Below are 144,179 nucleotides of genomic sequence, written 5' to 3'. Positions count from 1 at the left end.
TTTAATATACCAGTGTAGGAAGCTAGCCGCCACCTCTCTCCTAGGAAAATGAAATATTCTAGGAAATATTAAAAAGGCAGGATATTATATTTTCTCTAAAGAAGAAACATGTTTCTAAAGACAAACTCAGAGCCTCAGCTCCCTGGCCCCCCAGCAGATAATTTGGTGCCAACCTATCTACAAGACAAAGGCTGGGCCAGCTTATCTACAACACAAAAGAAATGGCCCTCAGGACATGATAGGATTAGCCCTCACTCAAGATCCAAACCAGGACAAAGCCATTAAGCCATAATAGGAATTGCTCAAAGCCCATTCATTACATCATCACCCAGCAAGATTCAACCAAGCTTGACTCAGAAAACCTCCAAGGTTAGCTATGAACCCTACAGCAGCCAATAGCTTGCCACAGGAACAGGAAGCTCAAATTCAAAGCCCAAGAGAAGGTATAAATCTCTCTCTCTCACCCATCTGCTCTTTTTGCCCAGGACATCAAACCACGTGGTCCTGTCCACCATTAAACCATCTTTCCAAGCAGTCTCCAAGTTTCCAGTGTCTTTCTTCTACTTGGAACTGAACCCAGATGGACATTTCTTCCAACATCAGTAAAACTATAAAGCAGAGAAAGATTTTACAGAAACAGGATGGAATTTATATGTGTATGTTTTAACAGGGTTTACTTTTAAAAAAGCAACTTTTTTTTACAGTTTGATTGTGTCCCTTAGGCAACTCCAGACAATCAACTCTGTCTGGAAATGTGCCTGGCTTTGTGCAATTTCCTCTGTTCCCATGGAAGACTCAACTACAGAGTGCCTTCTGCTGCCCCCAACTACTTTTGTAACTTAGTTGCACTAATTCAATGTTTATTCAAACTTGACAACTTTAAGATATAAGAATTTTAACTCCCAGAATTCTGTCTGGGGAATTCTGGGAAATGAAGTTCACACATAAAGCTGCCAAGAACATAGCATTTATTCCTCCCAGTCTTTCGGCCAGGATGAAAATTTACAACCATCTTATTGTGTCTCGCTGCTGTTAACCTCCAATAAGTGGGAGAAGAACACAGACTGTGTTGCTTCCTTCTTTCGCATGCCTACAAAAAAGGAATGGACAGAGTCATTTCCATTAATTGAAACTGAACTGAACTTCTCAACAGAAACTTTCAGTTTGTGTGTCACTCTCATGCCACTCTGTTTCTACTTCCTTGTTTTCTTTCTGTTATTGAGAATATTTTAGAGTTAAAATCATGCAGGTATATGACCTCTAGGGAGCTTGTCATGTAACATCTTTCACTCTGCAAGAATCCTAGTTCAGCTGCTCTATGACATCTTTAATTCCCACACATATGATTTCTCCCCTGCCTGCAAGACACACACACACATTAGGAGAAAACCCGTAGTGACTATTCCTCCTTTTCCTTGGTACTTTTGAGGTAAGAAGTAACTAGTTCTTCCACTGCCTCTTGAATAGTTTTACCAGTGGTGGGTTGCTGGTTCGGACCGGTTCTATAGAACTGGTAGTAAAACCAGAGGGAAGCTCTGCCCACTGAGTCCGACGTCATCAGAACACTTCTGCGCATGCGCAAAAGAGCGCGTCCATGGCCCCGTTGCGGACCGGTAGTAAAAGTAAGTAGAACCCACCCCTGAGTTTTACCCCCTACAATTAGGTAAAGTGGGAAGGATATAAGTGATATTAAATTAATTAATTAAAAATAAGACTTTTTCCCCAAGGAAAGTAGCTACTTGTATCTTCTTATTGCCAATATGTCATTGTGGTATTTAGGGAATTTTAGTAAAGCACTTCAAAATAAAGGCATCAGGATTAAAAAAAAATAGGACAGGTAACCAGGCAATAGTGATCAGTGGCTAACTGTGGAACTGTATCCAAGTGTCTTTTTCTCCTGTGTAACTTCACCTTCCTCAGTCTGATTAACCCCAAACTTCAATTCCCACAATTTCCAAGCTGGCATTGGTAATGACAATCGTAAATGTATGGGGGAAGGAGGCATCAGGTTAGGGAAAGCTGGTATATATTCTCTTGGAAAATGTGCAAACAAGGTTACAACTGGATCAGAAAGGGGAAGCAAAATAACTGGAACTTAGTTTTAGCTATACAGCTAAGGGAAACAGTTTTATTTTTTTGCTAAATGTTGTGTTTGTTTCCATGTGTTGCTCCACATTCGTGTTCAGCTGTCAATAGTTTTTAAGGTAATTATTCAAGAATTCGTGTTCTTATATTTTAGCAAAACCATCAGATTGAACTCTTTATAGGTAATTTAACTTTCCTGGCTAAAGACATAGACTGAACCCAGAAAAGAGAACACAAACCTACCGTATTTTCCGGCGTATAAGATGACTTTTTAACCCAGGAAAATCATCTCAAAAGTCGGGGGTCGTCTTATACGCCGGGTACCCGAATCTGAGTTGCTGGCACTGACCGATGACACTTTGGGAGCGCCGGCAACATTGAGGGGAAGCTGTACTCCAAATTAGTTCCAACCTACAAGAGGTGCCAGGCAGTGCGCGGCCCACGAGAAAGGAACGCGTCCCCACTCTACCCCGGAATTCGGGTCACCTTCCTTCCTTTCCCAGCAGTCCACGGTGAAAGCGGCGGCGCCGTCGACCTGGGCCAGCGCCTTGCACACCTGGCTCTGAGTCTCCATTATGAGAAGCTCCATGCGACTTCGCATGTCTCCGCCCCAGTCGCGCAGCTCTCGCAATCCGCTCACCGGAGGAGCCATGAAGTGCTCGCAGCGCCTTGCCAGATCTTCCTCGTCCTCCTTTCCCCACGGCTTTTCCTGTTGTAATTGCTGCTGCTGCTGCCGCCAAGGCTGCTCCTTCATCTCCGCCCACTGCACCAGACCCAGCCCGGCCAGCACCGCCGTGGCTCCCGCAGTCCAAGCAGATTGGCACCCGGGCTCGCAGGCGAAGGGTGGGAGTGCGCAGCGATCGACGCCGATCGCTGCCACCCACCATCACCCCAACGGGAAGAACCGCCCGGCAGCGATTCCAAGGAGCCCGAAGCGAACATCCTGGAGCAGCACGGGCTGGCCCAGAGGCTTAAACCCCGGGAGCCCAGGTGCCGAACCCCGCACAGCAGAAAAGACATGACAGCCGGTGCCCAGTTCCTTCTGCAGCCATCCGGATCAGCGTCCGGGCTCGCAGGCAAAGGGTGGGAGTGCGCAGCGTATTTTCCTGGCTTGCTTACCTTAGCTCAGTGGTTGGGGGTCAAACAACCCTTTCACAGGGGTTTTGATGGTGGTGCAATACAGAAAAACGAGCGCAGCCCTCGCCATCCGGAATGAATGGTGCTGTTGTGGCGGTGGGGGAGGGGGCGGCAGAAGCGGGAAGAAGCGGCGTTTGCGATGGCTGGAAGCTGTGGGAGTGAAGCACTACTTTCATTTGTACGGCAGCAGCATTCCGCCTTGGTATATTTGTGTCAGGAGTGGCGCAAGGCAGCCTTTGTTTCCTGCTGCCTGGGACTCAGAGTGGTAAATAGCGTCTGATCCGGAGAGCTGCTGGATTTTGCTCTCTAATCCGGATGCCAAATCGGCCCCCTGCAAACTCTCGTTTCTCAAGGAGCGCTCCCTGAAGCGGGGCTGGAAACTTTGGTTGGACTGCTTGAGAGAGGAGAGCTTGCAGGGGGGCGATCTGGTGTCTGCAATGGAGAGCGGCATCCAGCTTTTTCTCTCCGCTATAAGAGCGCTGTAAGAGCGGCAGCCCTCATCTCCTAATGTTTGGGACTCGGAGCGGTAAATGGTGACTGGTCCGGGGAGCAGCTGGATTTTGCAGTCCCAAGCATTAGGAGATGAGGGCTGCCGCTCTTACAGCGCTCTTACAGCGGAGAGAAAAAGCCGGATGCCGCTCTCCATTGCAGACACCAGATCGCCCCCCTGCAAGCTCTCTTCTCTCAAGCAGTCCAACCAAAGTTTCCAGCTGAGAGTTTGCAGGGGGCCGATCTGGCATCCAGATTAGAGAGCAAAATCCAGCTGCTCTCCGGATCAGACGCTATTTACCGCTCTGAGTCCCAAGCAGCAGGAAACAAAGGCTGCCTTGCGCCGCAAATATAGCAAGGCAGAATCCTGATGCTGCACTTTTAGCAGACAGATGAGGGCTGCCTTGGCCATCGGCTGGCGCAAATATACCAAGGCGAATGCTCATGCCGCACAAGTTCAAGTAGTGCTTCGCTCCCACACTTCTTCCGGCCCTCAGTCTCCCAGGGAGATGCTTGACTTCCTCTCAGCCCCAAGACACTGGCTGGCCCATGAGATGAGAAGGAGAGAGAATGAGAGAGAAAGAGAAAGAGAGAGAATCAGAATGAGACAGAGAGAGAAAGAGACAAAGAATGAAAGAGAGAGAAAGACAGAATGAAAGAGAATGAGAGAAAGAGACAGAGAGAATCAGAGAGAGAGAGTGAGAGAGAGAGAATGAGAGACAGAGAAAGAGACAGAATCAAAGAGAACCAAAGAATCAGAGAGAGAATGAGAGAGAGGGAGAGAAAATGAAAGAGAATCAGAATGAGAGAATCAGAATGAGAGGGAGAGAGTGGGGAGAGAGAGAAAGAGGGGGAGAGAGAAAGAGAATGAGAGAGAAAGAGTGGGAGAGAGAGAAAGAGAAAGAGGGGGAGGGAGAAAGAGAAAGTGGGGGGGAGAGAAAGGGGGACAGAGAGAAAGAGAGAATGAGAGAGAGTGGGGGGGAGAGAAAGAGAGTGGGAGAAAGAGAGAGAGAAAGGGGGGAGAAAGAGAATGAGAGAGAAAGAGTGGGAGAGAGAGAGAAAGAATGAGAAAGAGGGGAGAGAAAGGGAAAGAGTGGGGGAAAGAAAGAATGAGAAAGAGGGGGAGAGAGAAAGAGAATGAGAGAGGGGGGAGAGAGAAAGAGAGAATGAGAAAGAGTGGGAGAGAAAGAAAGAGAGGGAGAGAGAGAGAAAGCAAAAATGAGAGAGAGAAAGAGAGAATGAGAGAGAAAGAGTGGGAGACAGAGAGAGAGAGAGACAGAGAGGATGGAGAGTGCCTGAAGGACCCCATCCCGTACTGGGAGTCCAGGTGCTTCAGCAAGCGGGGCACTGGATTCGTATTAGTTGTCTGCGAAATTTAAAATTATGAAGTTGGTGGTCCCTGAGGTCCAAAAGGTTGGGGACCCCTGGCCTAAGACCATCGGAAAACACATATTTTTGATGGTTTTAGGAATAACTTTATCGTTGGGGGTCACCACAACATGAGGAACTGTATTAAAGGGTCGCGGCATTAGGAAGGTTGAGAACCACTGCCTTAGCTGCTTGCCTTGCTTCGCTTGCCTGAATCCATTCCATCAGCAAGCAACTCCCTGCCTGCAACCAAGCAGGCAGGGAGTTGTGGACTTCAACTCCCAGAATTCCTCAGCCAGCAAAACAAAGCTGGCTGAGGAATTTTGGGAGTTGAAGTCTACAAGTCTTAAAGTTGCCAAGGTTGGAGACCCCTGTTCTATTGGGTACGTAAGTTTTTTTCCCCTTTGGGATCTTTAAAAAAAAAATAGTTAATTGGGGTTTTTTTTAGTTCTTTTTTAGACCTAGCCATTTAAAGTTTAGGAAGTTTTAAATTTAGCTTTCATATAAAAATAAAAATAAAATAAAATAAAATAATATTTGTGCAGCTTTCTGAGATTTAGTGTGTTTCTGTAGTGTTTCACTCTAACTACACAAACACACAAAATCTCACAAAGCTGTATGTGGAATTTTGTGTGTGTAAAGTGTGAAAGTTGGGTTTTTGGGCTTTTTGTGGCTGTGTGAAGTTCCTGCTTGTTGCAGGGGCCATTTTGGGTCTAGCACAGCTACTTTTACATTGTGGATGAGCCAGTTGTGTTGTGTTGTGTTGTGTGTGTGTAAAGCGTGAAAGTTGTTTTTTGGGGCTTTTTGTGGCTGTGTGAGGTTCCTGCTTGTTTCAGGGGCCATTTTGGGTCTAGCACAGCTGCTTTTACATTGTGGGTGAGCCAGTTGATGTTTTTTTAATTTTTATTTGGTGTGCGTTGGAAGAGGGGTAGTCTTATACGGCGAGTATAGCCCAAACCCTATATTTTAACAGGAAAAGTAGGGGGTCGTCTTATATGCCCAGTCGTCTTATACGCCGGAAAATACGGTATATTCTTTCAATGTGACCTCTTTTTACTCTTCACTACTAAATTTGACTCTATTGTGAAGCCCAGAGCATAATATCTTATTATTCTAAAAATGAATAGTTATGTTTAGTTTAGTTTAGTTTAGTTTAGTTTAGTTTAGTTTAGTTTAGTTTAGTTTAGTTTAGTTTAGTTTAGTTTAGTTTAGTTTACTTTAGTTTAGTTTAGTTTAGTTTATTTGATTTGTATACCGCCCTACTCCCGAAGGACTCAGGGCGGTGAACAGCCAACAATAAAATACATAGATACAAAAAATTTAAAAACCAGATAAAATCAAATTAAATCATTTTGGCCCAGACAGATTAAAACACCCCAATAATTTAAAAACAGATTAAAATTTACATATTTAAAAAAGGGAAGAGATTAGGCCAAGCCCGCCTGATGGAATAAAAAGGTCTTCACAGCGCGCCGGAAGGTGCACAGATCCGGGATCCTCCGTATCTCCAGGGGGAGCTCATTCCAGATGGTAGGTGCCCCCACAGAGAAGGCTCTCCCCCTAGGGGCCGCCAGTCGACACTGTTTGGCTGACGGCACCCGGACGAAAGTCCCTCTCTATGAGAGCGTACTGGCCGGTGGGAGGCTATTGGTGATAGTAGGCGGTCCCGTAGATAACCAGGTCCTAAGCCATGGAGCGCTTTAAAGGTGGTAACCAAAACCTTGAAGCGCACCCGGAAGACCACCGGGAGCCAGTGCAGCTCGCGCAGGAGAGGTGTTACATGGGAGCGCCCTGTCGCTCCCATTACCACCCGCACGGCCGCACTCTGCACCAGTTGGAGCCTCCGGGTGCTCCTCAAGGGGAGCCCCATGTAGAGAGCATTGCAATAGTCCAGGCGGGAGGTGACGAGGGCATGAGTGACCGTGCGTAACGAGTCCCGATCCAGAAAGGGACGCAACTGGCGAATCAGGCGAACCTGATGAAAAATCCTCCCGGTCACGGCCGTCAAGTGCTCTTCTAAAGACAGCCGTGAATCCAGGAGGACGCCCAAGTTGCGAGCCCTCTCCGTGGGGGCCAATGATTCGCCCCCAATAGTCAGTGATGGCGTCAACTGACTATATCGGGACGTCGGAAACCACAGCCACTCGGTCTTGGATGGGTTGAGCCTGAGCCTGTTCCTTCCCATCCAGATCCGTACGGCCTCCAGGCACCGGGACATCACTTCAAGGGCATCGTTGGGGTGATCCGGGGTGAAGATGTACAGCTGGGTGTCGTCAGCATACTGATGGTACTCCACCCCGAAACCACGGATGATCTCGCCCAGCGGCTTCACATAAATGTTGAACAGGAGAGGCGAGAGGACCGACCCTTGCGGCACCCCACATATGAGGGGCCTCGGGGTCGACCTCTGTCCCCCTGTCAACACAGACTGCGACCGGTCAGAGAGAAAGGAGGAGAACCACCGCAACACAGTGCCTCCCACCCCTAACTCTTCCAACCGGTGCAGCATGATACCATGGTCGATGGTATCAAAAGCCGCTGAGAGATCTAACAGGACCAGGACAGAGGAGCACCCCCTGTCCCGAGCCCTCCAGAGATCATCAACCAACGCGACCAATGCCGTTTCCGTGCTGTATCCGGGCCTGAAGCCCGACTGGAACGGATCCAGATACGTCGTTTCATCCAGGTGCTGGGGGAGCTGTTGCACAATCACACTCTCAACAACCTTCACCACAAAACGAAGGTTGGAGACCGGACGATAATTTACCAACATTGCCGGGTCCAGGGAAGGCTTCTTGAGGAGAGGCCTCAACACCGCCTCTTTCAAGGCGGCAGGAAAGACACCCTCACCCAACGAAGCATTTATAATCCCCTGGAACCAGCCTCGTGTCACCTCCCGAGAAGCCAGCACTAACCAGGAGGGACACAGGTCCAATAAACAAGTGGTCACGTTCAGTCTACCCAGAATCCTGTCCACGTTCTCAGGGGTCACAGGATCAAACTCATCCCAGATAACATTCTCAAGACCTGCCCCAGTCCCTCCCCCTGAGACTACCCAGTCAGAGTCCAGATCTTCCTGAATCTGAGTGATTTTGTCATACAGATATTGAACAAAATCCTCGGCTCTACCCTCCAAGGGGTCCTCCCGTGCTTCCTGGTGGAGCAGGGAGCGGGTCACCCTAAACAGGGCGGCCGGGCGATTATCTGATGATGCAATAAGAGCAGCAAAATAGCTACATTTCGCTGCTTTTATCGCCACTAGGTAATTCCTAATATGAGATCTTACCAGTGTCCGGTCAGATTCAGAAAGACTGGCCCTCCAACTGCTCTCTAGGCGTCTTTTCCGGCACTTCAATTCCCTCAGCTCCTCAGTGAACCAAGGAGCTAAATGAGATCGGCGCTGGGTCAGAGGCCGCAAAGGCACGACCCGGTCCAGAGCTCCAGCGGCCGCCCTATCCCAGGCGGCCACTAGGTCTCCAGTCGAGGCATGTGCCAGAGCCTCAGGGAATGGCCCAAGCTCCATCTGGAACCTGTCAGGTTCCATCAGGCGCCTGGGGCGGAACCATCTTACCGGCTCCGCCTCCCTGCGGCGGGGTGTAGCGGTTCGAAGGTCGAGACGAAGGAGAGAGCAATCAGACCATGACAAGGGCTCGGTGACTATATCCCCTATCTTGAGATCACTCAACCACTGTCCAAAGACAAAAACCAGATCCAGCGTGTTTCCCCCCATGTGGGTAGGGCCATGAATTAACTGGGTCAGGTCCATGGCTGTCATGGAAGCCATGAACTCCTGAGCCACCTCAGATGCCTCACCGACGGATGGCAAGTTGAAATCCCCCATGACCATAAGCCTAGGGGTCTCAACCGCCACCGCGGCGATGACGCTGAGTAGCTCGGACTACTCAGATATTAGATATTATGTAATATCTAATTTGAAGAATGAATTTACTACTTATGTTTCATTTTTTCTTTGCTTTTATTTATTCAGGAGAGGATATGTGTCCCAGAAACAAACACCCCGCACTCCAATATAATATCTCCCCAAGAGATCTTTGATGACTACTACAAGGTCACTCTTAATGGCTGAATGGGCACAGAAGCCAGATATTTCTGGTCTTAGCCCAGCCCTTTTCACTGCATGCCACACTGCTCCCCATATTTATGGCATAATTCTGTTTAAACTCCAAATACCAGGACTAATTCTATGGTTTTTTTTGAGAGCAGTGTATAAAATAAGCAATACACATTTGCCATCTAATTTCTGAAACAAAGCCTCTTGTGTTATGTTTATAATCGTACCTCCAAGAAGCACATAGCAATGTTTTTACCCCTTTTTTAATTAAGAGAACTGATTAAACAGGCATGCTTCCTGTTTAACTGATCACATATACTAGAAAAAATGTCATTGGTTAAAAAAAAATCAAACACAGAGTGAGACACAGATACTGTAATTAGGCAAACTAGGTATGTGTAGCATGAAAGAACTGGACAAAGGTTACAAGTCACAATTTGTTGCACATTTCAGAAACAGAAAGGGTGAAACATAAAAACACAAGTTGGCCCAAAGAAGAGTGCTCCTTTAGTGTCTATCACATCTAGACGACATAAGACACAGACATTAACAAACACTTTTGTCCTCCCTCCTTTGTCAGGAAAGAGGAAGTGAGAATTTGAAAGAAACAGTAGTCAGCATTAAAGACATAGCAGCATAATCATAGGCACATTCATGTCAAAGCAAACTATCATTTTTAACTGAAGCATAACTCTTACTGCCTGGATAAATAAAGATGGCTTTGGTTACACAGATACTACAAAATCAGCCTTGGAAACTGCTTATTCAGAGGATCTCTGATTTGATTTCTCCATTTCTCATCTATGATCCTGTTAAACAATGACAGTAAAACCATGCTTTTGAAAATTACTTCAGTGCTGACATCAGAAACTTTTAATGTGATAAAACGATCATAAGAAATTTCTCAATATAACAGCAGGTTATTTGTTCATATAACTTCAGTTTGCCACTTCTTCTACCAAGCTCCTTACTCTTTGACTTTAAAAGAGTCAAATGGAAAACTTGCAAAGCACAATATCAGATTTGTCTCCTTTTCAAGAATGCATATCAGTGTCTCTTAGGCCTAATAGGCATTGTTAAAGAATAACAATTGCTCAGTGGCTCAGGTGTTCGGGGGTTTATCTAACTGGGTGAGAGGGAGAGAAAAATAAAGCTACTGATACATTAGAACAGTACATTGTAGGAAGTGTTGGGCAGTAGAGTGGTTGGGCCATGTGATGAACATGTGGGTGCTGGGCAGAGACTTGAACTTCCACTTGGGTGGGGAAAACCTGGAAACTTTCAAATTTGGGTTTTCCAAGATGTGCCAATATGACATCTCTAATAAAATAGAACTTTGAAGAATCTCGAGCCTTGGAGTCTTGTTTCATTGGGGATGTGTTGGGCATGTTACTTGGAACCCTGACATTTACACTATGGCTCTTTGCAACGTTTGTGCTTTCCTGATGGAAAATTGAAAAAGGAATGATTTTATATTTGCAGCAGCTTAAGAACTATCTGTAATTATCCAGATGCAAAGCAAATTAACCATTATTGCCTATTATGTCATCCAAATTATTAATTTTGGACTATAGTTTATTCCTACCAGCTAGAATTAAAGCAGACGTTCCATAAGATCTGGTGATAAAGGAGTGAACAATATTTTTTCCTTCCAGTCAGTCTTGATTCTTGGCAACTACATGACAAATCCCTGCAGCTTTCTTGGCAGTGCTTTCGTAAGTGGTTTGCCATTGCCTTTTTCTATGGCTGAGAGTGCGACTGGGCCAAAGTCACCCAGCTGGTTTCTGTACCTAAGGCAAGACTAAAATTCAGTCTTCTCAATTCTAGTCCAACACTTTTAACCATCACATCAAACAAGCTCTCAAACCCTTGTTTATATGGAATCAAAGTACTGCAGTAAATTAAGAATCATAATCAGCTTTGATCAGAACTCTCTTTCCCCTTTCCCTTAAGTTTAACTTGGCAATTAATTCTGATCTAGCATATCAAGAAAGATTCAATGTCAAAACGAAAGCTTGATGGAAGCGGGGAAAGTCAGTGCTAGTGAGTGTTAGCCACCCAAAAAAGATGGAGGATACAAACCACTACATTTCCAGTTAAAAAGATGCAGAGCTGAAAGGTGCCAGAAACACTGGGATCAAAAGGCACATACAACCCTATTCTCTACAAAGTACGATGTAGTCATAAAGTTAGAAAATACCCCAGAAAATAATACAGGTTCTTGGGCCCAAATAATTGATATTCAACAATACCAATAATACCAAATAGCCCTGCATTTGCACAAAAATAACAAGTGCAGATTGTGACTGTTTCATTTGCAGTAATCTACGACAGAGGTAGCTTGAACCCATCCAGCTAGACTACAGATAGTTCTTGACTTACAACAGTTCACTTAGTGACTGTTCAAAGTTACAACAGCACTGAAAAAAGTGATTTATCACCATTTTTCACACTTATGACCATTGCAGCATCTGCATGGTCATGTGATTTACATTTGGATGCTTGACAACTGACTCACATTTATGACAATCGCAGTGTCTCAGGGTCACGCGATCCCCTTTTGCGACCTTCTATCAAGCAAAGTCAATGGGGAAGCCAGATTCACTTAACAATCGTCTTCCTAATTTAACAACCACAGTGATTCACTTAACAAAAACGTGCCAAGAAGTGTCATAATATGGGGGGAAAGTCACTTAACAAATTTCTCACTTAGCAACATACATTTTGGGCTCAATTGTTGAGGACTACCTGTAATTACTGCAAGGATGGTGAAAAAAAGCTGAAACTTTTTTTTCCCCCTCCTCACAGCCAGGCACGCCTTGCCGAGTCTCAAGCGCTCAAACGTTTTTCCAGCGCTCTGATCACAAACGCGAGTCAACGGACGCTCCCCCACGCTCCGAGCCACCCAAACCCAACGCCGAGTTCCTCGCGGGAACCCCCACCACCACTTCTCCGCCCCACAGAAGCCGCTCAGCAGGAAGACGCGCGAATGGCCTCTTTATCAGCAAGCACCTATGGCGAGCACCAGGGGGGTGTCAGGTACTGCGCGCGCCCTTCTCCCGGAGCAGAAAGGGCAGCCGCTGAGGGAAGGGCCCCCAGCGGCAGGGCGAGGCTTGTAGAAACTAGTTCCCTTTTGGGCGTTCTCGCTTGGGAGAAAGTCTCAAGCGGAGAAGTAACAGGGTCCGGGAAGAAGGAGGAGGTGGGGAAAAAGAAAGAAAGATAAGCTTAAAGACCGCGTGGATGACTCTGCTTTTCCAAGGGCTCTTTGGGGGGTGGGGGTGGAGCGGGAAGGGGAAATCCCCACGCGCCCCAGTCCCAGCAGCAGGTGAGCGCGTCCGGCCCGAGTCGAGGCGGAGCGCGCGCGGGGAGGAGGAGGAGGAGGCAAGATGGGAGGTGCGAGCGTGCCATGGGAGGGCGGTCCGACGCGGAGGCAGCCCCACTCGACGGGGCTCTTTTCAGAGCTTTGCTTTCGGCCTCGGAGCGCCCTCCGAGTAGTCCTGCGCCTTTCCAGCTCAGCCTGGACCCTTTCCGAGGAAGACGGGTAAGTGATCCGCTGGCGCCAAGGGGGATTCCGCCGCTGGGGGAACTTCTTCTCTCGTGGAGAGAAGGAGCGGCTTCTCTTTCGGCTGGAAGCTCTTCGACTGGCTCCTTTGCGAAGGAGGAAGCGGGGTTCGGGCATTCCTCTTTGGGACACGGGCTCTTCCCGCCAGCCCCCTGCTTCCGGTCCTGAGGGGGGGGGTCGTGTGGACGGGTTGAGCATCTTTCTCCTCTCCGCCTTCCTTCGGAGGTGCGGTAGAGTCACCCCTCACTCCCTCTCCCCCCCCCCTCAGCCTGCGGTCCATCCTCTGAGAAACTCGAGTTCCTCCTTCGGAAGAGCGACTTTGACACCCGCCTCTCGCTTTGGGTTGGGTGGCAGACTTTATGAAAGGAGCTCCGAGAAGCTGCCCTTTTCCTCCTTCCTGCTTCCCTCTTTGCGCTCGCAGAGATTCCGGAATGGGGCAAAGCGCTGCTGAGTTTAGCCGGACCGGCTGGCGGGGCTTTCATAACTCCTGGTCAGAGCAGAGCTGCGGTGTGCAACATCTGTTGGACGCCTAGCTCCGCCGGGACTTCCTTGTTTTAAAAGACTCCATGTTTTCTTGAAGTACTTTACTACATTTCTGAAAATTGAACTTCTTTCTTCATCAGAACTGGGAGATTGATGGGTGGCTGGAGGTCTCTAGCACCGTCTTTAACTAGCTGATCTGTGTAGCGCAGCTACGGTTGCAGTTTACCCATCTTTTCAAATTCTTCCCTACATTGTCAAAGAGTCTTTGGGAAGAAAAACAAAAGCCAAGAACCCGTGGACAAATGGAGCTTTGGAATGGGAAACCTGAGGCTACTGTATTCGGAAAACGTTTGCAAAAAGCTGTTGTCCTGCAAAATCAGAAATGTGATGTTAGCAAGAGGTCTGCTCACCTGAAAGGATAAATGTGCTGAAAATATCATGGCAGCATTTTAACAAGTGATCAAGTGTAATACTGCTACCCAATAGAAACATTCAACATGTGTGTGTTTGCCGAACTCTTTTAACAATGCTGCTCTGGATGGAAAGTTGACAGTGGTTGACAGATTATGTTGACAGAAAGTTGACAGTGGTTGACGGGTTTTATGAAATATGCCTTGCGATCTTCATTTACTTTGTGCAGTGATCAGTTGGCTCACAACTGCTCACACCCTAATTTCTGCATCTAGAAGCAGCAAGCTGAGTGGTTTAGTGTTTAGGAAGTTGGGGATTTTCCCACTGTAGGCTGACTGGAGTGGGGTTCAGAACTGGTCACTAATTGTTTAGCTTGAGGCAGAGGGATGTTTGCTTTCCTGTTCAGTGAATGGATAAGTTTGATTGCATTAGTCATCTCAAAGTATTTGCCATGTAAGTATGTTTCTGTCGTATATCTGTTATCTGCTGTGACCTTAATCTTTAATAGTGGGTGGACAGAGAATGAATTGGAACTTTTTCAGTGTTTCGTGTGATAAAAAGATAGGCAGCTGCCTTATACTGAAGCAAAACATTTTTTTTATTTAGCCCCTGGGGTTGCTGGCAAAAACACTTGAGAGAACTACATTTCTTAATTTCCTTTGTTTAGAATGTTTCATGTGCTAAAATATAACTTCTGACCTAGAGTCTACCACCTAGGTACTAGCAAATTGTTAAATAAATAAAGTGTAGATTCATTCCTAGAAATTAAAATGTTGAGTCAGGTGACTACAGAGCATGACTAATTTGGCATGCTAGTAAGTACATAGTAAATACCAATGGTGTCAGGGAATTTAAAATTCTTAATTATATTTCCAAAATTTCAAACGTTTCACTAGCCTAAGAAGGAAAGCTCCAATCTACATAAATGTCTACTCTGATTGGAGGTATCTGGTTACTTAACTCACCAGGGACTGAATTTTTCTACATGGTTGCATTACTGGTATTAGTGGGAAATTTCTTTGGCATTGCAAATTTGTGTATTTGGGGGAAGAATGTTTATATCAAGTAAATTTCAAAGTGTGCAATATTGAACATACTCTACTAGCATATTTTACATACTCTACTAGTATATCTTATAGGTAGCAAACTATAATTATTCAGGTCTTCCAGAGATGGACTTTTTTTACTTTGATTGGTTATATGCCCTTAAATTGTTTGTAGTTTTTTTTAATGCATAGAACAATTTCTTGTTGCTCCTAGTCACAATACAACCATTTTTGAACAAAAAGTTTAAATTTTATATAGGGAACTATTAGTTTTAATCTAGTCTTGAGATATAAAATATTTAGTTCTAATAAGCATAACAAGGTATATGAAAAGAATATAGAGGGAGAAGCTAATAATTTAATTCATAAGAATATAAGAATATTGTAAATTGGTACAATTTGTTTATTCTCAAATTAAATGTAATTGTAGATCTTCAGAACGCTAGAGCATCTGGCTAAGTGAAGAGTAAAACATTATGTTAAACAGGAGAATTATTTATCCTTTGGCTTCAGTCCTATGTACACTTTCCTGAGAGTAATCTCTATTGCATCTGGTGGATCTTACTTCTAAGTAAACATATAAGTACTTCATTATTCATGTATTCATTGTACAGCATAGTATGATAAGCGTGTTTTCAGTGCGCCTTAAAATGATAAAAACACACTGGATCCTTGGACCGCTCATTAGCATTTAGTCAAACCTACTTGCTTTATAGAGTGTCATAGAGATAAAATGGTGGGATATATGTGTGCATGGAAAAAATATAGATGACTGGATTTGGAGATATAAGTATTTATTTGTCTTTATTAGAATTCTAAAGTCATATTTAACTCAGATGTTTATATAGGGATTCATCAATTTTACAAGTTTAAGAATGCTGAATAGCATTCTTAAACACTGAATAGTGTTTTTTATTTTTATTTTGGAGCAATCAAATTGCTTTCAATGATACTAATGTGAAACTATGAGATTTTTATTTATTAAACATTTAATTTTGATATCTCCTAGTGTATTAGTATGTTTTAACACATTACCTGTGACCTTAGTTGTTTGCTGTGGTAAAATAACATGCTTTCGGTAGAATGTGAACTCCACAGTGAATTAAGTGAGCATGTATATGTAAATGTTATCCATTGATTTGGATGAATTCCTGTTGCTGAGGATGTAGATGAGATTCCTGAATAAATTCAGTCACTTGTTTCTTCATCCTTGCTCATCTTGGTTTGTTATGGCTAATAAGGGAAGGGGTAGCCAATTAGATCCAAGGAGACTATGAGCTCCCGTAAAAGTTGTCATTACCTTCCTCTTTAAACAAGACGTTAATTGAGTCATTCATGCACACACTAAATTTAGCTTTATGTCTTGATTTGGTAACCTTGAGGGATGATATTCACCAAGAGAGAGAAAGAGAGAGACAGAGATGGTATGTACTTGAATTATATGCCTTGATTCCATCAATCATGGAATCATTCTGAATTAATTATTTTAGGATGCAAACACTTTTATAGCAGTTTGGCCAGCAGTTTGCCAAAATATTGCTGGAAATACTCAATTGTGGCAGTTTTGTTTAAAAATCTTATATGACTCTCTTTTATCCCCCATACTATCTTTCTGAAATTGTAGGAGGTGTCCATCTAACTTGGCTAAGTAAGGAATGTTTTGAATAGAACCTGTACTGGACAGTAGACTGGATCATACTATGGTAAAATAAATGAAATCATAATAAAATGAGAATCTTGTTTTTAGAAAAAGTTTTGCTCATAAGAATAAGTACGCATGTAGAATAAGATACATTCTTCCCAAAGGACCAGGTGTACAATTTCTGGATCCATATTGGGACACATATTAACACAGCCTTGATGAATCATTATCAGTTTAAACTGATACATTTGTGACCAGTTCTAGATAGGAATGGCCTGATGCTAATTAAACATGATCTAGTATCACTGTATATAAATTGTCCTTAGTTAATTTAACTAAATTTAGTGAAGAGCAGTTGTAGTGCAGTGGTTAGAATGCAGTACTGCAGGGTAATTCTGCTGACTGCCAATTGCCAGCAGTTCGGCAGTTCAAATCTCACCGGCTCAAGGTTGACTCAGCCTTCCATCCTTCCGAGATCGGTAAAATGAGGACTCAGATTGTTGGCGGCAATATGGTGAGTCTGTAAACCACTTAGAGAGGGTTGTAAAGCACTGTAAAGCGGTATATAAGTCTAAGTGCTATTGCTATTGCTAGACTGCTAGTTTATTCACTGAGGACAAATAACAGTGCATTGTCTGATGTTCTCATTGCCAGGCGACATGTGGACATATTTCCCCATAGTGATTCTGATGCCTTAATGCCACAAGCCAAATTATCTATATTTGGAACCGTAAAACACAGTACCTGAGGATGCTAATACCCTTGCAAACATCTCCTTTCATGTCCACAAGATCCATCCTGCAATTGATTTTATTATTCAGTTCTTTTAATAAAAAAGCATGTCCTCAAGCATAGCTTTTTTTTTTTTTTCAAAAAATGCTTCTGAGCTCACATAACATCTGAAGGTATTTTTAGTGTTCATTTTGTAAATGTGCTTATCTACCCTGAAAAAAATGGGGAAATTAAAAGAGATGATAGAAAGCAAATTCACAAAGTGCTTTCTGATAAAATAGGTAATAGGTAAATAGATGATCAATTTGTGGCTACAGTGCATTTAGAATTCCAAATTTCTATCAATATAGTACAAAGATGCTGGAAAAATTGCTATGTAAATACTGTATGTCTTGAAAAAGCCTATGTTTTAGTTGAGAGAAATCTAAGGAAAACTCATGGAAAGGTAATAAAATATAGGTATATATTGATATGGGAAAAAAACTACATCTAAGGAGGCTTGATGTTTTAAGAAATAAGTCAAGGATATACAATGCCCTATTAATTGTTCAGGGTATTTATCAATATGTGTATATTGAATCCTTAAGAGGTTGGATATAATATTTATCAAAAGCATGTGTTCTTTTGATTGCAGACAATGCCATATTGTTGACTGAGAACTGAATTGATTTGCAGTGAATGTTAGATTGTGTGACATAGCAAGAAATATGGATCTGAAAAATAAAGATAGATGTGTTTGACAGGCGAAATTGAATAATGTTATGCTGGTAGATGTTGGTTAGTATATGGAAGGGGTGAAATCTACTTACCTTCCCTACCGGTAAGGGAAGGTCCATGCGGAGGGTCCATGTGCACATGGACCCTTTGCACATGCACCTTCTGTGTATGCACAGAGGGTAACAAACAAGTTATTTCCTGGTTAAAAGCTGCCGTCGCTACTGGTTCTCCGAGCCACCTGCCGCCATCGCTACCGGTTCAACCGAACCAGTCAGAACTGGTAGCATTTCATCCCGGTATATGGTCTTTTGCACAGATTTCTTTTCATTTCATTTTATTTTATTAGTTAGACAAGCACAAAAATAATACAACATAATACAAATAAAAAGTATACATAAATGTGATAAACAACTAGCTGCAAGTAAGTTCTTTAACATGTCACTAAATCTAGATCATACAGAAATGTAATGTTCTAAATGATTTTCAAAATATAATGGCTTTTGGAAATAGTGACAAAGCATGTTTTTTCTTCAATCTATTGCAAGAAAAGAAAGTTTTTCCTGAAAATATGAAAATGATAGTTTGCAAGAGCATGCTTCTGTTCTCTTTGTTATATGAAATTACATACGTATATTTTACAAGAAATCTATACATTAAGTTGAATGTATGAGCCAATGTACTAGATTTAATTATATTTTCCTTTCCTTAGTTTTAACTTCTGCCTTTAATGTTATTTCTTTATTTACTTTTTACTTTTTTCTCTGCTTTACATACTGTTGCTTACTAAAAAAAAAGGGATGTATGTTAAGTATGCATGTATTTATCAATGAATAACAATAGCATTTAGGCTTATATACCACTTTACAGTGCTTTACAGCCCTCTCTAAGCGGTTTACAGAGTTAGTATATTGCCCCCAACCATTTGGATCTTCATTTTACCCACCTCGGAAGAATGGAAGGCTGAGTTAACCTTGAGCCTGGTGAGATTTGAACTGCAAAATTACAGGCAGCCGGCAGTCAGCAGCTTGCAGTACTGCACTCTAACCACTGCGCTACCATGGCTCATGGGTTTTTTCCTTTTTTTTTTTCTCTTTTCCTTTTCACATTTTTGAAGGCTCCTTCCTATATTTGGTTTTCAAATCATTAGGGTGAATAGACAGGCAAGAATTCTTGTAAGATTGACATGATAGTACATAAGCCTGACACATGTAGTTTAGCTGGGATTCAGCTGATTCTGTCATAGGTTACTGCCAATGAACCAGCCACATTCTACACCTGTTATTTTTGTGCAAATCCAGGGCTATTCAAAACTGTTGAATACCAATTTTTTTGGCCCAAGAAGTTCAGCTAGAGTTTATGAACTAAGGCCCATAGTTATATTGAAACATTGATTCAAGTAGCAAGAAGAAACAGAAATCAATAAAATAATGTTTTTGAAGTGATTTTTCTTATAGCAACTATATTTGTTTATATACAGCAACAGTAATAAATTAAGTATAGATTAATTCTAAAACATGAAGAAAGCAGAAAATAGTGTTGAATAAATGGTGCTCCTTTTTCTGAAGTTAATCCAATTTAAAGTGGGACGTGTACAGAAATGTATAGATCCATCACTTTTGCTTAGAATAAAAACAAAACTCATAGTTAGATGATTGACATATTAGCAGAAGCAGGCCTGCCCAGGGGAAGTTTATGTATATAATATGAATTGTATTGTATATCATTTTAATGAGAGAGCAAAGATAGGCTATTTGCACACAGTACTAGAGAGTTGGAGAATGACAATAAAAACCTTATTTTTATTGCAGGAAAAAAAAGATGATACAAACATTAACCAAACAAAAATAAAGAAAAAGAAGACAGAAACGTATATAGAGAAAACTGCTCAGTTTTGAAGTATTTTATTAAACCAAATGTCTAAACGGAATAATATTGATCAGACTTTTCATTACATTTATAAAGAACCAGTTCAAATCATAAATCCGAGACTGCAAATCCAGAGTAATGCTTTTCAATCAAAGAAGAAGCATTCTTTTTGCTGCACCCTAAATGTCTAATTCGTCATATAATGATAAATTCAGTGTTTGGTATATACTTCAAAAATCATGTTAATGCCTGTTAGCAATGTTACTGTTATCTAAAGTTAATCAAAATAGGCATCATCTACTTAGATTTTCCAAAAGTCCTTTAATAATGGCCTTTATCAAGGACTTCTCAGTAAGCTTAAAAGCCATGGAACGAAAGGGCAGATCATCTTATAGGCAAGCAACTGGCTAAAGGGATGTATTAGTGAGATTCCCCAGGGTTCTAACTTCTATCCTAGCCTGCCTTCCCTCCCTCCCTCCGTCCCTCCTTCCTTCCTTCCTTCCTTCCTTCCTTCCTTCCTTCCTTCCTTCCTATAAATAATGCATATTTATTATTATTATAAATAATGTTTGCATAGCCATCACAATCCTGGGCGACTCACAAAACACAAGAGGGGAGGGAAAGGGGAAGGGGAAGGGGAAGGGGAAAGGAAAGAAGGAAAGGAAAGGAAAGGAAAGGAAAGGAAAGGAAAGGAAAGGAAAGGAAAGGAAAGGAAAGGAAAAAAACCCAACAGTCACTAAAAAACTTTATGATGTTCTGGTCAATTCTCTCTCTCTCTCAACACATCATCTTGCTAGGCTTCAGCCTCACCTTTCCGAAATATTTATAGCTACAATTTATACTATATTATATCATGTTTATAGAAAGCCAGTTTGATATAATAGTTAAGGCATCAAGCTAGAAATCAGGAGACTATGAGTTCTAATTCTGCTTTAAGCACAAAACCAGCTGGGTGACCTTGGGCTAGTCACTTTCTCTTAGTCCTAGGGTAGGAGCAAATGGCCAGCCACTTCTGAAAAATCCTGCCAAGAAAATTGCAGGAACTTGTCCAGGTAGTTGCCAGGAATCAACACTGATCTAAAGGGATGCATACAACATTATAAATAATCTGGAAATGGGTGTGACTAGTGGAGTCATGTTTGCAAATAACATGAATCTGTTTAGAGTAGAAAAACAAAGACAGTGAAGAGATCGAAGTGAACTCTGCACATTAAGTGAGTGGGGGATCAAAAGATTTCATTTAATGTGAGCAAGTGTAAACGATGTGTATTAGTGCCAAAAATTCTAACTATTCATGCAACTAATGGGATCAAAGTGAGCAATGACTAATGAGAAAAGACAATAAGGGTAAACAATTTAATTAAGGTGTCAATATTGTGCATTCAGTACAAAAATGGCCAGAAGGGTGTTTGTGATAATAGCAATAGCAATAGCACTCAGTCTTATATACCGCTTTACAATGTTTTACAGCCCTCTAAGCGGTTTACAGAGTCAGCATATTGCCCCCAATAATTGGGGTCCCCATTTTACTCACCTTAAAAGGTTGGAAGGTTGAGTCAACCTTGAGCCTGGTGAGATTTGAACTGCCAAATTGCAGTCAGCCAGCAGTCAGCAGAAGTAGCCTGCAGCATTGCACTCTAACCACTGCGCCATTGTAATAAGAAATGTATTGCAAATAGAATTGCATATATCATAAGGACCTTATATGTATATCTGTGGTGCAACCTCTCCTAAAATGTTGTGTGCAGTTCTGGTCACTGCATCTCAAAAAGGATATAGTAGAGGTAGAGAAGGTTCAGAGGAGGGCAACTAAAATGATCAAAGATATGAATTACCTTCTCTACAAGAATAGATTGTGTATCTGGGTGTTTTTAATTTACAAAGGAGGCAAATGAGAGGGGATAAGGCTGAATTGCAAAAAATGACACATGGTTTGGATAAAGTGGGCAAGGAGAAGCTTATTTTCCCTTCCAGGACAACAGAACCAAAGGTCACCCAATGAAGTTGAAGCTTGAAAAATCAGGACAGAAAAAAATAAATTTTGGGAGTTTATTATCAGGAGATGTAATGCTGGCTACCCATTTGGCTGACTTCAAAAAAGGCTGGACCATTTTATAGAAGTTATAAGAAGACTAATAGACAATAGCTATTAGTCTTCATGGCAGCATGCCTGCTTCTGAAGGCTGTCCACTAGGAAACTATCAGTTTTTGGTGCAGTTGATTGATCACTGTGAGACCAGACTATGTGGGGCAGGGCCCAGGGGTCTGATCTATCAGAGCATTGCATCTGATCCATTCCCTAAACAATGTTCAAAAAGGAACTGTCCAACAGACAGACAAAATACATAGGTTTGTCCTTTCTATTAAAAAACTCAATAATTTATCAATGTACTTTAATATTTTAAATGTATTTGAGATGAAATTTTTTTTTTATTTACAACATTTATCTTTCTCCATAAATCCTCTGAGTTTGATCACCTGTTTGTATGAGTGTTAAGCTAAGGTAAAAAAATTTGATAAAACACTAATTTTTCACAATTTTTTTACTTACATTGGTATTTATAGGAAGTATAAAGGTAAAGGTTCTCCTTGCACATATGTGCTAGTCGTTCCTGACTCTAGGGGATGGTGCTCATCTCTATTTCAAAGCCGAAGAGCCAGCGCTGTCCAAAGACATCTCCATGGTCATGTGGCTGGCATGACTAAATGCCAAAGGAGCACGGAACACTGTTACCTTCCCACCAAAGTGGTCCCTATGTTTCTACTTGCATTTTTTACGTGCTTTTGAACTGCTAGGTTGACAGAAGCTGGAACAAGTAACGGGAGCTCACCCCGTTACGCGGCACTAGGGATTTGAACCGCTGAATTGCTGACCTTTCGATCGACAAGCTCAGTGTCTTAGCCACTGAGCCACCGCGTCCCTTTTATAGGAAGTATAGCAAACACTAATTAATTAATTGACTAACCTGTTTACCAAGCTATACAAAAGCCCCACATCAGTGCATTTGAAATATAGCATTCATAATTGTCAATGAGACAATACAGATAGTCCTTGATTTATGACCACAGTTGAGCCCAAAATTTTTGTTGCTAAGTAAGACAGTTGTTAAGTGAGTTTTGCCCTATTTTACAAACTTTCTGGTCACCGTTGTTAAATGAATCCCTGCAGTTAAGTTAGTAACACAGTTGTTAATTAGACAGTCCCACATTAATTCAGGTAATAACAAAATAGGGGAGAGTTGCAGAGTCTGACTACGAAATTCTTTCCAACTCCTTAATAACAGCTGTACCAAATCAGGGATAATAGGTTGTTAAGTGAATCTGGCTTTCCCATTGACTTTGCTTGTCAAAAGTTTGAAAAGCTGACCCAAGATACTGCAGCCATCATAAATATGAGTCAGTTGTCAAGCGTCTGAATTTTGATCACACAATTATGGGAATACTTCAATGGTTATAAGGGTGAAAAACGGTCATTACTTTTTTTCAGTGCTGTTTTAACTGTGAATGCCACTAAATGAAGTGGACTATAAGTTGAGGACTATCTGTATTGTCTCCATGAAAGAAAAAACAAAAGAGCATCCCTGAAGATTTGCATGGGATATTTTAATAGATGGCTTAGGACCTGGATACTTACAGGACCGCCTGCTGCTACCAATAGCCTCTCACCGGCCAGTACACTCTCACAGAGAGGGGCTCCTCAAGGTGCCGTCGGCCAAACAGTGTCAGCTGGCGGCCCCCAGGGGGAGAGCCTTCTCTGTGGGGGCACCTGTTATCTGGAATGAGCTCCCCCCGGAGATACGGAGGATCCCGGATTTAAGCACCTTCTGCCGCGCCCTCAAGACCTTTTTATTCCAACAGGCTGGCCTGGCCTAACTTTCCCTTTTAAATGATATATGAGTAATTTTAAATCTGTTTTTAAATATGGGGATGTTTTAATTCGTCTCGGGCCAAATCGTTTAATATGTTTTTATACTGTTTTAAATTTTATAATCTGTGTGTTTTATCTTTTTGGCTGTTCACCGCCCTGAGTCCTTCAGGAGTAGGGCGGTATATAAATCTAATTAAATAAATAAATAAATAAATAAATAAATAAATAAATAAATAAATAAATAAATAAGAGAGAACTCCATTTATAAACATCTTGGCTGAAGGATAAGAGTGCCCCATTAATTCAGTCAATATATTCAGTCTCGGGAGAGTTGCAGAGTGTGACTGCTGGAATTCTTTCCAACCCCTTAATTGAGCCGAGGTGGCACAGTGGTTAGAGTGCAGTACTGCAGCTACTTCAGCTGACTGCTAGTTCAGCAGATCAGCGGATCAAATCTCACCGGCTCAAGGTTGACTCAGCCTTCCATCCTTCCATGATGGGTAAAATGAGGACCCGGATTGTTGGGGGAAATATGCTATTTAGTATACTGTCTTTGGTGTAGGCCGCCCAGAGTCCTAGGAGAGTGGGCGGCATAGAAATATTATTATTATTATTATTATTATTATTATTATTATTATTATTATTATTATAGAATATCACCAAATCAGTGATGAGAGGGGCTTATAATGTAACAGCTGGCAGTATTTTGAACCACTGCTCAGTTGCTTCTCCCATAGGATGCATTGGTGATTATCTTTTTTGAGGAATAGTTTTCTGTGATCCAGTTTTTAACTATCCTTCTTCTGCCAGTTTCTTTTCCTTCCCTCCCATATCAAATTTGGCCTGTTCCATTCTGTTTGGGGAGAGTTAACCTGTTGAGAGATGACTGGGTAGACAGTTTCCAAACTGCATCATTGCATTATTTCTTTCTAATATTTGATTGGGTTAGAAAGGCTAAAAATATGGGGGGGGGGAGGAATTCCATATTTGGCCAGGATTTGCTCCAAAACTTTCTACTCTACTGCATCAAAGGTCTTTACCATATTCAATAAGCCCGCCACTGCCAATTTGAGTTTCTATGAGTGTTTATCTAAAATATCACTAAAGCAGCAACAAGTTTAAAGCAAATTCTATTTTGTAATAGACAATAAAATATATTGTATTTATTTAGGAATTCATACATTTCTTTATAATATACATTTCCAGTTTATTTTCTGCAGATGTTGCAGAATTGTATTGTATTGCACAATACAATAAAAGATTCCTCAACATATTAATGCCTGTCATCCAAAGTTTCTGAAACATACAGTCAGGTCCATAAATATTGGGACATCGACACAATTCTAACATCTTTGGCTCTATACACCACCACAATGGAGTTGGAATGAAACAAACACAATGTGCTTTAACTGCAGACTGTCAGCTTTAATTTGAGGGTATGTACATCCAACTCGGGTGAACGGTGTAGGACTTACAGCAGTTTGTATATGTGCCTCCCACTTGTTAAGGGACCAAAAGTAATGGGACAATTGGCTTCTCAGCTGTTCCATGGCCAGGTGTGTGATATTCCCTCATTACCCCAATTACAATGTGCAGATAAAAGGCCCAGAGTTCATTTCAAGTGTGCTATTTGCATTTGGAATCTGTTGCTGTCAACTCTCAAAATGAGATCCAAAGAGCTGTCACTATCAGTGAAGCAAGCCATCACTAGGCTGAAGAAACAAAACAAACCCATCAGAGAGATAGCAAGAACATTAGGCGTGGCCAAAACAACTGTTTGAAACATTCTCAAAAAGAAGGAATGCACCGGTGAGCTCAGCAACACCAAAAGACCCGAGAGACCACGGAAAACAAGTGTGGTGGATGACCGAAGAATTCTTCCCCTGGTGAAGAAAACACCCTTCACAACAGTTGGCCAGATCAAGAACACTCTCCAGGAGGTAGGTGTATGTGTGTCAAAGTCAACAATCAAGAGAAGACTTCACCAGAGTGAATACAGGGGGTTCACCACAAGATGTAAACCATTGGTGAGCCTCAAAAACAGGAAGGCCAGATTAGAGTTTGCCAAACAACATCTAACAAAGCCTTCACAGTTCTGGAACAAGATCCTATGGACAGATGAGACCAAATCAACTTGTACCAGAGTGATGGGAAGAGAAGAGTATGGAGAAGGAAAGGAACTGCTCATGATCCTAAGCATACCACCTTATCAGTGAAGCATGGTGGTGGTAGTGTCATGGCGTGGGCATGTATGGCTGCCAATGGAACTGGTTCTCTTGTATTTATTGATGATGTGACTGCTGACAAAAGCAGCAGGATGAATTCTGAAGTGTTTCGGGCAATATTATCTGCTCACATTCAGCCAAATGCTGCAGAACTCATTGGATAGCGCTTCACAGTGCAGATGGACGATGACCCAAAGCATACTGCAAAAGCAACCAAAGAGTTTTTGAATGGACAGAAGTGGAATGTTATGCAATGGCCAAGTCAATCACCTGACCTGAATCCCATTGAGCATGCATTTCACTTGCTGAAGACAAAACTGAAGGGAAAATGCCCCAAGAACAAGCAGGAACTGAAGACAGTTGCAGTAGAGGCCTGGCAGAGCATCACCAGGGATGAAACCCAGCGTCTGGTGATGTCTATGCGTTCCAGACTTCAGGCTGTGATTGACTGCAAAGGATTTGCAACCAAATATTAAGAAGGGAAAGTTTGATTTATGATTATTATTCTGTCCCATTACTTTTGGTCCCTTAACAAGTGGGAGGCACATATGCAAACTGCTGTAAGTCCTACACCGTTCACCTGAGTTGGATGTACATACCCTTAAATTAAAACTGACAGTCTGCAGTTAAAGCACATTGTGTTTGTTTCATTCCAACTCCATTGTGGTGGTGTATAGAGTCAAAGATGTTAGAATTGTGTCGATGTCCCAATATTTATGGACCTGACTGTATCTGAAGAGAATTAATACGAATTTAAAAAGCTGTTTAAAAATAAAATATGCTTCAACTTCCTTCAACGAAATCTAACTGTAAAACTCAAAATACTGAAAAGTTTTCCTTTTTTTGAAGTTTTGCCTTGCAAGCCACTGAGTGCCAAAAAGGAAAGGAAACTGTAACGTTTATGTTATGAAGGATGATACTGCTGACTTATAGTGTAAAGATGTGTGAATGTGTATTTAAATACAACAATAATATTAGAAGTGGCTTTAGGCATTCATCTCAATGCACAAAGAGTCTCAAATTAGATGAAAAATAGGGGTATGCAACATTAATATGATTTGTCTCAGTGAGCTGAGGAAGCAATTTGTTTTGCCTGAGATTGCCAAAAACCTTTCACAGCGGTTCCTTTAGTCAGAGAAGGCTGCAGACTCACAGAAGCTGCTTCCTTTATTTCCAGCAGCTGATTGGAAGCCTCAGAAGAGATTTCTGTCCATGTGCCAAAGGCATCATCCTGGTATGAGAATATCAAAGGCTTCAGAAATATGGGGATCCAGCTGCTTCATTGTGCTTTTAGAAGCAATGGGGCTGTGTTGTTTCTCAAAGCATGTCTTGATGCTTTGTGTGAAATTTCATCAAGGCAAAGCACGGCTCTGAAGCTGTATCTAACTCCAGTGGAAAACAGGTTGTACTGGCTCCCTGCTTGTTTCTGCCCAGCTTTCAAGCAATCAGGTGAAGCTCCGAATGAGACTCGATACTCCTGTTTGTACAAATGCAAGTACTGCAACCTTCATGATCTGAGACTCTGCTTTATTAGGATTGCACAGTTATACTCAAGTTGAAGTGCAACTTACCTTTGACCAGTCATTTATTAGATATGAATGCTTTCACTTTCCTACCTCCAAGATAGGAATGTCCTTTGATTTGCTAAGTTACTTTTTATCACCTGATTTTTAAAATCAGAAGGCATCATAGTTTCACTGTGTAAAGTGCAAGTTCATATTCATTTTCTCTACAATTATAACTTTAGTTTACATGTGATTTTCAGATAATTTAAAGGAATCATGCATCACCATCTAACCTGATTGTCCGAGCTACTGCTGTTCCATTTTACCTATTCATCCTGCAAATCTTCTTAGGTGGTTGCTATGACTTTTGAAGCTTGAAGAAAAAATTCCACTGTAGTGCTTTGTTTCACTTAGGATAAAAAAAAGCAGGAAAAGAATGCTTGGTAATGACATTTAAGTGGTAGGACTTCAAATGAAATATCATTTTTAAAAGAATGTTAGAGAAATACTATATATAGAATTCAGGATTAGGAGAAAGCCTCCAGCTCTAAAAATGATCAAGTTTTAATTTCACAAGGAACTTTTGAAATGTCACAGAGAGATGTAAGAAGAAACTAGTCTGCCAGCTGAAAACAATGCATGAAACTGGTAAATTGATATTATATAGTATTATATTATTTATTTAAAAAAAAACATGTAAAATCAGCCAGATCATGCCAATAATAGTTACTGGTTTCACAATAAGTCATTGTGGGTAAAAAAATCTTTGGATATGATCATTATAAACAAGTTCCTTCAAGTTTAAGACTTTTGGAAAAATATGACTGGATATTCCAGAACTTTCCTTATAGGTCTGCAGCAGAGGTGAGTTCTACTTACATTTACTACCGGTTCGTAACGGGAGCGCGTGCATGCAGAAGCTTCTGCACATGCGCAGATCATCCATTATGACGTCCGCATGGGTGGGCGGAGCCTCCCGCCGCTTTTACTGTCCAGTTTGCAAGAACCAGACAGAACCAGGAGCAACCCACCACTGGTCTGCATGTATGATAGAATCAGTTGCTAAGTGCAAGAGACCGGTCCTATTCAAACATGGCTGTGGTTGAAGGGATGTCTCCTCATTGAAGTGTTTGTGGCTCCAATAATTCACATGTTTTAAAATAACTTTTTAAAGTTACTTATTTAATGGATATCAATATAGGGTAACGTTTCATTTATAATTCAATTAAATGGCACACTTTTTTCAAAAAGTTGCTTCCTTATATGTATCATACTAATATTTATGATTAAACGTAGCACTTAATAATAGGTTTGCCCTACCTCTGACTAAGATTGAATTATAAGAGTGACCAAAGACTTGGTAATAAATTATGAAAGATTCATTCCTCAACCTCACCTACATTTCATGTACATACAAAGAGATAGCCTCTTTCACATTATACCAACCATTTAAACATTGGTATACTGATAGAACCATATTTTACAAGAGTATTAATGGTGCTATCTGCAATTTGCTTTCCCATCTATGCAGTAAATGACTGGATTTTTCCCAAACTCAGAGAGCATGTCCTCAGAAAGAGAGCAGTCCAAATTAGTAGATTCTTTTCCCTTCTTCCAATTTTTAAAGCATTTGTAGCATAATGCAAACATGAAAACTGCTATGTTACAAATATGAGGTGATAAGTCTAATTCCATAACAATTCTAATATGACAAATGAAGGCAAATAAATATACGTGTCCCAGGATAATATTGCAAGATGATCCAAATTGGATCCCGAAAATCTAATATGTCTGCAAATTAGTTGGGTAATCTTTTTTGATACATTACTGAGTGCACTATCACTTCTCTGCCTGTTGTTACGACCAGACCATATGGATACTGCATAAGGAGGAATTGTTTCTAAGGTGTGTTCTGAGCTTCTGATTCTTTCTTGTTAAATCAGGAACAACATCTAATCTTTAAATAGCTACATGAAGTAGCACAATTCTCTCAAGGAAGGATTGCCTTTGGTCCCCAGTGGAAATATTTTGCTTTCTTTTTGCTTGCAATATTTCTGATAGTTGTGTAATAGCATTTCTCAGGACAATGTAAGAATATTGTGAAAATAAGTTATTTCTTTAACACAGAAAGAGAAATGTTTAGGAGAAATAGAGTTTTTTAGAGAGATTAGGTGTCTTGATACGGGATAGCTATGCATAATTGGATTTTTTAAAATATATTTTTCTTGGTAAGAGAAATCAATAGTCAGTAACTTGTATTTAAGTTAATATTTACTTTTAAATTTTAAAGGAGGGAAAGAGAAGGAAAACAAAGTTAAGCTAAAAATATTAGTGACCTAAGATCTTCCTAATGAACATTAAGAATAAATGATGATTTATTGCTATTAAATTCTATTGATCTATGTTTATCTGGAATGTAACATTTTAGTTTCACTACTTATGGTCTCCAGTGCTGCTTAAGTATTTAGGCATTTATTTATTAAGGTAGTAAAACTTATTGAATAAAATTATTCTGGAAAATAAAGTGGTACTAAAATTTTTAAACCTTCTTGTCTACTGTTGTGTGACTAGGTAATGAATGACTACGATGACGATTGTGAATTGAAATGAGCAATTTTCTCCACCCCGACCATGTATGTGGCAACTGAGACAAAGTGTTAACTCATGGGAAAGCAGCTTGTTTAAATAAAATGATAAGGAAGCTTGTGAAAAAAATATATGTAATTTATACTTATAAGGGAAAGATGTCAACAGAGTGTCAGTGTGCATTGGGCTAGTTGGAATTAGAGTATTTACTCTAGTATTTAATAGTCCTTGTTGGAGTATTAAAATTCAGTTTCCCCAACTTTCTGTGTGTACACAGACAACACATCAGGTTATTAAGATTAATATATTAATTTTCTTAATTGGACTAATGATTGTTGACATGCAGTATATACAATACAGGTAGTCCTCAACTTACGATCACAATTGAACCGAAAATATATGTTGCCAATTGAGAAATTTGTTAAGTGAGTTTTGTCCCATTTTACAACTCTATGAAATCACCAGATCTGCAGAGGACTGGGCATCATTTGAAGTTCTTCAAAACAGGGAAACATTTGCTGCCTATTTTATTAAGAGTTCTTTCCCTGGTTTGGTTTTTAAAGGATTTGCACAGTAAGGTACAGATTACTCTTATTCTACTTACAAATTTTTGAATTGTAAACTTTCGCCAAGAGGAATAAACCTGCCTGTAACTGTTACTGAAATCCAGAAGGTCCTGGTATTTGGGAAAGGGCAGTTAAACTGTTTAGTTTAGTTTAGTTTCTGGTTTACCACATATGTGGCATCTTAGAAATTAACCCTTCCTGCCTTCTCCTGACTTCCCAATCACATACTGTTCATGGATTCGCTCAGATACAGTTCGCTGTTTAGTTGTATGTTGTATGTAGTAACTGCGAATGTCTGCACTTAAGCACAAGAGTGATGATGGGAAGGGAGGTATCGCAAAAAAGCAACAAACCATCTTGATGCAGATGAAGACAGAGATTATAGACAGAGAAGAATATGGCAAATGTGGCATGTTCTTAGGTCATGAATCATTCCCCTATCAGAATGATCAATAAGAACAAAGAAATGATCATGGAACATGTGAAAAGTTCAGTGCTTATGCAATCCACAATAATATGAAAGAGGAGAGGAACAGTGATAGAAGAAATGGAAACGCTGCTCAGCATGTGAATTGAATATTTTTTTTTTCCTTTGAAAAGCCTCTGTCCATTAGGGTTTGAAAATGCCAGGAGTCACCTTAAGCAATGTAGCTGGGATATTGATTTTTAAGCCAATCTAAACCTAGTATCCAGCCTCACAGTCCACAGATTTTTCCAATGGGCATGTGCCAACTTGTCTTTCTCCAATTCTAATTCTGAATTTTGTCAGGTCTTCCTTCATGTCGGCCAGGTGCAAACTACATTTCCTACCACAGTCTGGCAATGGTAGTATAAAATGGGTAGAAATTTCTTCATCTGTCCATGTGGAGATGGTTCTGTAGAATCCCTAAGCCTCATGCTCCTTTGTGGATCTCTTTACAGGGAATCTCAGAAGATATATCGCTAATATATATATCTTCAGAGACTCGGTAAAGAGACCCGCAAGGGAGCATGTGGCTTAGAGATTCCACAGAATATATATATCCCATTTTAAAGAACTACTCTGGAAAAATGTCCAATGCTTTTGTGTCACTTCTATTTCACCATGTCTGAAACGTCTTTCCAGATGGCCAGATTTTTGGCCATTATTTATTCTATCGAGCCTATCTACAACTAGAACATTACATGTTTTTGGTGATTGCCATTGTTATCTGTATTATGGTTGTTATATAAACCCCAGTCCAATGCATTTCAGAATGAATAATTTATTTGATTATTTAAGAGGTAAAAGGTTAATTACTAAATTTAGTTTTCCTCTACAGCAGGGGTGGGCAACTATGGCCCTTTTATGACTTGTGGACTTCAACTCCCAGAATTCCTGAGCCAGCCATGTTAGCTCAGGAATTCTGGGAATTGAAGTCCACAAATCATAAAAGGGTCATAGTTGCCCACCTATGCTCTACAGGACTACTATCACTGCATATTTACATTCCATCCCAAAATAATAAAGTTACAGTAATTCAAATTTTAAAGAATCATAGTTAAGAATTCTTGGGCTAATCTGTAGAGTTTTCACAGAATAAGATATAATTGCACATAGGCAAACAAAATTCACCCTTTTGCTTCCGTAAGCATTGCTGTAGGAGATGTGAGTTCCTGTTTTCAAGGCTCATTCCAGATCTAGTCATGGAGTCAGATTAAAATAACTGCAGAGAAAGCTATAAAAATCAGATCTCTTTCAGAGTATTGGATTGGTGTTCTCTACATAGTTTATATATGATTGAACTCTTATGTTTATTGCTGCTCCTTTTTAGACATATAAATAGTCGAAACCAATGAAGTTATGACTGGGAGGAGATTTCTGGCTACCATCAACTAGTAATTCAATACAAGGAATAAAAAATAGAAAACTAGCATTAAGTATTAGATGATTATGCAGGTCCTTCAAACTTTGCAAAGCATGTTAGCAGAATTCAAGCATCTAATTTGAGCATCCTTTGAACAGCCTCTGAAGTAGCCATGGAGATTGTCCAAAGGATGTGTCTGTTTTAGTAATTCTTAACTCTTTCTCTAAATGATCTTTCTAAAAATGGACATATTTGCTTTTAAGTGGCTGCCTTTAAAATAAAAAACCTGCATCACTTTTAGCCAAACACCTGACAATACTGTTTTAATAGAGCCATAACAGCCCTCTCTTTTCAGTGTTTTGCATAACATCCATTTTTAGAAAGGGCATATAAAGCTAGGAAGCATCTGAAAATCTGTCCTTAAATCTTAATACTGAGGGCTAAAATAATGTCATCCATTGCAAAAGCAAGCAACATCCAGAATGCTAATTGCATGCAAGCTATTATTGTGATGTCTAATTTAACCTTAATAGTTTTGCTATTGTTTCACTTATGGTTTCTAGATTTCATTCTGCTCAATCTTTAATTTTAAACATGAATTATCTTTCAAAGGGCTGCTCATTCTGCAATCACTGAACAAGAGTTTTTTTAATAAGCTATATTTAAAGTCCCCATTTTTTGTCTTGCTTTTTACAAATTGTTTTTAAGTCATTTGAATAAGGATATTAATTCTGTTAAGCAACTAGTGCATTCCTAAAACATATGTTAACATATATTACAGAGAAATAAAACAGACTCTGCTGGGAATAATTGCCAAGCAACTTCAAATTGTTTGATTTTCTTCCATAGTTCACTCTAAAAGAAGCACTCTAAAAAGAAGTTAGCTTCATTTCATAAGTGCCTCCTTGACCCATTTTCTTCAGTTTGCCCCAAATTAATTGTATATGCCAGATGGTCATTATTTACACACTTCACATTTTTTCTGTCTACTAGAATCCTGGAAACTGATTATTTTTCCATTGTGGATATTGAGCTTTATTTAAGACATGTTTTAGTGGGAAAAGGCTGTTTATGAACTATTCAAAACAACGTATCAGATATGAAGGTCATTCAGCTGCTATATTTCCATTTAGTCTTTGGAAGATTGTAGGGATGTTAGAAAGTTTCTCTTTTTTTAAAAAGAGTAATCTTTCCCTCTGCAATTTTGAGTCCTTAATGGTACATTGACTCTCTGTAACATAGACTTCTTTCAGTTACAAATAGTATATTCATCTAATAAATGAAGTTGATGTTTAATAGGGAAGTACAATGAACCATAACTGATATAGAAGAAAAAAGGGAAATGCTACATTCTTCTACATGCACGGAATTAAAGAGAAAATATATTTATTTTGAAATAATTCTTAAATGAAAAACTGGTTTTACACATTGCAAAGAGCTATTTGCATCATTGTGGGTTTTTTAAATTAGCTATCCTTCGTTTATTTCACATTATTTGCTAAGGTATACAGCATTTCCAGAAGGCTTCTTGTACCATCTCTGCTGGATCAGGAAATTGAGAGGTGACATCTGATGTAACCAATTTTATCCATCCTGAAGTAACTCCTCCTACAAACATGCTAGAATTGTATGCAGTGTATGAACCTAATCAAAGACTGCCTTATCAATGGGAGGGCAGAAGAGCAAGAACCAGAACTCTGTATCTCCCTCAATACCCAAAACAGTAAAAGAGAAAATAAAGAAGTAGAGCAATACATCTGGTTCCACATCAATGTTTCCCAAGCCTAGCTTTGGATACCAAATCTTATTGCTATTGGTTAGAGAATGTGATAATGCTGGCTCTGTTCACTGATATATTTTTCTTTACTTTGCTCTTGCAAGGGCTTATTGTAGTCCACTCTGAAGAATACAAATTATCTTTTGTTTGTCCAGTCATGTAACCAGTCAAGCTGGTTACTTGAACAGTACTATATATTTGCATGTGGTGTCTATTTCATTTTTAAAAAAGAACAAGATAGGAGGACTTCACTTGTACAATGTACATAATTCCTTTTGTGTGAATGTTCCTGTCACGGTGTAATTAAGCCATGCATGACTGAAAGTGAGATTTAATTTCTGCACTGAAACAGCACACCTTTGAACTTTTAAAATTAAGATGGTTAAGCAATTGCTCTTCCATCTGCAAACTGAAATGACATAGGAAGGGAATATTTAAAGAAGTATCCTCTTCAAGAAAAGAAAGAAAGAAAACAGACTGCATTTCATCTGGTGCTGTCATATTCATCATTAGATATTTGCTGCTTTCAGGCATTGAGCTAAGGACAAATAAAGCAAAACAGCATCACTGCCTTGAATTTATTCAATATGGTGGAAAGTCAATAAATCTCTATTGAGCACAGGTCATTCTACTTAGTTCAGGTGATTGTGGGCAATGAAGTTCTTGTCGGTTCAGCACTGGGTGTGTCCTGATTTCCTTGTGTATGTTAAGCTGCATTTCATTATTCACTCTGCCAACACATTTCATAAATGTAAAAATGTTTGTCTCCTGGTGTTGGTTAAAGAATCAAATAAAATCTGTATCCCCATATCTTTTTCATAGGTTTCTTATTCTGTAATAATCTAATTGCTAGAAATCCTGGCTTATTAATAATAGGCAACACAAAGTGATTGCTTAATTCCTTATGCTTGCCTTCTCTCAGCAGGAAAGGCTAAACAAAACAAGAAACTTGCAGCACTGGTTTGTTTAGTGGTATACCCATATATGAATTCCGGGTTCAGTGGTTTCCTAATAAACCAGAATTTGATGACATTATTTGTTCTTTGCTTTTGGTTCCTGATCTGTTAGATAATAGCAGGTCGGAAACACCAGTTTGGATAAAGTAGTAAGCAAACTAGCCATGGAGTTTTGCACTGGTAGAAAAGCCCACATAGCAGAAAGCAAGCCAGAACAATTAGATCGTGTTCATTTCAATTTGTTGTTGAATCTTAAGCAAAAATTCTAGCTTTCTGCTCTGTGCGTCATGCAAGAATCTGAATAAAATTATTTTTGTAAAAAAAAAACTTCCTTGAAATTTTAATTTTAAACATATTAAAATTTAATTTTAATATGTCATTTCTTAAAACACTGATAAATGTTATTTGCCAAGTAAAAAGAACAACATGTCATCGTTCCTGTCATGTTGGTAGAACACAGTGGCTTGTTTTTGTGCCCTAGCTGAAGTAATTTTATAGTGCAGAGAAATCACTCAGTTCAGAATATCCATCTGAGTGACTAAACCCTAACATCACTTAATTGAGTACAGGTAGTCCTCGACTTATGACCACAATTGAGCCCAAAATTTATGTTGCCAAGGGAGACATTTGTTAAGGGAATTTTGCCCCATTTTATAACCTTTCTTGCCACAAGTATTAAATGAATCACTGCAGTTGTTAAGTTAGTAATACTGTTGTTGAGTGAATCTGGCTTCCCTATTGACTTAGCTTGTCAGAAGGTCACCAAAGGTGATAACATGACTCCAGGACACTGCAACCATCAAATATGAATTAGTTGCCAAGCATCTGAATTTTGATCACATAACCATGGGGATGCTGCAATGATTGCAAGTGTGAAAAACAGTCATAAGTCACTTTTTTCAGTGCCATTGTAACTTCAAACAGTCACTAAATGAAACATTGTAAGTCGAAGACTATCTATACTGTAGGGTTTTCAGTGTTGGGGCATGTACATAACAAAACAATATTTATTTTTAATATCATCTTAGATGATGGCTATCATTACATTTTGTGGGCTGTGACTTACATATAAATGTGACTTACATATAAACTACCAAGAGCCTTGGTAGTACAAGGGTTTAAAGCACCCTGTTATTAAGCTGCTTAAGACCAGCTGCCTGCAATTACTGCAGGGTTCGAATCTCGCCAAGGCTCAAGGTTGACTCAGCCTTCCATCCTTTCTAAGGTAGGTGAAATGAGGACCCAGTTTGTGGGGGCAATAAGCTGACTTTGTATAAATATACAAAAAGGATGAAGGCTATTGCTGAGCACATTGTAAGCCGCCCTGAGTCTTCGGAGAAGGGCGGCATATAAATCAAATTAAAAAAATAAATAAATAAATAAAAAAAAATTGTATGAAAAACTATTTCATTTTCTCTTTTTGGAATTTTTCTACATTCAGATTCTGATATTGTAACAGGTGTAATTTTAAGCATCTTTGTGCACTATGCCTTCCTATAAATATCTCTTTTCCTCAGATTAGAAGAGCAATATTTCTTCATCCTATGATTATTTTGATCACTCTTTATAGCCTTTTTTCATTTCTAGAATTATGGCGATGCTGCTGCTACAGTATATTATTTCTGCATGCATCCTTTTGCACAATGTCCCTTGTGGATTTATCCTAAGAATCTACTTTTTTTTAAGGAATAGATTGAAGGCATGCTAGGTAGATAGGTTTATGCAGCATGGAGAGTTTTGTATCCTTTTTTCTTTCTAGAATGGATTTATCTATGTACCGTGTGGTAATCTTGGTGGTTGCCCAAGAAATTGAAAAAATGAAGATTCTGGCATAATTCTCAATTTCTTCTTGAGTTCATCTTTAGAAGAAATTTATCTTTTACACAGCTGCTGCAGGCAGATGAATATTTTTTGTTAAAGTCTTCACCATAATCCCAATAGCTTTCCCCTGTTAAATTAACTTCCAATCAGAACATTAGAAAAGTTGAGATTTTTTTTTTGCATCTTTTTCTTAAAAAGCAAACAGTCCCCCATAAAAACTGTAAACCTGCCTTCAAATTTATAGTACTTAAATTTTTATTTTTTTTTATTATTGCTTTTATATTGAAGTGAAATAATTGCAAGGATGACATCTTCATGTTATGGATTGAACATGAATTCTTCATGTATTGTATTCATCCAAAAGGTGTAAACTTGGTGGGTTTTGCTGCTTCCATTTTGTTTATTTTTGTATCCAAATTACAAGGAACTGTACATTTGCAGCAATGATATTATGGAATATTTATATAGAAAATATTTTTTTAATGATACATTGCATGTTTTAATGTTGTGCTACGATTAGAATATTATTGGCTTGATAAAAGCATTAATGATTGATATCACTTGATTAATTTATGTACCTGACGCATGTATATCATTGAGCAAACGGAAGCTATTTTGAAATTAGGCATTCTTTAAAAACTGTTGGCTGTCAACGTTTCCTTGTTAAATTCCTTTATTAAAACACGGTTGGATATCACACACAATTCTTAATATTGAAATAAAAATATTTTCACTACCTAAGTAGCATACAGTATAAGAACATTATTGCAGATAGTTGGAAATAATCTGAGATAATTTAAAGAAAAGAGTATACATGTCAAGGAGTCACATAATGAATAGAGCTAGGCTGGGATCGGGACAGAAGCAGCAATATTATGGGTATTTAAAACATATATATTGGCATAATACTGCATTTTCTTGAAAATAGTATGAGAGAGTGACACCTACTGACTAGCAAGTATGAATAAAAAATCTGAGCTAAATGAACATTTTCTGCTGATGTCCTCGATTATGGCATATGGAACAATTGCATGATTTAAAAAGAAAACTTGCAAATGAATAGAATAGAATAGAATAGAATAGAATAGAATAGAATAGAGTAGAGTAGAATAGAATAGAATAGAATAGAATAGAATAGAATAGAGCAGAACCAAAATTGGTTGCAGTATTCCAGGTGTGGACTGCAATATTCCAGGAGTGGGAATATGTTAACAGAAGGAGTAGAAGAATCATGGGACAATGATCCAATAGAATAGGAATTATAATTCTGAATTCGTGTTTTAATTTAACTGATGAAACTATATATGAATGTGCTACATAATTCTAAACCAGCAGAGATACTAGCTCTGATCTTCATAATTTCAGTCTACATTTTATTTTACGCAGATGCATATCACTGAGAAAGCAAGGGAGGGAACAAATGAAGCTGCTGTATATGCTGCACAGGAAAGAGAAGGGTTTAGTACTCTTTATTTTAAAAAAAGACATGGAGTGAAATTGCTTAAAAGCGGGAACGACTCAATTCAGATGTCTCCTTGCTATTTGTTACATATATCAAATGAAATATTTGACTTGCTAGTATACATATCCTACAAGTGTTTCTGCAAGAGAAGTTACACAATTCCATGCACAGGAACATTTCAGGATGCGTCAAGGATAATGGATGTGAACATGCAATCAAAACTGCTAGGCAGGGCTTTGATTATAGAAGTCTCTGTCAGTTTGACTCTTTTCATACATGCCTGTTTGTTTATTTATTGGATTTCAAAGCTGCCTGACATAAAAAATAAACGGGGGGGACGGGGACGGACATTGGTTGGGCTCATTTCTTATTTCTTATTTGTTTAGACAAGAGGGATGAGGAAAACTGCAAAGTACCACTGATGTACCTAATTTAAAGAATTATAGTTAAGTGGGTCACTTAACTATAATGTTTAATAATAAACATTCAAATTATTCATTTTTTAATAAGTTAAGGATCAAAGTTATACTGCATATACTATTTTTAGGAACTCTTGTAACTTCTACTATTTGTTCTGACATACAATATACACTCAGAATTTAGAAATCTTCCTTCGCTAAAAGTCAGGTAACTCTGATAGTATTTTGATTACCTAAATCTGTAGTAATTGCAAATTAATTTACTCAGATTTAACTACTCAGTCTTTTGAAAGGCAGTTATTTTCTGTAGTTAGAGGTTGCAAAATGGATTGCTTCTTGTACCCCATTGTATCCCATTCAAATGTGGTTTGGCGATTTAAGAATGTGAATATTTATGAAAGAAAACAAAGGCAGATCCAATAATAAAAGTGGAAATCTGTGAGCAGATTTGAAACAGAATTTATTTATGCTTTCTTAATTCTTATTTTTACTCAGTAGAATTTTTGACTTAACACCATTGCCTGGTCTTTCTTCTACAGGTGACTGCTGAACTGTGAATTATGGCACCCTTCTTACGACTATCATTCAACTCTTTTGAACTAGGACCAGTCCAGAATCAGGGAGAGCAATTACAGCCTTTCTGTGCAATAAAAATGAAAGAGGCTTTGACTACAGGTAAAATAAAATGATTTTGACTGTGTTTTTAAGTGGATCTCTTCTCAAATAGTCTGAGAAAACTGCAGTTCAATCCTGTGCATGTTTACTTAGAAGTAACTGCCTCTGAGTTAATAGGAAATATTATTTAAATTTAAATTATTTAAATTTCAAATACAGCTGGTGGGTCAAAACAAGTAAGACACTTCTAATATACAGATTTGATTTCTTTTAGCAGTATTCAGGTTAGAGGCATGGGTTGGATCTTGTTCTGTTACTTTAAATCAGAAGCAGATTTGTTTGTTTGTTTCTTGAAGCTGTTTTATTTATTTATTTGTCAAATGTAGAAACCACCCATTTCCCTCAGAGTGAAAAAAAAGCCATTTTCACTATTTGGAACAATGATACTAATTTTGTATGATCTGAATTAATGCACTTAATTTACCTTTCACAAAAAAATTCATATCTGAAGCAAGTAAAACAAGTTAACAGTATTTTATTTTTTATGAAAAAGGGACAATTATCTGCATAGGGAGGGATGTATCTGTTGGTCTGTCTATTTATTGGTTTGTTTGTTTATGTTGCCCATTCACCAAGTGACTCTGGGCAGCTAACAAAGGTTAACTCATAACTTAGCTAGCAGTGTATTATTATTAAAGGTAATCTAATTTCTTTTTATCACCAGCATCACCGCCATGTTTTATGCATCAACCTTCCTCTTAAAAGCCCAGAGAATTAGAGAAAACAAATCTATTTTATGCTTGCCATTTATTTTCATTACTCATTAAATTGAAAGGGAAACCAAACTGCTATTAAATTGTTCTATGACTTATCTAATTTTCCATGCAGGTGAGAAAAGAAAGTTGCTTTTTGTAATGACTTTGCTGAGGCAGCTTGAAAAAAATCTTTATCTCCCATCAAAATTCTCCTTACCAGCCAAAGAAGTCAGGGAAGCAAATAAAAGGTTCACACACTATATGAAGGCACAATTTGGCTTATTTGGTTTTGCTTTAGGATGAAGTGTGAACCCACCTCAATTTTTAACCATTTTAGGCTTGTGAATACATTTAGGATTATTAATGTATAGCATGTGTGTATTCCAACAAAATGGCCTCCATCGTCAACTAGCCAATCATCGTCAATTATTACAAAATAACCATTTAGCAGAAGGCATTATGATGTTTCTCTAGCCATCCAGGATGTTCTTTACCATCTAACTGTTGTTGTCTTATTTTCTGGGCAAGAGTCCAAACAAAGTGGTACTATGGAGCTTTTTTTATTTTTGAAGAATGCCTTTCAGGCTTGCTTAGAATTGTAAGGCATGGCCAGAAATATATATAATGCTCAAGAGTGGTTTCTTGTCATCTCTTCTTGAGGTTCTCAGGGGGATTCTCACTCTTCTTTTAAAATTAATGATAATTATTTTTTAAAACAAAAAATTAAAGGTGGGTTTTTAGGGCAAGTGTCAAGCTGCAGATATACAGATATAACCTGTAGATATACTGGCAATCCTACCAACTATATTGATTATGTAATGTTGTACAATTCTGTGTTTAACTCCAAGAAGATCTGAAGTATTTTCAGAGAGTAAGGAAGATGAGCTTGATAGAAATATACAGGAGCAGGGATGACAATCAGCAAGCCAGGATCCCATTGCTGAAATTCATTTTTCTTCCCACCATTTTCTTGTCAAATCAACCTGAATATTGTCAGTTTGGAGATATTTTCTTAGATTTCTATTATTTTGTGTCCCGTAACATCATCACCAGCACTTTGGATGCTGCTGAATATTTTCTTTTTCATGTAATCAAGAAGTATCATTTCCCTTTTCCACTCATGTCTAGAACATTGAAAAGCCCATTTAGCCATTTTCATTTTGCAGTCAGTTTCTAAGACATGGATCAAAAAAACTTAACAGGACACGCCTTTTCCCACTCCTTTCTTCCTGTGATTTCAAGCTAACTTGGATGCTGCTAAGATAAAATAAAAAAGAAATAGAGAAATGGGAACATGAATATATATACATATACACATTCATGTTTCATTAATTCCATCACATAAATAACAAACTGAATATTTCTGTATTTGTTCTGAAATGGAAAAGAAGCATTTACCTATAAAATTATAATTTAAGAGTGTAGTTCAAGGATATATTAAGTATTTTGAAACAATGCATGCATAAGCTATTCAACAAAATGGATACATTTGAAATTTTGAATATTTTATGAATTCAGGATCATGATACATCTATAGTGTATGTCAGTATATTCAGTATCTTTAATTCTTTATGCATTAATACAGTACTTGAGACATTAACAGTTGATGCTTTATTGTGCTTATGTTCAGATGTAATAAAATAATTCCTCAGATGTTTAGAGGGGATGAAGTTATTATCTTAAACACTAAAATGGGAAATAATATACTTGAGGCCTCCTTCCAAAAATATAAAGTGCATTTCGAGTTCAGTGATTCCTTTTTAGTTTAGAAACATAAATGATTTCATGCTGTGCCAAACCAGTGCATCTTAAGCTGTCCCAATGCAGTGAGAAAATGCAAGGTTGTACATGGAATGTTCTATGTTTTATGAATATAGAAGGACCATTTATTTATCTAATAATTTTGATTAATGTATTTCATCCATATCAATGCCACTTATTCAATTTATAACTTATAAACTTATAAAACAGTTCATGATAAACATAATAAAAAGCAGCAACAAAACAATGTAAAATGTCTTCATTTAAATGATAGAAAAGAGAAAACAAAATAGGATTTCTCATTTAACATGTTACATATTACCCATGACATTTTTCTACTAGTCTGGCTCATTATTTTGTAGCTTGTATTTGGACCAGAGTCAGCAAAGAATAAAAGCAAGTGTTTCCCAGTGTTGTCATAGAAATCTGAGCAAACATAGAAATAAAGAAACAAACAAGCATACCTAAGAAAGAGAATTACATTGGAGTGATTCAGAAATTAAATAAGATTTTTTGTTTGAAGGTTGTATTTTTTTTGCAAAGGAGCATTCACCCCAGTAACTAATTCCAGTCATCCTATTCTTGCATAAATATAGCCAAAATTATACCATAAAGGGGAACATTCAGTGAAAACTTGGTGAATCTTGAGAAACAGATTTTTTTAAAAAATCTGACAATCGTTTGGAAAAAGAATGGAACACAGATTGAAGGAACATATTTTAAAAAGACAGGAATCCCCACCTTCATCTGGATAGATTAGGTTTCACAAATCCTTCGGAATTCTTTGGTTGGTCACTCTGTGTGTGTGTGTGTGTGTGTGTGTGTGTGTGTGTGTGTGTGTGTGTATACACTTTCAGGTCTAAAACTAATTAGTGACTGAATACAAAGGTGAGTATGGTACAAGGGAAGTATTGTGCACTGAAGGTTCATGGTCATAAATGAATGAGAATCCAATTGCAAATGAATGTCTAAAGGAAGAATGAATGGGTTGAGAGAAAGGGAAAGGATGAGAAAATTGTGGTTGGAATTGAAAAGATCCTCTAAAGAGAGATGTCAGAAGTTTAAAGAACAAAGACAGCATGTGAAACAACGTGTGGATTTAATGGAAGGATGGTTTGGAAGGACAGAAAATTACTAAGTGTCATAGTTAATGGCTTCATGTAAATTAGATTTAGTTATATATCATTTTGTTTTCTAATGGCTTCATTTCTTTGACTTACTATTTCTTACTTCTTCAATTCTTGACCTGGCAACAGTGAAGGTACCAATGCAAAATAAATACGAATTTATTGAGGTATTGATTGTAAGATTTATAATTTCCTTAAAGCTGTTAAAATATTTTTTCCTTTGCTTAATTAATAAATTGACCACATATCGTTTCAATATGTGATGAAGTACAGAGCTTTTCTTGTCAACTTGTCATCCATGCCTTTTTTGTGTGTATTAAAGAGAGGGGAAAAACTTTGATTCAGAAGAAGCCCACTATGTATCCCGATTGGAAAACTTCCTTTGATGCCCACATCTATGAAGGACGTGTGATTCAGATTGTTCTCATGAAGGCCGCAGAAGAGCCATTGTCTGAAGTGACTGTAGGCGTATCAGTTTTGGCTGAAAGATGTAAAAAAGGCAATGGAAAAGCAGAGTTTTGGGTGTGTATTAATTTATGAGATCAATTATTTTTGTCATTATTTACCTTGGACCACAAGAGTTCAAAAGTAGGACATCCAAAAGACATCTTGCTTCCAGTAAACTTACTTATTTAGCCTCGCACAGCCGTCAGAAATAACTAGATATAGTGCTTTCTTTGTGATGTGATCTTCTGTAGGTAATTTCCTCCTTGGACCTGATACTTATGTTACTAAGGCTTGGATACCAGTTTGATTTAGAGAACATTTTGTAGAATACATTTCCACAAAATTTAGAGGGTTTCTAAAAATGATAGAAATGTCAGGGGTATAATTGTACTCCTAGAGAACTCCTCTGAATGTCCACTGACATACACTGTCTCATCTGTTTAATATAAACAAATAATTTCAAACTTCTTTAATTTATTCTTTTATTGCTTCTTATGACAAAAAAAACAGAAAACCTTTCTTTTCTTTTTGTATTTTTTTAAAGAAGCACTTTTGGTGTGTTTTTTATTTATCTATTCCCCTGAGTACATAGCAGACAGGAAGTGCTTTAGCTAAAAACAACACTTTTAATAGTACATACATTATATATTTTAATCAGATATTGGCAGTGGGCTTAAACACACCATCATTTCCCCTTTTCTATAATGCTCCTGGACTCATAGAAACTAAAGATGTTATTCAGCAGAAAGAACATTGTGGGGTATCTTTAGACCAAAGCACTGCTATTTCTTTGCCAGCTATCATTAAAAGAGAAAGGAAAGTCCTTTGCTTCGGGAAATTGGAAACATTATGATTGGGGAAAGATTGTAGGGGTTTCATTGAAGGCATTCAGGAACCAAAGGCAAACCTGCACTGCATCTTTGCTTTAGGACCAAACTCTCTTTGTTCAGTTTATACATTTCTAGGGTTATATGAGTCCCTGATTATTCATTCATCCCTAATTAATAGGAAACCCTAAAGATCAAGCCTCCAGAAAGGGAGGGAGGGAGGAAGGAAGGAAGGAAGGAAGGAAGATCTGAGGAAAGCAGCTTTTCCTATGATGTAACACTCTAGGGCAGGTGTTTTCAACCTCAAGAACTTTAAATTGGGCTTCACCTCTCAGAATTCTTGAAATTGAAGTCCACACATCTTAAAGTTGCTCAGGTTGAGAAACACTGCTCTGGGCAATCACTTGTGGCGTTTTTAATAGTAGAAAGATTATTATAGTTTTACTAAAACTGGCAAGTAATTCAGATGTTTCTTCCTTTTTAGCTTGATTTACAACCTCAAGGAAAAGTACTCATGGCTGTACAATATTTTCTAGAAGATGGAGGTAAGAAAGCTAATCCTTCCAATATATACCAGTAGTAAAAATTACTTTGAAATATAATGTGAAAGTCAAAATCTGAACAGATATTTTCCTGTATATTTTGAAAATAATGTTTAATGAGTAGGTATTAGGGATCTGCAAACGCGCATGCTCGAAGATGGCGGTGCTGGGTGAGCTCCCGATCTGATGATGGGGGCTATTTGGCCTTTTCGAGGGGTGTAGGGGCGCTAAATCCTCCTGCGACCCCGAGCCCCAGTGAGGAGAGCCCCTGCCCAACCTGGGGAGGATTTTTGCTCCCCTTGTGACATCATGGTTGGAGCGAGGGGCTAGCGGTTTGGGAGAGGTCCTGAAGGGTGCTTGGGACGCCGAGGACGCCGCGGAGCGCCGCAGGGTTGGTAGCGGCGGCGGCGGCGGCGGCGGCGACGCTGTGAGACCTTCCTGGGCGCTGTGGGACTGCCTGGAGCCCCGCGAGGTTGTGGCGGCGGTGAGGGCGCCGTAAACAACTGAGGGCGCCGAAGAACAGCTGAGGGCGCCGAGAAAGCATCGGCGGTGATGGCGGCGGCAGCAGCAGCAGCGGGAATGGCGGGAGCAGCGATGGTGGGAGCAGCTTGGCGTGGCCGCAAAGAGTCATCTAGCTGCGGTCCTTGTTTTTTCCATCGGAGAAGAGGGGCTGGAGGGGGACGGTGGCTCCGGCGGTGGTATGAACTGCCGTGGGGCGATGCCCCCCCCCTCCTCCCCCTCCCCCCCCCCACTCAAAGCAGCAGAACCAAGGCGGTGCTGGCGGCGGAGGCCAGTTGGCGGCGCTGGTTCCCCCCCCCATGCATCTGTTATGGTGCTGGGGTGGGGGGTGACACTGGCTCCGGTGCGACGTCTGCCACAGAATGCTGCAGTGGTGGCTTGCTGAGAGTGGAGAGGAGAAGCCGAAGTGAGGGGGCCTGGACTTACAGATCGGCAGAGGAGGAGATGTTACCCTCCTCTGGGGATATTGTTTCCCCCCCCCTCCTTCCCCCTGCCTTCCCCCCCCCTTTTTCATGGGGGGTGGGGCTTACGAACTACTATGCTCTGGACATCCTGGACCCCCCCCCCCACTATGTTCCACTCATGCCCTCGCTGGTAGGAGAGACTGAACACCATTTGAAAGAACTGAGGGATTTTTGTATCCCAACGGGGAGGATAGAACATTGTTCCCGTTAACCCTTGTAACGGGACCGGCCATCGTGAGAGGATGGTTGGCTATTAGCCTCTGTTGGAGAAAAAGAACATTGGACCTTCTCCCTGTCGTGAGAGGACAGTGGAGTCCAGCTCTACAAATGGACATTTTTGTGATCTGTATGTTCAGTCACCCCTTTGGACTATGATAGACCCCCGGACTGGCCTTTTTCCCATCTTGGTTCGGTTGATGCTCCAAAAAGCCGACCTTCTTGCGCTGCGAGACTCCCCCCTCTCGCAGGCCTGGCCCTCCACATTATCGAGGGCCTATCTTGATGACGGGCTTTGGAACCCCGAGAGATGGCATGTAGCGAAGAGGGGGTTGAGGGGTTTTTTAGGAAAATTTTTTAAAAAAATTTTAAGGGGACCCGGGAGGGAGGGGGGGGTTGTAAAAGCGGACCTGGGGGGGTCCAGATAGCAACCGAGCGGGATGATGGGTCGATTAGTTGCAGCAGGAGGGTCGCGAAAGGAAATTCAACCGGGAAGCAGGGGGATGACAGGAAGGGCTGTGAAATTGAAATAATGAGTGGGAGGGGCAGGTATGACGGACGCAGGGGGCCATATCAAGTGTCGGGGGTGCGCATACGCTGTTTACGAGCGATTGCGCACTCCGGCCCCCGATGCGTGACTCGTGTCCTGGGTTGTGTAGAGTCTCAGGCCCTGGGTCCGCGGCTGATGTTGTGTAATGCCAGGTCGGTGGTTAATAAAGCCCCCCTCATTTGTGACCTTATTTCGGAGGGGGGTGCGGACCTGGCAGGTATCACGGAGACCTGGTTGGGCCAGGAGGGGGGGGTCCCCCTCGTTGAGATGTGCCCGCCAGGTTTCCGTGCATTTCATCAGCCAAGGGCCCAGGGGAGGGGTGGGGGAGTGGCGGTGATTATTAGGGAAAGTCTTTGTCCGAGGGAGACCACTGTTCCTCAGATAGCCGGATGTGAGTCCCTCTGTGTAAAGTGGGGCCGTGGGGTGCAGATGGGTTTGCTGACTACGTACCTGGCTCCCTGCCACGTGGCAGCGACCCTGCCCGAGCTACTCGACGTCATTGCCGGGGTGGCGGTTGATACCCCCAGACTTATTGTCATGGGGGATTTCAACCTTCCATCCGCGGGTGAGGCGTCAGAGGTGGCTCGGGAGTTCATGGCTTCCATGACGGCCATGGACCTGACCCAGTTAGTTCAAGGCCCCACTCACATAGGGGGACACACTCTGGACCTGATTTTTGTCTCTGGTCAGTGGTTGAATGATCTTGGTAGAGGGGACCTAGATATTAAACCCTTGTCATGGACAGATCATTCGCTCCTCCAACTAGACTTTCCTACCGCCGCCCCCCGCCGCAGGGAGACGGAGCCAACTAGATGGTTCCGTCCCAGGCGCCTGATGGAACCCGAAAGGTTCCTGACGGAGCTTGGGCCGTGTCCTGAGACCCTAGCACACGACTCGACTGAAGAGCTGGTGGCCGCCTGGGAAAGGGCGGCCGCTGGAGCTTTGGACCGTGTCGTGCCTTTGCGGCCTCTGACCCGATGCCGATCTCAACTGGCTCCTTGGTTTTCTGAGGAGCTGAGAGAGATGAAGCGTCGGAAAAGACGCCTAGAGAGCATTTGGAGGACTAGCCAATCCGATTCCGACCGGACACAGGTGAGGTCTTATATCAAGACCTACCTAGTGGCGATAAAAGCGGCAAAGTCTAACCACTTTTCCGCTCTTATCGCATCTGCAGAGAACCGCCCAGCCGCCTTGTTTAGGGTGACCCACTCCCTCCTCCGGGGGGGAGTGCGGGAAGATCCCTTGCAGGGTCGCGCTGAGGATTTTGTGCAATTCCTGCACGATAAAGTCGCTCGGATTCGGGATGGCTTGGACTCCGACTGGATGAGTCCACGGGAGGAGACGAGGGCAGGTCTTGAGAATGTTATCTGGGAGGAGTTTGATCCTGTGACTCCCGAGGATGTGGACAGGGTTCTGGGTAAGATTAGTGCCGCCACGTGTTTATTGGACCCGTGTCCCTCCTGGTTGGTGCTGGCCTCCCGGGAGGTTACACGAGGCTGGCTCCAGGGGATTATAAGTGCTTCTCTGAGTGAGGGTGCCTTTCCTGCCGCCTTGAAAGAGGCGGTAGTGAGGCCCCTCCTCAAGAAGCCTTCCCTGGACCCGGCTGAATTAGCCAACTATCGTCCAGTCTCCAACCTTCGTTTTGTGGCGAAGGTTGTTGAGAGCGTGGTGGCACGACAACTTCCCCGGCACCTGGATGAAGCTATCTATCTAGACCCGTACCAGTCGGGCTTCAGGCAGGGGTACAGCACTGAAACGGCATTGGTCGCGTTGGTGGATGATCTCTGGAGGGCTCGGGACAGGGGCTGCTCCTCTGTCCTAGTCCTATTAGACCTCTCGGCGGCTTTTGATACCATCGACCATGGTATCATGCTGCAGCGGTTGAGGGGGTTAGGAATAGGGGGCACCGTTTTGCGGTGGTTCTCCTCCTTCCTCTCCGACCGCTCGCAGTTTGTGTTGGCAGGGGGACAGAGGTCGACCTCGAGGCATCTCGCGTGGGGAGTGCCACAAGGGTCGGTCCTCTCGCCTCTCCTGTTCAACATTTATGTGAAGCCGCTGGGTGAGATCATCCGTGGTTTCGGGGTGAAGTGTCATCTGTACGCTGACGATACTCAGCTGTACATCTCCACCCCAGACCACCCCAACGATGCCCTTGATGTGATGTCCCGCTGCCTGGAGGCCGTGCGGGCCTGGATGGGGAGGAACAGGCTCAGACTCAACCCCTCCAAGACCGAGTGGCTGTGGCTTCCGGCGCCCCGATATGGTCAGCAGGTGCCATCGCTGACTATTGGGGGTGAATCCTTGCCCCCCACAGAGAGGGCTCGCAATCTGGGTGTCCTCCTGGATGCACGGCTGTCTTTAGAAGAGCATATGACGGCCGTGGCCAGGGGGGCCTTTTATCAGGTTCGCCTGATTCGCCAGTTGCAGCCCTTTCTGGATCGGGACGCCTTGCGCACGGTCACTCACGCCCTTGTCACCTCCCGGTTGGACTATTGTAATGCTCTCTACATGGGGCTCCCCTTGAAGAGCACTCGGAGGCTCCAACTGGTCCAGAATGCGGCCGCGCGGGTGGTTATGGGTGCAACCCGTTGTGCCCATGTGACACCCCTCCTGCGCGAGCTGCACTGGCTCCCAGTGGTCTTCCGGGTGCGATTCAAGGTGTTGGTTACCACCTTTAAAGCGCTCCGTGGCATAGGACCCGGGTACCTTCGAGACCGACTTCTGCCACCAATAGCCTCCCACCGACCAGTTCGCTCCCACAGAGAGGGTCTCCTCCGGGTGCCATCAGCCAAGTTATGTCGGCTGGCGACACCCAGGGGGAGGGCCTTCTCTGTGGGAGCTCCAGCCCTGTGGAATGAATTGCCCCCCGAAATACGAAAGATTTCCGACCTCCGGGTGTTTCGCTGCGCTCTGAAGACCCTGTTGTTCCGCCAGGCAGGGCTATTAACATAATGTTTTAAATTGGGGTATTTTAAATTTTTGGGATTTTAATTGGAGCCTAATTATTTAATGATTTTAAATTTTAATTGTTGTCGTGTTTTTTGTGTTTTTAAATAGGCTGTACACCGCCCTGAGTCCTTCGGGAGAAGGGCGGTATAGAAATAAAATTATTATTATTATTATTATTATTATCAGTTTAAACACCTTGAGCAGACTGAATCTCACCTAAAGCAGAGGAATTATCTGAAGTGAGTGCACTGGTAAGAAGGGTAGTTTAGGAGGCACTGTTGCAGACTATATCAGCTGATGTGGAGTTTGAGATTGTTTGCCATCTCAACATAATAGATGAGTATTCCTTTAAGTGCAGTCATTGAAATGGAATAATTACAAGCAAAAAATGAACAATTAAATGTACAGTTTTTGCAGTTCACCGTGCAAACAGCACATTTGCCTCCAACATCGTATCATAAATGCTCTGTAGCAGTGTCTAAAAAATTGGATGAGACTCATGGCCAGGCCACAAACTTTCTGGCCCATACAGCCAACCAGAGTCACTTGCTTGAAATGGGTGGGTATAGAAATTGAATTAATTAATTAACCTATGTACAAGTCTCTGCTAACCATCCTTCAGATCTCAAATGCAGGCATTTCCGGCCACATCTCTTCAGCCTAAACTATCCATGCAAATAGGTGGAACTAGACTCAGTTATCTCCAGAAGAAAAGGGTTAAATATAGGTGTGCAGGATCTTGTTTGTATTATGAGAGCCCAGGACATTGGGCTACTGCATGTCTAGACAAAAATTTATACCCATTCTGGCAGGGACACAGGTTGCATCTGATCGACAGCAACTCCAAAACTAGGGAACCATAACCTCTTTAGCCCCAACTCTAGCTATAACACCTAGTCCACACTTAATCTTGCTTTTAAAGATCCAGATCCCTGGATTCCCTTTTCTCTGAACTCATAGCATGATTGATTCTGTTGCACATATCAATAATTTCACTTGCAAAAACTTGGCATAATTCCAAAACATTCAGGTTTTTGTGTCTGCAAAGAGAATGGATGCCTGATCTTATCTGCACCGTGGATTTAGCTAAGGATTTACTGGAAATGGAGATGGGTGTGTTGATTAAGAGCCAATAGATTTTATAGTATATGGAAAAACAGACTCAATCCATTGGCTCAGTAATTGTTTCTCAACAGATCTATCTGCTCCACCTGCTTGCGAAACTTCAACTATGCTAAAGCACATGTAGAGAAACTAGAATTCAGTCTAAACTCTGCTGATTTAGGCATTGCATGGCTCTGTAATCATGGTCCTCAAATCATCTAGTCAGAAAGAATCATTTGCTAGCTTTTTATCGTATGATATTTTGATAGATGATTAAAAACCTCTTTTATAATGTACTTATGCTAAGAAGATATTTTTAGGTATCCAACATCAAACTAAGACTAACCTGATCTCAGAACCTTTAGGAAACACATACCGTAGAAAATGCCAAATGGAATCAGGGGAATTATATCACTTTATATATTTTGCCATCCCAGCAAGGGCTCTTCCTTAGAGACAAATTTAATATTTTCATCAGTTCCATATGAAAAATCTGGCATATGAAAAGTTCTTATATCCTGTCAAACCTGTCTCTGCTGTAGAATTAATTCTTCATGTGCGGAAATAACAACTGAAAAAAATCTTACTTATTACTAACATGTTGCTCTGATGGATATTATATTTTATATGAATCTTCTCTTATTTAGGAAATAAAAACTGGGAATATGTACTGAAAACCACTTTTCATTTTTGACACTTTCCTGAGCATAATTTTGGAGCCCATCAAAACAGTCCAGGGTCTCCTCTGCAAGTCCTTTTATAAGAATGTGAGCTTGTTCACTTCAGTCTATTATCGAACTTGGATTGAAAATGCTGATGTTCTAAAGCAGAGCAAAAATTCATTCCTTGCCCTAGCCCTTCTCTGTTTTTAACAGCCTCTGTTTAAAAAGAGGATGTTCCTGTGTGCCTCAAGATTCAGCTTCAACCACTTATTTCCCATGCTAAGTTCTCCCTCTCAGTGGCCATGACTTTGTGGAAAGCAGACACAAAGTTTCTGATATTGCTTCATAGTTCCTTCACTACTTTTAAGTTCATGAAAGTCTTTGCGATGGAGTGTTGTGATCTTATGAATTCCAGCTAAGTGCTTGGGAGGAATATTTGCCCTTCATTCTCTTATCACAATAATTGGCTTGAGGAAGGAGAACAGAATACAACAAAATACATTACATAGTTAGCATACTAATAGAGAACATCTCAAGGTGATTTGAACTGCAGTAATAGCTTTCCTAGAAGTGCCCAGTTTATGTCTCCTTATTCAGCTCATAAACATGCTATATTATATATTATGTCTTGGATGGAATGTGTCTCATATGACTAATACCATATTAATTACTTGTAAGATATCAGAAACATCATTTCCTTTCTATTCTGAGAAAGATTCTGTCTATTCTGTCTATTCTGTCTTTAGAAGATCATTTGACGGCCGTGGCCAGGGGGGCTTTTTATCAGGTTCGTCTGATACGCCAGCTGCGTCCCTTTCTAGATCGGGACCCTCTACGCACAGTTACTCAGGCACTAGTCACTTCCCGCCTGGACTACTGCAATGCTCTCTACATGGGGCTCCCCCTGGGGTGCACCCGGAGGCTCCAGCTGGTCCAGAACGCGGCCGCGCGGGGGATTATGGGGGTGACGAGGCGCTCCCATGTGACACCTCTCCTGTGCGAGCTGCACTGGCTCCCAGTGGTCTTCCGGATGCGCTTCAAGGTGTTGGTGACCACCTTTAAAGCGCTCCATGGCTTAGGGCCGGGGTACTTACGAGACTGCCTTCTGCCACCAATAGCCTCCAGTACGCTCGCACAGAGTGGGCCTCCTCAGGGTGCCGTCCGCCAGACAATGTCAGCTGGCGATCCCCAGGGGGAGAGCCTTCTCTGTGACGGCGCCCACCCTCTGGAACAACCTCCCCCCAGAGTTACGTACAATAACAGACCTCCAGATTTTTCGTCGGGCCCTGAAAACCTATTTATTTCAACTAGCTGGGCTGGCTTGAGTTAAATTTTAAATTGATTTTAAATTGGGTTGTTTTAATTTACGGCCAAAATATTTAATTATTTTAATACTGTTTTTTAAATTTTGTATGCTCTGTTTTTTACTTTGGCTGTTCACCGCCCTGAGTCCTATTTGGAGAAGGGCGGTATAGAAATGGAAACAAATAAATAAATAAATAAATAAATAATTGTGGAAGGACTTGATCAAATTAGGAATCTTATGTAAGTGTAGTTGAAAGAGAAATGAGCAGACTTTTAATTTTTATTCTTTATTTCTCTTGTTTTAGTAGATTACTTTGTAGTAATTTAAATAGCAAATAAGTCAGACCAATCACCAAAAGATGGTTTCCAGTATACACCCACAGTTTTTCTTTCCTAAATCTGCCAAACCCTGATACATGTTTATTATGACCAAAAATCAAGAACAAGACTGGGATCATGACAATAGGCAATGATTTTAAAGTCCTTTCATAGGATTTATGTAGTTCAGTTTGAAATCTATCCTTATATTCATTATTCTTTTGTTTTTTCTAAAATATATGAGTAAAACACATTTTGTATCATCTTGATTATCATAATGTAGCAGTTTGGCTTCCCTCCTAGTTTTAAACATATTTACTAGATTTACTAGTGGCCAATGTATTTCTTTGGGTTGCAATCTGAGCTATTGGAATAATTTTCCACACTGAAAATAAGCTGTTTAGCATGCTGTTTCATTGCTTCAGAATCCAAGACTCAGAAAATGCAGCTGTTCCATTCACTTTGAAAGACAGCGAACACTAAATGCACATATACAACAATAGTTTTGAAGTAGTGCTGCTCTTTTTAGTGTAAGACTAATCAATCTGATTCCAACTTTATATTTTCCACAAACAAAAGAAAATAACACTTTTGTTGGAAGAATACAGAATTTAGGAAAAAGATGGTTCTCCTGTTCTGAAACTAACTACCATGTTTCCCTGAAAATAAGACCTTGTCTTATATTTTTTTGAATCCTGAAATAGGCGCTTGGCCTTATTGCCATGCACTCAAAAGCCCAATTGGGCTTATTATCAGGGGATGTCTTATTTTCGGGGAAACAGGGTATAAATTCACACAAAATCTCACACTCTGTAAGATCTCTTGCAATAAATTACAGGTAGACTTCAATTTATGACCACAATGGAGCCACACATTTCTGATATTAAGAATGGATAGATGAATAGATGATGATGAAGATGATGATGATGATGATAGCAATAGCACTTAGATTTATATACCGCTTCATAGTGCTTTACAGCCTCTTTATGGGGTTTACAGAGTCAGCATACAATCTGGGTCCTCATTTTACAGACCACAGAAGGATGGAAGGCTGAGTCAACCTTGAGCCACTCAGAATCGAACTCCTGAAGTGAACAGTGAGTTAGCCTGCTAACCACTGTACCACCATGGCTCTTCATGATGGAGGAGTGGGGAGAGAGAGGGATGATTACTGGTCTGCTTCCTGGCCGAAAATTCTGGAAATGCTGTTATATCTAGAGGATACTAAGCAAAGAAGCCTTTATTAAATAACTGCATGTTCACTCTCAGTATTCTGCATGCTATTAATCCTTATTGGTCAGAAATAGATGTGGTGCTTTTTCTCCAGCATTGCATTTATGGCTGTTGTATTTTAAAGCAGGCATGATTTTTGGTTGCAACATAAAACTGCTAAAACAGTTTTTGAAAAAACTCACTTCCTGGTGAAGGAACAAACACATAGGATTTTCTTAGATGTTTATATTACATATAAGTTTATTATACCAATCTGCTAATTAAACAAGTGGTTGGTGAAACTTAAGAGCATACAATCAAATGAAGACCAACACTTTCTATAACTTCACTTAAATTTTATTTCTTTACTTGAAGATTCTTTGCAATCAATAAGAGAAGATGAAGGAACTGTGACTATAAATAGAAGAGGAGCAATCAAACAAGCAAAGATCCACTATATTAAAAATCATGAGTTCATTGCTACTTTTTTTGGACAACCTACATTTTGCTCTGTCTGCAAAGATTTTGTCTGGTAAGAAAAATTAATGCTGCCTTTTTGATGTCTGTCTTTTATGTATATAGTTCTACCACTGAAGAATTTCCATCGTTTTTCTTTCATGGTGAGATTGAATGTGAGGAATCTATTATAACCTTATTTTTCCTCAGAGAATTTGATTCTGCTTTCAGAAAGCCCTAAAAAGTTTTATCAACTTACCTGACAGTTAATAGGAATTAGTTAACAGGGAAATTAACTAATGATATATGTAATGATAAAAGTAACTTCATGGTCACCACACATAATAACCCTGATAGATTTCTCCCCTTTAAAAAGAACTTGATCAGATTTCATGGATATTTATAATGACTCCGCCTCCCTCTCCCATGGGAATGAATACCAGGAGCAGGATCAACAATGCAGAAATTTTCCTTGCCACTTTAGGATCCTAAAATTAGTGCCACACCCAACAGTACTACCAGGGCCTATAATGATAGCATAATTGATTCCATTCTTATTGCCACATTCTTATTTTTATCAAAACTCAGTGTCGAATTTCTCTAAAATCTGATTTCAAAATGACTCTAAAATGTCACCATTAATAACAAAATCTGATTTGGGCAGTTTTCAGCTGCTTTTGGTAAAATATACCTGTTTTAAATTTAGTCGTCTTCTTAGTTTTGTAATAACTTCTAGGTAAAAATTTCTTTAGAGAAGCAACAGCATTTGGGAAGAGTGAACACAGGACAGAGTAATTATCCTTTGTGCTTCCATCCTACATTTGGGACTAAAAGTTCACCTTTTACCATTTATTTCAGTGTGCACTTAGATTATCATTTTCTACTGAACTGAACTTTCTTGTTTGAGATTGTTGTCCTGATCCAGGAAGAGTTGTGAAATTAGTGTTTTTTATCAGCATAGTGAAGGCATGTCACTTCAAAAGGAATCTGTTGGTCTTTTAGAGGAGAGTATATATAAATATGAATTAGAAAGAAATAAGCTTTGTAAATATAAATAATTTGTAATCAAATAATCTCTGCTACTCAGATATGAAGATTTTCTTCTATTCACTGTTCTTTTCTGTCTATTTCTTTTATAGGGGGCTAAATAAGCAAGGATACAAATGTAGACGTAAGTTTGCTGCATCAGTTTTTATTTTGGGGTCAGTGAATAATTTCAATCATTAATTTCAGTTTTGCTTAAAAGAAATACTAGCTAGTACATACTGATACGCTGACTGAAATTTTAGAAACTAGATATATTCCCAATAGTTTACTGAAGCAAGCTATAAAAGATTAAACTCTATATGAAAAATAAGCTTATTGTACATGATAAAATCATGTAATAATAATAAAAATATTATTACCACTAAGGTAAACAAAATTATAATACAGAAACTAAGTGAAAAAGAACAAAATAATATAATTTGCTGTTTTGTGACATAGTAATTGATTGATTTAAAGTGTCAATTGATTATAATTTGTGGGGTTAAATTCCCCTGGTTTTTCCCCCCATAAGATTAAATTTAATTTTTTGCACCTTTTTTTACTGTTATTTTGAAGAATGTAATGCTGCTATTCACAAAAAGTGCATTGATAAAATCATTGGGAGATGTACTGGAACTGCAGCAAACAGTAGAGATACAATGGTGAGTAATACAGAATCTTACCTATTAAGTAATGTTTATTCTTTTACAAAAAAAAAAATCTTAAAAGAAACTCTGAATTTATATCTACACATGTTTAATTTGTTTATAGCTGTCTTTTGTTTAACATTTTCTTTCATACAAGCTAAGTTATCAAAAATTTAAAAGAAAAAGAAAGGGCCTATGTAGAGCTTAGACAAAACAATGTAGATATTTTCCGTATCTTTTGGAGGAAATCCTTACTTCAAGAACCTAAGCATTTACATATATAACTTAAAATGTCCCTTTTGGATTTTTTCACATTTTGGATATGAAGCAGAGCTCATAAGAGATTATACAAAAGTCCTCAAAGAAATTTCAAGAAACTCTGCATTCTGTTCGCAGACCTTGCATGGATTATGTTTTGTAAACACTGGCTGGTCTCTGTGACCCAGAAACATAACTCTTCAAAAAAACTTTTTAAAATGGATTATCTCTGACCATTAGGTTAGATTAAGACCTTATTGCTCCTGTAGTTCAGTCACACTCTAAATTATATTATACAAAGAATGTGCAGTTTCTTAGAATCAGCATTATGTGGCTAGATTGATCAATGATTGCTCCTTGAATGGAAAAAGCACACTGAAAAATGGGTATGGCAAACAGGAACTGTCAAATCACTCATTTTGGCTCTGTTTGAAATAGGCAAAACCACAAGCAAAAAGTACTTAATGCAGTTCTCTAAACTAAATTTCCTAGAGTATTTATTTATCAATATGCCATGGCAAGAAGAATTTTAAAGTACTTCTAAGCAATTTAATAATGAAACATAAGAATAAAAAGCCATTTGATGGGCACCATAGGCCACAAAAATGGATTAAAATTGTTAATGAAAGATTGGGATTTTTTTTTTTAAAAAAAAAGTCACCTTGCACAAAAAAGAAAATGCATGAAAGATTCTGCTAGTATAAGTATGAATCCAGGTAGCACCGCATTCTCAAAAATGGTCTTGTGGTTGCTGGGATTTAGGTCTTGCAATAATCCTTTACTGCAAACTGAAATCTAGGCAGCAACAAGTGGATAGAACATGCTTGAAATTATTTATTAAAGAAAGATTTACAGTACATATTTTACATTCAGAATTGCCAAATTTTGTTTCTCTGATATGGAGCCTGCATTCTACATTTTTTTAAAATTCTGTGGAATTGATCAGATGTATTGCTCTTTTGCCAACATTGTCTCTTGCCCCCTGAAAATATATGAAGTTGTGATTTTTAGGATGCTAAATTGATGCCCCATATTTTCAAAGAAGCTCAACTCTAAAAGCTCATTGAAATAAATTACTGAAAGTTCCTTTTGATTTCAAAAGGATTTAAACACATAGAAGTTTAACATTGAAAAAAATGTTAGTATAGCATGGTGGACAGAACAATAACAAAATGTTTTGATAAATGTATTGTTTGTGTAGGCTATAAACTGTTTTTTTCAAATAAATAAGAGATTTCTAGATAATTGACTGTGATAAATGTACATCAGTTTTTCAGCAGATACATAACTGTTTAACTAGATTTGGCACTGGAAACCTGGTTATCATGAGAGGAAAAGGATTGTTGTTTATCTTTTGTTCTAATATAAATGTATCTTTAGTTTCAGAAGGAGCGATTTCATATTGATATGCCTCACAGGTTCAAAGTTTATAATTATATGAGCCCTACTTTCTGCGACCATTGCGGTAGTCTTCTCTGGGGACTAGTAAAACAAGGATTAAAATGTGAAGGTACAGTCTTTATTTTCAATCATTAAAGGTTTAAAATAGAAAGCAACAAAAAAAGATTTGTGAAAGGCAGGATACAAATCAGATTAATAAATACATTTTCTGGAATATGAAATATATATGATTTTATTAGACTAGACAACTTGCAGCAGTATTTACAACTAAAAATAGGCACATAATCTCAAAACCTTTTGTGGGGGCTAGGAGTGGTTCAGCAAGTTCTTTTTTTTTTCTTTTTATACCGAAAGTAGAAAGAGAAAAATTGTATATTTGGGTTCAAGTTAAAGAACACAACAAGATAATCACTTCCAGTTTATCACTAGATTGTTGGTATGCTTACAAGTTGTTTGTTACTTTTTATCAATTATAAACTCTTTTCTTTAGAGTGTGGAATGAATGTGCACCATAAATGTCAAAAGAAAGTGGCAAATCTATGTGGAATCAATCAGAAATTATTGGCAGAAGCTTTAACTCAAGTTAGTCAGGTATGTATTGTTCCCTCACATGTACATTTAAAACTATAAATACATTCAATTTTGAATTCCAAATAATAATGCTATATTATAAATGTTTCTTACATGTTAACCTTTTTTTCAAGTTTTGTATTTTATTTTACAATATATCCATATCAATGCATGAACAGTGTGGCATCTGGGTATCATACAATTTAGTGCAAATAAAAATAGTGCTATTAATCATATTTGTTACATTCCTCAAACTTATGTAGTATTAATATACATATTTTTATTAAATTATAGACTTTCATTATTTCATTATTCAATGTTTCAATATGTTATTCCAATACCAATCACAATATTGTTTAAACATACATAATAATACCATCATTCAATTTCTAATCTTCCCTCTTATTATTACTTCTGTCTAATTGTATAAAAATGTAAATACCAAAATTCCCCCTTTCTCTTATTTCTATCCCTATTCTAACTTTAATTATGCCACCTTTATATTTTAAGACAAATCCTTTCTATCCGTCATCTCTTGCCTGCTTTAAAGCTTTAATTGTTCATTTTTTTTTAAATTGCTCTCTTTAATATTCCTCTCTTGAATCTTTATCCCTTTCTGCATCTACATCGCGAGTATTCATTTTAACATTTCTCCCATCTCTGCCCTTTTCCATTGTCTAGCTTCCATCCCTGCCCCTGTCTCCCTTTCAAAAATGTCTTCCTGCATCTCTGGTTCTCTTTTTAAATCTCTTTAAATGTTTTCCCCTTGGTTTATTTCATCAGTCATTGTTGTTTTTGTTATTGTCTCCTTTTTGTCATCTTGTTTTGTTTGCTGGTTAATTTGTTCTGTTTTTTTCATCTGCTTTTTCAATTGGCTCCTCGTTTTCCTGGGCGTCTTGATCACTCATTGTCCTTTGTATAATATTTCCCAGTTTTTCATCAGTTTGAAATTACAACAGCCTAGGAAAACACTTCTGGCCATTGTAAAATTGTCTTCCAAAACTGACAATTTTGAGCCAACACGCTGCAGTCACATGGCTGCATTTGGGATGCTTGGCAATCAACTTGTATTTATAATAACTTGTGGCATCCCATAGTCATGTGAGTGCAGTTTGAGACATTTTTTGCTTGTTTCCATCATTCAGGAGAATGGTTTTGCTTTGCTACTACATGACTCACATAAAACAACATAATATGGACTTACAGCATGTGATTCACTTAATGACTGCTGTAAAAAAATAGATCTGGTCCTGTGGGTGCCTCAATTTATAACACAATTTAGGACCAAAATTCTGATCCCAAATGTGGACATAAATTGAGGATTATCTGTAAAGAAGACTATATGAAAAATATGTAAGTCAGCTGAGGCTTTAGCAATAATGAATTTAAAAATTGCTTACCTTACATACTCTGAATCTCTTCTGAAATCTGTAAATAATTGGTTATATAATATTTAATATGAGTATCCTTATTCACACATTTTTAAAAAACCCTCTACATGCAAGTACAGCTTGTATGAACAGGAAATGTGTTATTTCTAGCTCATAAAAATATGTTGATACTAAAATAATTGAAATATATATTTCTTTCCAGAAGTCTTCTAGAAAATCTGATTCAGGGTCAGTAGAAAGTGTTGGAATTTATCAGGATTTTGACAAGAAGCCTAAAGGTTTTCGTGTAGATATGACAGGTAAAAAGAAATTGTTTCTCTTAATTCTAAATAGCCCCATCTTTGTAGATACTATTTTTCCATCAACCAGAATGGCCTTTTCTGCTCAGGCATGTATTCTGTGAAACTGGTTTTAATTCAACTTGATAACTGACATCTTCTGAAGATACAATTCCACTAGTCATGGACTCATATTTATATGTTACATTGTAGATTTATGTTATTCACTCCCTGAAGGTGCATAGCATGACAGACAGTTTAGAAATATTTAAATATATATATAACAAACTCAGTACAAGAATACAACCAATATTTTGTATGAATTTTTTTTAAAAAAAAAATTGAATCCACTTTAAAATAGTAGCATATGTACCGTATTTTCTGGCGTATAAGACGACTGGGCAAATAAGACGATCCCTGAATTTTCCTGTTAAAATATAGGGTTTGGGCTATACTCACCGTATAAGACTACCCCTCTTCCAACGCACACCAAATAAAAATTAAAAAACATCAACTGGCTCACCCACAATGTAAAAGCAGCTGTGCTAGACCCAAAATGGCCCCTGCAACAAGCAGGAACCTCACACAGCCACAAAAAGCCCCAAAACCCAACTTTCACACTTTACACACACAAAATTCCACATACAGCTTTGTGAGATTTTGTGTGTAGTTAGAGTGAAACACTACAAAAACATACTAAATCTCAGAAAGCTGCACAAATATTATTTTATTTTATTTTTATTTTTATATGAAAGCTAAATTTAAAACTTCCTAAACTTTAAATGGCTGGGTCTAAAAAAGAACAACTAAAAAAAATCCCAATTAACTATTTTTTTAAAGCTCCCAAAGGGGAAAAAAACTTACCCAATAGAACAGGGGTCTCCAACCTTGGCAACTTTAAGACTTGTAGACTTCAACTCCCAGAATTCCTCAGCCAGCTTTGTTTTGCTGGCTGAGAAATTCTGGGAGTTGAAGTCCACAACTCCCTGCCTGCTTGATTGCAGGCAGAGAGTGGCTTGCTGATAGAATGGATTCAGGCAAGCGAAGCAAGGCAAGCAAAGCAAGGCAAGCAGCTAAGGTAAGCAAGCTGAGGGGGAAAACATTTTTCCTTCTCCATGGCTCTGGCAATCCCAGCTGAGTTGCCTGATTTGCAGATCGTCAGAGCTTGGATCGTCAGAGCCATTTAAGGCTCGTCAGAGCCTTTTGGGCTGGTCTGCCTGGTTACAGGAGAACGACACCCAGCGTATAAGACGACCCCCGACTTTTGAGAAGATTTTCATGTGTTAAAAAGTTGTCTTATACGCCGGAAAATACGGTATATTTTTTTATTTTAAAAATAATGATGTTACTTTATTTGGAAGTAATTTCATAAGTACCCTGTTTCCCCCAAAATAAGACATCCCCTGATAATAACCCCAATCAGATTTTTGAGCACATGGCAATAAGGCCAAGCGCTTATTTCATGGTTCAAAAAATTATAAGACAGGGTCTTATTTTCGGGGAAACACAGTATATGAAGAATCAATAATCTTTTTCATAACTATTCTGCATTGAACAGATCAGTTCAATTGCTGTGTTTTTAAATGAATTGATTTTGGTTTAATGCCTTTACAGATAGATTGTGCTGCACTTTTATCCAAGAATTAGTGTGGCTTTGTAAGACATCTCTGCCAAAGGCTAGTCAGCTTAATTGAAGTCTTGTGGGATTGGATAAAGAATGATAAGAATCTTCTTTGCTGGAACATTATTTTGGCTTTGGACTTTCTCCCGTCTTGTCTCTCTCCCACCTGGGTTTGTCTGGAAGGTGTCCCAGGCAGCAGCCAGTGGGTGCCAACTCTTCTGTCATATTGGCATTATGCAAATGCTATTTTGAATTGCAAGGGAGTTTTGCTGTATAGACCGAAGAATCTAAAGAGTGCTGAGTTAGAGGATAAGAGAGCAAACTGGTATAAACTGGGTTGATGGCTTTGTTTGTCCTTTATTCTTGTGGGTGGTACTTTCGCTAGAGTGCAGGTACTGTTGCAATTGCTACATGTTATGTAAACAGAAGGATGACATAATGAAATCTAGGTAAAATTGTTCCTGCCTCTCAAGGTGTCCTATATTAAATAAAAGAAGATTGAATCATACATTTTGTCAACACTTAAAAGTTTGACAGTTCAGGTAAAAATGCACAACTCACTAAACTTATAATTGGTTTAGAGTCATATGCATATAAACCATGAGTGCATAGGATATTTCTGAAATATTATCACTCCTTAATTATAGTTTCGAAAATGCACACACTTATACTTGTACTAGTAATAGTGAAAGCTACACAGAATATCTTATGAGCTGTAAGTGCTGTACAAAATATTTAAATGAAATAGCAAAAATTATTCATTTTGTCTTTGAAGATAATTGTGAATATGATAAGCTGTGGGAAGGAAGATCATCCTCACGACTATCCATTAGGAGAAAATTCAACATAGATAGTTTTACATTCCATAAGGTTCTTGGAAAAGGAAGCTTTGGAAAGGTAAGTTGAAGATGTATTGTTTTTAAAGTATCTATTTTCTATATAGAATGTTTAATTTGTTGTTGTTGTTAGTTGCGAAGTCGTGTCTGACCCATTGCGACCCCATGGAAAACATTCCTCCAGGCTTTCCTGTCCTCTACCAACCTCTGGAGTCCATTTAAGCTCACGCCTACTGTTTCAGTGACTCCATCCAGCCACCTTGTTCTCTGTCGTCCCCTTCTTCTTTTGCCCTCAATCTTTCCCAGCGTTAGGCTCTTCTCCAGTGAGTGGAGAAGGAAATGGCAACCCACTTGAGTATCTTATCCATGAAAACCCCATGGACATTCAGCATTCAGTACAAACATGTATTAATTTCCAATGCAAGTTTAAATTGAAATTTTCTAGTTTGAATTTCCTCAGTTAGACTTTTAGTAAATATGATTCTGTTCAATCAATATAAGAAATTGCTTTCAAAGTTTTGATATATAACTACTATACAATGTGATTATCAGCTTTGACTTGAAGTGGATGTTTTACAATTTTATTTTTACATAGAAAAATTTCAAATGTATAAAACTCTTCCATTTCATTACTTTTGTCCAGTTTGATGGAACTTCACATATATGGGAAAATTCTGTTTCTTTAACCCATCAGCTAACAAGAAGTCCTTTTCTGTAGTGTTGCTTTGAAATGTGGTTTCTAGAAATAAAGCTTAAATATTCATTCTGCAATTTTAAATGTTGCTAAAAATGACTTTATTCATTTAAGATATCCTACAAATGAACTACTTATGATTATTGTTACATTGTTTTATTGTTTTTGGATGTGCAAGAATTTAGCAGAAGAAACTCAGCTTGGGGGTGGGGGGTATTCTAAAACATTGCAGGAAACCACCTAAAATGCCTGTCATCTTGTCCATGAACCTCATAGGGCTAAGGGGATTTCTGACAACTTGTCCCTAGTTGTTGGGTCCAGACAGACAGAGTCAATAAACTTCGTAAAAATAATACTTCAATAGAGTTTAACTCCATGACTATCTGACATGTTTATATAATTTTTTTTTGCAGTGCCACTGAAATAGTTGTTATTGTCTTATCCTCTATATTTTTTTCCCAATTCTCAATCTATTCTATAGCCCTGGATTTATTGGGAATCTCTAACTGGACATCCTGTTTAGCTTTCTGAGATCAGAGAGAATCATTTTGATGTTGCCACCTAGACAGTGAAATCAGTTTGTGGGGGCAATAAGCTGACTTTGTATAAATATACAAAAGTATGAAGGCTATTGCTTAACGCATTGTAAGCCGCCCTGAGTCTCTGGAGAAGGGCAGCATATAAATCAAATTTAAAAAAAATATACAATTACCAATTACTTGATAACCCCAGTAGCGTAACAAAAAGACAATTTTGGGAATTTAACATTTGGAAAAGCTCCTGCATCTAACTACATTCTAGCTATCTTCCACTTCACAGGTGCTACTGGCTGAGCTTAAGGGGAAGAATGAATTTTTTGCAGTAAAAGCTTTGAAAAAAGATGTGGTACTTATTGATGATGATGTGGAGTGTACCATGGTGGAAAAGCGGGTCTTAGCACTTGCGTGGGAAAACCTGTTTCTCACACATCTTTATTGCACTTTTCAGACTAAGGTACAGTGCCATCTTTAATTATCTTTTTTGATATGATAGATAATGACAATGTATTGGAGGCTTATTTGATGAATAATATAATTTAGTTAAGACAGAAATGCAGAATTTAAGATTCCCTGAGAGCACATGCACCCTTTAAAAGTTTTAAGTGTGGCATCCAAAGACTAACATATATTTCTGTTGAATTGTGCATCTTAAAGTAACACAAAGGGAAAATTAAATATATGATTGGGAAAGAATCATATTTATATTTGTTTTAATTATGTATAATTATAAATAGATAATGTCAAGTTAAATTTTTGCTTTTGGTTATACTCATATATTTTCAGCAGTATCTCTATTGGTATCCATAACTTTGAATAATCACAATATAGAGCTAAATGGTGGAACATTATCTTCAGCTTGGATCTCAAATCATGTTTGGGCAACGTATTCTCAGGCCACCTCCCTCAACCTGCATGCTAATCGTGTTCCCTTCAAGAAATTTGGGTAGTGAGGCCTGCAACTCCTTTGTTTGGAATTTCATGTCAGCTAAAGTTTTTGTTTTGAGTTGCTGTTAACTGTTCTGAGCTACGCAAATTAATGGGGACTGTATGTTCCAATTAAAAAAAATGTGTCTGACACTACTGTGAAGATTTTCAGAAAGATATTTTCACCATATCTGATTGTACTCGCTTGAAAAACTATATGCTCATGCTGCAGCTGCAGTTCTTTGAGAGGACTAATATTTTCTTCTCTTATTTGTAAATAGGAACATTTGTTCTTTGTTATGGAATTCCTCAATGGTGGAGATCTAATGTTCCACATACAGGACAAAGGTCGTTTTGATCTTTTCAGAGCTACGTAAGTTCTAATAGCATAATGTGGAGTTTGGGATTTGAAGGAAGGCAGTTTTAAGAAATATATAAGCCCAAGTGTTTAAGATGTATGAAGGAGAAAATCAATTATTATTATTTTTTTTATTTTCATCAAGCATGTATTTTATGACAGATACAGGTGTCAACATAATTATAAATACACGAAATGGATACAAATAAAAGAAAACATTAAGACAGGGAGGGTAGGCATGCTGGTGCGCTTCTGCACGCCACTTAAAGACCTCTTAGGAATGGGGTGAGGTCTACAGTGGACAGCCTAAGGTTAAATTTTTGGGGAATTGGGGAAGAAACCACAAAGTCAGGTGATGCATTCCAAGTGACAACTCTGTTGCTGAAGTCGTATTTTCTGCAGTCTAGTTTGGATTGGTTTACCATGAGTTTGTATCTATTGTGTGCTCTTGTATTGGTTGAATACAAGAGCACACTTTGGTTGAAGCTGAAGTATTCATTGGCTGGTAGGACATTGTAGCAGATGATTTTCTGTACTATGCTTAGATCAGACTGAAGACAGCGAAGTTCTGTCTAAGCCGAAAATTTCGAGTCTGATGGCATAAAAATATTTTGTTGCGAGCAGAGGAGTGGAGGACTTTTCTCATGAAATATCTCTGGACTCATTCGATTGTATTAATGTCCAATATGCAGTGTGGGTTCCAGACAGATGAGCTGTATTCAAGAATTGGTCTGGAAAAAGTTTTGTATGCCCTAGTTTGCAGTTCAATATTACCGGAAAAGAAGCTTCGCAAGATTAGGTTAACAACTCTTAATGCTTTTTTAGCAATGCTGTTACAGTGAGCTCTGGCACTTAGATCATTCGAGATGAGTACTCCAAGGTCTTTGACAGAGTGAGGGTCGTCTGTTAGGTCATATCCGCCCAGCTTGTATTTTCTGTTCTGATTTTTTTTGCCAGTGTGTAAAACAGAACATTTGTTGGTTAAGATTTGGAGTTGCCAATTGTTTGACCATTCTGACACATAGTCAAGGTCTTTTTGTAGAGTAGCAGAATTGTCAGAGGTGTTGAATAGTTTTACATCATCAGCGAAGAAAACACAGTTGCTTCTAATATGATTGCAAAGGTAATTTATATAAGGTATAAAGAGTGTGGGTCCTAAAACGCTGCCTTGGGGGACACCACTGTTAACAGGTGCAGGGTTAGATAAGGTGTTTCCTATTTTGACTACTTGTTGCCTGTTTGATAGGAACGCAACTATCCACTTATGCAGGAATCTGGAAATGCTGTAAGATTTTAATTTTAGAAGTAGCTTGTACTGCACCACTGAATTGAAGGCTTTACAGAAGTCTATATAAATTGCATCTATTGATTTACCCTGGTCGAGTTTTGAAGTCCATATGTTCATAATTTAAGTAGCTATTTTCCAGCGGTATTTTCCACCACTTCTATCTCTATTTGTTTAACTGGTTCACAGTTTGGCTTAACTATTCTCCAGTATTATCTCCTCCACTTCCTCCTAGGTTTATTTTTTGGCTGGTTCACAACTTAATCAGCTGCTTTCCAGCGATGCTTTCCTCCACTTCTAACCTTACTTATTTAGGCTGGTTCACAGTATAATTTTAACCACACACCGACATTATCTCCTTCACTCCTCCTAGATCTATTATGAAACTGGTTCACAACTCAAATAGTTGCTTTCCAGCAATGCTTTCCTCCGCTCCAACCCCTATTTTTAACTGGTTCACAACTTTATTTCAGTTGATCTCCAGATATATTTTCCTCCACTCCTAACTTTTTATTTTTTGGTTAGTTCACAGTTTTTCTTTAACTGCTACCCAGCGTATGCTTTCCTCCACTTCTAACTCTATTTATTGGCTGGTTCACAGCTTTACTTTAACTGTTTTCCAGCACATGCTTTCCTCCACTCCTAACTATTTCTTTTTATTTTTAACTGGTTTCCAGTTTTGCTTTCACTGTTCTCCAGAATCATGCTTCCCTCCACTCCTAACTTCATTTGTTTAGCTGGTTCATAGCATTTTGTTTTAGTTATTGTCCGGCTTTGTTTTCCTCCATTCCTACATCTCTTATTCAATTTTTTAACTTTAAATTAATTCACAATGTATTACCCATATTTATTTTTCGATCCATTCTCCTCCATATCTTTTACTAATTTAAAATAAGAATGTATATCAACAAATATCTATATCCTATTCTCTCATAGGCTTTCTCCCATTCCATGCTTATTTCTTATTTTCTATAAGTAACAACATTTTAAGTCACTTTAAAATCAATTTTCTATAATTATTAAGTGAGTTTTGAAGTCCATATGTTTTTGTAGTGTAATAGCAGATTGCAGGACAATGTTTTTTCTAAAGCCAAATTGTTTGTTAGAGAGTAGGTTGTTAGTCTCTAAGTAGAGGGTAATGGATTGGTTTATGATTGATTTCATGACTTTGCAGGTGACACAATATAAGGAGATTGGTCTGTAATTATCAACTAGGCTGGGGTCACCCTTTTTGAAGATAGGGATGACCGTGGCTAGTGACAATAAGTTAGGTGAGCTGGTTCTGAAAGATATTTCGTAGATTATCCTAAGTGGTTCTGCTATGGTGGTTGAGAGCTTCTTTAGGAAGTAGGCACATAGTCCATCAGGGTCAATCAATAGAGATGGTTTTAGGTTGTGTAGTGCCTTTTCAACGGCATCTGCTGTGAAATCAACATGTAGTAGATCATTGTGAGTAGTTGTGGTACGATTGGAAAATGAGGGGCATGAGCCATTGCTGTTTACAAAGACTGAACCGAAGAATGTGTTGAAGAGGTTGGCCTTAACAGTTTCATCATTACAGTCTTTCCTGTTTGGTCCTATTAGTGGTGAGATGGATCTTGAGTCTTTAAGTTTGTTGTTTGCGAAATTGTAGAAGGCCCGGGTGGATTTGGTGCATATTAGGTTTTCCTCTTGTTTGCTGTGATAACTGATACATTCTGCATTTATCTCTCAGCATAAGATTTTGTTGAGACTTTTGAAGTTAGCTACGTAGCCAGTTTTGTTTTTGCGCCAAAAGAGGGGTTTTTTTAGTCTGAAGCTTCCTTATTGTTATGGGTAATTTATTTTTCCTGATTTTTGGGGTTAATAGTGGTACATATGGTTTGATGATTCTTTTGACTTCTTGCAAAAAAAATGTTATAATGGTCTTCGACAGTGATGCAGTCAGTGAATAAAATTTTCCAATCAAGAGATGAAAGGTTATCAGTTACAAGATCATAGTTGGCTTTTCTGAAGTTATACTTTAGGATTCCGTCATTATGATCATCTATGTCAGGACGTAAGTTGAGATAAAAGTCTATCATGCTATGGTCACTGTTGGAAAAGGGTTCTTTTATTTGTAGTCCATAAATTGAATTTAAACTGTTGCAGAAGATGAGATCAAGACAGTTGTTGAGTCTAGCATTATTAGTTACTAGTTGATCAAGTCCCAGATTGGTTACAGCATTGTACAGGGTTGCATGTTGTACATTCATTTAGGGTCCAATTAATAAGAAGTAGATTTAGGTCACCAAGAAATATAAGAGGGGGTGGACAGGAGGCTGCCCATGTTAGTAGTGATGTTAGTTTGTTCGCATATACAAGGTCATAATCAGTGGCTCTGTAACAAAATATGAAGCGAATTGTGGTGTGTAGGGAAAGGTCGCATACGATGGTCTCAGGAAGAGCTAACTCCTGTGTAACTTGAATATTTTTTAGATTTTGGGATTTTTTATAGAAGAGGGCAACCCCACCCCCTCTGCAGATTTCACTGTTGGACCTATACATGTGATAGTCTCGTACTATGGTAATGGAGTCTGGTAGTGATGAATTCAGCCACGTCTCACATACAGATATAATGTTGAATATAGTCATATTTAGTAGAAGGAGGAATTCTGGTATTTTGTTTATGAGGCTTCATGCATTAAGTATTTTGCATTTAAGGCCTGTGGCGGTGGATTTTGAGGAAGTTAGGGGTGTGCATGCCTAGTGATGGTTGTTGGGGTGGTGGTTATTGGGGCGCAGACAGTTGTTCTTAGTTTTAATACAGTTGGCATGGTAATCAATGTATGAGTCCGTTTCTCCTTGGTTTTGGCATGTTTTGAGTTCAGCACATAGTTCTTATTAATTAAATAGATAGGGAGTATGCTACTTTCTATACCTATATAAAATAATATAGTCTTATTAATCTCAAAGATTCTTTCTGGATCAGAACAATGACTAATTTTCAGCTATCATAGTGACAAATCAGATGGTTCTTCAAAATCTAGGCATAGACATATGCTTAACAATACCATTACTATGAAAAGCTCATATTCTTCAGAAGTTGGTGTTGAGAGATATATTGCTTCTAATCCTAGAAGTAACAAATAATTATCATAAAGATCATCTAGACAGCTACTGGATATATTTTTTCCATTTTATGATAATTAAAATACCACTTAAACATAGCAAGGACACCGAGTAATGGCTATTACAACTGTACTCTAGGGTCATGGGTGACGAAAATAAAAGACAAATGCAGAAAAAAGTTTCATATGCTCATTGCACTCTGCTCAGATCTATTCTAGACTAGAGTGGCTTAGAAATACTAGTAATAAAATAATAAATAAAAAAATACAGAATAGAAAAAAAATATAGGTAGAGAAAGGGAGGAAAAATTACAGCATACATTAAACGAATCAACAGCCGCTTAGAAATCCCAATAAATGATTTTGGCAGTATTGTATTATTGTAGTATCTGGTTACAATACTGGAGAATGGTTTAAAAACACATTGGGTTCTGTCATTGCCTGTTAAATCAAAAGACTGTAAATGATGCTTACCAGAAGTAAACTGTAGTAACGGGGGATTTTAATTAACCTAATGTTCTATCAAGCCTGGTCTTTCCAGGACATTCATGTCTTGACTTGCTGACAACTATATTCTTTAGAAGATTAGTCGAAGACCCAAGAGGAGCACCTATCCTTGATTTTTAACAGTAACAGGAGGGGGGAAATAATGAAATAATTAGACCCATGATTTCTATATCTATATCTACATATCCATATCTTATCTTTACTAAAATTTTAAAGAAGCAAGATAAAAACTAACAAAAAAAAATCAATTGTCAGGGTTCCAAGTAACACCCCCAACAAAATCAAACTCCAAGGCTTGAAGTTCCTCAAAGATAACTTTTATTAGGGATGTCATATTGGCACATGTGGGAAAACCTGAATCTGAAAGCTTCCGGGTTTTCCTCACCCACAAGAGAATTCAAGACCTTGCCCACATCTCCCACATGTCCACACAGCTCCAATCAGTTCTTTCCCGAACAGAAGATATCCTCCAACTTCTTCTTTGCACAGTTGCTGGCCTTGAACTTCTCTTAGAGAAGTTTGTTATGGCTATCTCAACTTCACTCATGCAATCCTCCCTCCCAACTTCCTACGATATGATTGTGGCAGGCCTGGATCCTCAAGGCACACAGGTAATATGGCTTCCAGGCATGATATCAATATTTTGATTTGAATGAATAGTGAAAATCTAAGGGAAAGAAGGGAACATATAAGTGATGGAAATAGTGATTCCTCATCATGAAGAGTAGCCCAGAATTGTAGAAATAGAATTAGAAAGATCAAATATTTTTAATTACCCAATTTTTTTAAAAAAAATTAGGACACTTAGTACTTACGTATGGATTCTGGTAGGCTGTGGACTTATTTTACCTTAAGCAGAGTATTAGCTAGTTATTTGTGACCTGGAAAGCAGGTCTGTCAGGTAGAGAGTCAGATTGGTGGAGCAGTTAAGGTGCTGGACAAGGAAGTTCTTTTTTCCCCATTGAGACCCTGACAGATTTCCGGCACAGAATCAAGATTTCCTTTCCACATTGGTGGGGAAGGACAAGCTGGTTATCATCAACCTAATGATGTTATCTGACTATCTGCTGCAGATATCTTCTGTCATTGGGGTGCCTGAGGGCTCAACCTCTCCTCCCCGTAACTAATGACTGGAATAGCCTGCTCAAGAAATAAGCAGAACTATTGCAAAATTCCTTACCCTTGCAGGTGACCCAGAAAAATGTCAGACTTAGTATGTACCAACAGGAAATGATATTGTGTGAGTTTAATGGGACAGAATCAGCAAATAATCTTTTGGAGAGAGCAATTGCCACATTGGACAAACGTCATGCCTGGCCCAAAACGAGAGCCTTTGCCTCTTTACTTTCAGGAAAGGTCAAAAAGGGAGACGAAGTTGGGGAAGACAACGAAAGCCCTTGGGGATGGGGGAGGGTGTAACATACTCCCTCTAAAAACTATTTCCAGTATTGGCTGCTAGTCCACAAGGCTTCTTTAAGGTGGTATTTTCAAAGCGCACAAAGCAGGGCAGCGTTTTCCAGCTACTTTCCTCCTGATGTGCTAAGCTGGAAATGCTGTAAATAAGAGACCCAGCAGGGTTGGAGAGCTTCACATCAGGGTCGCTGAAGGCTAGCTAGATTGGCTTAAGGAAGGATTTTCACATGGGTAAACCATTTTAAAGTTTCCACCCCACTCGTAAAATGAAAAAGTAGACACTTGGTTTGGACTGTGGTTGGAAACATCTGATATCTCTCGGTGCAGTTGCAAACTCCTTCTGTAGAGAAAGTAGAAGGTGAAAGGGGAAGTACTTGAGATAAAGAATAAAGTAAAATTCGAGAGAAGTTGTGTATCTTTTCAAAATCAGCAGAACATTTCCTTTGTCAGAAACTAAATATTCAAAAAAAAAAAGGATCACAATAATTTCTACAAGTCTTTGTCAGTTTAGTTTTACTGTACCGGAAACATTATCTCAAGAGTCATTGGAGCATAATTCATACAAACAAAGCCCTTAGTGTAAGTTGTTTTAACAATACATTCTCATATTTTGACATGTTTGTGTATATGTATGGGGTAGTGGAACATAACAAAAAGAATTCAGCATGAAGAATATTGATTTACCTAAAATGTTTATACCTTTTTCATATCCTGAGAACAAAGTAATGTATATAATAAACTAATAAGATGGAAAGTTACCTAACCTAGGCAGAAACCAGAAATTTAAAATCTTTTCATTTTTAAAATGAAACTTAAATTAAAAAAATGTAAGTGCCTGAATGAACTAAACCTTTTGCTGTCAATGAAGATTCTCAGTCATCCAAGTAGAATTGTCTGGAGTCATGGCAACTGGACTTATTTTCTTGTTAGTTTGAGACATTTCACTGCTTATCTGCTTTTTCAGCCTGAACAAGTTGGTTGGAGGAATCTGAGTAGGCAGAGAGTCATTGGAATGTACTAACTACTAAAATTCTTAGGGGTGTTCCTGCACCAACTTTGGGTTTCCTCCCCAAAGCGTGTGGCAATATGTCGATAAAGATTCTCAGTCATCCAGGCAGAAGGTCTTATTCTTACTCCCAAACCAACAAGCAAATACATCCAGTTGCCACAACTCAACTTCCAGACAAATCCCTTTGTTATTTTCTCTGCCCAGGACTCCCTCCACCCACCTCATCAGAGATATTCTTTCATGCTAGTGAGAAGCACCTGCTTCCTCATCAAATAGCCTGGTTCCCTCACTCACTTAAGACTCAGATCGACTGAAAGATAGCATCATTCACAGCCACCTCTTCTTCAGTCTTCCTGAGAATAAGAGAGACGGATATTCTCCCCATAGCGTAGGCTGAAATGCTGTGCAAGCAAATGTGCTTTGGAAGGGCCAGTGGATTTATTTGAAAGAGTTCCAAAAGTGTTAGAATTGTCAGTTCATAATGTTTCTTTAAGATGGTATTTTAAAGTGCACTATGCAGGGTAGCTATTCCCATCTATTACCCTTCAGACATGTTGGGCTGGAACTTCTGCAAAGCAGAGAAGATATAGTTGTTAACTTGTGTAGAAAAAGCTAGTGTGGGCTAGGAGTGGGGAGATTTGGGCCCAAGTCCACATTCAGCCACGAAAGCTGCCTGGGTGACTCAGCCCAACTTACTTCACAGGGTTATTGCTGTAGGGAAAAATTGTAGAAAGTATAAATCGAAGAAAAAAATGTGGCAGAAACTCTCCTCAGGTTTGCATCTTCACTGCTAATATAAGCTGCAGAAAAAAAACCATTAGGTTTTACTTATAACAATTTGCATAAAATTTAATAAAAGGAAAGATTGTTACGAGATCTTTTAATTTGGCTATTAAATTCTGTGCATAATAGATGAAGGAAGTGTTTTTGTTCTGAGAAACTTATTAGAAGCAGGATTATTGAAAGAAAGGTTTAAATTATTACCCACAGTTGTAGCAAGCTTTAGATATTTTCACAAAGTCTCTAGGCTAGCATTCCTGAATCCCACAGCATTAATCAGACCTATTCATTATAATGCAGGCTTTGTTTCTCTCTCTGCAGCATTGCCAGTTCTAATCCAATCCATTAACACATTTGTAAATTGTTCCATTATTTTTGTCAAACATGTCCACAATTAGGGCTTTTTAAACTGCCAATAAAACTTACAAAGAAGTTAGTAATAGGGCAGGTTTTACTTAATAATGAAGTTTACTTAAATACATTATGATTCTAAGTAAAACCTCCAAATCTAATATGGATTGCTGCCATATTACTTTAGACTCAGGCAAAACATTTTGGTTGATTGAAGCATTCCTGGACTATTAAGAAATAATAGTCTTATGTATGAAGACAAGTTTGGATAGGCACTAGATAGAAGCTGGGAGATTGGAAATTCTAGTCCCATCTTCATCCTAAAATCAACTGAAAAATTTGGGCCACTCACTCTCCCTCAGTTCTGGGAAGAAGGCAATGGCAAGCCACTCCTGAGAAAACTGCAGGGACTAGTTCAGGCAGTCATCAGGACTCAATACTGACTTAAAAGGAACAAAGAGAGAAAGAAGAAAAAATAAAATTCCTGAGGAAAAAATAAAATAATAGTGGTATATCCCAGCACATCTCCTTTTCAGGCCATGCAAACTTTTTTTTATTAATTAGAAATGCCGATTTAACTCTTTTTAATTAAAAACTGTTCATAGATAGCCTACCCCCCTTCTGTGTTAAAACAAAGACAGGTAAGGTAAGAAGAACTGCTTTTTAGTTGTGCAAAGCAAAAGGCTTGAATAGGATGGGAGCTGAAAAGGAGAAATGATTGTCTGGAGCCAGATTAGATGGGAGGGTTTTAATTATGGAAGCATATTAATAGCCTGATTCAATTGGGAAGGCAATTTGAGGAAGCCATGTCAAGTAGATTCTACAACATTAAGCTGATGGGGAAAGTTTTCTAAAACTGACTGGAAATGTAGCTAATACATTGTTAAAAGGACATTATTGATATGTTATGATATTATATAATTAATATAATTACTAAGGCAATATACTAATACTTTACATTGTTTGAGGATGTTTTTGCTTAATTTCAGGTTTTATGGTGCTGAAATAGTGTGTGGCTTGCAGTTTCTTCACAGTAAAGGCATTATTTATAGGTGAGTGATTTGTTGATCTTAACAAGAGTCTCATAAAATATTTTAACCATTATGCCTTACTGAGGAATTGGTGGGATCTCTGATTCATACAATGTGATATATGTCACAAGGAATTGTTTGCTGTTAAAATTTTGATTCTATTCCAGAGGTGTTTAAAAGGGCAATTTAGAAAACCCTTGAGAACAATCTGTAATTATTTTCTTACATTTATCTCGTTGGCAAGATGGATAAAGCTATTATTTACATTACATAAAAGAGTCTTTGTTTCACATTCTTAATTGCCAGGCACTTAGCCCCAAGACTGTAGTACTTTATCTTTACTAGAATGGCAAAGGAGATGGTTCACATTTCAGCTTATATTAAATTGGACTGACCTTCTCTCAAAAGCACAATTTCCATTTATACTGTAGATCTAGAAAGCAGCTTTGATGTCAACCTTACTTAATCAGAGAAACCTTGCTGGCTGGCAAAGTTAAAGAAACAGTGATGCTAGGGTCTTTTTAGTTTCAAAAATAGGCTTTGGTTTTTACATTGAGAACCTCTACTTATTCTATCAAGAAAGTGGCTGCTGAGTTCAGGTTTTAAGTCTGGATCGGCAGCATTTGGAATTTGAACCCTTTGGATTTTTACAGGATGGTAATATCTCCAGAAGTGACAGGGGCGATGTTTTTCAGTTTGTTTAGAATTAACATAGCTTGTTTTCAAAATATTAAGAGTGGCAATACTGCTGAAATTAAGGTATTTTTCTGACAGATTTTGATGGTGTGAGGGTGCTACAGAGGTATAGATAGTCTAGAAGCTGTTTTAAGTGAGTCAGATGGATATTTTAGGTAAATATTGATTATTTTAATTCTTTGATGGATTTTTTTTCCATACAGGGATCTCAAATTAGACAATGTGATGCTTGATAAAGAAGGCCATATCAAAATAGCTGACTTTGGGATGTGTAAAGAAAATGTGTTCGGAGAAAACAAGGCAACAACGTTCTGTGGTACTCCAGATTATATAGCCCCTGAAGTAAGGCATGCACATGTACTCATTTGAGTATTTAGAAATCTTTCTCTGCATGGGTGTGGTATTATATACTGTATGACTTCTACTCTAGATGTAGGTGGTTGCAAGCTGCAGAGTGTTTTCATATTTATAGTCATGGAGCATGAAATGATATCTGCTTTGAAAATATTTACAGTTACATTCAGTTACAATGAATAAGATATGTTTTTATAAAGTCTTAGATCCATATTTCTATCCCTATTTGTGTTTGGCAAAGTGACAGGGAAATCAGTAGCTGAGTGATGAGCATTACATTTGAGCCGAATAATATTTAATTTTGAAATAAGTTTATTGAAATAAGACAGTTTTATTCACTGTGTTGCAGCTACAATTAGCCTCAGTTAATCAGGATCTAGGTGTAACTATAGACTTTAATTAAAAAGAAACAAAATGCTTAGGACTTTTCTATTGAAGAGAAAAGAATGAGTCCAAATCTTGTTGTAGCGTGTTTCTAGCATGTTGGTTATATTTGAATTCAATTATCACGTCAGAGGATGGGCCCACTATTGCTGATCCTTCTATTATGGAGGGGGAAAACCACATACAGATATACATATATGAGGCCTTTGGCTGCATTTCATGTTTGTGACTTTTCCTATATTTGACACAGATCCTGCAAGGCCTGAAATATACATTTTCTGTAGACTGGTGGTCATTTGGAGTTTTGTTGTATGAGATGCTGATTGGACAATCTCCTTTCCATGGTGATGATGAAGATGAGTTATTTGAATCAATACGAGTAGATACTCCTCATTACCCACGATGGATTACCAAGGAATCCAAAGATATTTTGGAAAAGGTATACATTGGCTAAGAGTAATGTGTACTTTCTATATTGAAAAATGAAAAATATTGGGAGTATTAGAATTTAATAATCTAGTACCCTAAAATAGCTGTACCCTAAACTACCTAAAATGGTACTTTTACAGAAAAATTTAAGTTATCTTCCTCCTGTCCGAATTGTGTTGATGTGTATGAAACAGCCAAATATAGGACTGCAGTCTTCGTTGTTGCTTCTGCTTATTGTACCATCATATGCAGTTCTGTAATAAAAGATTGTTTGGCAACAGACATTCCCATATGATAGATGCATAGTGCAATCTATTTCTATCTCCAATTTTTTTAAAAAAGCAACTGCATGAATCTTTACGTTTACATGGAGTGCTCAATTTTCAACAATTTGTTCAGTAACTGTTTGAAATTGTAACAGCACCGAATGATGGGACTTATGACCTCTACCTGAAGTTAGGACTGCCCCTGCAGTCACACACATAACATTTGGGCACTGACAACCAATTACCGGGATGATGCAGCTGCTCCCACTCGCCTATCTTCTCCCCCCTCTCACCTTGTTGGGTCCCTTGGGACTATCTCCCACCTGACTCAGTCCCCAAAGCCTTGGGCACTGCTACCCACCCCATTAGATCCCATACTCTTGGGCTTGTCCCTCTCCCCGCCCCATCACACCATGCTTCACTTATCTTTTCAGAAGATTGTCTTCTGAAGGAGAAGTGGCTGATCCACCATGCAGCCTTCCTTGAAGTGGGTGGCATTGGGGGAATGGCTGCAATTCGCAAATTGTAAGAATTGCAGCAGCTTCCAAAATGGCATTTGCTTCCAGGACGACACAACACAGCCTCTGAATACGAAGATTGCATGGCAGATCAGCCACTTCTCTTTCCCAAGGTGATCGTGCAGATTGGGAAAGAAATGTCTGATCTGTCACAAGGCCTTCCACAACAGGTTGGGTTGTGCTGTCCTTGAAGCAGGTGCCATTTTGGAAGAGGGTGCCATTTTGGAGGGAGGACTGTTGGCCAAATGTGGCTTCCAGATAAGTGCTAGACCCCAATTATGACACAGAGATAAGGAAGATAATTTTATTTAGGATTTAATTTGAATGTTTCTATTAAAAAGGCCTCTCTATGTTATTGATTTCAAGAGAGAGAACAAAGGGAGAAATCACACCTTCCCTTTTAGAGTTTGCACAATAAAAAAAAGTGTCAGACTACGATGCTATCTCAAAATTAAATGAATTTCCAAACTGCCAATCTTTAAGGAAATCTTTCTTTAATTGAGCACAGCCACCGGATCATGACTCCGCGCGGACAAGACTGGCCTTTTGCCTCCCAATCCCTCCCTTTCCGATCCCCAAATCTCTGCTTCTCATTGGCTATCTTCCAAGTCATTCTTCAGACTTCATTCCCCAGGAATGTGCCCCCTCCCCTCATTTCCACGACAACACGGCTTCAAAGGGATTTAGCAGGCAAAAGTTCCAAGAGTTTATCTCTCGCTCTCCTCTGCTCTCCATGCCAGCGTTGAAACGCTGACAAAAAGTACTAAAGAACATTTTGATTGGGTAAGGAAAGTCATCTGTCCAGTTAAATCAGAATAATGAATAATATGTGATCAATTAGGATTGAAAAAAAGCACTGTATTCTGAATAAAAGTAAAAGAAACATTCACAAGAGAAAAACATCAGAATGGTATGGCTAAGGCGCATTCTCAACACTTTCCAATGCTGGGTTTGAAAAATTGTTTTGGTCATGGAGGCTTGAGAATAGCTGAAAATAAAACTATATTATCTACAATGTATCAAGGGTTTTCCTGTCCTCCTGGTTTCTAAAAGAGGCTTTTCTTGAAGATTAAGACTTATGTCAAATTATTAGCAATATATTTGAAAAAGACAATTTTAAAATACAAAAAAACCCACGTTAGTTAGCTAGTGCAATAGTACTACAATATTGGGAAGCAGGACACAGGGTACTTTGTCTTGGGAGGCCTGGATCAAGCTGCATGTGAGCTGGGGAGATGCTACAACGTGGGCCTGAGCCTCCCTGAGCTTCTCTATCTCATGGGGCACTGCTTGACTTGCACAGTCACTTAACAACTGCAATGGGGAGAGCGAGGTTTGTGGTCATAAAGCAAGATGATCCCATGCACATCTTACTTAATGACTGCTCCATTTATGGCCTTAATTCTGGGTTCAATTATGGTCATAAATCAAGGATTGCTTGTAATTTGTTGTTTCAAAGGCAAGGACATGATTGCAGACTTGGAGAAGTGCACAATCTGTAAAGGGCCTGATTTCTGTTTTGCATTCTAATAAATTCACTTTAAAAATGTGGACCAAATAAATTATTCCCAGTCCTAATCAGAATGCCCTTTTTCTTGATCAAAAGATTTACATCTTATGTAAATACATAAGATTTACATAAGATGTAATGCACCATCTCTGAGACAACAGAGGAGAGGAGTAAATGAGAAAGCATTTCTTATAACTAATTTCCCTTTCCAGAATTTCGGAAGTAACAGTAACTAAAATTAGAGGCTTTAGCTCTCTAGATTGCTAGCCGCTAGTTTCAGTAACTTGCCTAAATTGAAGCAGGGGAAATCCCTAAACTATAATTCCCAGAACTGGCAGCCAACATAATGAGGGATGCTGAATTTGGCAACTTCTGGAATAACACAAGTTCTGTGCTCTTGGTCAAAATACCTATTAAAAACGTATTTTTTCCCAGAAGTAATTTCTCTCATTAACCAAATGAATATTTTCATATTTTGTAGCTATTTGAAAGAGATCCAACAAAGCGATTGGGAATAACTGGAAACATCAGAGATCACCATTTTTTCAAAGCAATTAATTGGACAACACTGGAAAAGAGAGAGATGGAACCTCCTTTCAAACCAAAAGTGGTATGCAGCCTTAACATCTATTTGACACACTCGAAAGCATGGAACTGTGATGGTTTCATCCTTTGTCTTCTGCTCATTGAAGCGAGATCTAAAGGCACAACACATGGAATCCCTTTAGTGGAACAAGTACAGTTTTCTTGTTTCCATCTCACTTGTGCATATACAGGTAGCGCTTGACTTATGGCCACAATTGACCTTGGAATTTTGATCATAAGTCGTTGCAGTTGTAAATTGAGTCAACACATAATTAGATTTGATTTTATGATCATTTTTATGATGGTTGTTAAGCTACTCACCATAACTTTTAAGCAAATCATGAGGTGGTAGGTCCAAATCCAGCTTATTGAATAGGCATTTTTTGGCAGAAAATAGCACAAACGTGATCTTATGACCATGGGATGCTGCAACTGGTTATAAATACATTTCAAGTGTTTGGCAACTGGCTTGCAATTATGTGACTGTGGGGGTGACGCGGCAGTCATAAATTCGAGGACTTTTTTCAAATCCATTGTAATTTTGAATGGTCTTTAAGAGACCAGTTGTAAATTGATAATTAACTTTATTTACCTGTAACTAATAGTAACATAATAGTATTTAATTTGCATATTTTTTTAAAAAAAAAACTACTTTTGTTTGAAATATCATCAGCATTTTAAAAAATATCAAAAACCCTGAACAATGTGAAATCCAGTAAATAACCAAGTTTTGAACTGTAGATTTGTCACATAATTAGTTCATGCTAGAGTTTGTAGTCAATTCTTCAAACATTCCTGGCCTACCCATTTTTCTTGTCACAGCTTCCCGGAAGAAGTGTCTATAAAATAGGTAGAGTTAAATTGTTCATGGCCACTCAGCAGAATGACCAAAGAGTTGTTTTGAGAGAGCAGAAAGACCATCAGCAATTGACATTCCATGGATTTGAGGCCCCTCAAATAGAGGCCCTAACTATCTTGGCAGTGTAGGTCATTTCAGCTATTTTTAATTGCTTCTGTTCTTCTTTACAGAAATCAGTAAGTGACTATAACAACTTTGACAGAGAATTTTTGAGTGAGAAACCTCGACTATCACACAGCGACAAAAACCTAATAGATTCTATGGATCAGTCTGCATTTGCTGGTTTTTCATTCATCAACCCTAAATTTGAGCAAATTCTGGAAAAATAATTAAATAGAACTCTGAGGAACAGCCCTAATGAAAGCTTTCCAGCTCTTCATATGGAATGTAACTGAAAGACATTCACCTCGTGACCAACAGTATAGTGATTAATACTTCTGCTAATTCTTTAGCAACTGGCAGAAATCTTGTCTTGTAAAACTGAAGTATCCTTGTGAATTATGTGCATATGATTTTCTCTGCAGCCGTGAAAGTGTAGATGTATGTGTGTTATTATTTGAATGTAGTTATTTCTTTGGACAATGTGTGTTGCGGGTGTGCTTTATTTTGCTTAAGAGGGGAGATTTTGATTATGAAGATATCTTTTAAATACAGTGAGACAGCTAACACATTAATTCTCATCAAGCAAAATGGCTTGACAATCTATTCAATGAAATCTGGGCTTCAAATATTGGTACTTTTAATAAGTGCTATTGGTTAATACTGCTTCCTGTAACATGTATCCTTCCTTAAAATTTTATTTTCTTTTAGTTCCTGGATAAAAATTTATTAAAAATCATGAAATTGAATTTTTAAAATGCCCTTTTCTAGTTTGCCTCCACAATATGTAATTGTGTTCATTGATTAGAATAAAGTGTTTGGTGGCACCTTAAAAATACATACTTGCCATTGGATAACCATCTTCAGTTGCTAGGAATCAGGCAGTATATAAATTTAATAGATAAAGAGTACCCCAAAATATATATACTTGCTAATTTTAATGCTTTGCTAAACTAAACTTGCATCTTACAATCTAAAATTCATGATGGAAGAAATCCCATAAAACAGTCGAAGTTATTTCTGAGTAAACAGATATATGCACCCTTTTCCAAAGATATAGAACAAAAGATAATGGGGCAAAGAAAATAAGCCTGGCAAATGAACCTTGAGTTGATTTGAGAACAATTGAAGTAGAATTTTGATTTTGGAACAGAAAAAATGAGCAACCCCAAAGCACACAACTGAGTTTTGCAGGTGCATTTTAGCAACAAAAATTGGAAATAAATAGATTAAGCTTCTGTGAGGCAAAATGTGTATTTCTTGGAAACCCCTTACAATGTGCAGAGACTGAACAAGTTTAGACTCATGAATATTTTGATGTCACTGGACATGACCTACAGATAGCACCTACCAATTGCCCATTAGATTGTCAATTAGTGTAGGCCAATGTAAGTTGTGTCATCATTTTAGAACCCTTGGTGAGATTGTTATCTGGTTTCTATAGGAATATTTAAATGTGCAGTTTGTTGTGACAAGGCTTTTTTTTTTACTTTATAACAAAATGTTTTTAGTAGAGACAATGGTAACATGTATAGAACAGTTGAAACTTGAAGACAGAATTGTTTTTTCCTATTCTTGAAAGACTTGATGACACTTAAAATGTAAATAAATGTGTTCTGTTGTTCTCTCACTTCATCTGATTTTTACGTCTTGTACCTAAGTTACTGTCTCAAATTTTCAAACATATATATTACTAGATGGATACCCGTGCTTCACTACAAAACTATCTGATCGGGCTTGATAAATCGACACAGCTTGAAAATTAATGAGTAATTATGATCAGCCTCTCCACTCCCCTTCTTTCCCTCAGCCTTGCCCCACAGAACCCTATCCTATCCTATCCTATCCTATCCTATCCTATCTCCCTTCTCTTCCTCAGCCTTGCCCCACAGAAACATCTCCTATCCTATCCCCTTCTCTCCCTCAGCCTTGCCCCACAGAAACCTCCTCTATTCTATCCCCTTCTCTCCCTCAGGCTTGTCCCACAGAAGCCTCTCCTATCCTATCCCCTTCTGTCCCTCAAGCTTGCCCCCAGAAGCCTCCCCTATCCTATCCCCTGGTTGCTGCTGTGAAAGTAAAACTGAAAGTGAAACTCATCTCCTCTGCTTGTGTTTTGCATTTGGAATAATTTCTTTTCAGGTGGGGAGGGGGAGTAGAACTCCTTAGCATCAGAGCATGTTAATCATAATATAGGAAATACTAATGCTCTGATGGTCATTTCAAAAAATCCTTTCTTAGTGAGTACCTAGAAGCCAAGAGGAACATACGTGGCAAATTTCAAGTTTGTAGGCTTTACGGTTCTGGAGATTTCGTGATTATGGCAAGAGTGGTTTTCGCTTTTATATATATAGATTGCTTACTGGAATAGAAACTTTTTCTAATTAGCACTATCGATGCATCAGAAAAACAGAAGTGTAAAGGGTAGAATATTGCCAATCTTCAGATACAACTTTTGTTCATCTATTTTACTAGATATTTCAAATTTAGATTCACGGTAATAGCTAATTATCTAAAGGCAAATGTTATTTGAAGCATTTACTGTGTAAAAGCTGAATCAGCAGACGAAATTATTGAAAATAGTGATTTTGTATAAACAAAACCAAACTCTGTCTCTATACATTAATAAAACATCACTATAAGCTGCTCGGTCAAACTAAAACTAGCTTAATACTATTAGAAATTAGAAAAAAATGTTTTAATGTGTGCATAGAGAGCAGTATGCTATTAGCATGCTGATGTCACTTCATTACATATGCTTTGATGCAACTTTGGATGTTCAAAAGCAGGGACAAAAGAATTCAGGGACCAACTGCATAGATTCCAGAGAATCAGAATGTGAAAGGGCAATCAGGATGGGATATCTGCCATTTCAACTTCACCAGGGTTTTGGGTAATCTGGCTGGCTAGACAGGTGTCCCCTTCTTCCATTACAGCTTCCTATGCATCCTTCCTAAAGCTGTGCAGTTGGTGGAAGGGGACAACCATCCCAGAAAGGAGTCTACTGATCTTCTCTCAAGGGTGTATAGTAAGTCCCCTGCTAGAATCGCCAAACTCCAAGGAATAACCTGACAGAGAAGGTGAAGCTTGTTAAATCAGAAACAACCTTGTATACCTTGCTTATTTTACCCATCACGAAGAGCAGTCTCGGTAATACCGCACAGGTCAGTGGGATCCAAAGCTGCTGAATACAACAGGCATTAGTAGAACCACTACTGTTAGAAAGGGCAAAGTCACAATCTCAAGCATATTCCATACATATTGTCTTTAAAGTCAGCAGAAGCATTATTACAACTTAATGGATTCTTGATAATCAAATGAAACTTCATCGATCTTTATATAATTAAATGCAGTAAATTCTGCAAGTTTGCAAATTGAATTCCACAAGAATTGTTCATACAAGATGTAAAACATTTGAGTCTTTAAAGGAAGCTGACAGGTTTTTTTCACATTCACTTATTTTAAAATACCATATTTTTTGGACTATAAGATGCACCGGAGAATGAGTTAGTTTTTGGGGAGGAAAATAAGAAAAAAGCTGATTTGTGGGTGGATTGGCCTCCCGGAATACCCCCAATCAGCTTTTTCCAGAGGTGAATTTTAGCAACAAGTTTGTTGGTTGTGAGCTCTGTTCCTTGCTTTTTTTTTCTGCCTCTGAAAGCCTCCGAAACAGAGCTTCAGAAAAAAAGGCTTTTTTTCTGAAACTTCTTTCAGAGGCTTTTTTTCTGAAGCTTCTTTCAGAGACTTTTATTCTGAAGGACAATCTGTACTCTGTTCAATTTCCTTTCTTTGGTATTGGTATGTAGATTAACCTCTTTCGATCTGTTGGTTATTTTGTCATTCTCCAGATTTGTTAACATAGTTTGATTAGAACCTTTACTGATTCTTCTTTTGTTCCTTGCCATATTATTTTAGGTAAAAGCCTTTCAGAGGCTTTTTTTCTGAAGCTTCATTTCTGAGGCTTTTTCTGAAGCTTCTTTCAGAGGCTTCTTTCAGCCTCTGAAATCTCCGTTTGCGAGGCTGGGCGGGGCTACATTCAGAATATAAGATGCACCCAGATTTTTACTCTCTTTTTGGGGGGGAAAAGGTACATCTTGTACTCCGAAAAATACGGTAGTGTATTTTATATAAATACAGTAATGTAGTATATCATCAAAACGTGCTTTCTTGGACAGACTTTTTACAAATATTTATCAGATGATTTAAGATGGTGATTTTAAATATGGTAGCAAAATTCAACTTACAAAGAAATTAAAGTGCACTTTAATTTAGAACCAATATTTTATTGTTTTGGAGAAAGATTTAACACATCTCTTATGGCAAGTAATAAATTGCCCAACTATAGTTGAAAAATCTGCATTAAATAAATGAACAATCATATCTGAATTAAAATTTAATTCAAAATCATATGAATCAGTAATACAAATTGAGAAAAGAAATATTTATAACATTCTCATTTCCATATTATTTCTATAAGCTATTTCACACATTAAGCAAATGCCAATAATGGCTTCTTGTTTAAGATTCACATGTTTCTATAATTCATTTTTTACTCTTAAAAAAGGTAGTAAGTCCTGTGAAACAAAATATTCAGCAGATATTCTGAAGGTGGTTACAAGTTTATCTACTTGAAACTGATAGTAAACAGTTTTTATGATTTATGATTTTTGGACTTATTTACTTGGAAGATAGTGCAACTAATTTCAAGAGGTTTACTTCCAAATTTTGTATTTAAGATCACAGCTTGTTAAATCAGAATCAACAACTTCTTAGTCTTTTCAAGTATCAACATACATTTATAATTTGTATTGCATACAATTATTTTTTTCGGTTATATGGCCTTTTCTCTGAATAGAAGAAACCACAGTTAACGAAGTATATTTAGATATAACCTATAAAAATATCCACTATACATTAAATATTTAGCCACTGAGTTGTACACATTAAAAAAAATATGAAGATATGCAAACGAATAGTTCTCTTCAATAAAGGGACTCTATGAAGTAATGATACATTTTCAATGGATAGTCTACTGCCTTCATTTAGAAATGAGTAAAATCATTTACAGAAAATACTCATTTTGTAGGAATGAGTATTTTCTACAAAATTCAAAAGAGATTTATACATCTACACATTTTTCTTCTGGATAACCCTCAACTTTTAGAGAAATTAACATCCCCCCTCAGTACCCCACATCCAGAGAATTCAAAAAGTATCATGATAAAACATGACTGCTGAATAAGAGAGACCTATTAAAATACAATGGTGTTTTTCCTGGTCCCTTTAGTACCGTAGAGGCAGTGTTCAATTTACAACAGCAATTGGGACCACTTAGTGATGGCAGTTCTGGCAGTCCAGGCTGTTGTTAAGCAAGGACCTCACATGACTTCTGACTTCCTGCCAGCTTCTGTCCTGTTTGTGGGAAGCTGGCAGGGAATATCGAAATTTGTGATCTTGTGACAGAGGGAGCAGTGCAACGGCTGGATCTCTGAGGACTTGTTGTAAGAACCACTTATTGAACATTGTCAGAGGTTCAAACTGTTGCTACATGTAAGCCAAGAACTGCTCGTATTTATCCAAACAGAAGGTAACCTATCCACCCAAAAAAGGGGGGGGGGAAGCAAATATATTATATTATGGGAAGCCAATGGTTGCCACTCCAAATGAAACCAATCCTGGAGATTTCCTCACCTCTATGTTTATGTATGACATCACTTGTGTATGTTAGGCATCCATGCAGCTGTGCTTATGTATCTTCTAAAAATGAAGTCTTAATAAAGACAGGATCAGAACAAAGGTTATTAATCAATTCCCTGTGTGCATGTCAATCATGCACACACTGACTTCACATACAAGTCAGTCTTACACAGACAAATATGTATGTATACATACACTTACCTACCTCCTTCCTTCTAATGAAAGTGGGGAAAAGGGGGAAAGTGGATGGAACAGAGTTTTGGGGTGATTTCCCTGGAAAATAAAAACAAGAAAACAAGTGGGAGGTATATTTGGATGGGGACAGGAGAGAGAGAGAGAGAGAGAGAGAGAAGCCTTGTTTAGGCGTTACAGAAAAGCAGTCTCTCTCTCTCATCTTCTATGTTATTTTCAATAGCACCTTTCCAATAAGTGACTGAATTCAGAGATATTGGGGGGGGGAGTGTTTCTTCCAGTCAGGTAAACACAGTAAATGATTATCTACCTGAATAAATACTTTACAATGCAAAAGTCATTTTATGATAAAATACAGCTCAAGTGCTTTTTATATGTTACTTAAATAATTTCTATTTTATCACCACTTTTGATGTAAGTTTGACTTTCTGGCTTATTTCTACAGCACGGAATGCATTGCAAAACAAGGAGTTCACAGCATGGCCACAACATACGTGATAGCACCAGCGACTAAAAAAATAAAAGAAACAAACTGACCCTCATCTGCAAAGCTAACACAGTACATTGCACAGAGCTTTTACCACTAGGATAGTATGGTTCAATAAGATATCTATATAGATAGTGGGATTTTTAAAAACACTTCCAACTGGTGAGGACAAAATTATTTTTGTTTCAACAACTTAACAGGTATCTAATCTGCTGCTTGATTTCTATTACACAAATAACGACATTATATAATGATTTAATACAAATATATACATGACTTAACGTGCAAACTCAAAGAGGAATTGCTTCTGTACAAATTCCATTCAAAAGCAGGATGTTAAAATTCTGCAAATTAACCTGCATTCTTCTGTGGATCTTTGAGAATCCAACTACAGGAGCAGTTATCCCATCTCTCCCCTTTCCTCTCAAGTCATATAGGAGGAAGAGCAGTGTAGATGCTAATCCCCAAAAATGGTGGTGGTGGTGGCAGTGACAGGGCTGAAGGATGTGCTGCTTCTCTTTTGTGAAAGAACTCCAGAATGCTAAATCAGGGCTTAGCAACAAAGTTCTTGCAAACATCTCAGTGTCCACACCCCGAGTTAATGTTTTAAAAGCATATAAAAAATTAAAAAGGCAGGAATCATGTGCCATTTTCCAAATCTTCAGCATTTTGAAATTCTTGCATGAATGTCTCAAATGCTGATATGTCAGAAAGTTTCAGGCAAGAATGGATTAAGCTGAATGAAATCTTGTCAGATTTGATAGTCCTGCAAAATCTTAAAAAGACAATTTGAAAAACTGTCATTGTTATTTACTTTGGGAGTGAAACAGGGGTGAAATCTACTTACCTTCCCTACCAGTTTGGAAGTGCACATGCCGCATCACGTGTGCATGCGGATCCTCTACACATGCGCAAACCCTTCTGTGCATGCGCAGAGGGTAAAAAACAGGTTACTTCCTGGTTAAAACCAGGAAGTAACAACAACCTGGCGGGTGGGCAGAGCCTCACGCTGCTGTCGCTACCAGTTCTCCGGACCACCCGCTGCCATCGCTACCGGTTCGTCCGAACAGGTAGTATTTCACCCCTGGAGTGAAACCTTCCACCATTACCTGAACTTGTTGATGGTATTCAGTGCATGACATCTGCTAGCTCCTCCAGTAAAAAAAATATCTTTCAACTTAACTATGCCTACATTTTAAATCAAAAATGGAGGGACTCGATAGTTGTCTACCCCCCACCCTCACCGCAAAAAAAACATTCAAAACAAGTTAATACCTTATCTTTGGTTTAAGGAAAATGAAGAAGTGCATCAATACTATGAACTTAAATCAGATTAAGTGTTTCTCAAAACTGGTGGTGCACATTGCACTAAGATTTTTGGACCTCTAACCACCATGTTCCACATTCTTACTTTATTGTCTTATTCTTATCCATGTAAGATTATTTTAATTTTCATAGACTTTACAGGAATTTCCTTGAAGAATATAAAAAATCAGTGGTCCCAAACCTTTCCAGCTTTATGGACTGGCGACTGCCGGTGAGAAAGGAGAGTGCAGCAGGTGAACGCACTTGCACAAATGGGAGTTTTGTGCATGAGTATGCAAGACTGCAGCTTGCACAAGTGGAGCTGTGCAAGCTCGCCCACCGCTTGTACAGCCCAGTTCCAAATAGACCACGACATAGTATCAGGCCATGGCCCAAGGATTGGACCCCTGTATAAAATAGTGCTTATGGAAATTATGAATAATATGCGGGCCAACTTTGGCTAATTAGAGTATCCATCAGTATTCTTAAAGAGAATTAGAGATTTTTTTTAAAAAGTGGGGCTTTGAAAATGGTTTTATTTTGTATATGGAGTAGAAAGAAATCTGCTGTTATTTTCGATCAAAAAATCATTTGAATAAATTATCTAGGAGTTTATCTATAAATTATCTAGCACTTTATAATAGGAGCATAAAAGAGAAAATATTTTAGATGCTAAAATGGAAATAGAATCTTTAATAAAATTATTTAGAAAGTTGGTGTTATAAATACCAACTGCTACAGCATTACTGTCCCACCCCAAAAACTGGAAATTTTAATAGTCCACTTTATAACATTGAATAGATTATAAACATGTAGCTTTTTGTATTATCAACCAAAGCAATGTAATTATGAAATGAAAAAAAAAAAAAACAACTTGAATGAAGTTGGATGGAGATGATAAATATCCTGTCTAGTAGATGAAAAAGTTTAAAATACTTTTGGTATGCTTAAAATTTCATGTGCATAAATTTTGAATAAAATAATCAGAGGAGGATTGTTTTTAACAGAAAAAGACCAGCTTTAGAAAATATTCTAACTCTAGAAGAATCTCAAAATAACACCTGACGATTTATACACATAACATTCAAGATCAAAAATGACAGGCTAAAGACAAAATATATTAAATTAAAACTAATTTCATCCTGTGTTCCATAAATACTTGGTACATTTTTGACTTAATGCTCAGTTTGTCTTGAAATCCATTTTAAAAGAAGAGAGCAGGCATTTTTCTGCCTTGCTGGCTGCCTCCTTTGAAGGCTTTCATCATCATGTCCCTGAGAAGTGTCCTTAATGTTGACATTGGATAGCAGCCTGGGACAGTGCTGGGAGACCAGAGAGCTACAAATGATTAGGTACAGTCCTCAAGGCTTCTTCTCGAGAGCGGCTCACACACACATTCTGAAAATAAAATAAGAAGAATTGGTTAGCAAGCTTTAAGCGGTTCACAGTCCAAGAAAATGCATAGTTAACTCTGGCCTGATCAAGAAGATTCTCTTGATAAATTTAGGGAATTAAGACAGTAACCCTACACTGAGATTAACCTTTAGAAAAATGCTCTCTTAAGCAGTAATAAATGAGTAATTTGGCTTAACTGCATCCGAAGATAAGTTGCCTTTAGAGATCTTCAGATCTAATAAATTCCTTATATTTCTGAAGATGAACTACTGTTGCAGACCCACATTGTATTCTAGAGATGCCAGTACATGCTCCCCAAGCAGCTACCTTCAGACATAAAATAAAATACATAGACCAAGAAGCCATGAGAAAAGATGACAACTTTGGGGTTTGGGACTTTACCAGAAGTTATAGATACAGAAAATCACGCATAATATATCAAAATTTGTATTCTCTCGCAACACTAGAATTGAGGAGTGGGAGAATTTATAAAGAAGTCTGGTTCAAGATTATACACTGAATAATAGCAGCTGCCCACTGGCTGACATAGTCAATAAACTTTTTCACAAGCTCAAGTTACTGCCACCTCGAGAGATGATGGGTTTTATTCAATATGAACTCCTGGGGCCCACATATTGTTTTCAGTAGGTATAGCAGAAGACTATTTTTCACCATTAACTAACATGAATTTAGAATCATGCACAGCACAATGTTTTTAGCTCTTCAAATAACCTAAACAGACAGCAAAGTTTTTATTTTCAATATACATGCACAAGCACAGGAGAATCACCACTTCTGAGTCATTCATCTAAATCCATCCACCTCTCCTCCTCTTTCAACCAAATCTCTTTTTCTAGGCCACAATCTATGAAGCACTACAACTTCCTATGTTAGCAAATCACATGACAGTTTCATCAGTAATACTGTCCATTTTTTTCCTTCATTAGAGAAGGTTTGTAATAAATGTTGATTTTCTTGCACATAGGCCCTGTTTTCAGTTACCACCACCTGACTATATCCTGCCGAACGCTGCAGATTGGTTGGTATCTAAGTGAATACATGACATATAGTTTAATTTCTATTATCTTGCAACCTTAACCCTAACCCTGAATCAAGCAAACTATTAAACAGCACAACCTTTTACCAAAACACCTACTTTCAAACAGGCTAGCAGAGTAGTGATATAGTGAAAGATTACAAAATGGGTCTTTCTTTAGTGCCCATGAGACTCCCCCTTGCATCAACTTTTTCATTCAATGACTAACAAATCTTAAACATAAGGTCAAATATGACACATTATGTCAAGAAGATATTGCTGGGATATGCTATTATGGTCCTGTACGGAGACATCTTCTGACAGCTCTGGCTCTTTGGCTTAGAAACGGAGATAAGCACCGCCCATAGAGCCGGAAACAACTAGCATGCATATGCGGGGGAACCTTTATCTTTACCTATACAAAAGAGATGCTGCATGCAAAATTTTGGGACAGCCACAAGAGGGCAGCAAAGAGATGCCTAAAACACCGTGCTTTTGCTGCCATCTGATGGTCATCTGGGTTTTGCATCTCAGATATGATAAACCTAGTGAGAAGCCACAAAGATGAATATGAGCCAGAAAAGCCTAAAGGGAGAGGACATAGGATTCAGCAGAGCAAATGTGGAAGCCACGGGAACATGCAACTCTACATCCTGACCATAACTTTCCTGAACATTTCCAAAATCCACTGCAGCATGGGCAACAGCAAATCAAGAGCCAGAGCTGAAAGATGCAGAAACACAACACAGCTGAGAAAGGATAGTCACTAATGCTCTTGTGTGGACTAGCATTTGGAACCAAACCAATGCTCTTCAGCTGGTTTAGAAAAAGCTTTGAAGCCTAGGAAGTAAAGATGGGCAGTTGGAGATGGGCCAACATTTTAAAAATACTGCCCACTTAATAGGAAACAACTTTTTAGATAAATTAAAATAAATCAGAATTATAATTTCTAATGATAGAATTAATTTGGTCAATGACATTAGACTAAACACACTATCACCTGAAAAATATTCAGCTATCTTCTCATTGATTCTATTATATTTATTGCAACTATCAAATGTATTGTAACTATTAATAACTTAGGCATTGAAAGTACTGAACTGAGCTGTACTGGATATAAAACATCAAATTAAAAATCAGCAATAATTAAGTTATATTGCAAAAGGAACTAATAACATTTCAGCAGAAGTGAACAATAACTTGTTAATGATTCAACTATTCAATTCAAATATCTAAAACAATTTGATCTCCAAGTCATGCAATACACAAAAACTGCTATATTCGAATTTGATTCCAAAGTGATTGGAATGATTGAAAATTAATAAAGTATGATAAAAACAGCACCACATCTTTCATAGCTGATCAGGAAACAGGATTCACAGGTGAGCAGGGACAGTTACAAGGGCATCCTCAGGAGGTCTGACAATGTCTACATTCTGTATAATAATAAAAATACAGAAAATATTTATCGTGCAGGACTGCCAATCAGTATTTCCACAAGTAATCTCCTGAATTTAAATTAATGGATGATTGCAATTCACCAAGCAAAATTTGTGCCTGTTTTTCTTATAAACATATACTATTGATTTACAGAACAACAATAATTCTGTAGTTCCAGTTTAGCACCAGCAACCTTCTTCCCATACACGAAGAGGTTACAATTTAAAAATACTCCAATGTCATTCATATAGTTATATCTAAATACCTGTAAATCTTGTTATCTTACATTGTCCAGGTTAGTGGGCGCAGTGGGTGGCAATGAGGCTTAGCAACTTAGATCCCTGTTCTGGAGGAAACCCATCCCTGTTTCCACCCATCTCTAATATGTTGCTATTAAATTGGCAAACTTTGTCCTAAAAGATCAGCCCTTTCCTAGCAGTACGGTCATTTATCTGGCAAATGGCTTGTTGTGTGTAAGTCTGGGGACTCTGTAGTACAGAACTATATTATTAGTTGTTACTTCTGCTCACTAAATCACAATGACCTTATGGGCTACCTATCTGCATACAGAAAACCATGCAATATCACAGGGTCATTTAGCCATGCCTTTCTTTGGACCCAGGAAGTCCCCAGATTAAGCATGAGTTCAGTTTCTAACGTCTTTAACTGAAATTTGTAATTCAAATTTTAACTCATACTCACAAGAGGGGCTGCCTATTACTAAAAATGATGGGTGGTGTTCTTTTTTTCTCAAGCTGTCGAACTGCTGAAAATAGACCCTACATTAAAAATGTGCAGCTTCAGTGGTTCATTGACTCAAGGAAGAACTCTGCCCACCATTTTAGTAAAAGGCAGGCCATTTGTAAGTAAGGTTGTTTCTACATGAAACATTCTTAACCCAGGGACTGCCTGCATTAGTCTGTTACTTTAGCATTATCGTCTCTCATTCTACTAATATCACTCTGACTTTTTTTGGCTGAAGTTACGTCAAACTTAAAACTTAGGCAAGTACATCTCCAACAGAGAACTCCTATCTACAGACCCATGATTATATAATGCCACATAAGTCACCTCATCCATGACTAAATCAACGAGAACAGATTTTATAAAGACCAACCTGGCATTCAAAAGCAACAGTCAGAGCCCAAGGCATAAGGACACAATAACTTGGTTTGTGGGTTGAGTACTGGGTTCTGGACAAGCTCTCAAGTAGCAACCCCAGTAGCCCCTCAGGTTCCAAACATACCTATCCCTGCCTGTCACAATCTTGAAGTTTCTGCTTTCCACTCTGTCCTCCCTTCCCTAGCTCTCCTTTCAAAGGCACTTATACCCACCCATACCACACATATCCAACAACCACCAACCATCCCAGTCCTTATAGTAAATATCAGACTCCCGCACGCAAGCTGTTTCTGTCTTTCCCTTCCTGTCCAGGTAAGTAGTAAAATGGAACAATTCTCCAGTTAATAGAAAACCCAGGCTGAGTCCAGAAGAAAGGTCCAATAGGCAAGTGTCCAGAGTCCACAATGAAGAGAATAATAAAGCAGAGCTCAGTGCTGCCTCTTTACCCGGCTCTCTCTGGGCTTCAACGCTTCAATTTCTCTCTACCAAGCCAAAAAGACTCCAGAGCTGCAGAAAATTTTCTTGATCACAAACTGGATAAGGATCAATAATATGAATGTAAATCCTAACAACATGGTGATATATATGTGAATAGTTCCTTAGTCCTATAGAGATGCAGGAATGGACACAACTAGCGCACCATCCAAAGATGTGCAAAAACTCTCCTAGCCACAGCTGCCACCTGCTCTTCAAGCCAGAGCTCTGAGTCCCCAGATTGTGCACCAGGTCTACCTGAGGTAGTGTTAACCCATCCAGAATTAGAGATGGAAAAACCTTGTCTCAAGAGGCTCCAAATACCCTCTCCAACTCAGAGGTTGAATCAGAGCCTGTTTTGCTCCATCCAGACTTGGACAGCCTGGGATAGGATGGCCACAGCATCACTCAAGGGGTCTGGAGATATAAAGCTGGGTGTCATCTGTATATTGATGATATCTCACCCCAAACTGATGGATCACCTCATCCATGTAGATGTTAAATAGGAGAGAGAAACTAAGTCCTGAGGCACCTCACAAAGTAGGGGCTGCAGCCTGATTCTCTCCCCGCCTATCAACACTGACTGAAACTGATCCCAGAGTAAGGAGGAGAACCAGCACAACACAGTGCCACTCACCCCAACTCCCAAGCCAGCCTAGAAGGATACCATGATTGATCGTATTAAATGATGCCAAGAGTTCAAGAAGGATGGATGCATTATCTCCATCCCACTCACACCAGAGGTCACCCATGAGCGCAATCAATGCAATCTCAGTCCCAAACCCTGGCCTGAATCTCGACTGAAAAGCATCAAGATAATCGGCTTGATCCAAGGTCCTCTGCAGATGCCTTTCGACCACTCTCTCCACCACCTTCCCTAAGAAGGGAAGGTTGGAAACTGGGCAGAAACTATCCAGCTTGGATAGTGATGGTTCTTTGAGGAGGGAGTGAACTACTCCCTCTTTCAATCAGGAGTTAACTACCACCCATCCCTTTCCATGCAACTTGCAACTCTATTACTGATCCTGAAAAAAATCACTTACAAATTTCCTTTACAAACAACTGTTTTAACTGACTGAAACTAGCTATCAATCAACAAGCCATTTGAACCAAAGCAGTTATGATCATCAATGTTCTGCTTCGGAACATTCTATCTTTTTTAAAAACTTTTAAAAAGCAGCTATGAATTAACACACATGAAAATACGTACTGAACACACTATTATGGATACATTTATTTACTCTCTCTCTCCACTTTCCTGTTATTAACTTAGCTTGATATACCTGATTTCCACTGAAGCCAAGAGTACAATCATGGTCTCCTGTCTTACTGATTGGGTTCATATATCTTATTAAACTATATTTTGATTTAATGAACAAACCATCAGATATCAAGGGGGTACAAACTACAAGTGTTTGTTCACACAATAATTAAACCAAAATTAAGCAAACCATAGTTTGACTATATGGACCTAGTAGTAAATCATAGTACTGGTAGCATAGACAGAATCAAAACATGAAAAGTAATGCTGCATACAGAAACATTTATACGATTTTAACTCAGTCAAAATTGCATTTGTGTTTTTGTTAGCAGAGCCTTCCATCCTCATGTTAGGAAGTATGAGTAAAATAGATGAGAGACTTTTCATATAAATCCAAGTGTCACAAACTGAAGTCAATCACTAAACAATGATGTGTGTCTATGTGTATGAGAAAGAGAAAAAGAATAACCATAATTTTGCATTAAAAAAAGAGTGCCTATGAATTATGGTGATTCTAGAATTTTAATATCAAAAAAAGCTTCCAAACCAGCCGGACACAAAAATCTTTGCTGCTGTTGTTCTAGAATGAGCAACAGATGGCTTTCAAAATCTAGATAACAAAAAAAATTCCAAAATAATGTAGTACATTTTACATAAAACATACAGATACTGGAAACTGAACTACTGCAGTGATATTTGACATGACATAGTCAGGTTTGCTGTAGTAGAGCACAAGGCAAAACAGAGACTGTTGAAATTAGGATCAGAACAAGATGCTTACAGAGAAAGTACTAAAGTACCTACAAATCTGAAATCTTTTTTTTCCCTTACATTAAAAGAATGGGATTTCTCATTGAATGGCAATATACAGTATCTGAGTACTACAGAGGTGTTGTCTACACTGTATTGAGGGATATAGGTGTGTATAGAAGCCATTAACCCCTGAAATCTTGTATAACACCTTTAACATTTTCGTGAGTTTAATGCAGAATTCTTTTTAAAAGTCATCAAAGTGCATTAAAGAAAACATACAACATTCCACTTATCAGATAAACTGTTTTATCAGTGTTCCCAAATATGAAATTCTGGATGGTTGTGAATCCCCACTCCAGGAATCAAGGAAGGTATGAAACTCGGATTTTTTTTTTACAATGCTCTCCTGCTACCTTATTTTTTAAAAAGTACATTTTAGAAAAATATACTTTGGGAAGAAGGAATCTGGAAGATGTAGCCAAGAAAGGGACACGGAGTGCTTAATTCTTCTGTTACTGGCAGGTTTTCTACTTTAATGCTTCTTCCAGCTTCTTGTAAAGTTTTAAATTCATATTCAGTAAGAAGACCTACCTGTGGTTTATCCCTGTGTGTATTTACAGCCTCAACATTTAGAAAAATAGATTCCACTTTGCAACCTGTAGGCGAAATCAACATTTTCATATTTAATATATTTTATTCACTAAAAAAGAACAATATCAACAGCATAACAATAACTTTTTCCTTTTATATCCAATGGATAATAGAATTTGACACAAATAAATACTGGTTAAAAATAGTTTTGGTTAAGATTTGTTAACACTTGTAGCATCTGTTCAGAGTAAGGTTGCTTTATAAAGTTTCCTCCTACGACACTCTGGCATACAAGTGGCAGACATAGTACCCCTTCCAATGCAACTTTGAGCTTTCTCCCGAGAATCATGAATAGCAATTTTCAGCAGCTGTAGCAACATTCATATTGACAGACATGGGGGGGGGGGGGGGTTTGTAAATTATTGTAAAACATTTGATTGCATGTTGAAAGTATGTTGAGTACCTTTCCTAAAAATATTGATTAGACTTTCATGCATGCCTTTAAGTCAGGTTGTTGAATTGGAGAATGCAAATTGGGAGTGGCTTTCGGGATGTAAAAACAGCTTCAATTCTGATATTGAAAATATATTCTTGTTCTAAGCCATGGCTGAAATGAAAATGTCCTTCAATTTTATTGGGCGACTTTTTGCCCAGAGATTGCTTGAATTTGTTAGCTGAACTTTTGTTGCAGATGTTTCATTAACCAAACTAGGTAACATCATCAGTGCTAGTAGGGAGTGGGGTTTGCTCTCATTTTATATACTAGTGGTTTGCTCTGCTTGCCCTTGCTTCATTTTGCACCCTACTCTATTCTAAAAATGGAAGCCTGCCTTTAACATACAGTAATACATTTATCTGCAATAACTGCAGCTTTTTGGACACTAGAGGTCACTACAGGCTTCTTTTTATTTGAAGTGTAACTAAATTACAGGAGTATCTCTATCGTTTTTTTAAATGTTTTCTTCAGAAACCCCAAATTTTAATGTCCACACTCCCTCCTCCTCTTCTTTTAACAAGTAATAATATTGCTTTTTATTTAGACTAAGTGGCATTTTAAAATTATTTTAATTACAATTTTGTTTCACCCTGGTTGAAATAGTATGACAAAGTAAAAATTAGGTTTAATAAGTAAGCTAAGCAGAGTCAGGCCCAGCTAGCATCAGAAAGGGACTCCAATAGATTACATGACAACTGTAGGCTGGATGGAAAAGTTGAAAAAAAATTAGAAAAGAAGGCAGTAGTCATCCACTTCTATATTGTTACCAATAAAACTATGAAGGCAAATCCATGACTCATCATTCAGGCTCTGTGGTAGTATATTCCTTCCTTTAATTAATAATTTTCCATTCTATCATATTAAAAGTTACATTTCAGCTACAATTCTTAGACTCTGGAAGCACCCCAAGGCTTTACCAACACTGTCAACAATTAGTTTTTTGGATTCTACCCTTTTGAAACAAGAAGGCACGGAATACACACAACACACAAATGCAAGGCTTACTAAAATCCCAGTACCTACAAGAATACTAAAAATATTTCTAAAGAAAAATCAACACTAATCAAGGAGGCTATGTGAAGCATTTTGAGTGGCCACACTTCTGAAGATACTGAATAGAGTAATTCACACCACACCACTGTGTGGCAGTATCTAGTTATTCAAATTCCCAGCTTTGCCTCAAGAAGAATAGAAGCAATGTCTATTTTAAAACATTTTGGTTTATAATGAACTGAACAGTTTAATGCAAACTGTAACTTGCTTAACAAGTACAAGTGATTTGTGTTGATATACAAACTGTTAGAACTAGGAACTAATAATCTGCCTCTGATAGATGTAACCTAACAAAAAGGGTTTTTTCATAATAGAGTTGATTAATTTGCTTAGCTTAAATTTGAATATCTTACCGTAAGCCACTGGAGTTAGCTTTAAGACAGTATGCAGAGGGCACTTAAGATAAGGCAGTTGTTCTGAAATATATAAATGAAGAAAACAAAATAAAAAAGAATATCTTCTGACTATTGACTATAAAGTTGGTTACTGATTAATATTTATATCTCACTTCACTAAATAGAAACCAAAGAGCACACAAGCAATGCTACCATGGGTAACATACATAGATAAAATTCTAAGACTTAGCCAGATGAAACATAAGAATAAAGAAAATGGTAAACTGAAATCACTAAACAAATGAAAATATTTTAACCTACCTAAAAAAACAAGTGGTTCTCAATCTTTTCTTCACCATGGACCCCCTTTAAATACCTTTTGTGGCCACAGACCATGACCATAAATCTTAAGACTTGAGCTTTAAATCATAACATTTCTTCAAGCCTTTGCAAGCCCGTGATGACATCGCGCACGCCCCAAGTGTCTGCAGCAGGGGTGAAATGCTACCGGTTCGCACCAGTTTAGGAGAACCGGTAGTGATAAAAACTACCGCTTCGGGTAAACTGGTAGTAAAAAATATGCTACCGGTTCGAGTGAACTGGTAGTTTAAAAGCTACCGGTTCGGCCAAACTGGTAGTTTAAAAAAGCTACTAGTTTGTCCGAACCGGTATGTCCGACGATCAGCTGTGCCGCACGATTTAGCTTCGCTAGAAAGCAGGAAATCCTGCTTTCTAGCAAAGCTAAATCGTACAGCACAGCTGTTCCCCCCACACTTGCTGTTCTACTTACCTTCCTAAGCCTCCTTTTTCCACACAAAGCATGCGTTTGGCACACACTGTGCATGTGCGTGCAGCGTACTTTTGGCGTGCACTGTGCATGCGTGCACACACAGCGTGTTTTTGATGCACACTGCATGAGTGCACGCAGCCTGCATTTGGCATGCACCGTGCATGCGCGGGCAGCAATTCAGTGGCAATCCGCAGAGGATTTCACCACTGGTCTGTAGTCCACAGGCTGAAAACTACTAACACAGTGGTATCCTAAATATGTACCACTTGTCTGCAATTATCTGGTATCAAAATGAAAGTTACTGCTCACTATCTTAAGCGTTCTCTCTGGCCATTTGTAAGGTACCTACCTGCAGGCTTATCCAAAAAGTAAGCCAGCAAACAACGCATAACAGCTTGGTGACAGATTACAAGCACGTTTTCTTGCCTTTCCAGCTCCATAATTACTGGCTCTAACCTTTGAACAAGATCTTCATAGGACTGGAAAAACAATAGCAAAAAAAATCATGGTAATATGGATATATGTATAAATGATCATAGTTTTATAATAAAATCGATTTGCTCTAAGGTAGGTTAAATAGTGCCACCTATGCACTCTTTAAAATACTATAATGGTACAAATGCTTCTGATCTCACATAAGATGCCTATCTTTTTTTAAACTTCCATGTGAAACTGAAAAAAATGCAGATGCTTTTAGGAAACAACTCATTAAAATCAATGCAACTCTTAAAGTGTTGCTTTAAACAAGTAATTACTTTAGGCTGCACTATTGTATATTAGAGAGGTTTATGCTCTATCTGGATCCAATCCTACAGAGTTATATTTTCTTTGTAACCTTTAATCATTATCTTGTGCTTAAAATCCAAGTGGTAGATTAATGGCAACTACCAAGTAATTACTGACTTACATGAAATGATTTCAACATCATTCTTCCTCTCTGCATCCATTATTTTCTAAGCAATCTGTGTCTGTTTTTCTGCATTTGATGATTTCCATACTACAGAATTTCAGTTGCAGAAGATTACAGACTGATTCTGTCACTTTACTCTTTGTCTATTTCAATGTTTACACATTAATGTTTATTTTTCCTATGTAAAAAACTTTGTAAATAGCTAGGTAATTGATACAGCTAGCATTTACCTTGTTTTTATGTAAAAGTAATGAAATGTGTTCTTGCTGACAGTTTTCAAGAACAGGAATTCTGCTACAGAAATTAATTTTTAAGAAGCTATATCTTTTGTATCCGCAAAAATGGAACAAAAGTTTTGGAAAACTACTGTAAGTAGATCAGCTGATAAAGTGGAGGGCAGCAGCTTTATCAAAACATACATTTTTGCTTTGCTAAGGAACACGTGAACAGTACACAACCAAAGTTAACCCAGCAGTAGTCATTAAGATGTGCAGCTGTTGACTGAAAAACACACATCCTTTCTCTCTACAATCAGCAAACAGCTCCAAAAAATGTTTCCATCTTACATAACATCCATTATAGCTTGATTGCCTCTATGCCATCTGTACTCCTGCAGCATTTTGAACATTATGATCACTCAGCCAACACATGATACATGGATTTAAGGTATGTTGCACTTTTAACAAATACTGTTAGTAGCTGCTTTTATCGGTGCTTTTGATTAATGCTTGACTTTTTTTTTTTAATTTGATTTATATGCCGCCCTTCTCCGGAGACTCAGGGCGGCTTACAATGTGCTCAGCAATAGCCTTCATACTTTTGTATATTTTATACAAAGTCAGCTTATTGCCCCCACAAACTGGGTCCTCATTTAACCTACCTTAGAAAGGATGGAAGGCTGAGTCAACCTTGAGCCTTGGAGAGATTCGAACCAGCAGTAAATTGCAGGCAGCTGTGTTAATAACAGGGTGCTTTAAACCACTGTAGTACCAAGGCTCTTGAAGTGGCAGCCTGTAAAAGGGCAGGCTAACAAGCAATTAACTGACCCTCAAACATGTGGTTTTAAAATTTGTTACTCTACTTAGAGAAAGCACATGAAAACGCTGATGCATGTTCCATCAGAGGGCCCTGGGTGTACGGCTGCAGGATGGCCAGCATTACCCCTCATCAAAATCACTGAACCAAAAGTCTGAAATGGAAACAGATTTATTTCCTCCTTCTCCAAAACAGCTTAAGAAGCTTTTCAGCCCTGCTTAAAATTTGAACTCTACAGTATGTAGGATAGCTTTTTAAGTTACAAACAAAAGAGCTCTGTTGCTGTTAATTAACATTTCCTACACAAATGAGAAATTGGTTTCTAATTTAGCAACAACACGAAGAAGTTGCGGAAAAGCTTCCTCATGAGAAAGAGGCAATAAACTCCCTTTATTTCAAAACATTTCTCTTTTGAAACACTTACAAAAGGACTTCTGCATCTTCAAGCTTGCAAGAAGTAAAATTTAACAAACCTCGCCCTTAGGATATCTGTATCTGTATTTGTCCTGGTCTCTCAAAGCAAATTCTAATGGATAATTTTCCTGAATTTCTTCATATGTCATTTCTTCACAGACTCCCTATGGAAATAAAGAAAATAACAGACTACATGAAGCATGACAAGAAAATTAGGTTGTGCACACAAAAATTCTGAACTAAAATGCCACTTTTGTCATGAATTCACTGGAAGCCTATTCTTTCAGCTTCTAATTTTATGTTTTAATGTTTACTGGGAAATAACCTATGTAAACTGACTTGATCAGGCTGTGTTATCATCATCTTCATTATGAATTCTGAAGTTAAGCTGCACAAATTGGTCAGCTTAACATTTGGTCCATTGCTGGGAGAAAGTGGCAAGGAGGTGACAAGCAACAGGGAGAAAGCAGAACTACTTAACTTGTTTTTTGCATGTCTTTACACAAAGGGAAAAAACAGTCCAACCTATCAAAAACAGCACCACAAAAAACAGATTAGGAACACAAGTTAAAATAGGGAACAAAATGGTGACCACCTGTCTACCCTAGACAAGTTCAAATCACTAAGATCAGATGGATTACATCCCAAGGTTCTGAAGGAACTGGCCGATGTGATCTGAGAACCACTGAACTATATCTTTCAAAGATACTGCAGCACCGGGGAACTGCCAGACGACTGGAGAAGAGCTGAGCATATTCCAAAAAGGAAAAAAAAATAGATCCAGGACACTTCAGGCCTATCAACCTGACCTCAATACCAAGGAAAATTCTGGAAAATATAATCAAGCAACGAATTAGCGAACACCTGGGAGCAAACAAAGTAATAACCAAAAGCCAACATGGGTTAGTCAAAAACAAATCATGCCAGACTAATCCTATTGCATTCTTTGACAAAGTGACAAAATTAGTAGACCAGAGGAATGCTGTCAATGTAATTTACTTGGACTTCAGTAAGACATTTGACATAGTAGACCATAACCTACTACTAGATAAAGTAGAAAAATGTGGTTAGACAGCATCACCACCAGATGGATTTGTAACTGGCTGACCAATGGCACTCAACGTGTAGCCCTCAATGGAACTGCATCTACATGGAGGGAAGTATGCAGTGGAGTACCCAAGACTCTGTTTTAGGTCCAATACTCTTCAGCATCTTCATCAATGACTTGGACGAGGGGATAGATGGGGAACTCATCAAATTTGCAGATGATACCAAGTTGGCAGGAATAGCCAACATTCTTGACAGACTTGAACACTGGGCACTATCTAACAAAATGAAATTCAATGGTGAAAAAAGTAAGGTTCTACATTTAGGCAAGAAAAACAAAATGCACAGGTACAATATACAGTATGTGGTACCTCACTCAATAGCAATAACTGTGAGAGGGATTTTGGAATCCTACTGGACAACCATTTAAATATGAGCTAGCAGTGTGCAGCAGCTGCCAAAATGCCAACACAGTTCTAGGCTACATAAACAGAAGGATAGAATCAAGAATACATGAAGTATTAATACAACTTTATAATGCGTTGATAAAACTACACTTGGAATACTGCATTCAGTTTTGGTTGTCATGATATAAAAAAAGATTGTTGAGACTCTAGAAAGAGTGCAGAGAAGAGCAACAAAGATGATTAGGGGACTGGAGACTAAAACATATGAAGAATGGTTGCAGGAACTGGGTATATCTAGTTTAATGAAAAGAAGGACTAGGGGAGACATGATAGCAGTGTTCCAATATCTCAGGGGCTGCCACAAAGAAGAGGGAGTCAAGCTATTCTCCAAAGCACCTGAGTGCAGGACAAGAAGCAATGAGTGGAAATTAATCAAGGAGAGAAGCAACTTAGAACTAAGGAGAAATTTCCTGAGTTAGAACAATTAATCAGTGCAATAACTTGCCTCCAGAAGTTGGGAATGCTCCAACGCTGGAAGTTTTTAAGATGATGTTGGATAACCATTTGTCTGAAGTAGTGTAGGGTTTCCTGCCTAAGCAGGGGGCTGGACTAGAAGACCTCCAAGGTCCCTTCCAACTCTGTTATTCTATTCTATTCTATTCTAAATGGAAATTCAATTCATGGAAATATTTATCTAATCAAATTTATACTTTGCCGTAATCCAAACTAAAGTCTTTTACAAGTGGTTTACAATTAAAACAAAATATATAATAATAAAAATAACAATACCAAATTAAACAGATCCCCACTTAAGAGCAAACACTCCAAACACCTTCTGGTAAAAAAAAAAATCTGTCTTTAGCTTCTTGGAGCGAAGCGAAGCTGGGGTGGGAAGGGAGCCCTAAAATAACAAATAGTTTTACTCCCCCTCTCCAAACCTCCTGAAAATGGAAACAGTACAGTGGTTTTTCCCAGCTTGATCTAATTGGTCGAATCTGCTTCCTCAGATTATTTTTTCAAATATCTTCAGAAAAAATCTGTGGTTATTGTCAGAGGCTTTAGCACTAATGTTTTTCAAAATTCAATTAATTTAAAATCCTTAATGAGTTTATTTCAATTAATTTACTGAATTTTAACACACATTTCTACCAATTTCAACAAATAAAACTATTTTAAAAATCTAATCAAATTACAAACAGCATAAACAAAATAATTTGTCATTAAAATGAATTATTTGAAATGACTTTTTTTAAAAAAAAACCTGTTATGTCATTTTCAGGTTGAAAAGTCATTTACTACAAGATGGGACGCAAATATCATATTTTTCAAACTATAATATGCACTGATGTATAAGACCCACCAAGATTTCGAAGAGGTAAATGAGAAAAAAAAAGTTTTTGCCCATCCCGGCCCCCAGGAGCACTCTGAAGGCCTCCCAAACCTTCTGCGTATCCTGTTTTTCACAAAAAACGGGGGGCACAGAGGGTTTGGGAGGTGAAAAACAGGATGTGCAGAGGGTTTGGGAGGCCTGCAGAGTGTTCCTGGGGGCTGGGGAGGGCAAAAAACACTGTTTTTGTGAAAAACAGTCCCATTTTTGGCCTCCCAAACCCCCCACGTGTTGCATTTTTGCTCTCCCCAGCCCCAGGAGCACTATGCAGGCTCCCAAACCCTCTGTGCATCCCGTTTTTGTGAAAACGGGCCTGTTTTTGGAGAAATGGGACGCCTGGGCCAGGGTTTCAGGAGGCCAGAAATGGCTGTATTTGGTGTATAAGATGCACCAAGATTTCCATTCTCTTTTAGGGGGTGAAAAGGTGCATCTTATATTCCATAAAATACTGTAAATTCAATCAATCAATCGATCGATCAATAAGACATTAGGGCAGAAAAACTTACCATTTTATTTTCGTATAATGATTAAAACAAACTTTGATTTTCAATTTAACTTTAAAGCATCCCTTCAAATTAGGAATAGGTGTCAAAAATAAAAATAGTGTATTGCCTGATATCAGTTTGGAAACAACGGAAGTAATTCTGTAGCAAGAAGGGACAAGTTCCACCAATACTTTCTAAAATTGCTGAAACCTACTAACATTTACCTTTTTTAAGCATATGATAATTAACATTATAGTCTTATGGTAAGAGAAGCAATAGGTGCAGTACAATCTAATACATTCAAAATAAGCCCTGAAAACTAGTCTGATAGGTACAAAACTTCAGGAAGCTTCAGAAGCTCTTCATCATCATCATCGTCATCATCAAAAAAACTCCAAACATTGATGGTTATGCAAGTAAAAGAAAAGCATCCTACCGCATCAATTTCATTTAAAACTTTCCACTGCTCATAAGGCACTCTCAGAGCCTCAGCAGTCTGAATGGTCCTCTTCATCTGACTTGTCCAGACTTTTAGATCTTTGATGTTTTGATCATTAATGAACTGGCCCAAGCTCTTGGCAAACTGGAAAAGGTCATTAAAAAAATACATTATAATATCACAGCTACTCAGATTCAGTGTCAAAAGATAATAAATTTTGAATGAGGTCTTTCAAAGGCTGATTAGTCCTTCACCAAAGAAATTTGACTTGCACTTAAGAATCACAATATTCGTTTACTAAAATAAGAAGGCGCTCTAATTTTTGTGTAAAAAAAGTTGCACGAGTGTAAGGAATTTCCACTTGTAGAAGTATAACCTCCTGAACGTTTCTTATTCAGGTTGAAAGATTTTTGTTTTTTAAGTAGTAAAAATAAACGGAGGCCTGTGACATCCCCATTGGTATGTACCGGTGATATATACTGTTGGAATAATAAGATACTCATTATTCCAACAGGGGGCCTTGCCCACGGAGCAGGCTCAATACATTACACCCACGTTCCTGTATCTTTCAAGCCTTTCTTGAAATGTTTCAGTTTTTAAGAATCTTCTGATATCAGTATCTCTCAATCTTAGCAACTTTAAGATGCGTAGACTTCAATTCCCAAAATTTCCTATCCAGCAAGCCACACTGTAAGCCTGAACACCGGGTCGCCCCACAGCCCCACAAAAGTTGCCATTGACTTGTAATTTTTAACATGTCCATGACGGAAAATTAATAAATATGTCGTGTACATTTGCAGTTAATTTAACATTTTATTTAAATTAATCCAATTCAGCTTCTGTTTTGATCCTATTCATTTCTTTGTGATCTCATTCATTCTCTGGAATGGAAATCTGGTTTATTGTTCAAAAGCAAAATGCAGAATGTTCCATATCCTTGGTTGTCTGGATCCAAATCTCTCCTTAAATCCCAGAACACAAACAAATGCAAGATACTGCACATTTTAAAAAATTACTTAAATTTTAAAATAAATTTTAATTGTAATAAAATACAGAGCTACAATAGATCAAATATAACTACCTCTTTCCCTCTATGGGACAAGCCCGTGTCTCCTCCTATTCTTCCCTTTAGATTTAGTTCACTTTCACCGTGTCGACAGAGGTAGATGGAACGAGGAGTTACATGGATATTCATGAGGTAGTAAACAATCCGACTCTGAATATGATCCATTACATGGTTTACAAGGTAACTCCTTCCAACATCCATGATTTTTATATAAGAAAGATCCCTGTAAAAATAGGAGACATAATTAGTTATTGTCCTATTTAGCCTAATGCTTTACTTATCATCCACAGAGACCAGGAATACATTTTACTCACCTACATTTGAGGAAAAGTGCAGATAGTCCTCCGATTATGTCCATTTGTTCAGTGACCATTCAAAGTTACAAGGACACTGAAAAAAATGGACTTGCAACCAGTCCTTGAAGTTTTGGCCATCACATCTGCCCCTTCCCCAGTCATATGATCAAAATTTGGGCCAGCCTGCATTTACAACCATTCGGTCCTTCTTCTGGTACGTCCCCACATTCCCTAGTGCAGAGATGTCACACTCACATGGTCACGGCGGCGCCACATGACATATCTTGACTTTTTTCCCCCTTCGCTAAACCAGGTATGGGCGTAGGCAGCGCATGGCACATCCAGCCCACAGGCCATGAGTTTGACACCCATCCTGTAGTGCCTACCTGTACCACCCACTCTCCTGCCTGCAGCACCAGCCTACACTCTACAGCACCATCTGGGGCACTCACCCATCCCATTTTCTATCTGAACTGCTAACCCATTTGCCTGACATCTTGCCTCTTTCCACTTAATGACCTAATGGTCTTGGGGTTATGACAGCAACCAGGATTACCATAGATTCAGTCCTGTGATGTTGTGCTTCACAACCCCATCATTTAGCGATGGACATTCCAGTCATGACTGCCATCAGAGACTGAGGACTACCTGTAGTTCCAGAGTCTAACAAAAATAACTTTAAGTAACAGGATGTTTGTCAATGTGCAATGTATTTATTCTATTTACATTCTTTTTACATTATGGAATCTGGTTGGAAAGTTAGTAAAAATAGCTAACCGTATATAAGTAATATAGCATTTTACTAAATCTTCAATTAACTAATTTCTGAAGAGAGAATTACAAATTAACCATATTATCCATACTATATAGAATTTGTCAATCCATATAGCTTGTGGCTGTCATTTTCTATTTTAACAGATAATTCCTTGTTTGCCTAGAAATTAAGCATGCATTAAAAAGAATCAGCCTGCAAAGAGCAAAGATTTCTTGGAACTGTGGGTGTGAAATATGTTTAGCTTACTTTTTTAATGTGTGTTCTTTGGGCTGATTAAACTCTGTAAACAGATATTTCAAGCTATTTTCTCTGACAGATTTTTTTTCCGCTGAATCATGAATTAGGGATCTCATTTGCTGATGCTCTCAATTTCAATTCCAATATCCTTTTTCAATTATGCTAGCAACAGCATGAAATTAATATATCAACATTATTTGTTGCCCAAGCCACGTTACTGCAATTTTTCTCATTCATTAGTATAAATTAACACCATTTTCGTAACTACTACAATTCAGGTTTTCCTAGGACTTTTATCTGTTGACTATAGCCAATAAGCAATACATATAGTCAACTACTTTTGTAAACCAACCAGGTTTACTGGCCAGAATCATATAATAACTTAGGAGAATGTGGGAAAACATCCTAAAATTTGCATGACATTATTTGTAAACCCCCTAATACAGCACCAGTTCAAGTCTATATAAGGAAATGTCCACAACTGAGTGCTGTTGATGAAAACACATCCTTCGGTTTTTATTGCTGTTGTGAGTTGCCCAGAGTTTTCTTTTTTTTAATGTGTAGTCATATAAAATAAATACACAAACTCCCCAGTCTATTTTTTATCTCAAGAGTCACTTCAAGGCATATAATTTTAATAAATAAAATAAAAATAAAAGATGGTCATATTTGACAAAAAAAACCCAAAGCAGATTGAATCAGAAAACGTAATACCATTTGTCACGGACTGAATGTGGACCAAGGATTATTTTCAAATTATAGTGACTAATGTCCAAAATACCCATGTTAAATGCTGTGACTATTTCACATTTGGTCTTTTTTTTTTTTAAGGCAATCATGGAATTTCACTTTTTCTTTAAACTTTTTTACTTCCCATTTTTCTTCATTCTAGATCACAAGCAAGGCATAAACATCAACAATTGAGTAATAAAATTTGTCAGAAGTACAAATATCTCACAGTAAAGGACCACAGTGTTCTTTGTTAATTTTGCTACCTAGGACTGACAAGCACACATCCCTGTGCTTTATTTATGACCTGCATTACCTCACGATTCTGTCTCTATTTTCTAATACTAAAAGCATTTCTGTTTATTCTCATCACTATCCCATTTTTTTCGTTTCTTATTAATAGTATTTATATCATCTCTCTCAGGTTAATTTATATCATTCATGTGAGAGGATGTGTTCCTCTAAAACGTATGTTATGGTTAAATGGATTAAACTTTAAGGTACCATATTATTGTTTTTTTAATTAAAATTGAAATGGTTACTTACTTGTCTAGATTTTCATCCAATGTCTCATATGAATTCTTGTAACACTCAATTCTTTTCATAAAGTCCTCTGTAGCTTCATCACTAGCACAGTCAACATAATCAGGACTGCCTAATTTCACTTGCTAAGAAACCAGAGAACAAAGAAATCTCTAAATATTATAAAAGAAGTAAATTAGTTGTATGATGCTTTCCTATATTCTGTATTTTGAGTAGAAAAAACTAAATTTAAAAGAGAAACCTAACTTATACTTCAACAATTTAGGGAAAATGTACAAATTAAATATCAGTGGAAAAGATAATGTGGATAGTAAATTGTTATCTTAAGATTGACACTTTTGTTTTCAATTCTTTCCATTTCTATAGCCTTAATTTAATATATTATGTCCTATACTGTATTGTCCAGATATCATATATATATATAAATATTTAATGACCTTTTATTTAAACTAAATGTGTGTATCAGTGATTGAATGACCTGTGTAGATACCATACACTAAATAAAATAAATAAATTTATATAGTTTGGTGATTGAGAAATAATATTTCCATACTTCTCCTAGGCTTGTTCTGCAATTCTACGGTTAGATTAACTTCTGCCTTTCTTGAAAGAAGGCAGTGTTCACTGGTAAAAAATGTATTTTGCAAGCCAGTTTCCAGAAATTCAATCCCTAGTGAATGCAAGAATGCCTGAGAAGAAAACCTGGAGAGCTCAGCCAGGCAGGACAAGTTTTTTAGATTACAAACAATTAAGTAAAAGTAATCTAGTTTAAAAACAAACCTTAATTAGAAATCAATACAGAAGTGAAATATGTTATATGCATGCATGCATATGTAACATTTCCAAGTTTTTTTTACTTGAGTATGGCAGGGAGTGAAGTAGATTCAGTGGTTCTGGGAAGTAAACTGAGCACAAACATTTTAACATAAACGGAAGTTACGACTCACCACAATATTTGCAGCAATAACCTCAGGATCAACGCATACTGACTCCACAAAAAAAGTCTGTAAGCCAAACAGGAAGAACATTGATGTTGGACCTTTACATAATATTTTTCACTTTCTAAAAAAATGCAAAGCAGGCTTCAATGTACTTATTCAAAGGCAAAACACAGTGCTGTATAATAAAACAAATAGTAGTTCTTGTTTAGTAACCACAATTGGAACCAACTAGTTGATTGTTAAGCAAAGTAGTCACTAAATAAAACCAGAACTGTGCTTATGATCTGACTTTAGCTTTCCACTGCTTAACAGACCTAGGTCATAAATGCAAGGATTGATTTAAAGTTACTTTTTCATTGCTGCCATAACTATGAACAATTGGGAAACAAGGCAATCACTAAACGAGGACTACCTGTAATAGTTCAAACATAATCATACAAACTTTTTTTCTTGTATAATTATTATAATGTAGTTGTAGTATGTTAAACCTTCCGTTGATCTTTTTCTCAACTAATTCAGATAGTATAGCTTTAATGAAGTCCTTTGGAATCTAGGCATTCTGCATTTAGAGTTCATGCCACACAGAAAGGTAATGTCTCTTTCTCTACTACTCTGCTCTTTCTACTTCTGACCCCTGGAGTAGTATTAAAATAATATAAAGGGTATTTTAATTGTCATGTAACAGAAATTATAAAGAAAATTCCATACACTGTGTTTTACTAGGAGTAAATCAAGGAAGCATGGCTTTCTCTTCCTTATTCCTATTCCCTTGCAAAAATACATGAGAGTTACAATTAACAAATTAATTAATGGTACATGCAATATTAAAATTGACAGCTGTCTTAAAATGTTTGTTCTAAATATTAGACTGACTGCAAAGAAACTGACTGTAACAGCAGATGAAAGGTATTGGCCGTGAGTAGTTCTGTTAAAAAAACCCTCAATTTTCTAGTAAATTGTGCTTATAATAATTTATTCTGTAATTTTAATTCTGTGGTTGACAGTAACTATTAGACTTAGTTTCTGCTGCTAGTTAATATGAAAGAAGATTCTGTTGTGATTAGAAATGCTCACTTTTACATATCCTAGGACTAAATAATTTTCGCATCTTTACTCAGCTGACCTTAAATCCATTTTCTTCACCAAACTTATATATGGTGTCTCTACGTTCCCTTGTAGTATTTGTAGCATCAAAAACCTAGATGAGAAAATACAGGAATCAATGGTTATCAGTAGAAAAATTTCTCTCTTTGTAGTATTTCATGTATCATTAATAAAATGTAATAGCTTCATCATAAATATTTTTAGCAACTACTATATGGTTTTGTATAGTATACAGGTACATATATATTCCATATGTACACATACTAATGGCCAGCAGAACAAATAGTGCAATTAAATATGTATTTGCTGAGATGTTAATTCTCCTAAACAGGACTGCCACAAATATTTTGAAGTGTTATCATGAATAAAATGACAGAATGAATCTACTCAATAGGACTATATCCTATATAACTATATATTATTATATTGTAACTGCATAACTATAATATTACTTTACATAACACAATTTTACTATGAATGTGCTATAAGATACAAATACAGAAGAATAAACATTTTCCAGAATTGTTAACTCAAATGCTCTCAAGATTCATGACATGCCTCATCTCAAACTAACATTGAAGATTATGCACAAAAACTACAAATAAAATAGATAGGATGTTCTGCTTATTTTATGTCATGCTGTTCCCATATATTTCTGAGACTTTCAAAAGCAAAATGCCTGTTCAAACATTTGTTTCATTCACCTTTGTTTCTATTATAATTCATGCAGATATCATACTAAACTATACCTAATGTTGTTTATCTATTTATTTGATTTGCAGACTAACCAACTCACTAAGAAACATGTTAGAAATAAAATAACATATTACTCAAGCTATTTCACAAGGCTATTTTTTTAAGATGTTGACTTTCCAAATGTGACTTAGAAAGCACTTAGCAATGCAACAATTTAAAATTACCTCTGCATTATAAAAATTTATATCAGCAGATACAGATATGAAAATTATCCATTGATGCTGGCAGAAGGTTAGTACTATGTAGAATATATTCTTCAATAATAAATCGATTGACCAGAACCAACTATGAAACAGGAGTTAAACTGGATCTAATCTCCAACCTCAAAGTATTTATGTAGCAGTTTATGGAATTTGAGAGCCACCACCTCAAAAGCCTGGGAAACACTGTTCTAGTACTCATTTGTTTAGCAATGCACCATAGAACACTTACTGCGACATGCCCATTTTCTTCACAAAGATATCGCTGAACATCATTTAGTGCTGCTAAGGCACACTTTCTTAAAAAGAAGAGACAACATCCTGGTTATACCCCGACAAGATTTCATAGTTACAAATATACAGGGCTATTTCTAGCATTATTAAAAGACTGTACACAAACAGGACTCAGCCTTACATACAAAAGCACTTAAAAGGCACAGTTCAGAAATGCTGGAGCAACTTATGTCCAGTTCACAGATTATGGGCAATAAAATTAAAACAATGATTACAGGAAGAAAACTTAAGACTGAGCCATGCATCTCTCAAGACAGCTATCCTACTTTCCCAACTTAGTAGAAACAACCAACAGCATCAGCTGTTTTCTAATTCGCTAATATCAACATTCCTTTATATCAAAACAGCAGCATGATGCCAACAGAAAGTGACCCATGACAAACTTACTTTCGGATTTTCTGGGCTTCTTTATTATCTGGCAAGAAGAATTCAAAGGACTTGTATGTTTTTACCAAATCTCGCCGGTACTGACCAACATTAAACTCTGTGTAGAAAAGTCAAGGAGGAAAATTGAGTTTTCATTTTCTCCTATTATTTACATTTATAATTTAAGGTGTACAGAGACACCTTATTTCTGCCATTAAATAAGGTATAAATTATCTCAAGTAGCCAAAAAAATTACTATATATTATCATCTTAAAAGGCTATAGAGATTCTCAATAATCCAGGTCATGGTTATCCCAAAGGTGCTTTTTCAAGAGCTGAAGAAGCTTCTTGGATGAGAAGTGAAACATCTTCAAAGGAAAACCAGAAAGTCCTGTTGCCACTTGAAAAAGCACCTTTGGGGTATAATCTTGAAACCAGATCACTTTAAATTATATCCTAAATATTGTTTATGGGAAGCTATGAAGGGCACTGCTTTTCTTTTCCAGTTCTTCTTAGATCCAATTTTTCCTGTGAAGCTTTTAGCTGACTCTTAAATGACTTACAACTTAAATCTGTGATTAAGTCTAGGTAGATGTAACTGAAAACAAAGCATCTTAGCTTCCTTTTCTATTTGCTTCCATTTTCCTTTCCTTACTTTTAATTGAAAGCAGTTCAGTATATTGAACCAACTTTTTAAAAATTGGTTCAGAATTATGCACACTATGACATGTTTAGATAAAAAAAGAACAGTAATAATACCTTTAACTAATAATATCTTTTACCTTGGTTAACCAAACAGCAACATTTACCTGAGTCCTTAGAAAGGACTTTATAGATTGATAAAGGTAAAGGTAAAAATTCCCCTCGCACAGCCCTTCTAATTTCTATATTATTATCTTTAAAAAGTAAAGGTTCTCCTCGCACATCATATGTGCTAGTCGTTCCCAACTCTAAGGGGCGATGCTGATCTCCGTTTCAAAGCCGAAGAGCCAGTGCTGTCCAAAGATGCCTCCGTGGTCATGTGGCCGGCATGATTAAAAGCCAAAGGCACACGAAACGCTGTTACCTTCCCACCAAAGGTGGTCCCTATTTTTCTACTTGTATTTTTTTTAATGTGCTTTCGAACTGCTAGGTTGGCAGAAGCTGGGACAAGTAACGGGAGCTCACCCCATTACGCAGCTAGATTGATAAAATGGCAAATTCTGGCTGACTGTGATAAATCAATAGAAATCTTATTCTGTTACATTTTTTCTTTGTTTTATTATATTATTATAAAACATGTATTACATTTATTATTTCAATAATGTGGACTAGAGATTATTAACATTCTAAAGTTTAGATAACAGACCGTTAAAGACAGAAAAGATACTATATCAGTATTAACTGATTTAAAATACCAATTTAAGAAGCATAATAGTTGCTTAATTGGAAATTAATTAATTGGGCTGCATATAAATGTAATAAATAAAAATGAATAAATAAAGTTATTTAGCTTTTACATCCAAAACTGAATACAACTTTAAAGAGCAGCTGCAAAATACATCAAAGTATTTGGTGTAAAAATAATTTTCTGCTTAAGCTGATTACTTAATACTATCTACTGTGTTGTTAAAAGTAATAGACAAACCAAAATAGGCAACAATATCTAAACAGAAAAAAGGAAAGAAAAAAATGGCTACTTGGTTAATATACTTTTAGGTCCCCTTAAAAGCCAATATTTGCCATGCTATGGGATACATTGTATATGGGAACTATTTTTACCTAAATTTTGCTTAAACCTCTGTGGTGACAGCACTCACCTTTTGTAGGCACTCCAATCCAATTTAAGTAGCGTGTCAATTTTTTTGATATGTAGGTTTTTCCTCTTGCTGGAAGGCCAACCATTACAATCAGAGTAGGACAGTTTGTCATGCATACTATAAAAAAAAATGGTACAGTTAAGCGTTCATGAAAAACAAGAGTATCAGTCATAGATCTGAAGACTAAATTAGGAAATAGCTGCATCTTTTTATGGGAATCATAGCACTCCAGGGAGAGCCTTGTTATTTTGATGAAGCGTTCAAAAGCTGTTTTTATTAGGTGTCATATCATCACTGCTACTGGTTCAGGAGAACCGGGCCGAACCGGGAGGAACCCACCACTGGATTGAAACATCTGTTTTTTTAAGGAATCTGGCAGCATATTACAACCAGGAATTATCTGGTTTGTACAAGTTTGCTTGTACTTCATTGATGGATTCACTTTCTTTAATTTTCACCATTTCTAGGATGGCTTATGGACAAGGAAAAGGAAAGGGGCAGAATGGAAAAATAAAAACTATAATTTCTATCATGATTCACCAATAGTGTATTAATGTCACTGGCATAGAAGGAACTGTTTTGTTTTTTCTAATGCATATGTGAAACAGATACAGCTCCTCCATTAAAGCACTAGACTTACATGGTTTATAAGCAATGACACTTCTACTGCATTTTTCAGAAAAGCATTCAAATGTATAAACACAATAAAAACAAGTAATATTTCTATTCAATATGGATCGGCAACTTATGACCATGAGGCTACATTTAGCCCCATCTCTAACAACAATTTAGACTCTTATCAAAATATGTTCCCTGACAAACAGCTACCTGGAACAAAGTAAAAAAAGGTCTCAAAAAAGATGGGGAAGATAAATGCACTCTCAAAAGAGGACCTATGTGTTTGTGGCTTAGATCCACCTACTATTATGATGCTTCCAAAGAGTATCCAAAAGACAACAATTAAGTTTCTATTTAATCTAAAACAAGAAAAATATGTAAACACTAAAACACGTATTAGAGTACCACATAATTCCTTGCATTATATAAACTCATCTTACATAACAATCCAGAACCTTCTTCCCCTTCCTGCACACGCAAACTAACACTGATAAATATTTTATCAAACTCTTTACAAATCAAGCTAACTTTACTATGAAATTTTTATGCAGTGGGATTTCCTTTTCTCCTTTCTCTTCAGATCTTCTTCAAAATGATGCACCAAACCTCTGAAGATGATTTTGAGAAAATCAGTTCTTCCTCCTGATTCCAATGGCCAATCTACCAGCAGAAGGGATTAATCCTTTCTACTTATAATGCAATGTAAAACTACCATGTGCCATTTTTTCTTTCAATGGTGTCAACTTAGAACTAACAATCCGGATGGCCATCAGGTATAACTGTATTTTTTTTTCCATCAAACATGTGGTAGCCATATTTAATCACTTAGTTAAGAAAGAGTCTACTACAAATCATTAGGCAACACTTTTTTTGAGTAATTTCCCAGCAGCAATAAAATCATGCATTTAGAAAGACCAAAACTTATAAGAACAATTGCAAGAAAGGCACTGATAAATGCACTAATTTTGAGATGCGAATAACAGATATACATATATACATATATACATATATACATACATACATACATACATACATACATACCGTGTTCCCTGAAAATAAGATCCTGTCTTATATTTTTTTGAACCCTGGAGTAAGCACTTGGTTTTATTGCCATGCACTCAAAAGTCCGATTGGGCTTATTATCAGGGGATGTCTTATTTTGGGGGAAACAGGGTATAATATACACATACACATACACATACATACCACATACACACACACATATATATGGAGATGACAGGAAAAATAAGCTAAATGTTGCAAAAGAATACAGATTATAAAACAATTCCAAGACAAATTATAAAAAGCTGTCAACTGCATCAAAGAATTGTGATGCAAACTTTCTAGGCTACCAAAAGTGAGTTAATGCATGTGGCAATCACTTACTTTTTGAAACCTACTATACCTTTACTTATTTATAAAGAATAATGGCTACAAGCCAATTTTAATTATATACAGTATATACTTTATTTATTTATTTATTTATTTATTTATTTATTTATTATTTGTTTGTTTGTTTATTTATTTATTTCATGTATTTATATGCCGCCCTTCTCCAGAAGGACTCAGGGCGGCGAACACAAGTTAAAAACATGTACAACAAAATCCCATTTTAAACCAAATTAACTAATAAATAATAAATAATAAAACCCAGAATCAGAGTCAGCCTATTTGCTTGAACAACCAAGTCTTCAGGTCCCGACGGAAGGAGCGGAGATCAGGAGCCGTCCGGAGCTCAGTAGGCAACTCATTCCAGAGGGTGGGAGCACCCAGAGAGAACGCTCTACCCCTGGGCGCCGCCAGACGACATTGACTCGCCGTCGAAACCCTGAGGAGAGCAGCCCTATGTGAGTGAACAGGACGGTGAGAGGCAGGCAGAAGGTCCTGCAAATATCCCGGACCTAAGTCACGTAGGGCCTTATAGGTGAGAACCAGCACCTTGAAGCGGACCCGAGAACCATTGGTAACCAGTTCAGCTCACGCAGGAGAGGTGTTATATGGGAGTAACGAGGGGCTCCCGTAACAACCCGTGCGGCTGCATTCTGGATCAGCTGGAGTCTCCGGGTGCATCTCAGGGGCAGGCCCATGTAGAGGGAATTGCAGTAATCCAAGCGGGAAGTGACCAGGGCATGAGTGACAGTGCAAAGGTCATCTCGGTCCAGGAAAGAGCGCAACTGGCGCACCAGGTGAACCTGTGCAAAGGCCCCCCCTGATCACGGCCATCAGGTGGTCTTCTAGGGACAGCCGAGCATCCAGGAGGACACCCAAGTTGCGAACCCTATCAACGGGGGCAAGTTTTTCCCCACCCATCAAAAGTGAGGGGGTCTCTGAAACCCGAGATGCCGACATCCACAGCCACTCAGTCTTGGAGGGGTTGAGTCTGAGTTTGTTTCTACCCATCCAGGCCCGCACCGCCTCCAGGCAATGGGACATCACGGAAAGGGCATCTCTGGGGTGGTCTGGGGTGGAGATGTATAACTGGGTATCATCAGCATATTGATGATATCTCACTCCGAAGCCACGAATGATATCACTCAGCAGCTTCATATAGATGTTAAAGAGCAGGGGGGAAAGAACTGACCCCTGAGGCACCCCACAATTTAGGGGCCTTGGAGTGGACCTCTGCCCCCCCGCCCATACAAACTGCAAGCGACCTGAGAGGTAGGAGGAGAACCACTGTAAAACAGTGCCTCCCACCCCTAACCCCACAAGTCGCTGCAGTAGGATACCATGGTCGATGGTATAAAAAGCCACTGAGAGGTCAAGTAGGACCAGGATGGAGGAACAACCACCATCCCGAGCCTGCCAGAGATCATTCACCAGAGCGACCAATGCCGTTTCCGTGCTGTGCCCGCGTCAGAAGCCCGATTGGTACGGGTCTAGGTATTCCGTTTCTTCCAGGAACTGTGGGAGCTGTTGCGCCACCACAGTCTCAACAACCTTCGCAATGAAGCGAAGGTTGGAGACGGGATGATAGTTATTAAGTGAGTCTGGATCCAGGGAAGGCTTTTTGAGGAGAGGTCGAACCACCGCCTCCTTAAGAGAGGCGGGGAAGACCCTCTCCTTCAACGAAGAGTTGACAAGAGTTGACAATTACATGAGCAAACCTTAACTTTAATTTGGGTTCACTGCACAAAACACAATAGTTAATTGTTTAAATAACTTTTTGAAACTGTAAACATCTATTATACCTAATATTTAATATTTAAGCTCTTACAGCTCTTTTACAGTAATCAATTTCATTAGACACAGGAGGAAGTACTGTGGCCTGATTTTGATGCATACTTTAATGAAAATATCAGATACCCCAGAATTTTTCTCTGAACTTTTAAAAGTTACAACGTAGGATGTAGGCATTCCCATTAATATAGTGATTCTAACTGTACTTGATGTAAGCCAACATTACAATATTTTATAATATGTTTGCTGCTTATGAAGTTTTTTCTTATAAATAAAAACACACTTATACCCAAGCATAACTAGGAGTTCCACATTCAAACGATTAACTAACAATGGCACCTATTACAAGCTAATATGCACTTTAAAAATATACTTCCATTTGTAGACATCACATACCCTTAAGTAACAATAACTTAAGGGTATGCATCCATTGCTTTGAATCATAGTTCTCATTTTTGACTTCCAACCAGAATCGAGTGTGCCTAAATTTATTTATTTATTAATGAGATTTATTAATGAGATTTATATGCCGCCCTATCTCCAGCCGGACTCAGGGAGGCTCACAACAGTAAAAAACATCTAATGAAAAAGTTAAAAGAAATTAAATCCAAATCTCATAATTTAATAGTTAAAAGTGCAATTAAGACTAACAAGTTAAAAATTAAAATCCCATCAGTCCAGGCCAGCCAAACGAAACAGCCACGTTTTCAGGTCACGACGGAAAGAGCGGAGGTCGGAGGCCACCCGGAGCTCCAGGGGCAGTTGATTCCAAAGGGTAGGTGCGCCCACAGAGAAAGCTCTCCTCCTGGGGGTCGCCAGCTGACACTGTCTGGCTGACGGCAGCCTGAGGAGGCCCTCTCTGTGGGAACGCACCGGGCGATGGGCAGCTGTTGCTGGCTGCAGATGGCCCCCCAAATATCCCGGGCCTAAGCCATATAGGGCCTTATAGGTAATCACCAGCACCTTGAAACTCAGTCGTAGGGCAACCGGCAATCAATGCAAGTTGCGTAGAAGTGTAACATGGGAGTGTCGAGATACTCCCATCAAAACCTGCGCAGCCGCATTCTGCACCAGCTGAAGCCTCCGAGTGGTCTTCAAGGGCAGCCCCATGTAGAGGGCATTGCAGTAGTCAATACAGGAGGTGACAAGTGCATGAGTAACCATGCGTAGGGCATCTAGGTCCAAATAGGGGCGCAACTGGCGCACCAGGCGAACCTGGGCAAATGATCCCTGGTTATGGCCATTACATGATCTTCCAAGTTTAGCCACGAGTCCAGGAGGACACCCAAGTTGCGCGCCCTGTCTACAGGGGCAACACCTCATCCCCTATGACCAAAGATGGAATCTCTTGGTCAGACCGAGACGCCGGTACCCACAGCCACTCGGTCTTAGCAGGGCTGAGCCGAAGCCTGTTCCCCCCCCCCCATCCAGATCCGCACCGCTTCCAGGCACCAGGACATCATGTTGAGGGCATCGCTGGGTTGGTTTGGGGTGGATCATCATACTGATGATACCTCACCCCAAAACCCCGGATGATCTCACCCAGCAGCTTCATATAGATGTTGAACAAAAGAGGAGAGAGGACCGACCCCTGGGGCACCCCACAAGTGAGGGGCCTCGGGGCCGACCTCTGTCCCCCAACCAACACCACCTGCTAACATTCCAAGAGGTAGGAGGAGGACCACCGTAAAACAGTGCCTCCCACTCCCAACCCCTTGAGGGGTTGCAGGATACCATGGTCGATGGTATTGAAAGCCGCCGAGAGATCTAATAGGACCAGGACAGAGGAGTAATCTTTGTCTCGGGCCCTCCAGAGATCATCCACCAGCACGACCAATGCCGTCTCCATATTATACCCGGGTATAATAGCCCGATTGGTACGGATCCAGGTACTCTGCTTCATCCAGGGCCAATGGGACTTGACAAGCCACCACGCTCTCAACAACCTTCACAACAAAGCGAAGGTTGGAGACAGGACGAAAGTTGTTTAAAATAGCTTGGTCCAAAGCAGGTTTCTTGAGGAGGAGCCTCACCACCGCCTCTTTCAAGGCGGTAGGGAAGCTTCCCTCACCCAAGGATGCATTAATCACTCCCTGGATCCAGCCTCGTGTAACCTCCCGAGCCGAACAAATGAGCCAGGAGGGACATGGGTCCAATACACACGTGGCAGCACTCAGCTTACCCATGATCCTGTCCACTTCTTCCAGAGTAACAGGGTCGAACTCCTCCCAAATAACACATTGATACTAAGACAGAACATTGATGGACAATCCGTAATTTGAAACAGTTCAAAGCAATTATGCAAAAATGAAATTCTGAGCAACTAGAAATTAAAGATTACACAACACTCACAAACTACGGGAAATAAATCTATTGCCAGAATATTATTACAGAAGCTAAATGTGTCAAAATGAATTGCTTCTATTTTCTGTCTCCTATCTCTCTCCTCTTCCTCTCCTTCAAAAATGTCAGTTCTTAAATGTATTTGTTACAATAATTTAGTCTGTAATATTGAATGGCTTCTGAATTTAGCTGATGAAAGTTGAGAACTATTGACAAAAGTTCAGCCTTTATTTTGCAGGGTTTTATTCAGTATATCTTCTGAGAACACGTGAAGCATGCATTTCTATCAAGCTGGAAAAAAAACTCTCTAAAGATAATATGTCAGTGTTAACATTAGCTCAACTTGATTAAGTCTAATAATTCCTCAATTATTAATAAATAATACTCATTGTTTCAGAGAAGTGTCAGAACGTAACAATTGCATGACTTTGCTCTGTTGGAAAAGACACTTAATTCTAACTTACAAATCCTAACACATGGGTTCTGAGTAAGTATGCTAAAAGATGCTCTCATAGACTGATAGTTAATTAATAAAGAAAAATAGGAAGGAGGAATAAATGTCTGGATTTATTCTCATGTTCACAACATGTATAGTGATGTAAATTAAGGATTGGCATTTGGACAAGTTTTTTTTTTAAATTTGTAATAAATCATCTGGAGTTAGGGTTATGTAGTGTAGTAGTCATGTTTGCTAATGATACAGAGTTCAAGTTGATAAATGCAAAAAAAGGCTGTATAAATGAATTTCAAAATGCTGTTCAGTGTACTGTAGAACATATAGAGAGAATCCAAACTTCATTTACATATCAACATGATCTTGGCATCAAGTAGACAATTAATGAAAAAGTTAACTCAACTGCAGCTGCTGTAAAAAAAAAAAAAAGGCAAGGTCCATGCAAGGAATTAGGAAGGAAACTAAAAATAGAACTGCTGATACAATAATATTCTACTACAAGTACAGGCAGTCCCTGGGTTACAAATGAGACCTATCCCTAAGTCTGTCTTTAAGTTGAATCTGTAGATAAGTTAGAAAAAGTACATACATAAAAGGTAAATAAGAGGAAAAAAAATATGTGATCTAACTTAAAATGGTGGATGATGTAATTCTTCGAGCTGGCAAACTGCTGAAGCCACACAATGTTTTCATGAGTGTCACAAAATGTGTCTGTTCTTTATTGCAAACCTCTGTACCTAACTCAAATTTTTAATATAATAGGCTTTATGGCAATCCGTTCATGACTACAAGTTGTCCCTAGGCTAGGCGTTCTTAACCCAGGGTATTGTATTATTTACCATACTTAGAGAACTGTAAGAACTACACAAGAATATTTTATTGCTGAAGGAATGCAAATTATTAGCAGTCTCACAAGCCTGGATAGAGAGCAATAACTGCTATAGCTTCCAGGCAGCCAGTACAAAGGCATGCTTCCTATGACATCAGGAGAACAACTCTCCTATGAAATGAGATTACAGCAATCAGGGCACTTGCACTTTAACTTGAGACATAAGGTAAAGATAGATAACAATATTTATAAAATTGTGCATGAAAATTTGCTGTTCTCTCCTGATGAATCATAGGTAGCATGCCTTAAATATTGGCTGCTGGAAAGCTACAGCAGTTATTGCTCTCTATCTAGGTTTGTGAGCATCTCAAATACGTACAGTTGGTCAGTGGGTAACAAAGAATGAGAGGCCAGATGGGACTATAGCCTAATCCAAGCAGGGCTTTTTTGTTCTTCTGTTTTATAGACTGACAATGTGCTTAAAATAAATAGGACTCAGCTTTTCCAAACTTCTTATTTTTATACCATGTGTAGCCTTTGTACCTCAATTCAATTGAGTGGTTCCCTTATCATGCTGTTTCTAAGTTATGATAGCACCATGATGATAAGACAAATTAATATTCGGTGTATAAAAACAAAGGAATTACCTTTTAAAGAAATGCTTGCAAGTATTCCAAAGTGTTCCAAAATTTATTTCATACAAATTTTGTAATGCTCTGTTGCCTCTGAAATCTGCTTTCCATAAGTCAGAAGGGGATGGCTTCCTGCCTTAATACCCCCCTTCACACACACACACATATATACGTATTTAGACATGTCCAATACCAAAATCTCCCACAGACTGAGGATCAATATCTGTGTTTCCAAATGTAATGCTCCCCCGAAAGGGCCACTGGAGTCCAGGTTCTCCTGGCCCTTTTTGGTATGGCCGCCGGTCCAAACTGGTGCCTCGCTCAGGCACCTCTACTGGCCTGGGTCATGGTGGTCAGTCTCCTTCAGCAGGCAGGTCACGTGGTGGGGTGATGGTCAGTTGTTTCCCAGCCGGCAGGTCACATGATGAGATGGTATTCATGTGGCTGGACAGTCCTTTTTCCCTTCTCTCTCTCTCCCTCTCTTGAATTGCCTGCTGTGCTCTCCTTCCATCGCCTTTGCTCCTTCATGGATTCCTCTGCTTGCCCCACAGAAGCCTCTCCTATCCTATTTCCTTATCCCTCCTTTTTTTCAGGTATCTTCTCCTATCCCTGACCTTCTCGCTTTTTTTGCTTTTTTTCTAGCTAAGCCCCTCTTTCCTTCTCTTGCACTCCCTCTATCTCCTCCTCTTCCTCCCAAAGCCTCCTTTTATTCCATTCTCCCCCGTTACACAAGCAAAAGATATGAGATAATGCATGATCCATACCCATTCCTGTCAGAATTTCTTGTAAAAATCAAATCCAGAAGCACACACAGATAAACTGATGCAGCAGGATTCATTAACTTCTTTATATTCACAATAATACATGAAGTAAATTTACAATACCAACAGCAGATTCAGTTTCATTTCAGCTCAGATCAGCAGACAAGTTCACACACATTCACACACTGGTTTCAGTTTCGTTTCTCTTTACAGACTCAGAAGCTGCAGACTAAACACGCCCTGGCTCCAGTCTGTCTCAGCTCCCAATTGGCTGATTTAGTTGCTATGCCTATTTATTGGCTGACCTTGTTACCATGTTTTCCCAGTCATGAATATTCTGACACTTCCTCCTGACTAGAGAGAACAAAGTTTGCTTCAGAATCCTTGACTCAAGAAGAGGAGGGATCAAGGCTTATAGCCCAACAAGATCTTCCCCAGCCCCACCTTTTTTGTTAACAAAGTCTTGCTTTAAGTGGTCAGAGAGATAACAGGAATATGGAGCAAGAAAGGGAGCGCCAGTTTGGAAGCCTTCCCAAAGTGAACCGAGAAAAAACAGTTCATAAAAGCAGAAGGTGGTTCTCTCAATCGGTGGAAAGTGGGGTTGTAGATCTGTTTTAAGAAGGCAGCTGATTTGCTTTATTCAGCAGGTACCTTGATTGTGTCTAGTAAATGTTTCCAGTGATTTTTGTAGCTATAATTGTGGCTTCTCTATGTCATGTTCTCTGCAAATAACAACAAATAGTAGTTTTTTTCTTGGACAGGAATGCACTATTGCAGGCTAATTTTGCTGTCTGCCAGTAGTTCAATCCTCACTGGCTCGAGGTTGACTCAGCCTTCCATCCTTCTGAGGTCAGTAAAATGAGGACCCAAATTGTTGGAGGCAATAAACCGCTTAGAGAGGGCTGTAAAGCTGTAATAGCTATAAGATCTATTATCAAAATGCTCAGGCCATTGTATAAGTTAGTCAGTATATTTCTTTAGGATTAGTTTCGCGAGTACAAAAGATTTTTGAGACAGCCTTCAGCACCAGCCCAAATGCTGAATCATTGAAGAGTCAGCCTATATAAGATAAAATGCACTGCAGTAGTCAAGCCTGGAAGATACCAAAATACAGTGTCTACGTTATTCTAACCACTTAAACCGCCATGTTTAAGATTCAAAGGAGCGCCTTTCCTAATATTTGTTTTCCTCAACATTAAGATCTGCAGGTGGGATCTCCTTAGCAGTGAAGGTGGAGAGAAATGCTTGCAGGGGGCAATGGCCACCCCAGCCTTTGAAACAACCTTCTCCTCAAGGCCTGGCTTTTGGAACTGAGCCAAGATCTGGATTTTTATCCTTCCATTCAGATTTGTTGTGCTTAGTGTCTCTTGTAAAATTCTGTACCTCTGTTTATAATAAATATTGTTTATTTTTATTCATGTTATGCCTTAGGTGTTTTTTGAATTTATATTTTGGCATGTTAGCAGGCTATAGGCATTTATTAAAATGTTTTTTAATTTTAAAAAATCTTCAAAGAACAGTTAGGACTGAAGAAAAGTTTGCTGCAGCATCTGTTTTAATTTTTTAAAAACATACTCAACTGCATTTTATATCATAAATGTATTGTACTTACTATAAACTATATAGCAACTTTACTATTTTCTTAACAGATTCCTCAATGTCTTTAACAATAGCAAAGCTTCTAATGTACTTGAAAATTTCTTTAAATTTAGTAAGAGATTCATAAATATGTATATTTATCTCAAAAGTGGCCCATGTTGAAAGTATAGCAGTGTCAAACATCAGGAATTGCAGAAAACATTTTATGACATTTTGTAATATTTTATGTCATAAAATGTTTTATAAAAATTGCCAATTTTCAGTTCCATGGATCCAGGATTTTGAATGTATTCTATAAGTTAACCCATAACCTTGGTTGAAAAAAAATCGCTGTATGATGCACCATTCTGCCCAGTTAAAGGTTACAGACATAGGCGTTTTATATAAATGTTAGATAAGTTATATAGATAAATAAGATCATGTTTCATTAGTATTTTACAAACAATAAACATGGAAATGGGACATGATACATACAAGAATCTATGTCAAAGAAACATACTTAACTATATTTTTGTATTTATTTGTTCAAATTTGTATGCTGCCTATTTCTATAATTAAGACATACTTAAAAGCATGATAAAAGCATGATAAAAACAACTGATAATACCTAGGTATATTGTGAATATCCTGTATCTTGTGAATATCTTATTACAAGATATTACAATATCTTGTAATAAGCAAACTATTTTTTTAAAAAAATTGTTAGCTTCCTAGAGTCATGCATTTGAGAAAGGCCCCCATATTGAATAAATAAAAAAACCTATTAAATAATTTTCAATTATTTTTAAAGATTAATATGCATCTATGTCAGTTATACTGTATATATTTATTGCATGTAAAACAGATGCCACAGCAACATACATAAATAGGTCAACTTGTCATACAAGATACTATATATTCAGCTCATCTATCTAAATTCCTTCTTCCTCCAGAGCAACTAAAAGGAAATTTCAACACATCTATTATTCCTGCCTTAATTTTCCAGAGGCATGACCTCTGCCTATAGATAATAAAAAGAAATGCATCCCTACTGATTTTCTAAGTCACTTCAGTGCTTCTTAACACAAAATTTCCCACTGAAGTTGGCTGAGGATTCTCAACAATTCTGCAGGTTTTTATGGATATCTCCAGGTGCTAGGATAGATATACTCCACCTATGTTGCTATTTGGATTGAGAATGGTTTACAACAGTAATCCATTCCTAGATTTTTGAAATGCAGTGTATGTGTATGTGGCCAAAATGAAACTCCAGTCAGTAGATAATAATTAGTACAGTAACTAGAATATTAGTATAGACCTACTACCAGTACTTTAATTTTTTTTGATACTTTTAACAACTGCCAAATGATTGAATGTCTATGGAGATTCTCAATCATCCAGATCATGGTTGTCCCAAAGGTGCTTTTCAAAAAGCAACTGGACTTTCCCCACCATTCAACCAAAGCTGAATGGCCTTTGGGATGCCGAATGATTGATTTTTTTTTTATTTAACAGATTAATAAATTTTGAAACACATCATTTTGTCCCAAATTGGAAAGTTAGTATTATGATTTGTTCAAAACAATCCAACATCAAATAAAGCATTATAAATTTAATTGTGATTAAATATTCTGAACAAATAAAATATTAAGGTCTATCAAAAATATGTGATCTACTTACTATTCATCTATCTACTCTTCATACCTACACTGGTTATTCCTCTAACACAGGGGTTCCCAACTGGGGGTGTTCACACACCCTAGGGGTGCAAGATGATATTCCAGGGGGTGCGAAAACTTGGGTTTAGAAGTTTCAAAATTATAGTGTATATGCATAATTATATGCATATAATTATTTACTTTTGCAAAGGGTGCAATAATATATCGGAAGAGTTCTAAGGGTGCAGGGGATAGAAAAGGTTGGGAACCCCTGCTCTAATGGGGTTAGGAACAAACTCTATAGTTTGTTCCTGTCTGGTGAAACTATAGTTTAAAGTCCAAATAACATTCAGAGTTATAGCTAAGTACCAGGCGATATTAATTCAAATCATTTAGAAGTATCACTTGCTCCTAACTTAATGCATAGTAAAAAAAAATATGAAAAAATAATTAATGTTAATTTCTATTTGTGATTTTTGGGGGGTAAAGGCATTGTGAAACTAAAGATGCTCTCTATAATTGTTATCTGACAGAACGTTATCTAAGTGGAGGGCAATTCAACGCTACAGATTCCCATGGCTACACAAACATACTGACTGCATAATACTTCACCTTTGGATGCCACATAGCTTTTATATCCTGAATGAGGTAACTATGGGGCAAAGCAGGCATCTTACTACTGGTAAAGAATTCCACAGGAAAAATACTAATTTTTCTTTAGGATATATTTCAATATTCAGTGTCTGGTACAGTACAAAACTCAAAGCAGAAAGCTGCTCATGGATTTATTCTTTTTACAAAGAAGAGAACTACCAAGCCAAAACTCAAAAACCCTAATAGCTGCATGCATAGCCATTTACATGTAAACTCTGCACAAAGCAACCACATTTATTTTTGACACATGGTGACATCTTTTTATCAGCACACAATACATTGAAATATGCTTTCAGTACTGATTCAACCAGCTCCATCCTATATTGACAACTTAGATGCAAATGGAAACACTACCTTTTATACAGCACTCAAAGGCCGTCTGTAAGCACCAATACATATTCTCTACCATAATTAAAGTGTACATATTCAGCTGCTAAAGAACTGAGACACTGTTCCCGCTCAACTCCGTATATTTCTTCCAGCACTTCCTACTATATGGACATAGAACAGTAGACCAAAAGCCAGCTTTTCTCTTCTTTGAGATTACAGTCCATATAAGGTCCCATATCTTCTCTATGATCTTCCTAGGCGTGCACAATCTTCATTCTGCCATCAAAAAGAAAATTTATCTCTGCTAATACAAATCACACCTTGTAAGTCTGAAACACAGTCTGAAACACATTCAACCTCTGTTGAGAATAGAATAGAATAGAATAGAATAGAATAGAATAGAATAGAATAGAATAGAATAGAATAGAATAGAATAGAATAGAATAGAATAGAATATTTTTATTGGCCAAGTGTGATTGGACACACAAGGACTTTGTCTTGGTGCATATGCTCTCAGTGTACATAAAATTATGGTTATCCAATGAGTGCCACATCTTCAGATGTTATCCTAGGTTTCCATCTTTTCCTGTTTTTAAGTGAATGAATCTCAGTCTATTTGAACAAGCAGTTCTCTCTACAACTTTATTACTTTCTCAACCTCAGGGATTACACTAGCTCATTTTGTAAGTTTCCCAAAATCTTTACTTGAACTCTCATAAATTCAGTTAGGTAAAGGCTTCACTATTATTTAATATTAATAATACATTTGTCAGGCAAGAAACTGTGCATTAGCAAATGAATCACTAAATGAACAGTTATAGTGGTAATTTTGATATTATAAACACTGTTAAAGATGAAATTATTGGCATATCAACATATATTTTATTACCCACGTGAGTTTTTCATTATCATTATTATTTCACTGGGAAGATACCATGCGTTTGAGGGGAAACGTGCATGTACTGTACTGCAGCAGTGGCTAAGTACAAAAGGAAAGAGCTGGAAATTCATGAATATCATTGCAATCAATGGTTGCGATGTCAAGAAACCACCTGTAGTTCTTTTCAAATTGGCTTTTGCAACTCTTCAGGATTGCGCAATGGCATTTTGAAGGTGCCACGCATACCATGCCATACCGGAGCTATTCTCATAACTAACAGGTGCTGCAAAACCATTAGGCCAACCAAAACGGGCAGCCGGGGTCCTCCCTTCATTCCTCTGGAGCTGTCTCCTTTCCAAATCCAACGGGAACTCTCCGTGTCTTACAGGAGACTTTTGACAGAAAGGAGGAAAGCAACTCCCTCAATCAATAGGGCCATCCAACGCTAAACCGGCATGCCTTTCATGGGGTGGGGGGGGGGGAAATGAGCGCCAGGCCTCCGCTTCCAAGTCCTGCTTCCACATACTTCACCCAACATCCGCACCGGGGTGCTGCAACTCCAGCGCCCTGACTCTCCTATCCGCCCCCTCGCCATCTCAGCTCTCATCGGTCTTCGACCCTCCACTCACCGCCGCGTTGCGCGCTATGTTTCGCCGGAAGCCCATTGCTGTAGGGCACCCAGATCTTCTGCAGGGGGTTTTGCGTGAGCTCTCGAGCCGGCGAAGACGCCATTCTCGACTACGGGGCCGGAGCTCTGCTGCAGTCCCGTCTGCTACGACAGCAAAGCGCGAACGTCCAAGAAGGTGCGCCTTTGCCTGCCTGCCTGCCTGCCAGCCAGCCAGCCGGCGTGTGCCCGGTCTCCCTCGGCGACGGGCAGGGGCTGGCAAGGCCACCGCGGGGGCGGGGTCTGCAACCAAGCCCCACCTCCTCAGGCCAGCGCGGAGAACAGGTTGCGGAGCTCAAGGCTGACGCGGACTCGCCCCCCCCAGCCCCGCCCTCTGCGCGCTTCGCGGAGACAAAGGAGAGCCGCGAAAGTGGCGTGAGCGGGACAGGCAGGGCTTTGTTTGCCCCGCCAAGCTGGGGTAGCAAAATGAAGCGCTTCAGATGCAAAGGTTTCTGTTTTATGAAAGCAAAGATGCCAATCGAAACCTTTGCGGATTTGCTTTGAAGTAAGCCTCCAGGTGTTTTAACTCAATTGACGTGCAGGTAAGAGCCGATCAAAAACAGTAACCTCTCATCTTAAAAACTAACCAATATGTCATACGGTTTTCTGAACTATAACCCATCTAAGTATCCCTTAGGTTTAAAAAAATGGTTACAAATATTTTTCATAAAAACCAAAGCTGTTTAAAAGCCTTGAGGATTCCAATTTTTTTTCCCTAAAAAGGCTATATTCATCTGAAAAACCTTTTAGATGCCTAGGATTGCAGCCGTAATTGATCCCCTATTGTTTCTTTTTCATTCTCTAAGACAATATTTCTATATATTCTGGATGCATTTAGTGTAATATGCAGTTGTTTATTTCCGATTCAAAATGAAACATGGAGAAATTCATCTTATTAACCCCAAGAACTCTGGGAGCTGTAGTTTTGAGAGAAGCCTAGAAATGTATTTGAAAGGTTTAGGAATAAACCAGAAGCACACACCCATTAGCATTATTAAACCACTTAAAATCCAAGACATTGCCTTAAAATATAATATATACATAATTACAGCAATTAGCAGCATCATTTACTTCTTGAAAAAGCTAAGCAGGATCAGTCCTCATTAGTACTTAGATGAAGATGATCAGAAAGTTCCCAGGTTATAAGCTTATCTTGCAAGAGATGCTGTCATGTAGGTTTCTTGTGTTTTATTAGAGTAGGACTGTGCACAATTTGCTAACCCATGGTTAGCTATTCCATGGTTTGCTGAACTAATCTACTTGCCAACACACATAACGCACAACACAGTGAACCACAAACTAGCAATAACACATTATTCCATCTTAAAGATTGCTTTACACCTTTGCAATATTGCTCCAAACATCAGATTCATAAACATAATATGAACATAAAAGAACATTTTAAATATATATCAAGCTTTTATTCTGAAATATAGAAATTATGGAACCATAGTTCATGAGAAGAAAGACTAGTAACACAGACCAAGTAATTACATTTTTCATGTTCAGAATTTATACTATATTGCCGGAGCACAAATCAATGATACTGACGTATCTCAGCAATCTCTGGTAATTAATAGCTATTTGGCTTTTTTCACAACTCTTTCCCTTTTCTCATCTGATGATCCTTGTCTCATCTCTATCAAGGCAGAATTCACACTATTTAAATTTTTCAGCATGGCTAGCAAAACATGCAAAGTATTTCAGGAGGAAAAGAATTGGGTAATGGCAAAATTATACATCTTTTATTTTTCATCTCAAGCTAGATTGAGACACCAGGATAGAGGGGTTTTAACCCAGCTGTTTGCTCCAATCCTGATTTAGATGAGGGATTGCACATCCACATTCTCCATAAAGAATCCCTCAAGTTGAGCTAAATTTGTAGTAAATTTTTATTAGCAGCAACATGGAAATAGTACATAATTGCTTTCTTTCAGGGTTTCTTTTTAAATTTCTCAGACTAGCCCAGAGCCCTAGGATTCTTGGTAGATTTCCATGCAAATGATTTCGGGATCAGCAGAGGGAAAATATAGGCTGGACACTACAGTACTACACTATTTATTTATTTATTTAATTAATTAATTAATTAATTTTATTTATTTATTTATTTATTTATTTTATTTATTTAATGGGACTTGTATGCCACCCTATCTCCACAGGACTCAGGGCGGCTCACAACGATTAAAACAGAACAAACAAACCATTAAAACAGAAGTCCAAGTTAAAATGAAAAAATTCAATAAAACCCAAATTAAAACCCCCATCAGTCCAAGGCGGCCAGGGGAAATAGCCAAATTTTCAGCCCACGGCGGAAAGAGCGAAGGTCAGGGGCCACCTGGAGCTCCAGAGGGAGTAGATTCCAAAGGGCGGGTGCACCCGAAGAGAAAGCTCTCTCCCTGAGGGTCGCCAGCCGACACTGTCTGGCCGACGGCACCCTGAGTAGGCCCTCCCTGTGGGACCGCACTTGGCGATGGGAAGCTGTTGCTGGCTGCAGATGGTCCGCCAAATATCCTGGGCCTAGGCCATGTAGGGCTTTATAGGTAATCACCAGCACCTTGAATCTCACCCGGAGGGCAACCAGCAACCAATGCAAGTCGTGCAGGAGAGGTGTAACATGGGAGTGTCGGGACACTCCCATCACTACCCACGCGGCCGCATTCTGCACCAGCTGAAGCCTCCGAGTGGTCTTCAGGGACAGCCCCATATAGAGAGCATTGCAGTAGTCAATACAAGAGGTGACGAGCGCATGAGTAACCGTGCGTAGGGCATCTCGGTCCAAGTAGGGGCACAACTGGCGGAACAGGCGAACCTGGGCAAATGCCCCCCTGGTCAGGTTGTTACATGATCTTCCAAATTTAACCGTGAATCCAGGAGGATGCGCCCTATCTACAGGGGGCAACACCTCACCCCCTATAACCAAAGATAGAATATCTTGTTCGAGCCGAGATGCTGGTACCCACAGCCACTCGATCTTGGCAGGGTTGAGCTGAAGCCTGTTTCTCCCCATCCAGGTCCGCACTGCTTCCAGGCACCGGGACATCATGTCAAGGGCATCACTGGGCTGGTTCGGGATGGATATAAAAAGCTGGGTATCATCAGCATACATATTTTATTTTATTATTTTATTTTATTTTTTACTTGATGGCTCAGCAAACTAATAGCATTGTGATTAACACCAGCTGCCTGCAATTACTGTAAGTTCGAATCTCACCAGGCTCAAGGTTGACTCAGCCTTCCATCCTTTCTAAGGTAGGTAAATTGAGGACCCAGTTTGTGGGGGCAATAAGCCGACTTTGTATAAATATACAAAAAGTATGAAGGCTATTGCTTAACGCATTGTAAGCCGCCCTGAGTCTCCGGAGAAGGGCGGCATATAAATCAAATTTAAAATAAAAATAAAATAAATACTTTATTTATTGTATCCCCCTTCATTATTTTTAAAAGTAACGCAATATGGCAAACATATCCAACACACCTTCCTATTTTTCAACAACAACCCTTGAGGTAAGTTGGGTTGAGCGAGAGTAACTGGCCCAAGGTCACCCATGTGGCTTTCATGGCTAAGGCAGACTTGAACTCACAGTATCAAGCTTTCTAGTCTGATGCCTTAATTACTAGATCAAACCAGCTCTCTCTATGCCATAATGCATACTAACCCTACCCACTCCCACCTCTGCACGAATATAATTGTAAAGAAAATCAGTTTAAAATGTAATTTTAATTTTTTAAAAAACTAATATTTTCCCATGCTAATAGGAAGACAGATTCTTCCCTAAACTGGAAAATGAGAGGAGAATTTAATGTTGAAAAGAGCAAATGGACAGGAAGCTATATCTGCTAACATTGATAATATTGACAACTTTGAATATATCGTACTTTTTGGAGTATAAGAGGCACCTTTTTCTCACCCTAAAAGGGGGTGAAAATTTAGGTGCATCTTATACACCGAATGTAGCCTCACCCACCCACCGGCCCCCACCCACCGGCCTGTGCCTTGCAGCAGTTACCTCCTTGCAAGCAAACAGCAAGAAAACACAGCTCCTTTCAGCTTCAGCACAGCCTAATTAGCACAAATTTATTGGATCAGCCTCCTGACACTCAGCTGATTTGCTCTCAACTGTTTTGTGCAAAGCTCTGCTGCTTGCTGCAAAGAGGTAAATTGCTGGAGCAGATTTTTTTTTTCCTTGTGCTAATCAAGCTATGCTGAAAACGAAAATGAAAGTAAAGCAGGCTGTTTGCTGTAATTAGGCAGAGGCAGATTTCTTTTTCTTCTTTTTCCTCACCAAAAAAGGTAGATGCAAACAATGGGAAATTTAGGGCAAAAGAGGAGAGTTCAAGATTTTAAAACACAAAAGAAAAAAAGGAGAAAGAAAAAGGCAAAAATAAAAATGGGAAGAGAGAAAAAGAAAAAGAAATGAAAGAGAAATATGTTATACACATTTAGAATTGAAATATGAATAGTAGTCAGAAATAAATGGGAAATCATGATTGTAAAAATGAAATGAATAATAATTGGAATATTTGTCTTTGTATTTGAAATCTAGACAATGATAAATTTTTATTTTTATTTTTTTTAGAAATATGAATAAGTATAAACTGTAACAATTGAAATACCTTTAATAGTATATGGTGGTGAAAGTAAAAAGGATTAAGTTGTAGCTTGGATAGCAGCTAGAACATTTTTAAATTTAATTAGGGAAATTGAAATATTTTTAATTATATATTGTGATGAAAGTAGAAATGATTAAGTTGTGATTTGGAGGATTATATGGGCAAAACTATTTGGGTTATTGGGAGAGTTTAAGATGTGAAAATGAGTAACATAAGGGGAAAGCTCTATTTAACTAGGGAATTGTAATAATTGAGATACTATTAATTGTATATTGTGTTGAAAGCAGAAATGGTTAAGTTGTGGTTTAGAGGAATATATGGGGAAAATTATTTGGTTTATTATTATTGGTAAATATAATTAATTGATTTGTAAGAAATTGGATTGCATGGAAATAATTAGAATATTCATGTTCATATTGATTAATATACAAAAAAAGATAGTTATATAACTAATATCCAGTACCTGGATGAAGCATCGTATCTAGATCCGTTCCAGTCGGGCTTCAGGCCTGGGTACAGCACGGAAAAGGCATTGGTCGCGTTGGTTGATGATCGCTGGAGGGCTCGGGACAGGGGTTGTTCCTCTGTCCTGGTCCTGTTAGACCTTTCAGCGGCTTTTGATACCATTGACCATGGTATCATGCTGCACCGGCATGAAGGGTTGGGGGTGGGAGGCACCGTTTTACGGTGGTTCTCCTCCTTTCTCTCTGACCGGTCGCAGTCTGTGTTGACGGGGGCAGAGATCGACCCCGAGGCCCCTTATATGTGGGGTGCTGCAGGGATCGGTTCTCTCGCCCCTTTTGTTCAACATTTATGTAAAGCCGCTGGGCGAGATCATCCGTGGTTTTGGGGTGAAGTACCATCTGTACGCTGACGACACCCAGCTGTACATCTCCACCCCGGACCACCCCAACGATGCCCTTGAAGTGATGTCCCAGTGCCTGGAGGCCGTACGGATCTGGATGGGGAGAAACGGGCTCAGGCTCAACCCATCCAAGACCGAGTGGTTGTGGTTTCCGACGTCCCGATATAGTCAGCTGGCGCCATCGCTGACTATTGGGGGCGAATCATTGGCCCCCACGGAAAGGGCTCGTAACTTGGGCGTCCTCCTGGATTCACGGCTGTCTTTAGAAGAGCACTTGATGGCCGTGACCGGGAGGATTTTTCATCAGGTTCGCCTGATTCGCCAGTTGCGTCCCTTTCTAGACCGGGACTCGTTACGCACAGTCACTCATGCCCTCGTCACTTCTCGTCTGGACTATTGTAACGCTCTCTACATGGGGCTCCCTTTGAGGTGCACCCGGAGGCTCCAACTGGCGCAGAGTGCGGCCGCACGGGTGGTTATGGGAGCAGCGTGGAGCTCCCATGTAACACCTCTCCTGCGCGAGCTGCACTGGCTCCCGGTGGTCTTCCGGGTGCGCTTCAAGGTTCTGGTTACCACCTTTAAAGTGCTCCATGGCTTAGGACCTGGTTACTTACGGGACCGCCTACTACCATCAATAGCCTCCCACCGACCAGTACACTCCCACAGAGAGGGGCTCCTCCAGGTGCCGTCGGCCAAACAATGTCAGCTGTCGGCCCCTAGGGGGAGAGCCTTCTCTGTGGGGGCACCGACAATCTGGAATGAGCTCCCCCCAGAGATACGGAGGATTCCGGATCTGCGCACCTTTCGCCGCGAGCTGAAAACTCTTTTATTTCATCAAGCTGGCCTCGCCTAAATCTTCTCCCTTTTAAGTGTAAATTTTAAATTTTTACTGTATTTTAAAATATGGGTATTTAAAATTATGGGTATCAATTCAGCCTAATTTATTTAATTCATTTTATTCGATTTTAAATTTTGTATATGTATGTGTTTTATTTCATGGCTGTTCACCGCCCTGAGTCCTTCGGGAGTAGGGCGGTATAGAAATTCAATTAAATAAATAAATAAATAAATAAATAAATAAATAAATAAATAAATAAATAAATAAATAAATAAATAAATAAATAAATAAATAAATAAATAAATAATATAGAATGCGGCCGCATGGCTTAGGCCCGGGGTACCTGGCGGACTATCTGCAGCCAGCGACAGCTCCCCATCGCCCAGTGCGCTCTCACAGGGAGGGCCTCCTTGGGGTCCCGTCGGCCAGACAGTGTCACCTGGCGACTCCCAGGGAGCGGGCCTTCTCTGTGGGCGCGCCTACTCTGTGGAATCAGCTCCGCCTGGAGCGCCGGATGGCCCCTGACCTTCGCTCTTTCCGCCGTGACCTCAAAACATGGCTATTTGGCTTGGCCGGATTGGACTGAAGGGGTTTTTTAAAGGGATTTTATTGGTTTTTATATTTGTATATTGAATTTAATGTGTTTTTATCATTGTGAGCTGCCCTGAGTTCTTTGGGAGAGAGGGCGGCATACAAGTTTAATAAAATAAAAATAAAAATAAAAATAAAAATAAAAATAAAAATAAAAATAAAAATAAAATAAAATAAAATAAAATAAAATAAAATAAAATAAAATAAATAAATGATTTATATTAAAATGTTGAATTTGTATTAAACAATTGTAATATTACATAATTAACCAATGTGAGGATGGATATAAAAATAGATGACAATGGGAAGGGGTATAATATAGAATAGAAGGGAAAAATTGAATTTGATTTAAGATTAGAGATGAGGATGAAGGGTAATATTGGTTTTTTAAAAAAATAGATGAGGAATAAATATGGCAAAAAGGAAATATAGAAATTGTAAATTTAATTGAAATGACTAAACACTGTTTAAATTTGTGAACCGGCCAAATACTCTGTTCAAAAGAAAATACATTGTATGATTTTGTATGTGTTTGTCTAAAAAAATAAAAAAAAACTTTTTATTAAAAAAAAAACAAAATTAGGTGCGTTTTATACTCCAAAAAATACAGTAATTTTAGCTGTCACCATCCAACTTGGGAAGGGATCTCTACTGCTTGAATAGTTCAACTTAATCATTTTATAATTTTATAGAATAGTTCAACTTAATCATTTTATAATTTTATAATACCAAAATGGAGTTTCTCTCCCTCTATTTACTTTCCCTTATAACACCTTTTCTTATCCCATACTTCCCAGTATATTATTCCTTACCCATCCCCATCCTAGTTTTTGTATTCATTTTGTATTTCTTTTTTTTATAATGGGATACATAGACACATGCAAACATGCAACACATACTTTTGTATGACAAAATAGTTAATATATCCAAGTTGGGGATCAATAAATGGAATAACTTATTTTCCAGGCAATTTAATAATTGTTATATTATTATTCCTGGCTCTAGAATGTTTAGAAGTATGGCTTCTTAGGTCTGCAAAGTGAGGAAACCAAGCATTATACAAGTGTTTGCGGTGTGTTTTTAATTCTTTCCTGTCTGCTCTTTCTCCTAGGGAAGAACCATGTTAAATAACTGCTCTGAACTGCCCACAATTTGTGAAGTGCCCAGGATACAAATACTGCAAAACTCAATAAAATACAATAAATATTGTTTTCTGGTAGCATCACAGAGTTGGAAGAGGCCATCAAGTCCAATTGCCTATTAAAACCCAGAATAAACCATATGAATAAAATACTAGCCAAAGCCATTAATTAAATCTCACTAATCTTATAATCTCATAAAATTAATGGATCTATTACATTCATATGTCTTGAGTTATCATCATTTTACTTTTCCATTCATAATAGATTTGAGAGCTAGAGAGGGGGCCATTTAAACAACAGTTACTGTTTTAAATAAAATGTACATTTAATGTTATGATGACTAATTCATAATTTTTCAAAAAATAATACAGAACATTCAAAAGATGAACAAACAAGGTTTATATGTGTCTAAGTGATAAAATCACTTGCTTACTTACAAGTGTATCTTCCTATTTAAAGCATTTACAGAATTAAAGAACGTAAGTTGCGCAATAACTCAAATATATATTATTATTATTAAAACAAATATATTGTCAAATATTAAATGTTTAAAATGAATAATTTTATGTACATTCACTGTTTTATTCTATCATATTAAGAATATAATATAATTATATTCTATCATAATGTAATTATTAAGTGAACTTTCTAAATTCGCTAAATACGCTAAACATCATTTTGTGACTAATGTCAGAAATCAGACGTCTGGATCGGAGTGAGTTCTACTCACCTTTACTACCAGTTCGCATCGTGCCCACGTGCGCTCTTCTGCGCACGCGCAGATCGCTTCTGATGACGTCCGGGTCAGTGGGTGGGGCCTCCTGCCGGTTTTACTACCAGTTCTATAGAACCGGTCCAAACCGGAGGCAACACACCACTGGTCTGGATACAATAATTTTTCTTGTATCTGGTATTAATGACCTCTTCCTTATCAGCTGCTCTTACCTTCTCTAGAAGCTGAATGAGTCCTGGTATCTGTTGAATTTGTTACTTTGTTGAGTTAACATAGGAAGACAAATTGCAAATTGGTGTTGGGGGAGCCAGATTTATATATCTAGTCCTCTGCCAGTTCCCAAATAGGAAAGAGACCATTTGGAATTCTTTCAGAAATTAATGTAAAATAAATGCAAAGGGTCTGAACGCGTGCTGCCACGGTCTTAAGAGATATAAGGATTATCTCATTATTTAATCATTACAATAAACGTTTCATTATTTTAATTTAATCAGCTGCAAATAGTCAATTAAGGTAGCAAAATGTTTCTTCATTTTTCAATATAAAATATATAAAGAGATTCCTCTTAAGTGTTACATAAAAAGATGAGCCTGCATCTCACTTACTTTGGCCATATCACGCAGGAGAATTCACTGAAGAAAGCAATTACCGTATGTTTGGAAGTAGTGCAGGATTAGACGATGTGGAAAGACCTGGCCATTAGAATCGGCCAAGAGGATTCAGACAGGATTGAATGGATAATATTATCATCATCATCATCAGTACTTTGATTAGGAAAGTGTGCACAGCCCTTCTAATTTCTGTATTATCTAAAAAAGGTAAAGGTTCTCGCACATATGTGCTAGTCTTTCCTGACTCTAGGGGGCGGTGCTCATCTCCGTTTCAAAGCCGAAGAGCCAGCGCTGTCTGAAGATGTGTCCGTGGTCATGTGGCCAGCATGACTAAATGCCAAAGGCGCACAGAATGCTGTTACCTTCCTACCAAAGGTGGTCCCTATTTTTCTACTTGTATTTTTTTAAGTGCTTTCGAACAGCGAGGTTGGCAGAAGCTGGGACAAGTAACGGGAGCTCAGCCCGTTACACGGCACTAGGGATTCAAACCGCTGAATTGCCGACTTTTCAATCGACAAGCTCAGCATCTGGGCCACCACATCCCTTTTTATTATCTAGCTAACAGCAAATTACTAAACAGTCTAACATATAAAGGATTTCACCAGTGCATGCATATTATAGGGCTTTGCACTACAAATATAAAGTTCTAATATACTAATGTTTTAATGTTAAAATTAAATAAACTGAAGTTATAACAGAATCCTTTCATAGATTCTTTTGATGTTTATTAATACAGTATTTAAAACTACTGCTCTTTTGAACATGGTAAGAAAGTGCTATGGAAGTTCTTACTCAATGGCTATAATTGTGGGAATGACTAGTAGAAAACAACTCTTTGCCAGAAGGCAAAACTGCTGAATTTATAATTCAGAGGAATGTGATTAAAACATTCGGCTCTTTACTCCCTTGGCCCAACCTTGGTAGGCAAGCCGATCTTTATCAGTAGTAAACAAAGACAAAGTTTTAAAATATCTTTTGAAATTTTAAATACCCAAAATGCAAACATGCAATAATATGTGTAAATTTAATCTAGACAATAATGATATTTATTAATGGAATTGCTTTGAAATGATTTTAATTTCTTGAAATTGAAACTGAAATATAAGCTGCAGAACTATAGGTTCTCAACTCTGAGTTTTGTCAATTTGACAACTTGGAAAAAATAACTGAAAAAGGAAGGAAAAAAACATCAATAGCATAATAAAACATTTATATCTTTTGAGAGCTAGTCAGAGCAAATTCACTGACCTGTACATAAAAAGTCAGCAACAAAAATCCCACAAGCAAATCAGGTACTGAGTGTTCCTTTCTTTAGTGAAAATAGACACTGCCCTCAGGAGCAGAATTACATCATGTTCCTGCATTTTAGAATTGCACTGCACAGCTTCTGCTCTGTATAGAAGATAATTTATACAAAGGTCTTCGAAGTTAATTAAAAATTTTAGCCTATAAAGATAGCATTACAAGAGCACTTCCCATTTTTACATTTATTATTCCAGAATAAACTTTTTCAATTGGTTTTTTAAATTTATCCTTCTATTTTTTCTAATTTTTTAGAAAAGGAAAAAAAAGGAAAAATATTTGTCTTAATTGTTTGGGGTGAGGGGTTTAGCTTTCTTATTTCTAGATAAATGTGAACAATTTTATGTTCTTATCTTAAAAACTGTCAAGATTGTTCTTGTTATAGTAGAATTTCTTTTCCCTCATGGCCAAATTGTAAAAGACTATAAGTAAAATAAATTAAAAGCATGAGATGAGAAGCCAAAAAGAAATTAAATTATGTCCAGGTCATATCAAAATCATTTAGCATCCGTTTCAACAATTGTGCTGTATAAAATTAAGCTGACAGTGTGGCACATTTTAAATAGTATGTAAGATCTTACAGCACTAAGAAAATGCACAGAAGAATATAGAGCATAAATCTGTATAAAAATCTAATACTCTAGTAGGAAATTCTCTACAATATAGAATCACGTTCCTTTAAGATCACTAATCATATACTGTATGGGGAGCTTTGTGTCTCCATATTAAATGAGTTAGTGTTATTAATCAAGATTTTCAACTAAAAGACTTTGGAAACTTAAGAACCATTCTTAGGTTCCATCTGCTGGGCAACACATGAAGGTGCAGTAGAAATAGGAAGGAGCCATATGATCAAATAAATGTCAAATCTCTTCATTGCTCTACAAAAAGGAGATGCAATCCTGTGAATCATCTGTGATTTCTTCGTACTCAGGTGGATCAACAATCATGTTGCAGTAATTCACTATGTTTTTGGTTCCAGGGAAACTGTTTTTAATAAGTATTTCACAACAGAAAAGGGATTGAGGCCTAATTTTCAACAGGATATGATATGATAATGTCATTCAGCTGTTTTGATGTTAGGCAATGCCATAATCCAACTAAATAAATAATAAACAAAGCAAATCATCATCATTTTACTTGACTATAAAAACTGTTTTCAGAATGGCAATCCTAAAATCCTGAGTTATTTCAGGTTCATAGTACTGGCATGAGTTTGATGTCTAATTGAAAAATAATTTTGAGAGTCCTGAATATTAAATTCAATATCAAATTAGATATTTCAAGCACAATCCAATAGTTTATGGGAGCACATGAATAAAAACTGGTGTGGTCAAGACTCAAAGGTAGCAATTTGGATGAACAAGAAGCTTTACTGGGAAGAGTCTTATTTGATGGTGTAAACAATAGCTTCTGCTATTCTAAACACTTAATATAGTAAGATAATAATAAAACAGCAACAGGACTTATATACTGCTTCACAGTTGCTTTACAGTCCTTCTCTAAGTGGTTTACAGCAGGGGTGTCAAACGCAAGGCCCGTGGGCCAGATCTGGCCTGCAGGGTGCTTAAATCCGGCCCGCAGGGCCGGCCTGGAAATATCAAAGGACCAGCTCACTGTGCCTCTGCCAGCCAAAATGGCCCACGTGAGGGGGGGCCTCAGGAGGCCTCCATGCAGCCCATTTTTGGACGACAGGAGTGCTGCCAGAGGCCAGGGAGGCCGAATACGGGGCAGAGGGGGCCGTGCCCCTCCACACCCTATTTTGGCCGGCAGGGTGCTGCAGGAGGCATCCATCCCATCTCCCCCCGCTCCCCGCCGGCCCACGGAGAACTACAATACAATCCGGCCCTCAAAGAAATCCAGTTTGACACCCCTGGTTTACAGAGTCAGCATATTGCCCACAACAATCTGGGTCCTCATTTTACCAACCTCGGAAGGATGGAAGTTTGAGTCAACCTTGAGCCGGTGAGATTCGAACTGCCAAACTGCAGGCAGCCGGCAATCAGTAGAAGAAGCCTGCGGTACTGCATTCTAAAATATGAAACTTCAAGAAAAAAATGAAATTCTAATAGACAATAAGATCTTTTCACACCTAACTCTCAAGTTTTATGTTAGAAATATTAGAAAAAAGAATACTAATTGGGCAATTAACAGGAAAGTATAGTTCCATTTTATAACACCAGCTAGATCTGCAGCCCCCAATCTTTTGGGCACCAGGGACCAGTTCCATGGAGGAAGTTTTTTGCACGGATTTGCCTGCATTCTGCAGATGGGCTTTGCTTGTTTGTGCTTGTTTGCACGGCCTGGTTGCTGTCATGCCACAGCCCAGTCTCAGTCCATGGACCGGGTTTGGGGACCCCTGAGCTAGATTATAGTTATATATCAGGTCACCTTCCTTAACCACAATCAAATCTTTCATCTGAGGAATGATTCAGAAGAGAGAATAGGAAAACACAATACATAAAATGTCTAACTTCTTATCTATTACTGAACTAATCTACCAGACCCAAGATCACTATACTAGGAATATCCCTAAATCCTCCTAGGTTAATTAAAAACATTCTTGAACTATGTCCAAAGCCATTAATAAAACCCTGGAGACACACTCCTAAGAAAAAACAGCACATGAAATAATTAGCAAGAATGCAAAACATATTTTAATTGCACAGATGGTCACAGTCCATAAGCAGCAAAACACATGATGGACATGATGAACCACATTTATTCACTGCCAGTAGATGGCATCTCTGCTATACTGTCTGTTCATTTCATGTACCAAAAACTAGAGACAAAACGCAGCCTGACAGTGGCCCAATTCTAAAGTAACTCATTCTTCTTTTGTTTACCTTCTTATAAAATTCTTACAAATTATCATTATAAAAATCCATGTTTCACTAATTCCCCACCCCTAAACCACCCAAACATCCACACAACAGACCAAGTAATACTGTCCAACAGCTCACTGATGGTGGCCCTTTAGTTGATTGTTGAGTGCAATTATAGCTCTGGGATGAAAACTATTCAGAAAACGTGTGGTCCGAGTTTTAATTGTTCTGTATCTTCTGCCAGAAGGCAACAGTCATACTTAAGAGTCATACCATAATTTATTTCCTCTTGAGTAAACATGCATAGCACTGTCCTGTTAAATTCAGTAAGACTACAGAAGAAATTAAATTGTGGTCACTAATGATTTGCAGTACGCCAGTCACAAGCTCATCTTACTACTGATTCCTCTTTTTGCAATTACCTGAAAATATAGATGTGACATTTTTGTCCTATGACTCTGGTCTGCTAATATATCCAGGAGCCTTTGACATTCTCTCTTTTGTTTCCAGCTGCCTTCCTATTAACACTAGCATTTCAATGTATTTTTTTTCTGTTGCTAAGACTTGTTTTCAAGATATAAAATATGGGACATAAGGTGTGTGAGAAAGAAGAGGCACTGCAAGTAAATTCTAGTGTTCCAGGAAGAAAACATTATGAACAAATTTAGAAGACTCCATTCATCTTCCAGACCATTTCAATCTATGCCATCAAGTCAGTGTTGACTCTTAGTGAACACATCAACGGATTCCCAAATACTGTATCAAAAAACCTCCCAGCTATACTATAATTTCAGGACCCAACTTACATTTCTTGGCTCTCATCTAATCCATCACTGCATCTGGGAATTAGACGTGACTTGCCTCTCCTGATTCAGATGTTAACGACTCAGATGTTAAGAGAAAACAGAGCTGGGTGTCCCTAAATTCATGCTGAAATATTCTGAGTTTCATAAGTGGCAGAGTTAATCCCCTTCTCTGTGGGGGCATCCGCCCTGTGGAACGAGCTGCCTCCTGGAATACGACTGACCCGGATCTCCGTACTTTCCGTAAGGCCCTGAAGACTTATTTATTCCACCAAGCCGGCCTAGCCTAAATGGTTCTTAATTGGGATTTTAAATTTTATAGACTTGGGGGTTTTAAATTGGGAAGCCAATGATTTAATTCTTTTTAATTATCTTAACTTTTGTATTGTATGTACTTTTAATTTTGGCTGTTCACCGCCCTGAGTCCCTTCTGGGAGAAGGGCAGTATACAAATTAAATAAATAAATAAATAAATAAATAAATAAATAAAATCACTGTTAAACAATGCACAAGAAGTTAAAGAGATTGACTTTATTCTTTAAAAAAACACTAAGGAAGTAAATGAATTTACTTCATATGTTCCAAGGTTGAGAAAAAAATATTTTTAAAAAATCACCTGTACAGCAGAGAATAAATGCTCAGAGAACTATAGTGTACTGGAATCCAAAGTTCACTGGTTGGGACAATTGCTACCTTCAAAATAATCTTATTGACAGAATTAGTGTGCTGCAAAAATACTTTTATGACACCGGAACTCCAATGTAATTTTTTTTTAAAAAAGGCCTGTAGAAGTTATTCATTTGGTCAAGTATCCACATAGAAATTTCTCTGTGCTCTTCCACAAATGCTTAGAAAATTTTGCCAAATACTTCCTTTACTCAGTGAGAGAGTTTGTCTGTTTCTTTGTTTGTAACCCTTATGTAGCCGCCCATCTTTCAGCCATATCTGGGCAGCTCCCAATAGAGAAGATCCAAACCAAAACTAAGACTTTTAATTTAGTTTTAAAACTAAAACTAAAACTAAAACCAAGCCTGTGTATTTTGATGTAGGAAAATTATAAAAATAGCGTCTGAGTATTATGGTTTCATTGTTCACATAACCCTGCCGTTAATGTAGCTCATCTAATGTACCCTATTTAGTAGAAAGCTATCTTTAATGATACATGTCAAAATAGATTCAACATATCTTATTACTGAAGAGAATGGACGTTGTCTTACCTGAACGTCCCTTTTCTGGGCGCTGCGTACACTATCCATGCATGGGTTAATCCTCCAGTGCTTGGCAAACAACTGAGTGAAAACAAAAGGCTTTTGTTCCCCTTTCCGGCTCCCTAGCCACGCCTCTGGTCCCATGATCCCCCAGTCTGAACGAAGGCGCAGCAGACAAGAATCCACACTATGAGTAACTTATGAAACACAACTTTATTAACTCAAATTAGCGTAAAGAAGAATAAACTGGATTTAGT

The 144,179-nt window shown here is 38.3% G+C and overlaps 2 protein-coding genes across 5 annotated transcripts; one reads left to right on the top strand and one right to left on the bottom strand.

Moving 5' to 3' along the window:
• The first annotated feature begins 29,811 nt into the window (after positions 1–29,811).
• Positions 29,812–80,773, top strand: PRKCD (protein kinase C delta). Its single transcript, XM_070933691.1, has 18 exons — positions 29,812–29,841; positions 39,161–39,296; positions 43,202–43,401; positions 44,638–44,698; positions 54,370–54,526; positions 55,590–55,621; positions 56,053–56,138; positions 57,762–57,891; positions 58,273–58,373; positions 59,946–60,042; positions 62,418–62,539; positions 63,992–64,165; positions 64,917–65,008; positions 74,417–74,479; positions 75,358–75,496; positions 76,143–76,331; positions 79,097–79,225; positions 80,230–80,773. The coding sequence occupies exons 2-18, from the start codon at positions 39,182–39,184 to the stop codon at positions 80,386–80,388; spliced, it is 2,046 nt and encodes a 681-aa protein (XP_070789792.1). The 5' UTR covers positions 29,812–29,841; positions 39,161–39,181; the 3' UTR covers positions 80,389–80,773.
• A 10,854-nt stretch (positions 80,774–91,627) lies between these two features.
• PFKFB4 (6-phosphofructo-2-kinase/fructose-2,6-biphosphatase 4) lies at positions 91,628–128,461 on the bottom strand. Of its 4 annotated transcripts, none has more exons than XM_070933687.1 (14): positions 128,359–128,461; positions 113,813–113,929; positions 112,035–112,131; positions 111,586–111,652; positions 110,417–110,491; positions 109,300–109,356; positions 108,356–108,477; positions 105,788–105,995; positions 104,704–104,850; positions 101,001–101,105; positions 98,932–99,061; positions 97,811–97,873; positions 95,909–95,973; positions 91,628–91,703 (listed from the first exon to the last, which is right to left on the bottom strand). In XM_070933687.1, the coding sequence occupies exons 1-14, from the start codon at positions 128,459–128,461 to the stop codon at positions 91,644–91,646; spliced, it is 1,416 nt and encodes a 471-aa protein (XP_070789788.1). In that variant the 3' UTR covers positions 91,628–91,643. The 4 variants fall into 4 exon arrangements, with proteins under 4 accessions (XP_070789788.1, XP_070789789.1, XP_070789790.1 ...); XM_070933688.1 differs by having other exon boundaries at positions 104,725–104,850; XM_070933689.1 differs by having other exon boundaries at positions 113,813–113,881.
• Between the last annotated feature and the right edge of the window lie 15,718 nt (positions 128,462–144,179).

This window comes from Pituophis catenifer, unplaced genomic scaffold (assembly GCF_029215685.1).
Source record: "Pituophis catenifer annectens isolate HBS135680 unplaced genomic scaffold, rPitCat1.0.hap2 SCAF_2, whole genome shotgun sequence".
Classification (NCBI taxonomy): domain Eukaryota; kingdom Metazoa; phylum Chordata; class Lepidosauria; order Squamata; family Colubridae; genus Pituophis; species Pituophis catenifer.
Note: the sequence above shows the minus strand (reverse complement) of the source record. Positions and strands in the feature narration are given on the sequence as shown.

Excerpts from the sequence above, each read along its gene's own strand:
- PFKFB4 (XM_070933687.1), bottom strand. The coding sequence starts at position 128,461 with ATGGCGTCTTCGCCGGCTCGAGAGCTCACGCAAAACCCCCTGCAGAAG. Across the intron at positions 109,357-110,416 it reads GTGAAGAAAATGGATTTAAG|ACTTTTTTTGTGGAGTCAGT; the intron begins GTCAGCTGAGTA and ends TTTGGCTTACAG. Across the intron at positions 108,478-109,299 it reads TTATTGCTGCAAATATTGTG|CAAGTGAAATTAGGCAGTCC; the intron begins GTGAGTCGTAAC and ends CTGGTTTCTTAG.
- PRKCD (XM_070933691.1), top strand. The coding sequence starts at position 39,182 with ATGGCACCCTTCTTACGACTATCATTCAACTCTTTTGAACTAGGACCA. Across the intron at positions 54,527-55,589 it reads GTCTGCAAAGATTTTGTCTG|GGGGCTAAATAAGCAAGGAT; the intron begins GTAAGAAAAATT and ends TTTCTTTTATAG. Across the intron at positions 65,009-74,416 it reads TTTGATCTTTTCAGAGCTAC|GTTTTATGGTGCTGAAATAG; the intron begins GTAAGTTCTAAT and ends GCTTAATTTCAG.